Source organism: Gobius niger (assembly GCF_951799975.1).
Source record: "Gobius niger genome assembly, chromosome: 11".
In the NCBI taxonomy this organism is placed as follows: domain Eukaryota; kingdom Metazoa; phylum Chordata; class Actinopteri; order Gobiiformes; family Gobiidae; genus Gobius; species Gobius niger.
In genome coordinates this window covers 6,851,416-6,995,594 of record NC_136862.1, presented here as the reverse complement: position 1 = coordinate 6,995,594, position 144,179 = coordinate 6,851,416, and the positions used below count along the sequence as shown (strand labels likewise).

Here is a 144,179-nt window from a genome sequence, read left to right as displayed (position 1 = left end):
GTTTTAGGAATCAGCCTTGTTAAATATGTATGCTGGCCCATTAGACAAAATGCAAATTGACTTCCGGCTCCGTTCCTCAACTGCCTGCCTCCCTCGCCCGGCAGGAGTCTCAAATAATTGGATATCTCTTTCTTGTAGAGGTGCAAAAAACAGATGGCAATAACCGGAGATGTCTTTGTCTGTGGGGTGACAGAATCATTTGCCAGAACAATACAAATAGAACGAGTGTGGAAAATTGCTCATCAAAGGTAACATTTTGCATTTCTGCACCTTTCAATAAGATTTGTTTCTACTTGGTTATATTAGCCTTCCTTTTATTTCTAAATTATCTATCAGTGAATTAAGAAAATACCATTGTTGTGTCTCATCACGATGTGTTGAAGTGGGTCCAGTCGTCTAAACTGCCTTACCGTGAACCCTTTTTCACTTTATTCCCTGATTCCTCTCCTTCTATTGCACCTTCCACCGTCAAATCAATGCACAATCATTTCCATTATCGAACTCTGTCTGTTAAATGACTGCATTGTGAATCCAAAAGGCATTTCCCAGGTACTTCATTAGCGGAGGATAACCAGCCCCAACAAATGGTCTTCTCCCCCTGGGGACCCGGGCCCCTTCTGGCACAGTCTTCTATCTCTTCTTTGTATAGACTCCAGAGATAGCATGGTGCCATTTTGGTTTAGGTGTGGTCAATATAATTAGAACTAGAACTATAGAATTCACACATGCATAAGCCATTAGATGCATGAGGTTATTATATAAATTGGATGCTTATTGTGATCTCCATTCAATGTCAAATACTGTAACAAAAAAGTACATTCTTATTAATAATGTAGAATAATTGAACAATCTACTATTTCAGAACAATGGATTTTTTTCATAAAATTGCCATTATTTGAGCAAGTCAGGGACACAGGGGTTCGAGCTCTTGACACAATGCAGGAAGTCCCAGGTTCTCTAAATGTAGACTTTAACAATAATCATCGGGTTGAGGTTAAGATTAGAAGATGTTCCACCTTTAACCTTAAATCCAGACGAGAACATTTAATATATTTGTTACTTGTTCGGATGACTGAGAGCCGAGGCAGAAGTAAAGGCTGTAAAATAAAGGAACGCAAACACTTACAGTTATAGACTCAGAACGATTTTGGAAAAACCCATGGAATGTTCAGCTCTAATAAAGCCTGACGTTGGTTAAAATGACTGTCTTTCCCTTCTCCAGGTGCCAGTCGTGCTCCGGTCGGGGGAACGCCATGGAAGCCCCTCTCGTTTGCCTGGACGAGGAGTTCGAGGACCTGCGCCCGTGCCGCATGGACTCTCCGGAGCATTCCACCTACTCCACCTCCTCCACCGTGGCCCTGGTTCCCATCAGCCGCGAGGACTTCTCCGAGCTGGACAACTTCTCCGAGATGATGAGCTTCAAGTCCATGGAGGACCTGGTCAACGAGTTCGACGAGAAGCTTAACGTGTGCTTCCATAACTACAACACCAAGACGGAGGGCCTGGCCCCCATCCGCAACCAGGGCCACAGCCAGGAGGAGGAGGAGCGGCTACAGGATGAAGAGTGAGTAGAGCTAAATAAACATTATCCTTGGCCTATACTTTATCCATCCATCTTCTTCCACTTGTCCTTCGCCGGGTGGTGGGGGCAGCCCTTATGGCTCCTCCTAGCACGGCCTCATAATTCTAACCGGGCCTGTTGGTCTCTCATAAGACTCTTCTGAACCGCTCTTTGTCTGTCCCGTCAACTCGGACCTATTTGCCCTGGGAGACCCTACCAGGGGCACGAAGCTCCCGACAACAGAGCTCCCAGGGTCATTTGGGCGCTCAAACCCCTCCATCACGTAAGGTGGCGGTTCGGGGAGGGTTGCTATACTCTATCTATGTAAAAAAGAAAATGATGTGAAGGAAGTGTAAGCTGATATATTATCAATGAAAGTTCAACGCTTAAAGTTTTCTATTGAGTCCCGAACATCTGCATCTCTAGTAAGAAGCCTTTTTTGGCGCTCGTTACCATTCCTTTTTATAGTAATTCAATATTGCTGTTTTTGCAGGTTGGAAAAGTCATTCAAGTCACAGTTTATACTCCATTCTGACTATAAATTAGCTTTAAATGAGACATACAATGTATAATCTACTTATCGAAGCTTTTAATAACAACAATGTTCTCTCATGAAAAACAGACCTGGAGTAATATTTCACTTCATTCACAGTTTTTCCTGTTTAAGTTGTATATTGCTTCTTCTACTTCGGAATAGCTCCAATCTGTACTTTCCAAGTTATATTGTGTCATAGTTTAGCACCAACATGTCCTCCACATTTTTTTTCAAGTCCACAAATCCAACGTTGGTTCATCATCAGTTTTGAGCGGTTCTGTGCTTGTGTTTTCATTGTGTTGTCATGGGCTTTCTAACCACGCTGTTTGCAGAAACTGAAATCCTGTCCAGCCCTGTGACAATGTGACTCAGTATTAAAATCCGTACACAAACCATAGAAATCACAGGACCTCTTCCTACAATGCGTATGTTTTGAATTGAGCATTCAATCCCTAAACAAATGATGACATGTTTCATTTAATGTTTGCGATTTCTTTATCACTAACATTCTATAAGATGATGTTTAGTGGCTACTAGATGTGTTTCCAACCCCACAAAAAGTAAAAATGGAACTGAATATGGTATAGCATTTAGCTCAAAGGCCCCTTTATATGCTAATTATCATCAAGTAAAATATTTACCTTCATTAATGATTTCTACCAAGGCTTTGACCTCACCTAAATATGGTCAATGGGTTGACATGGGTTGAACACTTTGCAATGTTTGTTGGGTAAATGCTGACAGCCATTGAAAAAATACATTACTAAAAAGTTTCTCCGACTTGCTCACTGTCCACATGTTGTTGAAACAGGTCCTGTGTTTTCTATGGTCTGTGTAAGGATAGTAATACTGAGTCACAGTGTCCAGGGCTGGACAGGATTTTGGCTAGAGCTCCTGAAAACAAAATGTTCAGTTTCTGCAAACAGCGTGGTTAGAAAGCCCATGGCATCACGATGATCGAACGCCGCTTCCCCTTTTTATTTCTACAACACAGCGATTATTTCAATTTGTGGAACATATAACATTGATGCTGGGGTTCTCAAAATGTCTAATGTCGATAAACTATGAGACTGTAGCATGAGACCTAATCGTCGAACCCTTTAATCTTGCATTGTAGATCCCTGTCACTGCAACAATGTAAACAAACATTGACCCCACCCTCCTCCTTCCCTCCTCCTTCCCTCCCTCCCTCCTCTGTATCCATTATTCAACACCATCCCCATTCGCTTCACTTATCTTCTCTCTCCCAGTGCCACTCACTGTCAGCTGACCGCCATTTGTTCCCGTTCAGAGCCAAGAACAGCGTGGACATGAGAGAAGCTATAAATAACTCCCGACTGTAGGTGTTGGGAGGAGGTGGCCATGATGAAGAAATTACATGGTGTTTAGAGGCTTGGAAATAGACCTGAGATGGATGTTTGAAATGGGAAAATGTAGGTGGTGACAATCCTCTAATGCAGTAAATATGCGGAAGCCTGAAGAGATAAATGTGGTGTATCACGGAAGAGGGATTTAAAAAGAGGGTGTGACCTCACAGTATTTGGACAAACAGCAGTGATAAAATCCGAAACATGCATTCTGCTTCGTAAGCCTCGCTCAAAAAGGCTACAGGCTTTTCACGCCATTGTGCCGAGACTTTATCCAGTGTTTGCTTTGATCACCGTGCCAAATCACTTATCCACAAGAACGGCATAGGAGATCATGGGCGACTCCTGGGACTTCTATGACTAAACTTACAATCATCGTAAGCGCCTCACAACATCGAGAAGGATTGACCTGAATCGATAACATCACACAATGACAATGCCAGGATTTATCGGGCTCGTATTGTAGAAGAGTGGTTCAGGAGATGGATCGGCCGCTCCATGAGTCCAGATCTAAACCCATGGAGGATCTTTGCAAAAGCTAAATATCAGGCATGGGTTTAAATGGCTTGATTTGAGAATATGAATCTTGTTTTTCACTCATTTAGACTTTTTTCCTGATCGGACCAAGATTACTTTGCTTGTTTGAGGACATGTCAGACTGGTTCTGAGGTCTGATATCTCTGAAATAAGTAGCAAAACAGCCAATGGGACAAGTGCAATTTTCTTACCCCATTAGCAGATAAATTAACCTCTTTAAAAAAAAAGACAAAATGTACTGAATCGAGTCAGAAACATCCCGGAACAAGTTAAATAACTTTTGTCAAATGCCTGACTAAATCTTTTAAACTATCATGCTCAATTTGAGACATTTAGACTAATCTAGATATTCATTTTTTGGAGTGTGGGATGTGCTGGAGAAGGCTCTGCACAGCGGTTACGCTCTCTCAGCAGCAATACGAAATGTTGGTGAAAAGTTAATGCAACACTGGATACTGGATCCTTTGACATTTCAGAAGCTTTTTTGAAACAATGCTGCAGTGAATGTGTGCTCTAATCAAAGCTAAAAGCAGGCTAACTATAGAGGGTGGCCTTTTTTGTGTGTGGTCATTTATTATTTATTTTTGTCAGCACATGTGCCACAGACTGGGGAAAGCGCGTGTAGAGGTGCCCCAGTGTTGCAAAGGTTGAACACCAGGAGTTGTCAGCTGTAGGTTCAGACCCAAACATTAGTTGCAGGATCATTTTCAGTGGGTCTTATAACAATAATTGTTGAAAATGGTTTGTTTGTTTTTGTTCATCTTACAAACAATATTAGAACCAACAGATGTCAGATAATTTACAGTATATTGATAATAAACAGGCAATATGTAAACTTCAAAATGTTCCTATGTTAACTTGAGTCTTATTTAATTTAGTTTGTGCTTTTTATGAGACACTGAATGTTGGTCCCGACGCTACAGCCGCTCAGAACCACCGCTAGAGTATGGATTATCATACAGTATTTCTGCAGTAAATACTACATGGCTAAAACTTTGCAGTAAGTACTACACGGCTAAGACTGTTACATAAAAGCTCACGTGTCTGAAAAAGCCCAGACTTAGTTGAAATGGTGAAAACCGCAAATACAGCCAAATTACAGCCAAATCTTTAATGCAGTGAGGAGCTGCTCACATGCTCGGCCTAATCTCAGAGTTTGTCCAATCATGCACAGAGATCAGAGCGAGCGGAGCTCCAGCGTTAGCAGAATGATCTCTTTAGTGGCTGCAGGCCAATAATTGCAGCAGGAGGTTTCTGTCTGACATCCCGGTCTCTCTGAGCAGAGGACTGTGTTTAAGCACTCGATAAGATGGTCAGAAGATGTTACTGTGACCTGTTCTGTACATTCAGGGATGTTTTATCATTTGATGATATTTGATGTTTCTTATAACTGAATGAGCTTAAATTTGAATTGATTTGATTTAGGGCTGTGCAATATGTCCAGGGTTCTTAAGCTGGATGCAAAAAAAAAGTTAAAAGCCTTAAATCTCTTAACCTCCACCTGAACTGAGCACATTTTCTCCAGTTTGGCTTTACCTGAGTCTCAAAGCTTCTTGAGCAAAGTGTGAAAATAGCGCCAGAAGTTAGACAAAAAAGGAGGATGAAATGCGACCAAAACGCAGCAAAAAAGTAAACAGCGATTAAAACGTAGGGAAAACGAGGGGAAAAAAAGCTAAAAAAAAAAAAAAAAACAGCAACAAAAGAGCAACACAAAAGTGACAAAAAAGCAGGGAAAATGTGGCAAAAATATGACGAAAACCCATCAAAAAAAGCGATGGAAAAAATAGTCAAAAAAGTGACTACAACATGGCAACAACGCAAGGAAAAAGCTCCATTTAGATCAGTTTTGTAGGTCTTAGCTTTGAAATGAACTCGAGAAAATGCACTCGGTCAAGGCGGGGGTTAAGAGGTTAAATGTATCAAAATGAAGGCCTTAAAAGTCATTGTAAGGCATTAAATTGGATTCAAACGGGCAATAAATCTAAATTTCATCCTTAGAGACAAAACCCTCTCAATGACAATGCTCAACTATGTTTACTGCATTCTTCAAAAATACAAAGACGGATGGTCTAAAGCAAATGCAGCTGCAGTTTGGACTGACAACCTTTAAGTCACATTTGGTAAATGATCAATCTTATATAGCATCTTTCTACCTGCTTTAGGCACTCAGAGCGCTTTACATGGAACCAGTCACTCATTCACACTCTCATTCACACAGCAATGCGCACAGACACTGGAGGCGTCTGTGTCATTCAATGGAAAGTACTGTGTTGAAATAGGCATTAAAATACAGTACTTTTTTTCTCATACCTGGAAGCCCTCATATAACCATGTGACAATCAGTAAATTGTAAAAATTATCTGTGCATTTCACTAAATAGAGATGTGCGTCCAAAACAATTTTCCCTGGGGATGAATAAATTAATCTTGAATCTTGAAGATGGAGCTGAAGTGTAAACACGGATCCGCCCTCTCCATTTAGTCCCAAATTTCCGAGAATAAAATCAACCCCCCGGCAAGCCTCTTCCCTCTTCTCTCGGACATTCAGTGCCCGCAGTCTCGTCCGCTGCTGAGATAACCTTAGCGCGGCAGAATGGGCCGCTCTGTTCGGGGCAGTGTGGGCAGTGCCACCAGGAGCCGGCCGGACAACAAAAGCCCCAGACAAAGACCTCTGTATGTCACTCTGCGCCGCAAAGACTGACAGATACAAACAGACGCTCGGCCCGGGACTCGCAGTTCACTGGTGCTATGATGTGAGCAAATTTCTCTTATCTTCAGTCTAGGACACCTGTATGTGTTTTACTAGTTATTATGATACTTGTTTACTTATTTACATTTCATTCATAGCTACATTTACTAAGGCGTGCTTGAATGTTCATATTTTTAACAACCTTTACACAAAAAATGAGTGTTGTTCCGATACCATTTTTCCCCTTTCCGATACGATACCGATACCAGGGTCAAGGTACTGATACCAGGGTCAAGGTACGGATACCGATACCAATGTGAAATGCGATGTTGGAGTGAAATGTCATTTTTCTATTAATGGGAAACTGTGAGACTAGAATATGCTACTATTTGTTCTATTTTTTTTTTTTATTTAAACATGTAGCCTACCATGTTGTTCAAGTTACATGTTTCAACTTTAAAAAAATCTGATGAACTTCTCTGAGGAAAACTGTATGAAGCTTTGGAATGGCAAAAAATAGCATCATGTCACTTTAACAGCACCTTATCCTCAATTTATGAGGCCAGAATGTGAAGATCTAGAGTTGGTTTAGAGCAGGCAAAAGGTAAACAGTAGATTTACAAGATTAGCATTTGTTTGGACTGCATTGATTGTTTTCAATGACACTGTAAATGCGTTAACGATCGCAAATGCGTCCAATTAAATATGCGCGAAAATAGTTTACTCGCCGATACCTCCAAATAGTGCAGTATCGGTGTGAAATGAAATCCGATACCAATATCGGTATGGGAACTACACTACAAAAATGTCCATGTCTACTTGAAGTGTCTAGAGATGAAGGTTTATATTCATTTGGATAGATTCATTGACTGAATTGAAAAAATGCAATTTTTTGGTCTTATTTCAAGTGCACAAGCTAATTTCTCTCATTTTTATCCACTTCAACCAAGCTAATTTTCTCCAGCATTACCCAAATCGAAAAGCTTCTCAACTAGAGAGTTTACACCCTCTCGGCCAGTGTAAAACCTCATTTGAAAGCTAAGACCTACAAAACTGATCGTAACTTTTTTGTCGGGTTGTCGTCGCATTTATGTCACATTTGTGAAGCGTTTTTGTCGGATTTTGTCTATCTATTGTTGTGTTTTTTTTGTCTCTTTTTTGTAGTGTTATCGTAGTTTCTTTTGTCGTTTTTTGTTGCTTATTCGTCACTTTATTTGTCACTTTATTCGTTGCTTTTTGGTTGCCTTTTCGGCCCTTTGTTTTTGTTCTGTTTTTATCACTTTTTAATTGTGTTTTTGTTGCTTTCCTGGCACATTCTTGTTGCTCTTTTGTCGCTTTTTTTGTTGTATTTTGTTGTATTTTTGTCACTCTTTTATGGCTTTTTCATGATTTTGTATTAGTGTTTTTTGTCATCGTGTTATTGTTGCTTTTTTTTCCATCCTTGTTTTTGTCACTTTTTTGATGCTTTTTTTCAAGAAGCTTTTAGATTTGGGTGACGCCGAACTGGAGAATGCATTGGCTTATTTCAAATCAGTCCAAACCTACTCAAAATCAGCATGAATTGACTGAATTCAAGCACTTTTCAAGCAATTAATCCAAGATGAGAGGCCATTTTATAATGACCACGACTACGACGACATCTACAACTACCTCTTCTTTTGGGCTGCTAATCCGCATTGTCTTCCTGCAGCCTTTTCCCCCCCAGTAACATTGACTAAGAAGTTAATCTTCCGGCTGTTTTAAGTGAACCGCACCGTCCGACCAATGGCAAAACCAAACCGTGGCCTAATCCTCTGACGTAACAGCGTGCAGCGTCGGAGCTTTAGACGGGCCTCGCGGCTCGACCTATAAATAGTCTGTCGTATACCTGTTTGTAACACGTGTGCGCCTGTGTTCTCTGCAGCGTGTGGGATGCCCTGACAGACAACTACATCACCGCTTGGGACGGCCCGGACCCAGAAGGGCTGAACGGGAACATGTCCGATCAAGAGGTAGGTCACGCTCCTGTTTTACTCACTTTACTTTTGAGATATGAGTCCACAAGTAGGTTTTATAGTGGGTTTTGGGTGTGTAATGCTCATTATTTGGTCTATTGGCATTTGATAAGAACACAAGCAATATGATTTAGACCAGAGTAGGTGCTTCCCTTAAAGAAAATGGTGTCCATTTTTGCTAAAGCATAGTTAAAACAATCATATTTAACATATAACATTTTCCCCCAGCTTTCTTTAGTTTGACCATTTGTGTGATGTTTATAGTTTCACTTCCTTATTGGACACCGACAGGAAGTGGCATAAATAGAGGCAAACCATTTTAAACTGTTACCATGCCGACCATGTTGTATCAATGGGAAATGACTCAGCTGTGGAACTTCACCTCCATCTATGTCACTTCCTGTCAGTGGCTTAAAAGTTTGAATAAAAAGAACTTTTCTGCCCAACATTTCTTCATTAAAACTGCAGCTTCACTGAAATGAATTGATAATTATTACTTACAACAGAGGTTTTCCCATCTCAGTAATATATTATGATATTTTCTAGGGGCCGCATGAGTAACCTAAATTGAGTTTGAGGGCTGTACAAGGGCTGCACTTTCTCCCATTGCAAAATGCATTATATATCTGGAGCTCGTTTGAATGTAATTGTGAATATTGTGTAAAAAAAAAACCCAACAACAACAGCATAACAGGACAGATATAAAGTTCACAAAGAAGCAGATGTCATAAGTTTGCTCTTCTCTCTGATCCTTTATATCAGGGGTGTCCAAACCTTTTTCCTGTGGGGCCGCATACTGAAGAGTACACAGGGTGAAGGGCCATAGATCGGTAGTTAGTGCCGCAAAACCTTTGACTAGCAGAGGTTTAAATTGCGCCCCACACCTTTATTTCTGCTCAAAACCTTCATGCCAGCTCTGTCTCACAGTAAAAGGTTAGTTGTTCAGTTAGAATTGTGTAGAATAATTACATTCCAAATAAAAAGGACTATCTCTGATGATGTGTCCCGATTCCGCAAAAAGGCAGAGGGCCACCAAAAATTGGTCTGAGGGCCCTGCTTTATATGTATTAATGTATTAACTATAGAGCACTCTGGCAGGGGATGGTAATGGTTCCTCTGATACACTGTGTTTGTGTGGGGGGAAAAAATGCTGAAAACATATAAATTGACCCTGTGCCTGAGTTGATCCGGTTTCCCCTACCGCTAAAGACATAATAGCCAGGATCAATGAGCAGGACATCTGATGGGAATTTCAATGGCTACAATCCGGAGTACATGAGGAGTACTGGCTGGACATCTAAGCAGGCTAAAGTTATTTTTGACCAACACTAACTACTTCTGTCCTGTCTGAATCCACTGCGGTGTTTTTGACTCCCTCTCCCTCCTGCCCTCTTGGCTCTCGGCTCTCGCTGACACTTCAGACACGCTTGACCAACCCTGACCGTGTTATTGTCTCAGGCCTCGCTCTGATTGGTCCGAACGCTCTGAGCTTGACACTGTGCGCTTTACAGCCCGGGCAGTGCCTCCTCTGTCCACTAACAAGTATCTATTACACTTGTTAAAACCTCTCACCCCCCAGTGCATTTTCTCCATTTTAGCTTTACCCAAATCTAAAGGCTTCTCGACTGGAGCTTACAGCCTATTGGCCAGGGTAACGCCTCATTTGAAATGTAAAAGCAAAGACCTACAAAACGGATTGTAGCTTTTTTTTGTTGAAGCTGTGTTTGCTTTCATTCATGGTTCAAGGTGATACAGGCCATTATTTGTTCCCCGTGTGCGCAGATCCATGAAAAGGAGGAAGAGGAAATGAATGAGAAGAATGACAACGCGAACTGCCTGAGCGAGGAGCCTCTGATCTCAGCGGATCAGGTGAGGAAATGTGTGTGTGGGCTCTCAGTCGTACAGGAGTTGTCCAACTTCAATGAAGGTTCTTGAGTCATCTTCTGTAGTTGTAGTCTCTTCAACTACAGATGACTCAAGAACAGCGCTACCGCACACACCGCTGAACATCCAGGGGGAGGAGGTGGACAGTTTCAAGTACCTGGTCGTTCACCTCAACAATAAACTGGACTGGTCCCACAACACCAACTCCCTGTACAAGAAGGGCCAAAGTCATCTTCTGAGGAGACTGAGGTCGTTCGGAGTGAGCAGGCCTCTGCTCAGGACTTTTTATGACTCTGTGGTGGCCTCTGCTCTCCACTACGCTGCCGTGTGCTGGGCCCCGGGCAGCACAGAGCGGGACAAGAACAGACTGAACAAGCTGGTCAGGAGGGCCAGCTCCGTCCTGGGCTGCCCCCTGGACTCTGTGGAGGAGGTGAGTGACAGGAGGGTGTTAACCAAGCTCACCTCCATCATGGACAACACCTCCCACCCACTGCACGGGACTGTAGAAGAGCTGTGCAGCTCTCTCAGTGGCAGACTGAGACACACTCAGTGCAGGACGGAGCGCTACCGCAAAGCCTTCATCCCCACTGCTGTCAGACTGTACAATAAGACTGTGAAGTAACATGTGCAATAATCTCTGTATCAGCTGCACTTTATTAACTCTGAGTGATCTTCTTGAACGCCGACTGTAACAAGTGAATTTCTCCTTTGTGAGATCAATAAAGGTTTATCTTATCTTATCTAACCTTCATTGAAGCCATTTTGCACGGCTCTTTTATCCTCTTAACACCCTCCAGTTTGGCTTTACCCAAATCTTAAAGGCACTCTGTGTAACATTTTGGACTATACTGTTGCCGTCAGTACAAACATGCTCCTAATGACCAGCTCGACACCGAAAATTTTATTTTTGCAGTGGGTAATCAAAGAATGGATTTGGATGAGGACCTAACCTGTTTACATCTCAAATTCTGCTGCCTTTAGTCCCATCTCCGTGGCGACGAGGCGGAGACACACCCACTCCCGGTAAACTTACAGTCATGTCTTTAGGAGAGCTGAGCCGCTCACTTCTTGAAAAAAGAGAGGCAAAAACGAGGATGAAGATGCATTAAAAGAGCGACAAAAACGTAATGCAAGAAAAAAGCCAAAAGTGTAAAAAAAAAGTGACGACAATGTGAGTTTTGCAGGTCTTAGCTTTCAAATGAGGCGTTATGGACTTGGATATGGATATGGGTAAAGTTGAACTGGAGAAAATGCGCTTGGTTCAGGCGAGTGGTAAGAGGTTTTAAAAGTAAGGTTCAGTTCTTTATTGTCCATCAAGCCATGTTAATGGTCAGAATCACCAGGCTATAGGATGTGTTTTGTGCTGATGTGGGAAAGTGGAGCATCCAGGCACAGGGAGAGAATCATGCAGACTCCACAGATTTTCAAAGATGTTGACATCAGGACACTGCGAAGGCCACGGCAAAACCTTGATCCTGCACATCTTCATTGTGAATTTCGAGGCGTATTCAGGATCATCATTATTTGTAGAAGCCAGCAATGCAGCTCTCTACACAGTAATTTGTTTGCTTCCAGAAATCGTATTCTTTCCTCGAGTGTCAATGTCTGCCTCTCTCTTCTGTTTGAAGGTGATTGAGGAGATCGTGGAGATGATGGAGAACTCTCCCGATCCAGGAGAGACCGAGGAGGAAGAAGATGAGGACTCTTCGTCCAGGACCAACCCCTCTCTGCTGGAGGAGATCCGCCAACTGTCCCACGCCTCCAACAACAACTGCTCCTATGAGGGTACGGCACAAACACCTGCTCTGACAATCATAGGCTTTCTGTTCTATTTGGGAGTGGGACATTACCAGTTTGACGCCATAAAGATATCACCGTTAAGTTTTGTCTTCATCTAAATGTATTATTATAATAACCCACTGCATTGTTGGGGTCTGGCAAATCATTGTGTGAACAGGCTACTCTGATGTTGGCAAGGTTATTGTTTCCCTTGGTTTAATTTTACTATTGCATGTCCTCGATAAACACATACGGGATAAACGGGATGATAATGACAGAGGGCTTTGCTGGTAAATAAATGCCTGGCCTTGAGGCCCGTCACTGAACATCAGATCTCCCAAAGGTGAGGCCACTCTTAAAGGGACCTTGCCTTTAATGTCCCTATTTATAGTCACAAAGGGTAGTTGGCATGTGAGGCTTTTCAAGTAGATATCAGGCTGGTGAGCTCAAGGACAAGCTCAGAACAGCCGTCTCAGCGCGTTCTTTACTCCCAATCAGATTGTAGACAGAGGGCAGGGCAGGTACAGAGTCACCAATCTATCGGGACATTGAGGGCTGCCAGTACAATCTTCATTGCTGCATGCAACCACTGGCTGATAATGTTTGGAGTAAGGAAACTGATGGATGGAATTTACGCGCCAACAAAAAAAAAAATAGAGATAATTTGTTTGGAGCCAGTGGGGCTGCTGCTGTCGGTAAAGACCTTGACTCACTGACGCAACATTGTAAAAATAAGCCCAAACTTAAAGCATAACTAAGTAACTTTTGTCCCTGGAGGCCACAAGCGCCACTGCAGCTGTCGTGGCATGTTGCGTTTTTTTTTTACTCGTTAATTTTCCGTGAGAGTAAATACAACATTGACAGAAAAGACAAAGGGAGAGATATTGTATCGGATTTTATTTTTTTTTCGCTCAAAATTGTTGGGTAAAAACTGCTAAAGTGGCACTAGCACACAATTAGCTTTGCCCGTTAGCCTGTTAGCGTCTTCTGATCATAATAAACCAAATAAAAATGTTTTGCAAAATGTTGGACTTGTCCGCCATGTCATAAAGTTCAGAAAAGTGATTGTGTAGAAAACTGAGAGCAGCGAGGGAGATGTTTTCCAGTGTGTTTTTAGTGTGTTTTGGGGCTGCCGGGTCGGAACAGGGAAAGTTGCAATTGTGGTTTTCTGGCCAGAGATACCAGCGGGAGATGAAAGACCCCCCAATCATCCCATTAACACTTGTATTACCCTCAGAGGCACAACAAGTATCTATTAAGGTAAAATAAAGTTACTTAGTTCTGCTTTAAATGTGATGCTGGTTGGTAAAGATCGTTGTTAAAGGGGCTAGATGCAAGATAGCCATGTTATGCTCACTACTGCCACCTCAGGTCATACTTGTAACAGCACCTTCTATATTAAGCTCGTAACACCATTTTGAGTGACAGTGCAGGGTTTTAGAAGCAGTTGTGGTGAACAGGTCTGGGCTCATTCTACACATTAGGACATTGTTGGAACATGTAGGGGGAGGAAAATGCATAATTTTAACATCTTTAAACTCCTCATAGTCCCTTTAAGATAACTGTTCAAGGCATTATACCTGATTTTTTTCCTTCCTTTTTTCCTTTCCTTACCGCAATGTTTATTTTACACTCCCTTCCAGGCCTGAGTCTGATGCCGAACTCCATGCTGGCGGAGCTGCTGGAGCGCATTGAGGCAGCCATCCGCGACTACTCGGAGGAGCTGGTGCGACAGTTGGCCCGGCGCGAGGAGCTGGAGTTCGAGAAGGAGGTGAAGAACACGTTCATCACGGTGCTGATGGAGGTGCAGAACAGGCAGAAGGAGCAGCGGGACAGCAGCAAGCGGCGGCGCAGGGACAAGGCTCTCAGTCTGCAGGCCAGCGCCACCGTCAACACGGGCAGCAACACAGCCACCACCCCCACCGGCACCGGGCGCAACGACAAGACGGGAACCATGCCCGTCAAGGTAAAGGATACACATGTTAAGCTTTAGCTACAGTGGGTTGAGGGAGAGTTCATAACCTTTGATTTTACACTGCCTGACCAAAAAAGTATATAAATCTGGGGTTACTGCAGTTGGTCAGTTCTTGATCCAGCAACACGAAGTGCCCAATATAAAGAATGAGATCAATTGTCTACCTGAACATCCTGAACGACCAGGCTCAATGGATGCCAGGATTCGTCTGACTCACATTGTGAAAGGCACCATTTTCACACATGGATTGGCTACCACAGAGTCCAGATCTGAACCCTATTGAGAACTTTTGAGAACACTTGACCTTCTGACATTGCAGAAGCTTATTGAAACAATGCCATAGCGAATGTGTGCTGTAATCAATGCTGAAGGCGATCAAACAAAATATTAGTGTGTGTGTGTGACCTTTTTTGTTCACTCTTTTTTTCTGGTCAATCAGAATGTTATGTTGTTCAGGAAAATGTTTATGAATGGGTCTACAGTTGTTGTATGGTCATATGGTCAGTAGAAATCAGCTACAGAGGTCTGAAAACTTTATCCTAGTAGAAATGTAGTTTTTTTTATTCAGGGAAAGGATCTCAAGCCACCTCAAATCAAAACTGGACATTGTTCAAACCGACAATAATTGGGGTGGTAGTTGAAGATTCTGTTGCAACAATAGGCATTTCAGACCTATGGATTGCTTTCTGTCATGTGACTTTTAATATTTTCACATTAAAGGAACAGGCCACCATTTATCCATAATGAGATATGTTCTTACCTGAGCTTAGACGAGTTGATACGTACCTGTCTGGTCTTTGTGCCCGTGGAGGAGCTTGGTCGCTTCTAACTTCACCCCGTTTGGAGCTATAGGAATATACTGGGAGAGGCCGATGCTAAAAACATCTTTGGTCTTTTTGCATGACTGACGGCACGCAGTTCTTCCATACCAAAATATGTTCTTACCTAAGGTGAGACGAGTTGATACGTACCTGTCTGGTCTTTGTCTGTGCCCGTGGAAGAGCGTGGTCGCTTCCAACTTCACCCCGTTTGGAGCTATAGGAATACATTGGGAGAGGCCAAATGCTAACAACATTTTGTGTTGTTTTGCAAGACTGAGGTCACGCACAAAGACCAGACAGGTACGCATCAACTCGTCTAAGCTCAGATAAGAACATATCTTAGTATGGAAAACTGGTGAACTATTCCTTTAAGTCCCTCCCATTCTGTCACTCTTTTGCACCTCTAGTTAGCATTTGGATATTTTCACAAAGACAAATCACACCATTATCCGATGAAAATTAAAGCACTAGCACATTCTCATCGAGTGCCCCGGCCGTCTCTGAACATAATGGATGTATAGTCTCCATTAGCCTGTAGAATGCTATCTGTTCCTGGAAGCGTGCTAAAGTGCAGTGACCTATCAGATGCATACAGGAACAGGCCCGTAACAAACACAGGCCGATGCACAGCGCCGGGGAACGTCCATTAGGTCCAGACTGTCGGCTCGCTCAGACTCAAATGCACATGTTAAATGGGTCCAATATCTGTCAAACTAATTGCATTAATATTACATTACTTGTGCATTAGCAATGTTTAAAGGGACAGGTTTATTTTTTCCACACTGTCTATTTATTAGACCTCTTCTCAATCAAAAATGGCACACACGGTTTATAATTCACCCTCTAACAGGGTGGGAAAAAAGAAATGTGAGGTACGACAGTAAGGGCAGTTCGGTGTAAAGGTCCTGCCATATTACAATCATCATCATTCATTTGGTTTTGTCTATGCATTCCAGGATTTCATTATTATTATTTTTGTTAGAATCAACCCTTTTTTCTGATGAATGGAGTTAATACTGTATTTTATCGACTAAGTTCAGGAGCAGAACCACGCCTCAGCCAAGCCATTTCCTTGCAGCCTAACCACGCCTCTAATTATCTTGATATCCTTTTTGTACCAGTCATGCCCATTCAACAATGTTCGTCTGAAACTGTTGCCCCCGCCCTCCCTCCCTATCTATCCGTTTGACCTTTTAACGCTGGGTAAACGCCTGAGACGGAGCCATGAAATTGGTTGCCCTCTGCCTGGTATAACAGAAAACAAAGCCAACTCCAAACACAAGGGGGCAATAAAAGATTTTTTCTGGAGTGGATCAAGAAGCAAATATCAGAATAGTATATTTTTCTCTAAGATTACAAATTGATCTCATTGATGCTTTATGCAGTGATTGGTTAACTAGCGGATGCGCGCCATAATATTCATTCACAGAAAATGACATCAGGAGAGTCATTGAACATACTTGAAAGAAATGAGGCCTAGGCGTTAATTCACCTGGGAGACCAATTTCGCTGTGCTGTGACCCACCTCCGCCCCATCTCCACCTCCTCCATCCTCAGCTTCTACCTGCAGCATCTTCACAGGTTTTTCATACCACCACCAGTGTCCAGGCTCCGGGGAAGACATCCATAGCACCAACCTGTTCAACCATACTGACTTCAGTTCTTACATCAATGTCTAAGGCCGGGGTCTGATCGCCAAAAACAAATATTCTGTTAATAAATCTTCCTAATCGCTGTTTTTGTCTGTCTGAGTCTATCCAGGACTTGATAAATCTTCGAAAATGTACTTATCTTGATTTGTACTTGCAGCGGTTCAGTATGGAGGGGCTGTCCAACATCCTGCAGACCGGCATCAGGCAAACATTTGGAAGCACAGGGAACGACAAACAGGTAAGTCATAATAGACCCACAGTGTCTGCATTCTAATAACACTCATATGAAATGCCTTCATGTTCCTGTCCACTTACCTGAGATGTAGTTCCAACAAGGCCGTGCAAAATCAATGCAGAGCACTGCCTCGGTCACCGGCTCGCATTATTGTGCAAGTGCATGTAATTTGATATGTTGACGGTGTAAGCGCTATGCCTTGGTACAGGAGACTGCAGTGGACGCTACAGCGGCCCATAACATCCTCAAGATTATCATTCTCATAGTATTTTTCCTGTTTTTCAGTATCTCAACACAGTAATTCCATATGAGAAAAAAGGCACTCCACCCTCTGTCGATGACCTTCAGATGCTCACGAAAAGTAAGAAGTTGGTCAAAGGTTAATCAAAGCTGTGTTTAGTGATCATTTCTTTCATAGTGTTTTTTTTCTTTTATTGCAGTTCTTTTTGCCATCAGAGAGGATAGTGACAAGGTGCCTACTCTGCTAACCGACTACATATTAAAAGGTAAACAAAATAAGATTAACCTGTGATATGGATGTGATACATTATTAGAAACGAGACCAATCACCAATGTGGAGATGAAGAAAAAGAAGACTATTATACAGCTTTTTATGGGAAAAAGTGGCTGTGTGGTCAGCATGGTGTCTTTACTTTCCGTCACAGTGGTCTCTAGGACGCTCCAGGATCAATTGTTTGGAAGGTTTTCACTACTGAAGGACTGTCTCTAGAAAACCTACAAAACAATTGATCCTGGAGCGTTGTGGAGACCGCGGTGATGGAAAGTAAAGGCGCCATGCAGACCACTCATACAGCCGCTCGGTCACTACAAGATCAGATATGCTTAACAATATATATAAAGTTTTTTTTTTACCCCATAAAAAAGTTGCACAATGCACCTTTAAACAAATAACAAATAATGTATGTGGTGTTGAAATTCAATAATTTTGTTATAGACATGACAATATAATCCATATAGGTTTTCTGTATTAAAAGTAAATATATATATAAACCAGCATTAAATCTAAATTTCAATTTTTTTACTGCATTACATCCAAAAAAAAAGTGTACAAAAGTAGTTCCCAAAACATATTTAACTGCAGTGTTGGATGAAATTGTAATAGTAAAAATTTGCCCGTTGTGTCCCATTTGCTTTTGAAATTAGACATTTCCCCTTATTCCTCTGTTCGATGGAATGTTTGCAATTCTTAAGAAATGAAATACACAGATTTTGTTTATGCGGCATTGAAATATATTTGTGGGCATTCAAATGGCATTAAAATCATTTAATTTTACTTGTTTCTACCTGTATAAACTCGGAATATACATATTTATTGATAAAATATTGACATGAAAACAATCTCCTGATGGATATGCATTAAAAAAAAAAGATTGAAGCTTCTAACTTTTCATGTTTTCCTCTCTGCCTCCCTCTAGTGTTGTGTCCGACCTAAAGCACTGCCCGGCCGGAGGCTGCCCCCTGCTGGTCTCTGGCCCCAGCTGCATGAGTGAACCCCCTCTCGAATTCCCAAACCATGGATCCTCACCATCCATTTACATTATCGCCTCCACCATCCTCGACTTACTGCCTTTTTCGCTGAGCTCACCCTCTCCAGGTCAACATGGCGGCTGGCTCCATAATCCAAAACACAGGCGGGGAGAGCGGACCTCCTTGTCGAGTTGCTGCGGACTCACTAACAGAGCATGACATAACAATCACCACTACACACTTGATACAGGGATTAACTACACTACTCTTCTGTGAATTTAATACTCCTTGTTTGTTGTTTATTATTTTAAATGTTGCCAAGGTTAAATCATATCACTGGTTCATGCACACTTCGGATATACGACATATTATAACGTTTTATGTTGCAGATGATAAAAAGCAGGTCAGTAGAATACAAAAGCCATGCACTAATATCTACCTAGTACTGTAGCTCCATTTGAATGAGAACTACTGAGTGGAATGAGTGCATTTAAATTTGATGTGTTTGATTTTTTATTTAAATATGATTAACTTTTATATATTTTATTTCATTTTGTAACAAAGTAATAAGCATGAATTATTTTCTTATTTTTTTTTTTATTCATTTATATTTCTCATGTTATCGAAAGCTGCAGTTTGCTCCACTATAAGCTATACGACAGACTTTTCCTCGGATATCATTACCAAGATGAGATGAGCTCTTTTGAATTACGGCGTACGTACATGTTTGCATATTAGCATATTTATGAGTTCCTTTGTGCCATGTAGGTGAATGTTACATCGCTATTCGCAAATTCTAATAAACATCATACCCTAAAATGTGTATCTCGTCCATATCCTGTGGGGGTTTCCTCAATTGACCTTCTTATACTTTACGTGGGTTATGGCGCCCTCTGGTGGATTCTCTCTTTGACTGCCATTCTCTAAGTCAATATTTAAATCAAACAAAAACAAAACAGTATCATTATGGGAATTAAGTACTAGCAATGAAATTAGATGTGTGTTGTCCTTCAGTTTATTGAATATTATAGCATTATAGCCTGTTATATTGATTGTGAGCTTGCAGGCTAGTTGTTTGCATTACTGTGACAGTGAAAAGTGACCCTGAAAGTTGCCAAACTTGTTCATAAACTCTTCCCTGTGAAGAATAGGGATGCTAGAAATGTGTAAGAATGAGTTTAGCTTCAACTAACAGTTTATATTATAGTTAGTTTGTAGTATACAATAAATAAATAAAACTTTCACTGTTCTGATCTAGGTTTGCTGCAGTTTCTAAGGCCAAGGTTCAGCAACACGATGAGCCCAAAGAATGAGATAATCTGACGAATGAGGAGGTTATTCCATCAATGGATTTCTTCTTCCCTGATGGCACGGGCGTATTCCAAGATGACAATACCAGGATTCATCAGCCTTACATGGTAAAAAAAAAGTGGTTCAGGAGCATGAGAGTTAATTTTCACACATGGATCAGCTGCCACCGAATCCAGATCTCAACCTCACTGAGAATCTTTGTGATGTGCTGGAGAAGGCTTTGCACTGTGGTCACACTTTCCATCAGCAATGCAAGATCTTGGTGAAAAATGAATGCAACCTTGGATCATTTGACATTGCAAAAGCTTATAGAAACAATGAACGAATGCAAACTGTATCAAAGCCTATGGCGTTTTTTTGCTTAGTTTTTCTTCGGTGGCAAATTTGTTCTTTAAAAAAAAAAAAAAAAAAGACAATACATCTTTATACAACAATAAAGTATGTATTTTTTCAATGGAATGTTTTCTTATTACTGGGGGGGGGGCAGTGGTTCACAACTGGTATGGACCCACCATAATCCGAAGATGGCAAGCTACATTCTTAACATTTAAATGATACAAAAAAATACAGTACTTTCCCTAAATTAAAATGTATGTACATGGTCCCTGACAAATAAATGATTAAACTAAGGCAGTGTCTGTAGAACCCTCCGAACAGCTCAGCATGTTGTTTTTTGTTAATTCTCTGCCCTTGGAAATGATTAGTTATTAGACCAACTTGATTTTTAACTGTCATGTCATTAAATATAGCAAAATAAGCATCATCTAAACCATTTTCTCTAACCTTAACCTGAATGTTTTTTCTGTTTCTAAACTTATGCTTTTTCCAACTCCTGGCCATGACCATAACGAGTTAACCAGCATCAAACGCATAAACTAAACTAAAAGGGAAAGCAGAGTAAATCTGTTGTGTCACTATAATAAACTCATCCTAATCATTTTGCAATGTGAGATTTACAGATGATAAAACCTTTTTGTTTGTATTTCCTCTTTTATTGAAAATACCATACAAAGCGTTTCGTCCATGAACATAAATATGACTGATATCAGTAAGTTTATCCACCATTTTGTACACATCAGAGAGTACACACATACAATCCATCAATGCCGATGACTTACACAGCTCGTCTTGTGCTCTTCGCCGGGTTTATAAAAATAAAGGCTTGTTAAATACTTTGTACATTTAGAAATCATAATGTACATCTCTATAATTGTCGTCGAAGAACTTACAGAATGTAGAAATATATCCAACGATAGATACCATACACTTTACACCAACGGTCCTACGTTACCATGGAAACGGCCTTCTTCAGCAGACGTGACATCCAGTGTATTGACCTTGCCTTACACATAAAATAAATCTGAGACATATAATTGAGTAGGCAGTTTTCAGAAGAAATATAGGTTGCTTTCAGGACAATCTACAATTTTGTGTCATCATTTCCAATGGAGGGCAGTGGCAGAACTGGAAAATAATATCTCCTTAGTTCATTTATACTGACAGAGAGTGTTGTTTTATATGATAGGCCCGGAAATGACTGAAATATATAGCATAACCCCGGTCAAAACATCCATGTTGGCAGTTTAAGGCAAATAGTAAAATGCTATTTCGATCAAGACCATAACCTATAGTTGTTTGTTTTGTGGAGGTGGTTTTCCCCCTTTTTCCTGTCTGCATACGTTTGTTAAGTCATTATCTCATCGCTCTACTTCCGGGTCCAACGGAACTTTAGGCCTATTCACTATGATGGGATTTAGCTGATTTTAACCTACAAGGCTTTTTGAAAACATCAGATCACACAGAAATATTTCATCTATTCTCGATTTTCTTTAGTAAGCTTTTCTGGCATTAACTATTATATTATTATTTTCATACACAATGAAGGCTTATTTCAAATATGAAATTACATTTTACCTGAAGAATTGGTGAGCTATATTGTTTCACCTGTTGTCAATTCAGCAGGAGATTCAGATAAAGTTGCGTTTTTTTGCTGTGTTTTTATCAATGGAATGGTCAGCTGTTTGGACCCGTAGGTAATTATCGTCACGCTTAACAAACGTATTGTAGACCCAGAGATTTTAAATGAAAACTGGTCAAAACTTGCATTTTGGCAGTGCAACAGCAGCAGAAGTCAAATCAATGGCTCGGTTTGTTCTCTCTTTCACACTTTTTAAATGATAAGATATTTTTTCTTGCGTTATTTGGGTGAGAGTTCTAAACGAATCGAGGCATAAATGCACAGCTAGGCATTTGGTATTAATGTTGCCTTGATGAGATAGATGGCAATACACAGGTTAAAACCTTTCCAAAACGGCAACATGATATGGGACTAGAAATACCCCAGCACCTCAAATTTTGCCGAATTACTTTTACCTTCCAAATTACCATCATGGCAGGGTCAGACGGGCATAGAAACTCTGAGAACGTCAATATTCTCTTCACCAGCATTTACTTTTTGCTCTGGTTGCACTGAACATAATCTACAAGCATTTCCGTAAATAGTCATTAAAAAGAAATTCAAGTAGCATAGCTTTAACTGTGTCGAAATATCATCTTAACTACTAGCTCCAGGTAAACTCCTTTGAAGCATAAGAAATTCTCTGTCATTTTTGTTACATAAAAGCGGCAAACAGAGTAAAAAAGACCGGAGACCTGCTCTATAGGCTTTTAAGAATGTGATGATGTCTCGTGAACGCAACCTCTTTGCAAAACGGATACTTGAAACCAGTAATAATTGACTTATATAAGAAATGTGTGGGGTCTCTCTTTGACATGTTAAAGTGTAGTATAAAAGTATATACATGTTTAGCTGCTTCGACATTGCCTCCTTCTCCAAAAACAGCCGTCTGTTGGCAGTTATCAACCACACAACAATAGGTCCCGAAACCAAGAGTCTTGTGTAGCAAAATTCATGACAAGGGCTTCAGCTCGATGAGTATTTAAAAGATCTAGACAAAGAAAATACAATAGGCACCTCGATAACAGTCTAAGAGCATGTAAATGGCAGTAAAATCACCTTGAGACGAGACAAAACAGATTTCTGCGGGGAAAAAAAAACTGACATCTTTGGTTCCAGTGCTCAGGCAAACACACTTAAACTTACAAGCTTCTACACCTTCTTCTGAAATTAAATATCATATGTACATACAGTATAAAGCATATAACTCTAAATTAGTACAGTCTAAATAATATATGTGTGCATGAATGTTGCAAGAAGCTTTTACAAATATGAAATAATGTACAATGTGTCACTGCGTTTCCATAATGATGTTTTACATGAACACATCACATACTGTACAGATCCAGTTTTTATGAAATGCCAACACATTCTTTGAATACTTTTCTTCATCTAAATCAATTATACGTGGTGTGGTTGGTCCCTTTTTACTGCAAAACTGTGTATATTTACAGGGGCGGACTGGGACTGAAAAACAGCCCTGGCCCAAATTAGAGTAAAGGTGCACTTACCACCCGCCTTAACGGAGCGCATTTGCAGTTCGGCTTAACCCAAATCTAAAAGCTTCTCGACTGGAGAGCAACAATATGACGCCTCATTTGAAAGCTGAGACCTACAAAAGTGATTGTAATTTTTTGTCAAGTCGCTGCATTTTTTTGTCATATTCTGTTGTTTTTTCATTCCTTTTTTTTTGTGCCTTTTTGTTGCGTTTTTCATTTTTTTATTGTGTTTTTGTCACGTTTTTGTTGCTTTTTTCATTGCTTTTTGTTGTCATGTTTTTGTTGACTTTTCATCACATTTTTTGTCACTTTTTTGTTGCTTTTCCGGCACATTTTTTATTGTATTTTCATCCTCTTTTTTGTCGCTATTTTTGATGATTTTCTTTCTAGCTTTTAGATTTGGGTAAAGCTCGGTTAAGGCGGGACCAGTGGCCCTTCTGTGCTCTTCCAGAATCCGCCCCTGTATATTTAGATTACTCGTGGGATAATAGGGGCATTACTTAATCCAGCCACAAGGGGTCAGTGTTGGAAAACATACTGACTGTTGTTTTGTAGAGCATACTTTTCTACAAGCTTTAGGTCTCCTCACTCCAATTCTCTTCCAAGCAGGACTTTTTTTTTCATTTCATCAAGAAATTGTTTAGTTTTAGAGAAGAAGAAGATTGATCCTTTAAGACTGTGGCTCTAAGTATCTGCACTAGTGCTTCTTCAGGTGGTGCTCGGGGTCATCATTTACAGTTTCAGACTTTATTCCTTTTAGAGAATACCTTGGGTGATGCATTAAAGTTTTAGTCCAATTTAGGTTTATTTTAGACCTTTGTCAATGCCAATGTAGTCCTGATTTGATTGTTAGTTGATAGTTGTCAAATATTTTATGAAGTGGCAGCTCCTGTGAAAAGTTTGAGGACCAGGGAACCCATGTCTAGATCCTGACCCAGGTTTGGACCGGATTTCTGCGGGAATTCATTTTTCTGATATTAAGGCCTTAAACGTCTTGTCTCTTAAATGTGATTCCGACATGCTTTAAGCCAGGTTTCTATGAAAACAACGTCATTGCTCAACTATTTACACCATTATGTTCATTAAAGATGAAAATGATGGTCCAAAACACATTCATTTACATGCTTTGCTAAACATCTTCCATAAATGTTCTGTCAGCTTTACAAAATCAGGCTCAAAAGTCCAATTTACTCTCATCCCTCTCAGTTCACAGGAATGACTACGAATTTTCAGAAACGATGAATGCTTAGATGTGTACCATTTATGGCACTAAAATAAATCTGGACATTAAAATTGGCCTTGAATAGCATTAAATTTGACTCTCTTACTTGATGAGCCAATTCATTATACCACATATTTTTAGACATCGCCTTTGAAGTTTAAATTCTCCCTCGGATCGTTCCATCGTCGTGAATTACCTCACCCTCAGAACCTCACATTGTCCCGAGTCTAACCCAGAAGGCCTGTTTAAAAAGATGCTTCGCCTGATGAGTAAAAAACATGAAAAAGTCGAAAGTAGAAAAGAGCCTATTTCACAAATGTATGAAAGCCTACCTATACTACATGTGTACAGTGCGTATTGAGTCCTACCTAAAGCAGCCAGTGTCCAAATGCCAAAAGAGAGAGAGAAAAAAAATCATAATAATAATAATTCTTGGCACGTTGTTAAGCAAGTTCAGTGAATATTTTTTTTTAACTTTTCCACAAATCGATAATTCCTCCGACGTTAGACGAGCGACCCCGCCTGGTTCTGCGCCGGCACCATGATGGGCACCCCTCCCATGCGCGCGATGTTGGCGGGGGTGACGGTGGATGTGGGCAGGGGCGGCGGGGAGGGCGCCCTGGGGTTGACGTGGTGGTTGGCGGCGTACGTCTGGGGCACCACCTGGGCCTGGGGCAGCTGGGCGTAGCGCTCCGGGTGGGGCATGGCTTCGTGGGACGCCTGGCCGATCGGGAGGGTGCTGTTGTTGTTGTAGCCGTAGTGGTGGGTCGGGGTCGGGGTGGAGGAGCCGCCGTGCTGCTGCTGCTGCTGCGCGCGAGACGAGGGCCTGTAGCCCAACACGCTGCCCGTCGCCGTGACGATGGAGGCGGTGTCCGAGGCCGGGCGCTGGGGGTACTGCTGCAGCTGCTGGTGCGGGTTGTGGTGGTGGTTGTTGTCGTGGTGATGGTGGTGGTTGTGGGACGGCTCCTTGTGGCGCGGGCTGGAGGCGATGGAGGAGAGCGTGCCGTTTTTGGAGATGATGTCCGAGCCCATGTTGCTCTTGGCCCAAGAGACGCGCTTCGGAGCCATAGCGTCTTCCCTGGAGATGGAGGAAACAGTACATGATTTACTGGATTTTTTTGGACCAATATTAACCTCTTAACCCCCGCCTTAACCGAGCACATTTTCTCCAGTTCAGTTTTACCCAAATCTAAAAGCTTCTCGACTGGACATTTCGTATATCTTTTTTGTCTGGTTTTCACATTTTGCTTTTGTCTTGTTTTTGCAGGTTCTCTTGTCATTTTTTGTTGCTTTCTTCATCGCTTTTTTTCCTCGGTTTTTTTGTCACTTTCTTTTGCTTTTCAGGCACATTTTTGTTGCCTCTTTGTCGCTTGTTTTTGTCTTTCTGTCCTCGTTTTTGTCACTTTTTTGCTTTTAGATTTGGATAAACTGGAGAAAATGTGCTCAGTTCGGGTGGGGGTTAAAGGGATTAATAAGTATAATGTAATAGCTGTAATATATGCTGTAGATAGAAAAAATATTACACCGTCAATGATGATTATATCTGTCAACATTTTATCATTAACAAATATACATTTTTTTAAGATTTTACAAATAATTATTGAGAAACAGTAAGCTTGTACATCATTAAGTGTTAATGTTCCTACAGTACAGGCCGCCATGGTACAAAGTAAAGGTAACATGCTAACCATCCATACAGCCACTGTCTGTGACAAGAACCATTAGATGGGGAAGGAAAACACTTTCAAATGTGGTATAACATGAGATCGGCTGTACAGTCTGAAAGCAAAGAGTGTGCGAGAGCCACAGGCTGGTGGTCAATGCAAAGAAACATTTAACTGTGTAACCACACCATTATTTAGGAATACTTTATGAGCTTTATATAATTTATTTATGGATTGATTGTTTGTGATCAGTATTGAATAGATACAGTTAATTTGCAGTATTTTATGTCCTTTCCAACACCCTCCACAGTAGAGAGGATATCATGTAAAATTCTTGAACTTAAGGCGAGACAGGTGAATAGGGAAAAAAAGTAAATGTAGAGATATAAATTTCAAACTTTTGCATGTATGTATTGCATTTTTTCTATCATTTTATGTTTCCATATAAAAATACAGCATTTTGTGCATGAAAATGGCCAAAATTGCCTATATTTTGGGCAACAAAATGCAAATAATGGATTGAGCCAGATTAAAATGTAAACTAAGATGTAAAGGGAGGAAAATTGATTAAAAAAATCTCCACTTCGACCACTGCGTGAAAAATCAATACTTTCACCAGCCGGGTCTCGCCTTAAACAGCAAAAAGTACCGTCTTTAGCAATGTCAATCAAGGCCGCTATATCTACTGTGCCCTCGTTCAGAAGATATTCAAGTAACGGAAGTCACACACACCAAGACGTTCCCACAGAATCACAACCTTACAAAGTTCTTCTCCTAGTTTTTGGACAGTAATATGGTTTAGCATTTGAAAAAGTTTCCGTTCATGTGACTCACTTGATCTCGTTGGCCATGTCGTCCTCATTGTCCCGCCGCCTCTTCAGCAGAAAGAAGAAGATGCACAGGAGCAGCAGGAACAGGAAGCCGACCACTGAGCCCACCACGGCGCCGACGATCATCCCCACGTTGGTCGCTGTCATTCACAATGGAAGACACACTCGGTTTTCTCATTCTTAAGCAGAGTTATGCTTGTGTGCTGAATGTGATTGCTGACACTTACATGAGATGACGTCCAGGTTGATGATGCAGGTTTCGGAGCCTGCCGTGTTGGTGGCCGTGCACACGTACTTGCCGGACATACTGGAGGTCAGATTGGCCAGCTTCAAAGTGCCCGTCTTCTCATCTGAAACAACAGTACTTCAACACAATGTCCCACCTTCGCTTATGTTTGGTTAACAGCCTGAAGTACTGACCGAGCATGGGGGAGAAGAAGACCTCGGAGCTGGGGCTGGTTTTCTTCCACTTGTAAACAGGAATGGGCTTCCCAGAGCTGGACGTACAGCTCAGAGTCACGTTCCCTTTGGCCACCGGCTTCCCAGACATGGAGCACTTGGGGACAGCCGGAGGGACTGAGGGGACACACCAGAATATCACATCAATATCTGCTAAACTAATACAAGTCTCCCATGCATTTCAGAAGATGTTTGCAGAAGTCAAAATGAAGCAGGTTTTATAGGGTTTATACCGGCAGAAGCAAGTCAAATGTAATGCTTTTTAATGCCCATATACTATATTTGAATGACAGAAATGAATCGGAAGAGAATTGGACAAAACAGAAAACGTTTAAGCAAAAAAAAAAGAGAAAAAAAAGTGGTACATTTCAGCTAAGACAGCAGCTAAATGTGTTTTAGACCACATGTGTCAAACACAAGGCCCATGGGCCACATCCAGCCCGCGACCGCGAGATGACTTAATCTGGCCCGTGATTTACAGAGCATATACATTTCTGAGTATATATACAGTATATATTCTAAAAAGTAAGTCTCTGTCCCATTCCTGTACAGACTTCTGAATTTTTAAAGACATAACCAAAATACTATAGTAGCTGACCACTACCAAGTATGGAGTGAATAAATAAAGACACTTGTCACACAGGCTTGTAAAAGTGTCATACAAGTGTTATTATTACTTATAGGCTACAGTCCTGTTGGGCTTTTGACCAAATCAGCATTATTTTAAAATCACAGCTCATCATTATGATTCATTTATTATATGTTTATGTTATGTTATATGTATATAATATGTTTTCTCAATAGTATTTCCCTGTTTATGTAATATGTGGCCCGTGACCCACCCAGGAAGCAGAATTTTGATCCATGACCCAAAATGAGTTTATAACCATCATTCAGACCATCATTTTGGTACTTTCAATTAACTTATGCAGTAAAAATTGTTGAGTGATGTCATCATTTTGCGATGAATTTAGATTGAATGCTTTTTAAAGCCCCGCTGGAACCCTGTTTTATACCTGATCAACCCTTACAGAAACATGTATTTGTGTTCTGTTCAGCAGGCATTACCCAAAAGACCACAGTCACTGCGGTGAGCTGATTCCGACCAATACATTTCTGCTTCATTCGGTTTGGCAGAATTGTGCAGCGACAAACAAACAAACAAAAAGACATCAAATGAGTCCGTTTTCTACCTTTGACGTCCAGGCTGAGCTCCGCGGTGAAGCCCCGGCTGTTGGGGATGATGACTTGGCAGAGGTAGCGGCCCGAGTCGGCCTCCTCGGTGTTGTTGATGTACAGCGAGATGTTGTTGCGAGGGTTCGGGTCCGTGAAGCCCACTCTGTTTTCGAACTGCGAGCTGCCCAGACTCACCGAGCCCTTGGTGTAGGAGATGATCTGTGATGAAGAAGACAGAGAGAGAATGTCACGAATGCAGCTACAGTGGACATATCACGCATAATTGTGGCGTCTAGTAACCAGAAATCTGCTTCTTTCAGCTTGATATTCAACATTTTATAACATCTCTGCGTACGTAAAAGACAATGTGCGCGAGTGAACGGGATTGTAATGTTGGGTCAGTTGGGTCAAAAGAAACAGGAGGCCTTTAATCCCTACATTGCTGTATTTGGAAATAATAAATGTCAAACGTTTTCCTGACATTTGGACAAACGCACGACAGAGGCAAAGGGAATAATAGTCGTATTTCGCTGTCAAATGTAAGCCAGGACAATCTTTAAGGCAGGGGTAGGCGAGTTTGCGTCCCGGAGGCCGATTTTCATCATTGCCAAATCACCGAGGGCCGAACCTCACTATTGGAACCTAAAGTTAAAGAGACTAAACAGAGTTTAAAAATGTTAAAATTAAGTATCTTCCTCCCCCTACATGTTCCAACAAAGTCCTGATATAATAATATAGAATGAGCCCAGGCCTGTTCACCACAACTGCCTCTAAAATCCTGCACTGTCACTCAAAAAGGTGTTAATTCGGGTCTGAAGTGCCGTCATGCACGAGCTTAAAATATAGAAGCTGCAGTTACACATATGACCTGAGGTGGCAGTAGTGAGTATAAAATGGCGATATACAATTTTCTGTTAATGCCAAAGTTTTACATCAGTGGTTCTAAAGTGGTCCGGCTCGGAGACCCGCCATTACCTTAATGACAAGCTGCGACCCAAATAAAACTGTAATTTGTCATATATCGTATAAAATATTGTATTTGCGACACAGGTTTATTGAACAAGCCGTAGATTTGCTTTTAGGACTGAAATTAAGATCAAAACAACCCAATGATACAAATTTCAACAGACTCCAGTGTGTTTCCGTGTAGTTTCAGATAGAAAACATTGAAAAAAAGTTCCCTATAGGCTCGTGACCCACTTTTGAGTCCCGACCCACCAGTTGAGAATCACTGTTTTACATTATATATCCCATTATAAGTGGGATGTTCTGTAAGGACACATACAAAATACACCATAAAAAGTTACACTATTTCTCACATTTTTTACTGAGTACTTTACATGTATTTGATCCCTTATTTGCATAATAATATTTCTCAAAATCATATTGGGGGCCAGAGGTTCTGTGCTGGAGGGCCGGATTTGGCCCCTGGGCCTGACTTTGCCTACCCCAGCTTTAAGGCTTTTAATCTATTTTATGCATGAGTAAACCTTGATTACACCATTCAGTAATGAAGCTTTGTTTTGGTCGTGAATTTGTACTTCTTAAAGTCTTGTTTCTTGACACATATTTAATAATAAGAAGTTTTGTTTAATGGAACAGATGGTTAATATTGTTGTTTTTTTCTCATATTGTGCAGGCCGACCTTTTACGTGCCGGTATACAGTATAAATAATCAAAAAGCAAGGAGTTCTGGATTAGTTCTAAAAAGGTGTAGCTGCCGTATTAACAGCAAGAAGAACGGGTAATTGTTTAGTGGGTTCAGTAGGTTTTCTGACCCCTTTTAATCATTTATGTTTAATTAGATTCAGACGCACAAAGCTTTATTGATCTCAAAGGGCAAGTCATTTGCTGCAAACCTCGGAGCATTTCACAAACACACACAAAAGAACTCAGAGTCAGTCCCAACACTGACACTCATTTGTTGTTTTATTTCAGGAAAGAAAATCACAGCTTAGAAGCAAAACAACAAAAACTAAATTTTTCCAATACCATTACTTAAGGAATACACTCGCTAGTTATATAGGCAACAAAAGAGTTAGAGAAATTATGACTTTACTGTGAAGGCACATAATTATACTACTCACATTTTTTGTAACCTCTATATAAGCCTGAGTGAGGATTTTCAAAGGAATATATATATATATATATATATTTAGAGACTATTTTCAGTATCCAACTTTAGCATAATAGCATACGGCATAGAAATAAAAAGAAGAAGCGACATTTCGACCCTAAGCAAGTAGGCTAGGCTAGTCTGGGAAACTAGTCCGTTAACCAGTGTATTTTTCCAATAGCCGTTAGCATTAGCCATTGAAGTTCATGAACGATCCAGATGTTTTCAGCTGTCGACCACACGTCAGGTAAAAGCTGAGTTATAAATCATTAATGAATGCACAGACCTTTTGAGATTAAAGGGATATTTCAGGATTTTTAACATGGGGCCCCATTTCCTAGTTATCCAGAGTGTTGCTGATTTCTGGAGATATTTTTTTTTGTAATTCATGCAGTTCTTATATTTCAAGAGTTTCGTGGTGCTAGGCTAGTGCAAGGCTAGCGCATTTCTATGGTATCAGCTAGCCTGCATTAAAAAAAAGTCTAACCCGCTCCACAGTGCACCTGAGGCAAATAACTTATAACGCCAGACTAACCATATAAATGTCTGTGTTAATAGAATAATTTTAACCATTTTGCATTTAAAATAACTTATATTTGAGCAGCATCAGCTTCGTGGTTGTATAAGCTACGCAACGGCGGAGTGATCTGCTGGAAAATAGTCCCTCAAAATGTGATCATTCATGTGATGCAAGATCAGTTATATTCCAAAAATTATTCTAGTATGGTGTTTTAAGCGATTTTCCTCAGGTGCTCTGTGGAGTTCGTAAGACTGTTTTTAATGCAGGCTAGCTGATACCATAGAAATGTGTTAGCCTAGCACTAGCCTAGCGCCACGAAACTCTTCAAATAGAAGAACTGCATGAATTATAAAAAAAAAAGAATATCTCCAGAAATGAGCAACACTGGATAATTAGGAAATTAGGTCCTATGTCAAAAATCCTGAAATATCCCTTTAAGATCACATTAGCATAAAAAAGTGGCTAATGTGAGCTAAATGCTAAATCGAGGTCAAGCTTTTGATTTTTGTGGGGCCGAATACACATCCAGTGGCCACGAAACGTCATCTTATAATACGTTAATGATGAAGAAACCACAGAAATTATATAAATGCCATGAAACTGACATATCTCACCATGGTTTAGCATTGCGCCGTTTTCCCTTTTCATTTTTACGGGGACAGAACGCTCAATTTGTACTGGCTGGGATTTCTATGATTTCTATGGCATAGAGTGGCACGAACACTTCCAAAGCCATATGGAACCTGAACATAGCTTCTGGCCTTTTTTTTTTTTTTTTTTACCTGCAAACCCATTCTCCCTCCAACATTTGTGCAACATTTCATCACACAAGGCTTCCTGTGTGTGTTAGTGTTACCTGGCTTTACCTCAGCTGCGCGGCAGATCCGGCAGCTCGCTCTGTGTTCACCTAAAGCTCACTCCGACGCTACTTTGAAGCACCAAAGCCTTGTTCTCCCCATTCATGTCTTTGGCTGCAAAACGAGCCAGACTGCTGCTGCAACGCCGTCTCATCATCAGCTGTGCCTTTTCCAACTCCAAACTCGTTTTTTTTTCCCCCTCTTCTTTTTGTGATCCTCTTCCCCCAAAGTCCATCTGCACCACAGTAATCTAAGCAAGCCCAACAATGTTACGTGCCCAGACGTGGAGACGGCGAGGCTTAATCTACATGTTTAAAGGAGCATAGAATTCAGATTTAGGGAAAGCTTAGAAAGAGCTTTACCAGATTAACAGTATGAGGAGAAGAAGGGGCAATTGTCCTTAAACGTAATCTGGGATTCACGCAGCGTTAGGGCCGCAGATGGCAACGGTGAGCGGAGACGAGAGGTTGGAGATTGGGTTGCATAATGTTCTGTAAATATATATTTTTTTTACTGTAATTTCGGCCGAAAGCATTTCCAAAACAATGTTATGACCTTGAGCGAAGTCGACGGGGGAATTAAAAAAAAAAAACATAAAAGAACCTCATCTCACTTCCAAAATCACAGCGTCTGTCCTATGCAAGTCCAAACTAGTGCTATAGCGCAGCCAGACTCATCTTCAAATCGAGACTCTCTCTCATTATTTGCTTCAGTGATGGATTTAAAGCCATGCCTTGTAAGACTTCACCCAATAAATAGAAAAAAATGCAATTCTATATGCATTTTTCCTATAAAAGGACTGATGTTTGCTGGGAGCGGGACGTCTCCAGCTTGTCTCCATGGTGATGTTGACTAAAGGCAGCCGAATAAGAGATTTGAATAGATTAGTTCCTCAACCAATTCTTTAATTATCCTCTGCAAGAAGCATAGCATTTCGTTAGCCACATAGCATAATTGCCCAATTCATTTTTGTTTTGATTTTGGAAAAAATGTAAAAAGACATTTTATAAGAAACACATTGTTTTTCTCTTATTGCAATTTTAACAATACAAAATGACTTAGGCAGTTATGCTATGTGGCTAACGATTTTCTGTGTCGAGCTGTGTTACACATTGTCCCTTTAAGCTGGTTGTAATTCCACTAGTTTAGTTTACACTCTTTTGTCCTAATTTGATCTTGATCTATAGGCCTGGTGGTACTTGGAAGCAGTGTAAATTTCGTCGACTAAAATATTTAGTCTTAATTTTAGTCAAAGTGATATTTTTGACGACTAAAATTGGACTAAAACTAAATTAAAAGTTTTTCATGAGACTAAAACTATGACTAAAATGTCCAGATATTTTAGTCAACTAAAATAAGAATAAATAAAAATGAAAAGGAGAGACTAAAATCATCCAAACTTCTATTGACCGTCTGAAAGAGCCTCATTTCATGTAAATTCTCTGCCAAAGGATCAGCTCTGAGCTTTGTTCATGTGGAGCAGCTCCATGAAGCAGAGGAAAAGATTAAATGTGATTATAATGAATATTATCAATGCAAAGTTGACTACATTAGTCTTAAATTTAGTCGACTAAAATTGAAGATATTTGTTTGACTAAAACTACACTAAAATCGAATTACATTTTCGTCAAAAGACTAAGACTAAAACTAAATTAAAATATGTTGTCAAAATTAACACTGCTTGGAAGGCCAAATACAGATTTATAGGACTATTTGACTTGGGTTGTAGGTGAGTGCGTGTGGCAAAAGGAAAAGTTCTTTATAAAGGACTTTAATAAAGGACTGGGTGCCTTGGATTCCCTTTGCTCTCACTCACCTACTAAATAAAGTGTGCAAAATCCTTAATGTCTTCCATTTAACCGACACATTTTCTGCTTAGACCTCGTCAAATGAAAAGGCATGGTGCACACGTTCATTTTAATCACAATTTTCCTACATTAGTTTCATTTTAATAGCATCAGTGCATCAGTGGATGGAATGCACTGTGTTGAAATGGTTTAAAATACATTGTTATCCTTCCAGATCCCGCCCCCTTACCAGCTGGGTGCTGTCGGAGACAAAGTTCCACAGGATGGTGTTGGTGCTGGGGTCATTGCCCGGCGTGGTACTGTACGTGGCCTGCAGCACCACCTTCCGCCCCACGACCACATCCATGCTGCTCTGGGGCATCTCGATCTCCGCCCACAGTCCTGCACAGACACAGGGGAAGCGGTACATTAGAATCAGGAATACAGCTGCACACCATCCACAATGTCAGGATTGTCAGGATTGAGGATTGAAAGCAGTGTAGTATGCATTTGTCACCAGCGAGGGGCAGCAGAGCGCTAAACCCCCACAAATACAGACAGAGTAACATGAGACTGACATGATTCTTCTGCGTCTTAATTGGAATTCCTTATCTATGGTAGCTTAAGTACGACCAGCAAACGACCTCCACCCTTTTTGCCTCGTGCTGCTAACTGCGCTACATCCACTGGCTTTACACACGGGTTTCCTGAAGCGGCACATTAAGAGCAGAAACACCAAGCCTTGCCCACTTAATCTCGGTTTAACTGAACAAGCCATACCTCAGTTGAAAGCTCAGAACCGTCAGAATTCTGTCACTGAGTGTTAACCTCACCCTATGTTGGACTCGATCGCAGACACGTGTCTTTTAGGTTTTCTGTGTCCTGGTTTTAGTCATAGGACCAGACGGACGACACCAGATAATCTTGGTTTTATATAGACGCTTATTCACTCACTGCACACTCGAAAGTGTTTAGCGATTATTGCCAAGGGGAAGACGACCAACCACACACTCACACACTGGGGCTGGGTAATAATTGATCATCTTTAAGGCATAAATGAATAATCTTGCACCTGAGCCGCTCAGTTCATTTATACACAGACAAAACAGCAACAGAACCACCAGGGGCTCCGTCAGAAACAACTGTGCAATTCCACACGGCAAGACTTCATTTGGTCGGTCGACTTTTTCGAATAAAAGTGCAAAGTTGTGGAACTCACTACCCACTGAACAAAAAAGCAGATCTGAAATTAAAATGTTCACATCTCGGGTTAAGTCTTGGCTGAAATCTGTACCCATTTGTAAACTGCACTGAGTTTGTGTGAATGAGTGATTTGTACGGTGTGTGTGTACAGGTATAGGTATGTTTTTAGAAAGAAATGGAAAATGTGCAACTAATGTAATTTTAATGTAGTGTAGAAAAGCCTAAACAGGGAAAATTAGCTCTTGCTATTCGCTCTTTTAGTATAGCATTAGCTACAAACTTATTTAAAGGGACTATAGGGGGTTTAAAAATTAAAATGATGTATTTTCCTCTCCCTTCATGTTCCAGCCATGTCCTGATGTGTAGAATGAGCTCAGACCTGTTCACCACAACTGCCTCTAGAATCCTACACTGTCACCCAAAAAGGTGTTAATTCAGGTCTGAAGTGCCGTCATGCACGAGCTTAATAAAGAAGGTACAGTTACACATATGACCTGAGGTGGCGGTAGTGAGTATAACGTGGCAAACTTGCATCTAGCCCTTTTAAATACGTTTAATTGCAATATTAAACGTACAATATTGACTGCGGAATTCTTCCGCAGTCAATTATTGGTTTTCATGTTCTTTATTGATTGACTGCGGAATTCTTCCGCAGTCAATTATTGGTTTTCATGTTCTTTATTATTATTCCTCTTCCATCTTTTTCCCGATTTTCTCCAGCTTTCAGCACCTTCATGCTTTGTGCAATTTATGCAAGTTATGCATCAAAATGTTCCGCATGTTGAGGAGAAGGGTGCTATTACTTTTGGGACTTCTGCAACTTACGGTTTTTCCGCAATCGGCCAAAATGTCGGAGATTTTTCCCATTGACTTATAATGGGGCTGCCGCAAATCCATGCTTTTCTGCACTTTTTTCTGCATTTTATGCAATTTCTGCACTTTGTGCATGTTCAGCTTATGCAACTTGTGGGTTTTGAGAAAAAAATTGGCCTTCTGCAGATTTCCAGTTTTTTTATATGAGAGTTTAAAATTTTTGCATTGGTGTGTATGGGGGGAATCCAGCCAATGGGGAGACTCCAGGCCTTTCAGCCATTTGTGCAGCTTCTGCCAATCAAGCACTGAGGCCATTTCAACAGTTTGACCAGTTTATGGAATTTAAAAGTTTATGCAATATTAACAATTTATGCAAAGTAACCACTTTATGGGATTTAACCAGTTAATGCATTTTAAAGCGTTTATGCAACTTACATAATTTATGCAAATTAACCCATTCATGCATTTTACCATTTTATGCAGTTTATACAGTTTATGCAACATGACATTTTATGCATTTTACCAGTTTATGCAAATATGATTATGCAATTTGAAGAGTTTATGCAATTTCTGCATTCGCTTCCCGCATTTCCGCAGTCAATCGCAATGGCGCAGCCATTGCATTTCTAGTTTTCTATTATAATTCATTTTGTTTTACATGCCCTCATAGACTTCGTTTTTTCTCTAGTTAAAGTTTCTTGTTGCACAAATAACTCTCTGATGACAAGTCGCAGCCCTAATAAGAATTACATGTGTCATTATGTAATATCAAATGATGTACTTTCCCCACAAATTACAGTTGAATAAGTAATAAATAAGCTGATTCTATGATACATAAAACCTGTGCAATCAGGAGCTGTCAGACTGTCCACGCCTAAAGTAACTCATGTGTATCAGAGTCAGGTTGATTATTTATTTTCAATTATTATTATTTATTTTTTTAATGTATTTTTTTTTTGTTAGGGTGTCCATCTACTTTTATATGTTCCCAAAATCTGTCCCACGGCGACACACTGTCTGCTCCTTCAAAGAGTCGTCCAATCTTCTTACATACATTAATATGACTTCAGGATTTCAGTCATCGCACTGGCTCGTTCCTGTACACTTGGGGCCTTTGGTGACTTCCAATGTCTTAAAATAATTCAACAAGTTGTTATTAAACCCATAGAGATCACACAAAAAAAAAACTTTCCAGAAACATTTGGCAGGCAACTTTTCTCTCCTAGCAAACAAATCTCTGGACATGATGGTATGTTTGAGCCAAACCAACTGCTTAAAATACTTCAAACCCTCACCCAGATAGGTCTGACTAATGCACAGTCCCAAATACAATCAATAACAGTTCCCCAGTAGTTTTACTCTGTATAATCTTGATGGAGTAGAGTAATACCTGTGCAGTAGTCTATAGTGTATACATTTGCTTCTGGCCTCTCCTACATATTTACCACACTCTGCAACTATTTGTTCCAACTTGTCTGGTTTGGTAGATAAATGTTGAAAGAAATGTTTCCCGGTAAAGCAGGGATGTTAAACATACGGCCCATACGGGGAGATGATTTAATCGGGCCCCTGCCCTGTAGAGCAGGATGTCCAAAAAAAAAAGAAAAAAAAAAAGTAAGTCTCTAGCCCATTCCTGTGCGGAGTTATGATTTTTTAAAGAATAACCAGAATGCTCATTCCAGCCACTAGGGGGCATTCAGTAAAAAACAAAGGTCCGTGTCCAGCAGAGGGCACTGACATAATAAGACCTCAGGATACGAACAACACATTATATAGCCATGTGGTAAATTCCCCAGGGCGGCTGCGGCTTCAATAACAGTTTACCACCACCAAGTGAATGAATAATGACTACTGTACTTTCAGGAGCTTGTGACACAGGCTTGTAAAGTGCAATGCAAGTGTAAGCCGTTGTTATTAATGAAGCTACAGTCAAGTTGGGGCTTTGACCAAATCACTGCTTATTTTTATTCATTTATTGTAAACATTTTCTCTATTATATGCGGCCCGCGACCCAATATGAGTTTGACACCCCTGTGGTAAAGGCTCTTGGCCCACCGAAAATGGCACCGTGACCCACTTTTGGATCCCGACCCATCAGTTGAGTATTGTATACACGCCAACTTCCTAAAGTGTCAAGCGTCAACTGTCCGAGCTGGGATTGAAACTGCCAACCTTTCAGTTACAAGACGACCCGCTTTTCCCCTCTGAGCCACCGTCGCCCCAGTTTAAATCAACATGACAACACCAATCAGTAAAACAAATCTTTAATTTCAACCTGTTTACCTCATGGCGACACGGATGGCAAGTTATCTGGTAATATCCATGAAATAATGTGTAAGACTCCGACAGAAAATCACAGCTTTTAGGTTGGATATAAAAAAAAAAAAAAAAAACGCAAAACGACAAGTGTTTTATATGAGCACAGCTGGATTCGTCTCATAAAACCTTGGAAGATCAATTCTGGCATTTCCTTTCATTTCAAACTCTCTCCACGTCCTCCTCAGGCCCTATCTCCTTGATGTCTGTTTTGTAAATTATAGCTCCCCTGCCATATAATTAAAGTGCTGACTGTTATTGTCATACTAAGAGCGCAGTCGAAAGCGTGGCAGGTGAGTGTTTAAAATTTAATAGGTTTCCCCGTCCGGTTACGCGTGTGCGCCCGCGAGCCTGATTGACGCGCACCTTATTGCACTAAAAAAAGATGGAAATCTAGCTAATGGCATTCTTTTTTTTTTTTCTTCCTTTACATGCGAGCCGGCCCGTCACACAGCGCTACAGCCCGGGAGAGTGTGAAAACGCACTGTGGATGACTGGCATACATAACAACAGTAAACGGCGAGGACAGTTTGGCTAATTAGCGCCGCAGTGTCGCTAAGAAACGTCTTCAAACGCTGAGAATCATGACGCAATGAGTTGTAAGTTTAAAGTCCACTTTTTTTTTTCCCACCCTCCCGAGAGAGGTTGTTCTCTACGGAGGGAAAGGGTACAGTGAAAATTATACATGACCTTTACAGAAGTAGCACAAACTCCTCAAGTCTTGTTGTGTTGCTAGATGTAATAGAAGGAAAAGAAAAAAATATCAAATTGCAGCTCAGAGCTCTTTTGGAGACATCTGCTGCTTGTAAAAAAGGTAGTTTCAAGTCACGATGTGGTTTGACTTTTATTTAAAACGCTGTGTTTGGGGACAGTGGTTGAAAGGATTTGGTTGATTTAGGTGAGCTTAGCTTTGAATTGTTAAAGGGATATTTCAGGATTTTTGACATAGGGCCTCATTTCCTAGTTATCCAGAGTGTTGCTGATTTCTGGAGATATTTGTTTTTGTAATTCATGCAGTTCTTGTATTTGAAGAGTTTCGTGGTGCTAGGCTAGCGCATGTCTATGGTATCAGCTAGCCTGCATTAAAAACAGTCTGACCCGCTCTACAGTGCACCTGAGGCAAATCACTGATAACACCAGACTAACAATATAAATGTCTGTGTCGATAGAATAATTTTTGGAATATAACTGACCTTGCATCACATGAATGATCGCATTTTGAGGGACTATTTTCTAGCAGATCACTCAGCCGCCGCGTAGCTTATACAACCACAAAGCTGATGCTGCTCAAATATAAGTTATTTTGAATGCAAAATGGTTAAAATTATTCTATCTATATATAGTCTGGCGTTATAAGTGATTTGCCTCAGGTGCACTGTGGAGCGGGTCAGACTGTTTTTAATGCAGGCTAGCTGATACCATAGAAATGCGCTAGCCTTGCACTAGCCTAGCGCCACGAAACTCTTCAAACAAAAGAAATGCATGAATTACAAAAAAAAATATCTCCAGAAATCAGCAACAACACTAGGAATAACTAGGAAATGAGGCCCTATGTCAAAAATCCTGAAATATCCCTTTAAAGCTGTAATACAAATTGATTATTAAAGTGGGCGTGTCAATCTGTGACCTCTTAACCCCCTGCTTTTGTAGAGAACCTATCAGTTTTACTCCACTACATTTGAAAGAAAAATATTTGTCTATGAATGCAACAAAGTAAAAGTAAATTTGTCCATTTGCTATGTTCATTTTAGAAACCTAATAATGCACACACTCTCTGAACAGAAGGTGGCGCTGTGCAGATGTGCTGTCAAATGCAAATTGATGTACAACAAGGAAGAACGTTTGTCCCAGTTGTCTTGCCGTAGAGAGGGTGATTGTAGGCACAATTTTCACTTATTTAAAAAGATTTGTACTTTTCTCTTTGAATACTTTTTTCCCCCACACTTCCACTTAAGCACAAATTAGACAACTTTTACCTTTATTGTAGTATTTGACCAGTAGTATCTGCACTTTTCCTCAAGTGTTGAAATAAAGTCCCACTGAAAACATACTGCCACCAAAAGGTCAAGATGTCAAAGGAAAATGACTGTCGGAGAGTGACTGAGGCTGAAGCGTTCCCCTATGCGTTATGTGCAAATTAACAAAATACTATGCAAGGTCTAAATGTCAAAGATGACGGTATAGTGACTGTAAAGGGAGTGGGCTCGGATCGTGCCCGGGTCAGCGAGCAGCAGCAAGGATGAAGACGCCTGTCAATCAAAGTCACAACTCCACAGCGCCAAGAGAGCAAAGGAACAGGACATTTGAACAAGTTGGAGAAGCAGTACTTTAACACCCTTGGTATGAATACTATAATATATCTGTGCGAAAGACATCATTGTCCCGTAAAGTCAGTTAGTTTGGTGGTATAATGTCCACACTGCTCATAGAAAAGGTATGGTCGCTGCTATATGTTAATGCTAAACAAAACCACCACATCGTCTTCAGTCATTTCTTAGCTTCTTAGTTTATAAAGTGACTCGATCGGAAAGTCATAAAGACAAGCCGCCGCCCCTTCACTTCGTCCCCTGGTGATCAAAAAATAGATCTTTGAGTGTAGGTGGATTCTTTTCATGGTCTCCGGAGAACTGGATGAAACATATGGGCGACTCCAGAGAGAAGGTGTAGGCCGCCCATCTTTGGATTAATCCTAATCATTTCTAAAGAAGCGTGCAGCGTCATGCAGAGTGTTAAAAAATCTGTATTGTATGTCTCTGGGTCTAAATCTAATCACTTTACAGCCACAATATGTTTATTTATCTGCAGTTACTTGACTTTTGGATACAATTTCTGAGAAAAACATCCAGCTGAATTACTAAATATAATGGATTTTCAACTTAAAGGTTGGCTTCCATGCTAACCCTAAAGGCCTGGCCAAGAGTGCACAAACAAAGCCACTGCCTCTGTCCATTGTGTCTGTTGCCTCTTTAAGCTGAAAGACGATTTGCGGCGGCGGCGGCGGTGGAGGGTGCTGACTGACGGATCGGCGCAGGGACGTACAGATCAGTGCACGTGTAGAGATGACGGAAAGAGGCTTAAACACAAATGCAGTGAGTCATTCCAGAGTGATTCAACATAAGCCGGGGGCTGCTAACACTGTCCTTGTGGGGAGAAAAAATGTAGTGGGGGGAAAAAATAGGTTGAAACTTCGAGGGAAAGCATGATGAAAGACAATGGCGTGAGGAGTAAAACTAGAGAATTAATCTGAAGTCAAAGCTGTGGTAGTGGAATGCAAAAATCTGTTCAAAGTCATAACCATTGGATCTGGCAACTAGGGCTCATTCCGCTTTCTGATTGGATAATTTTCTCAAGAAACCAAACTCAAAAATGTAGACAGTGTGAAGCCATGAGAATCAACACCTTTAAATCTGAAGTCATGGCTCTCGACCAGAAAAGGTGGCACCCTCTGCAGTGGAGGAGTTCAAGTATCCTGGGGTTTTGTTCATGAGAGGGATGGAGTGTGAGATTGATAGCCAGCTCGGTACAGCCGCTGTATTGGACCATTGTGGTGAAAAAGGCAAGGCATATTCATTTATTCCGGAGGTTTGCGTGGGTGCCACCATGAATTGTGCCCGCCCCTTCTCTCCTATTAGTTAACAAGGGACAGGAGAAGTCCAGAGAAAATCAGTTACTACATGAATACAAAGCCATCGGACATTTACATATGTACTAAACATTAGATTTTAGAGGCGAACATTTTCGCTCGTTCTCCGCTTAATGAACGGGTTTTGCGCTCTACCAGAAGTGTCAAGTCAATGGAAGGGCCAATCCAAAAGCAAAAGTGGGTGGAGCGGAATAAGGTGACAACCGTAATATGGTCTGAATGCAGCAGTTTGAGAGTTATGTGGGTAGTGGAGCTTCACTTCTTTAGAGGAAATGCGAAATGTATTTGAACGACGGCTTTGGTAAACTTCACTAACCTTATGGCTAGGAGTAGGTTTAGGATTTGTTTGAAGCTCCACTGGTGACGTACTACTCCATCAGCTACATTCAGACACTTCTCAAAACAGGAGCAGAATTAAAAAGCAAAGCTCTTGGTTTACCAGCCGATGTACATGTATGCATGTTCTTACTTTCATCTATGGTCATGACATTTGGGTCTTGCCCGAAAGACCAAGGTTGCAGTCGAAGCTGGGTGGCTGGGCACACCCTTAGAGAAAAGGTGAGGAGCTCTGTCACCCAGGAGGAGCCCGGAGTAGAGCCGCTGAGGCGTCTCAGGCATAGTGCTGGCTGTTGTATTTTTATCAATACCAGTACTTTAACAATACTTGGTTTACGATACCAATACCTGAACAAGGCTTTTTCCAATACTTATTCTAAAATATTTGTCATCTGGAAGCATAAAACAGAACAATAACGTTATCTATTCCATAAAAGACTTTTAAATGTGTCATATTTATTTTAGCTGAACCAACCCAGTAACTGTACGCCATCAAAACTTGGTATTTTTTTTCAATCCGTAAGAAAAAGGATGGACCGTTATGATAATTGACTTTGACCTCTTTTGCAGTACAGAAAACTTATATCCTTCATTAAGTTTCTACTATTACGTCTTACAGTGCGACTGTGCTGAATTTAAAGTCCAAGAAATCTCCGCTGGTTATAAATAATATGAGCTTATTAGAGCCGCAGTGACAAGCCATTCCTAATAAGAGAGCACACTTTGTCCTGAGGTTGCAGTTTTGAGTTGGGAGACTTCCCCAGTGGGACCCCACGCCAGCGCTTCATTTGGGGAGAGTGAGGCTAAATCTTCAGTGGCTCATTAGTGCCGATGAATTGCTCCTTGTGATTAAGTCCTGCCAGACCAACAGTATTTTTTTTTTCCTTTTTAGGAAAGTACTGTCAAGCCGTAAGAAGATCCTCTGACAGAAATCCGCCGTGATTCGAGCCAGAGAGAACGACGAGCGCGTGTAGGTAGAGCGTTCCCAATCCGGAAATCACCCACTCAGTATGTTAGCATATGTTAGCAGGGATCTGTCACATTGGTGCAAGTACTAACCTAATTTTGGAAAAGCTGGGGACACTGTAAAACGGGAGAAGAAGAAAGTGTTGACTTGCAAATCTCATGAATTCTTAGATAGAAAAGCTCATTAATGAACCTGTGAGGAGGCTGGCCACGAGGAGTCGAAATGTGCAGGCAGACGTCACACAAAAGTATGGTCCTTACTAGTGATCTGCCGATCGTGTCGAGGCTTCGAAGCGTGTGCCGAGTAATCTAGAGGAGTGTTTATTGAAGCGCGTATCGATGCGTGTGTTGATAACATGTGTGGCGGTGTTCGAAGCCTCGGAAAGCGGCCGTACCACGTGACTGATTCAGGAAATGATTCGCGGGTTTGAAGCGCGATTCAAAACAAAAGCGACAGTGACATTTTGTGTGTTTGGGTTGGACATAAACAAAGTAACACAAGCATATTTTCCATCACAACTCTCTAACTCTATAAATTCGCAAATTTAGTCTTTCAGCCCCACCATTTATTGTAAGCACTCAGCATGTTATACATGCAGACCTGTCCCTTTTTAAATCCAGATTAAAGACTCATCTTTTCAAATTTGCTTTTAATACTTAGAGACACTGAATTGTGTCCAGGTTGTAAACATTTGGTGTTTTTTTTTTATTGTTTTCATCTTTCTGTGAAGCACTTTGGTCCTCCTGGTGTTGTAAAGTACTATATAAATAAACTTTTACTGATTGATTGATACATTTCTTGTCCACATGATGGCGTAGTGGAGCAAATAAAGCACCTTGATGCTTCGAACCATGTGTGATGCAATTGGCTGTGAGGCTTCAATGCTTCATGGGGATTCATCTTGCCATCACTAGTTCTTACCAAGCAGAATTAACATCTCCACAACAAGGAACTTCTCAATGACAAATGTCACTTGCAAGAACAAAATGGCCTCTCCTCCAGTGACTACTAGCAGGTTTTATACCTCTCCTAATGGGGAAAGACCTCCCACAGGTAAGCACCATTAGCTTGATGGGTAAGTTCAAGAAAATAACTTCAGCTGGTAAGTTTTAACATTTTCCTTAAAACAAGTAGGTGTCATCCAAAAATGATAAGTGTTCAAATCAAATGAATAAAGACAAAATAGAAACAAAAAATCATACACAGAGGAAATCCAAAGCAATGTTTAAACCAGATTCCCCCCTGCCACATGGTTCAGCCTGAGATTTCAAAATGGCCGACAAAGACCATGCCTTCCCTTTGTTCCAACCGTGTGGTGCAGGTAAGCTTGTATACCTAATACCTAATAAACAAAAGCTTCAGACAATGTAAAGTGCAATTTTTAACTAAACAAAAGAATGAACCTGGTGGGTTAATGTTGGCTGATGGATATTGCAAAGGAAACAAAGAAGAAGCCTAAAGTAAAGCACCTTTTTTTCTACAGATGTTAGTTTTGTACATCATATATGGCCTAATGGAAGGTTTTTGCTGGGAAATTTGATATGTAATATGTAACAGTATTTTCCACATTTTACTTTACTTGATATTGATACTATGACATCTTTGGGCTTTGATTTATGAAATAATATTTTCATTAAAATCCTCTAAGGCAGGGGTGGCCAACTAGTCAGAGACCAAGAGCCGAAATTTTCAACCTTGATCCTGTGAAGAGCCACAAAGGCACCAACCATTAGCGAGATCCCGGGGCGGTAGTTTATTGTGATTAAATAGAATGTAACCGTTTTATTTAATCACAATAAACTATAATTTTATGCCTGGCCTTTTCTTTTTTTTAAATAATTGTGTTAGATTGAATGGTTTTACTTCTCAACAAGACTGAAATACATGTATATTAACTGAAATTCTGTGCTTTCTGCTCTGACTGAGACAGAATTAGATTATTATTATTTTTTTATTTTTTTAATGCTGGGGTGTGTTTGTATGTGGGGCCCTGCCCACTCAGCCCCCTCCTCTGATACGCCCCTGGCCTGTGCGCCAGTGCCTGCAGCTTGGTCCTGACTGGACTGTGCAGAGAACGCACTCTAGGCTGCACAAAGTTCATGAACTTTAACCAGGAGCCTCTGGAGGATCTGAGAGTCTGTTTTAAGTTGCATCTGTTACAGTTACTGTCACATGTGAAAGAAAAGTCATGACTTTGCGTATTTCAGCGTTGCGATGTCGGGCTTCGCATCATACGGTTCAGAAGAGCTCGGCTTTTTTCCATTTCGTAATTTTGATCTTTTTCTGTGAATATGAGGCCAAATTACATCAAATAAAGAGTAGTCTGATCAGAAACCTGAAAAGCACAGAAGCTAATCCTCGTGCCACGATCTGCCTGCCTGTTGTTCAACCTACAGCCCGCTTTGACTGAGGCTGCACGGGCACCTTTTACGCGCCGCCTTGAAAAGGAGGGAGATACAGACTCTCATTCATGTGTAGAGATGGAAACAGGGTCTGTAGGACTACGGTTGGATTGTTGGTCAAAGACTGTTACAGTTTATGGGAAATATTTACCAATTATTTTGCAAAGAGCCGCATTGTATTAAACATATCCAATCATGCAAAGAGCCGCACTCTGATTGGCCAAGAGCCGCATGCGGCTCGAGAGCCGCGGGTTGGCCACCCCTGCTCTAAGGTTTCATGCTTGACACTTCCTACAATTGATTTACAGTCAATTATACTGCATGAAATTATAATCAAGTATTTTTTTAACCTCTTAAGCCCCGCCTTAACCGAGTGCATTTCCTCCAGTTCAGCTTTACCCACATCTAAAAGGAAACGGCCTATAGGCATTTGAAAGCTAAGACCTACAAAACCTTTCTGTTACTCTTTTGTTGCATACGTCACTATTTGTAATTTTTTTGTGGTGCTTTTACTGCTTGTTCGTCACACATTTTTGTCACATTTTCTGCTCTTCTTTGGTTGCGTTTTTGTCACGTTCTTGTCCCTCTTTTGACATTTTTTTTCAAGAAGCTTTTAGATTCGGATAAAGCCAAACAGGAGAACATGCAGCACTTGGTTATGGTGGGGGTTAAGAGGTTCAAATGCTATACACAAATGGCAAATGGTTCTATTTAGATTTATGCAAACTTGGCAGCCGTGTATTCCTTTAAAAGAGTAACTTGGGTATCTGGTTCTTCTGAGAGTTCACACTTCACTGCGATTGGCTGAATCCACCTGTCACTTGCTTGCACAATGGAAGCCGAGCTGTACATTAAGTAAGTGGGGAAAGTAGCACGAACATAAACACCAATAGGTTTCAAGGCTATATCACATAAACCTCCAAATTATTAGTCATCTCTCACTCCAGACCAGAAAAAGTTCATCCTCTGCCTTGTCAGCGTGTCTTTCCAAAACGCCGGTAGTGCCCCTTCTGCCCCAAATCCAGATTAGCATATGTGCTCTCCTCAACATACATGAGGATTAATGGAATATCATCGGGGGGTCAGCGTGAAGCACCTTGTTCAGGCGCACTTCGCATTAGCCCCGGTGAGACGTCTCCAGACCTCATTTACTTCACTCATTCTGCTCTCGCGGCGCCATCAGTCACTGTGGAATATTAAGAGCTGATCACAGTGGAGAAGATGAAGACTTACTGACCGAATTAGGGCTGAGGCAGGACTATTATAAATGATATCCCTACGACCTTTTGTTCCTTTGTACTTGTAGTTTCTTTTTCCCTTAAAGCAGAAGATGACACAAACAAGAACCATTTAGCCAGAACCAACATACCATCTTTTTTGAGCAAGTGCTTACTTTTTATTCAAGTTGTTTTGATAAATCCTGTCAAATTTGTTCGTAATTTTTTTGTTAGACTGATAATTCCTCCTGCAGCCTGCAGAGGGCGCTCCAACCGTAACACAGTGATGCAAAACAACACAGTCCTGGGTGATTAACCTCTAAACCCCCACATGAACCGAGCACATTTTCTCCAGTTTGGCAGTACCCAAATATGAAAGCAAAAAAAGTGACGGAAAAGCAACTATAACACAATAAAAAAAACAGCAACAAAAACACACGATGAAAGAGTGATAAAAAAAAGACGAGAACACAACAGAAACACTTTCCAAAATGTGACAAAAATACGGCAGAAAATCAACAAAAACGTGCTGGAAAAGCAACAATAACACGACTAAAGAGTGATGAAAAGGCAACCGAAAGTCAACAAGAAAGCCCAGAAAGAGGGACAAAAACACAATGAAATAGTAGCTGAAACATGACAAAAAAAACTATGAAAAAAACGCTTAAAAAATGAGGCATCACACTGGTCTATAGGCTGTAAGCGCCGGTCAAGAAGCTTTTAGTTTTGGGTAAAGTTGAACTGGAGACAATGTGCTTGGTTAAAGGGTGAAAGTAAGAGGTTAAAGGGACTATACAGAGTTTAAAAATGTTAAAACTAAAAGTATTTTCATCCCCCTACATGTTTCAACAATGTCCTAATGTGTAGAATGAGCCCAGACCTGTTCACCACAACTGCCTCTAAAATCCTAAAGTATAGAAGCTGCAGTTACGCATGAGACCTGAGGTGGCAGTAGTGAGTATAAAAATGACCAATTTGCATCTAGTCTCTTCATGCAACCTTTCCATACAAGATGTAAAATATTAAAGCTGAAGCGCCCAAAAACTGTGTGTGATACATCCACTGTAACATCCAGCGATGACTGAAAAATGAAATGCTAAATCAACACCAGACTCACGTGTACATCTGGACGTGTTGGATCTAAACTCCAGGGTTTGAAGGATTTATTCATGATGTTCTCACTCCTGGGTCCGCCTGGCTCAGCGCGCTTCATTAGTCTCTATCAGTGCCGTTATGTCATCGATCTGGCTCGTGCTCATACTACATAAACTAAACATTAATGGTTAAAGCTTTGTTTAAAAAGTCTAGGATGTAACAGTATAAGACCTCGAAAAAGTAGAAATGTTTGCAAGATAAAACAAGCAATCACAGAGCAATACCATAGCTGAAATCCATGTCACTTACACATTGTTTTACTGTAGCCTGCTCTAACCTGCCGAGCAATGCATAATTCATGACTTTAGTTCAAAACATCCCTTGAAGAGTGACCATTACCAGCGCTGTATAAAGCCACACATCCGCATTCAGCCCTTAATCAGTTGAATTTTCTGTTTGTGCACAGCCTCCTAAATTACAGGAAACGCTTGGTTATAGAAGCTGTTTACACATCCAGGTCTCCCAGTAGATAATAAGCCCCGCGGTCTTTGGAAAAAAACAGTTCTTCAACGGACTCTTTCAAGCTACTGGGGTGGGTCAGTCGCTTCCTCCTAACCTTTGCTGTTAATTGAGATGGGATGAAAAGAGATGGGAAAGATGATCAAGAGTGTCGGAGGACTGTAAAATGTACAGTAAGCTAGTGTTATTCCAAAGCTTTTTACAGACAAAACATGCAAAATATGCAATCGTAATGTGATATTCAAGATAACCATGTGCTTATGGTCGTAAAGCTCTAGAATAGGCCGATATCTATAAGACCTCATCTTCCTCTTTACTTGGCAAACAATCAGGGTGGCTTCTAGCTTTGGGAGCCTGATTTTTCTTAGATATCCTCACAAACGTGGAGAGATCCTTTCTCTGATGAGGCCAACAAAACAATTATCTTGTTTTAGTTTGAATAAAATGCATTAATGTTTACTTTACAATTGACATAAACTATAGCAGTGGTTCTCAAGTGGTTTGGGACCCATCATTACCCGAGGATGACAAGCTGCAACCCATTTAAAAATGTAATGTGTCATATATTGTATAAAATATTGTACTTTCCACACAACTTTATTATTAAACAAGCAGTAGATATGGCTTTAAAGGAAGAGGCCACCGTTTTTTACATACTGAGATATGTTCTTGCCTGAGCTTAGACGAGTTGATGCGTACCTACCTGTCTGTTCTTTGTGCGTGCCCTCAGTCACGCCAACCGACCAAAGATGATGTTAGCATTTAGCCTCTCTCAATGTAACCCTATAGCTCTAAATGGAAGTGAAGTTAGAAGCGACCACGGTCTTCCACGGGCACAAGACCAAACAGGTACGTATCAACTCGTCTCAGCTAGCTCAGGTAACATACGTATCTCAGTATGTAAAAACAGTGGCCTGTTCCTTTAAGACTGAAATTATGGTCAAAACAACCCAATAGCACAGGTCCATAGGAACATACTGTGGGTTAGGGGTGCTGAGGAATAAGATTCAGCGCAAAAACACTTTTTAGTGCATATTTGCTATTAAAATGTGTTGCTTGCAATGTGCAAACTATCCACCAGGGGGTGCTGCAGCACTCTCCGCACCCTGAATTCCCTGTCTTGCAATAAAATTAATTTTAACAGACTTCAATAGAGTTTCCATGCAGCTTCAGTTGGAAAATGTAGATTTTTTTTTTCCTGGAATAGATTCACGACCCACTGAAGATGGTTACGTGACCCGCTTTTGGGTCCTGACTCACCAGATTAGAAACACTGAACAAAAGGACCTTTTTTGCCACAATAAAGGGTTAAATTGCTAATACCCATTGGCTATAAGACCATTGTTTCTGTTGAATAATTGATTGAATCACTGATTGTTCCATATCTGATCAATTAAATCTTACATTAATCTAATTTGATAGAAAAGATCTAAATGGAAGTGGACAAAGGGACACAACGAATCCTTCTAATGTAATCAATTAGTCGAATATATCCTTCTAAAACTGTAAAGCTCAGCAGAACAATATACAAGACACTGTGAAAACAGTTACACCGACAGAGAAAGTAGATATGAATTCATATGACCGGAGGTTTTACCCCGGTTTAGAACAACTACAAAGGAAAGATGTATTTCAAAGTCCATATTGTGCATTTTCAGTGTATAGGAGATCAACCTTTGGAAATACATATTGTGTAATGTGACAGCCATGTTAGCTTTAAATGAATTGGAATTGTTATTGATTTTTGATAAGAGCAGATATTACTGCTTTCTGAATCCTTCCATTTATGATGTTAAATGATTTTGGATTTGCCTTTTAAAATGAATGAAATCAGCTCAGAAATGTTAGTTTTTAAGCCTGCAAACAACATTTTCTCACACAGAACTACAACCTCTACGCCGTCCATATCTGATGTGATTTACGGTTGAAGCCGGTCGCACGCCGACAGCAGCTGAGGAATGATTAAAGACGCTCGCTATCGGGCCCATCTGAAAACACCTATCCCACAAGAGGGTGCTCTCCTCGGGGGACCGGGCGGGGCGCTGATGCCAGGCTTTACATCCAGATAAACCGCGGCACCGTCCCACGGGACAGGATTCAGTGGCTCTGTGATAAGTGTTCTTGTAAGAGCGGAGATGATGACACGACAAACATACGCTCCTCACACGAGTCATATTTCAGCCGCCCGTGTCACTGCGATATAGATGAAACCGGTCTTCATGTTTTCCCAGGGTTTGCTGGTTCAACTAAAACGGACACCAATCATGGGGATACGTGTGATGTTGGTGCCTGAGCGTGTTAGCAATACTTGGCACAGTGCATATGATTTATTTTTGCTGCAATTAATCCAGTCATTCCTCTATTTACCATGATAAAGCTGAAATAAATACATGAAATAAACTTCTTAAGCAATGATTATAGGCACTAGGAGATGACAGACGGTTTCCAGAAAGATGGCTGTCCGAAACACAAACAGAGCAATGTGGCTTAATCAATGTATTGCAAAGAGAGTTATTGGAGAAACCAAACAACAACTGCAGGAGAGGCTGTACCAACACTGCAGACAAAATTCCCAGCAGTTCATTTCCATATTGAAGCCACTCCTTTCAAGTCAGTGAGGTAAAATGTGTATCCAAATAAACACGATGATTTCAGAGACCGTTGAAATAAGCAATTTGTGAACAAACAAACTTCTTGGTCTTCGGTTCAACCTCTCTTCTGTGCAACAGCCTCATCAGCCCCAAGTCAAGAGGACACTATTGGCTAATGAGGCTGAGGCACAGCTCAGGGCAGATCAATAAACATAACAGGCAGTGATCAGGGTCGCACTGGAGCTCACTAAACAATCAAAGGTTTGTTTTTGAGGGGAGTTTTGAGAACAAACTAACCTGCTGCCAAACAGAGATGATTAGCGTGGCTGATGAAGCCTCTTGGATGAGAAGCCAAACTTCCAACACATTTTTGTTTGAATTAGCTTTTGCTATGCATTTGTTGGGCAACCTATAGATTACGTACCCCATGAGGCATTCATTTATACTTTGTACCCTAATTCGAGGATCCTGATAACATTTTAACACAGTGAGCAACTTAACATAGACTATTCAGTATTAAGTACATTGTTATGTTCAAAATGAAGCTGAAAGACATCAAAACTGACTTAATAGTTATTACTTATTAAAAAAGAAATGCTATTCGTTTTTTTAATCTGAGGCAATTCCAAGTACCCCGGCCAAGTGCTGAAGTACCCGTACCCCTGGTTGGGAAACACTGCTGTAGAGTCTGACAGTGTAGAGGAAAACTATAGCCACTCATTATGGCACATACAGTATATCAGAGCTGTTTTAATTTGAATAGTGCTCACATTAAATAGTCCTTTCCCACCTCCAGTCCACACTCACTATTCTAAAGGCACACGCTGAACATCATTGTGTTTATTGACACATGTCAGACATGAGACATGAGGCCTATCATGAAACCCTGGCACTCTAAGCAGCCTACAGCGAACAATATATCACTATAGACGTTACATTCTATTCTTTATCATTATGGCTGTCACTCAGTGTTTAAGAATTACTTTTATGTGCATCAGACCAGGGGAATAATACATCTATATTTGTTATTAATTTCACGCCAATTATACTGTAGCAATCGAGCTTTTGCAACCCAGGTGTAAACAAGTCTAATTATCTCATCAGCGCCGCCTCGGCTGCTCCGGACGCTCTTTAATATAGTGTCATTTACACCACGCCGTAAATCCTCATTAACTCGCCATTAGAGTAAGTGCAACTGGATACTGTCAGAAAAACAAACAAGGTAAAAGCATGGGACCAAGAAGCCTGCCGTAAACACGTGATTAGCTTAATTTCATTTCTTATTTTATATAATTGTTGTTTGAAAGATTGTGTAGTGCAGCATTAAAGATCTATCAAAAGACCCTCTTACTCCAATAATAAACGATATTCTCAACTAGACTATGGATTAAGTTTGTTGGTATAGTCTCTGGTTCAAATCCCTATGGAACAGGAAGTGCATTGGTGTTATAATACGCTACATTATGATCCAGTTTATTCTAAAAAACAACTATATTCACACAATATGGGTATGCAGATGACATCACAGCATGGAAACATACACCAAATAACCTAATAGGTATCAGCTTTAAGCATGAGTCAAAGTATTTACTCAAGTGAGAGATTACTTCATCATTTTACTCAAATGGAAGTAAAATGGTGGTGGCCTAAGATGTTCTCATGCAAGAGTAAAAATGTACTTGGAGAAAATTTTACTTTTGCTCAAGTAAATTTTCTCCAAGCACTTTTTTACTCTTACTGAGTAATTTTGTGAGCTTAAAGGTTTGTTTTATGATCCAGTAGTGAGGTAAATGATGAGGAACAAAACATATAATAATGTAAAAAGATTTTCCAAGAAGATACCATACTAATATGTAAAAGAAATCATTATGAAGAAAGCAACAAAGCACAAAATACATATCAAAAGGAATTTGTCACTTAAAGCAGTACTGAGTAACTTCTCTACCCTAATAAATCTTTTCCGTAGTCCCTCTGGGGGTGTCTCTGGCCAGAAAACCACCCTTGCAACTTTCCCTACCTCCGGGTCGGAGTCACCAATACACACTGATGGAATCACAATGAAGAAGCTAACAGGCTCATGGGCAAAGCTAACTCTGGGCTAGCACCACTTAAGTTTACTGTTTACAGTATTTACAGCCAAGTTTGAGTGAAAAAAAACTATCTCCATTGTGTAATTGGATGTACAATATCCCTCTCTCCCTTTGTCTTTTCTGTCAGCGTCGTATTTACTCTCAAGGACAATTAATGAGGGAAAAAAACGCAACATGCAATAATGCTTTTGGCCTGTAGGGGCATGAGTTACTTAGTTCTACTTTACAGATTTACTTACACTGGCAGTTACTTTTACATACTTTAATATTACTCAAGTAGATGTAAAAAGTACTACATCAAAAAACTACTTGCAAAGGTACTGTTAATACTAGTACCCACCTCTGGCTTTACAGTCTTACTTCAAAGAGATGCTCATATCATTTCAGTGCTCAAGGAACACATTTGTTTTTGTGTTTTGACAATGACTCAAAATAAAACATAAATATGACTAATATAAATATGACTAACAGACTACACAGACTAAAATAAGTTGAATGACAAGTAAACACTCATTGGGTGGTATCCAATTTAGTAGTTTTCTTTGACAGCAATAAAGTTGGTAAATGTATAACTATTGAAAGCATTCTCGCATTAGGTGACTTCTAAATCCCCAAGTGTCAATAAGAACATTAAAACCATGACTTCACCCACTGTGTGCCCTATTGTTGACTTTCATGAATACCACGCTGAGAAAATATTCCTTGCGCTTCTACACTTTCGCGTTCCCATTGTGTCGCGTGCCTTAGTTAAACATTTACAATCACACATTACATTGTAGGATGAATTATTCAAGCTAACACACCTAGCGTCGTCTTCCACTTGGTGAAAACGTGTGGAAAAGGCCTCGCCTTTCGCCCCCTTTGTGTCAATGTATGCGTAAACTCCAGCGGATAAATATTTGATGGAGGAACCACACAGCAAATGCAGCATATTAAATCAACTACGACAAGAGGAGGACCATATGTTCAGGTAAAAAGGTTGGCTGATAATGCTATGCTAGGAAGTTTAGAGAAGTACTAAGTCACTCTTGCCCCTAGAGGCCATAAGCGCAACTGCAGGTGTCGTAGCAAGTTGCAAATTTTTAACTTATTAATTACCCGTGAGAGTAAATACTACGCTGCTGTAAATACTGTTTAATGTGGCGCTAGCCCGCAGTTAGCTTTGCCCGTTAGCCTTTTAGTTTCTTCTTCGTGATTCTATTTGTGTGTTTTGGTGGCTCCGACCCGGTGTAGGGAAAGTTGCAATTGTGGTTTTCTGACCAGAGACACCAGGGGGAGATGATCCCATTAACACTTGCATTACCCCCAGAGGGATTACGAAAAGGATTAATTAAGGTAAACAAGTTACTTAGAATTGCTTCAAAATGATTAGTTCCCAGTTTATGGGTAGAACTCTTCCAAGCTTCCAACACTTCATCTACACTACATCCATGTATTTATTACTTTACTATTTGTTCATTATTCAACCAGGAAACTCCCCCAGAGATTTCTGATTCTTGTTTTCAGGAGAGTCCTGGCTCCAGAGGGGATGTTTTTATACATGATTTGAGTGGTATTGTAAACTGGAGTACCCGGAGAAAACTCACAAAGACACGGGAATAACATTAAACCCCCAAGGCTCCCTTGCTGTGAGGCGAAAGTACAAACCGCAGCTTCAAAACATTTGTAGAGGTTCATTGAAGGTTCTTGAGTCGTCTTCTGTACTCTGTAGATGAAGTGTCGAACATTTCGTCTCTCATCCAATAGGCTTCGTCAGTGCACAGAGCAGCGAAACGTTCGACACTTCAACTACAGAGTACAGAAGACGACTCAAGAACCTTCTTTGAAGATAGACGACTGAGAGCCTACACAGTTTGTAGAGGTCTTTCTCACAGGTTGGCAGGTTTTATTTAGGTCCACAGATGGCCCACTTAAGTAACAGTGGGTGTTACTTAAATATTTACTTTCACCAGGAACCACCCAGCCATACCTATTTGTTGATACTAGCTACACTGCCTGACCAAAAAAAGTCATGGTTGGACCACGTATAGCTTTAATTACAGCAAGCTACGGCATTGTTTCAGTAAGCCTCTACAATGTCAAAAGATCCAGTGTTGCATTCATTCTTCACCAAGATCTTGTACGATGATGGGAGAGAGTGACCAGGAATCTACGGGCCAGTTCCAGTCGACTGATGTTCATCAGTTTCATACACAAGGCCATCGGGAAGCTGAACTACCATCATGAACTACTGTTTCTGGTCAGGTAGTGTACCTTTGGATGCAATTAGCCATTTACTCCCCCGCAAATATGTCACTTTCTTGGCCACTCCTCAAACACAGCATAGCCCTGTTTCTTGCCCCTTTGTGGAATAAGCAACAGAAAACGTATGAACACAACATTCTGCACAAAAGTTCAAACCAAAGTTACACGTGACCGAGACGTCTGAATGTCCTGGCAGCGGGGCTGATATAAATTTAGAAACAGTTTAACCTGACGATGAATCTGAACTCCGTCCCTCTTCGAAAGTTGCCTTCCAAGTGCAATAATAAATCTCACTGTCAATGGCGCTCCTTGTTCGCTTCTCGCCCACGCTCCCTCCTACAAGCTGAGGGCAGGGGACCCGGGCACGGCTCGTCATCTGATATAAGAGCGTCTCTGCCGAGGATAATTAAAGCCGCAGAGGGACTAAGAAGCGCGTTCCCGATCCCACCGGCGGCTCGTCAAGCGAAGGTGACGTGGATAGGACCGGGGAGGTGCCGGGAAGCTAGGAAGCAGGAGTCTAATTGGGAGAACAGAGACGTGGAGGGTTGAGCCGGGTCAGCGTTACAAGTGTGCAAAGATCCGTGATGCGTACTATATGTCCACTATGATAACCACCTGGGTGTATCTAAGCAGCCGGGCTCCATGGGGGGACTGGGCTGGGATTCAAAAGTGTTGTTTCATCCTATTGTGGAATAGTAAGTTTGGTAAGATCTTAGACTTTTTAGAGGCTTTTAAAGGAACAGTTCACCGTTTTTCCATACTGAGACATGTTCTTACCTGATCTTAGACAAGTTGGTGCGTTACCTGCCTGTTCATTGTGCCCCCCTTTAACTGTGACATAATATTATTTCTTAATGACAAATCTAGACTGTGGTTACATTAAAGTGATAGTCTGTAAGTTTTCAAAGTGAGGAGAGATAGAGTGAAATTTAAAAGTTAACAATCAAATTCCTCCCCTCTTTAACGAGAAAGCCTATAGTTTGCAAAATGAGGAGAGCAGGAACAGGATTTTCAAAAGTTAACGATCAAGCTCCTCCCCCCTCCTCCTGATTGGACCTGACAGGCTGGTTCACAGGACAAACTCGTCTCATTGGTCAAGGTGGGAGGATGCTAGACTCTGATTAGTTGCAGAGATCCGGGAAGGCGGGACCTTACAAAAAATTAAAAAATACATATTACTACTTACTTTACATCACAATGCAAGACCAGGTGGTTAATTTTGCAAATTTTATAACATTTGTAAAACATGTAGACTTCCAGACCATCACTTTAATTCATGGTAGATTAATCTGTCCATAAATCCATGTTCTGATTTGGGATTTTTTGGTAAAATTTTGTTTAGTGACAAGGCGAATTCAATATGTGTAAGACAAATTCTGCTAGTAACATTTCAAAGTGATTCTAACAGATAAAATAGAAGCAAAATGAAAAAAGAGAGTTGTGTAAAATGTGTACAATATGTAAAGTGTCATTTTTTTAAATTTGGTTCCAGCTTTAATGTCAACTCCACTAAATGTAAAGCACATGCAGAGAATCTACATTTTGTTTCTCTCATTCCATTTAAGCATAACTACAACAGTGAACAGAGCAATATCAAATACATGGCTACAAGGCGACACACAGTATCCTACCTTTAAAATGTCAACAACAAAACATCAGCAGCTCTCTCCATACTGGGGCACTGTCATTAAGACCAGCCATCATGCTGTCTCTGCGTCTACTTCTCCATTCTCGACACAGAAATACCACCTACAATCCACCTTGTTTTCGTAAAACACCACAAAGCTGTCAATTTACAAACTCGATGTCAATGTAGAAAACACGTGTAGCTCCATTAGACGAACAGATGAGCCATGACCGAATGTTGCTATTTTTTACCATGACATTCAAACATGTTTCTGCTTTATGTAGACAACCTCTTTTACAGCTTTGTGTGGACAGACATCACCGCCACGTACTTTACGCGTGGAATGTATATGGAGCCAACAAATAAATGGAGATATCTGCCTGGCATGTTTGTCAATTGTCGACACAAAAACATGCGATATGGGTGGGCGGATGGCGGGTGATATTGTAGAAAAATCTCTCTCTAGTGCTGAAAAAGGGAACAACAAAAGTTCCAACAGTTAGTCCAAACTCATTTGTAACTTTCCTGACACCTTTGTAAACATCACACTTTTTTGACAGGGAGTTCATTTCACACCTTTCCGAAGCAAACGGAGATTTACTGTCACTGTTATGGCAACAACAAGCCTGTTAGTCCATGACAGTGAAAAGTACTTTGTAAGTAGTCCAACAGTGCACAAAGGTCTTTTTTTTTCACAAATGTCAGCTTTGTATGAAGCGCATTATCCAGTTGTTGTACTCCGAAAAGAGAAATGTGAGTAATGATCCTCCCAGTTGAAGTTCTACATTTACATGCAGTATAATCCTGGTATTATAGGGGAAGAGCGGTAATTCTGTTATCTGTCTGTGACCATGTTAAAGACTTTGTTTGTCTTTGTATATGGTAATATTGCTTTTGCCCCATAAAAATATAAGCCTGATGAATCACATTTTGATTAGAAAGGTCATACATTAGGTACAGCGGCTTTTAGTGAAACAACTGCACATCCATTGCTTCTTTTTATGGTTATTTTCTTAAATATTTGGCATATTTGACATTCCACTATTGCATATTTCCAAGCCATACTGCGTAAGATTTCACACAATAAAAACATGCGTCTTACTTAAGGCTGTCACGATAATGACTATATCGACTTATTGTTCAATAAATAACAGATAAACTATATATTTTTGGGCTAGGTATTTATCGTCCGTTCATTTTTTCTTTGTAAAACTAAGTAAGATTTTCAACTGAAGCAAATTGAAAAAAATCCATTATATGTCATGTTTATTGCAGCTTGTGTCGCATCTTAGGATATGATGATGTGCTTTTAGAACAAAGGTTTACTGTCATTTTTATGCCTGAGAGAGACAGTATCCAGCATCGTTAGAGTCAATAATATCATTTATCGCGATACTTTCCTGCCTCAATATATCGAACTTCAAATTTGTTATCGTGACAGGCCTAAGCGGGCTCTCCTCAGACCAGATCGTCTCCATGGAGATGTTGCTGCAGGGTTTTGAAGGTCTCAAAACATTAGATTTAAATATGCACTATCCTATGGTTTATGTTGATAACCCTCTGCAGAAATAGCATTGTTGGTACACGTCTAGCTGATCATTAGGAACACATTGGGTATCCCTGTTTATGTTTCGTAAAAGTTTAGTTTCTGTGACTTGTAACCTGGACTTGGCTTTAAGTGCTATATGTCTGTTCCTACTGTTCCAGCTGTCAACCATTGAACTCTCAGCTCTATATAATCATTCCTGATGTGATATGCTTTGACAAAACAATATTCCCCTCTGGCAGATGGATTAGCCGTTGATTGGATCGCTTAATTAGCTCTGACTACTATATTTACCGCCAGGCTCGCAATCGTTCAAACTGTGACCTCTCAGCAGCGTTGTCAATCAAGCGCCCGAAGGCTTTGAATTGAGTTGAAACATTAAAACGACAGATTTCTGTCCAACATATGCAGCGTCTTGCAATTAATGTTATAGTTGGCTGTGCAACTGGTAAATATCATTATAACGGCACTCATCTTACGTTGAGTATGCACAAAATTGCATGAGATTCTCATTAACGTGGACTTGCAATACAATAGCGCTCGCGATGCAAATTTGTATATTGTTCTTGATGAAAAGCTTATTCTGAGCCGTAGCGGAGAGAGTTAATGATAGTGGAGAGAACAGAGACGGTCCAGTTAATTAAAGGAGTAGCACTCCTTAAATACCTACTAATGTAGTTCCTCATTAGCTGATACAAAAACACAGGGTTGTATTTTGTTTTTGATGAAAAATGCTAACCTCCAACAAATTACTGTAAGATTTGCTAAATCAACATCTTTGCCATTTGGGAATAAAAGACCTGAGGCCATGTATCGCCAAACACAAATAACACCATATACTATTGTCATCTGGCAGAATATAGGAATTTACAATACTTTGTTGTCATATTTTTCCAAATGTACCTAGGGGGCCGATAATGGTTGTGTGGCTGGTTTTTGCCTTTCCCTGATTTACAGTGGACAAACGCATATGAGGCTTAAAAGTAGACTTAAAAACATTACTGTAGGTGCCTCAGCGTTGATTTTTTTTTTAGAATTTCTCTGAATTTAATAGTGCTATAGCTGCTGAAGACTTTGCCTGGGGCTCCTCCTGCTGGCAGCTGTAGGAACAACTCATTAAAAACATTCTGTTTCAATTTACGGCGTGGTTTGCAGCTTCAGCGTGGCACTTACAGCAGAACAGCTCAGAACCAATGTAATGTTGGATTACAGACTTAAAACATGAGGAGGACAGTTTCGGGTTTTAACCATGACACAACCGTATCCAGGAAGTGCAGAACAAAGTGCTGACACCGGAGAAGAAGAAACAGCTACATTTAATAGCTCCCATGTTTACATCTACTTTTACCTTTTTAATGCCTAATTGAAGTCTTTCCCAAAGTGGGGCAGTAAGACACCATTGGGGCGGGGCCGTGGGGGAGATAGTTTGGCGAGGGGGTGCTGAGAGACAAGATTGCCCCCCAAAACGCTATTTCTGTGCTTATTTCCTATTCATTTAATATTGCCTGTAAGGCGTAAACTATCCACCATGGGGTGCTGTAGCACTCTCAGCACCCTGGGTTCCCACGGCCTTTGCTAGGGAAGCTCCCAATGTTCACCAAATGAAGAATCCCCCACACCAAAAAAAAAGAAAACAATTTGACATTGCTCTCTGTTATCTTCTATGTAATTTCAAGCTGGAACAAAATACCACTTGTTTTGAACAGAGAGTTATTATTACTGGGGAGCCCCTCGAGGCCTCTGCAGATCGATGGGGACCCGCGAAACAGCAAAGTCTTTTACTACACTGTTTTGTGACTACTTTAACAACTTATTCTGTTACTACACACTACCACTGGTCGTGTTACTGAGAAAATACTTCTACTAAAACAATTTCTACTCTAAATACTACAACTGCTGCAATCTCAATGGATTCTGCAGTGTCAATGGAAAGCCTCACACACTGACCTGATCAAAGGTTGGTGGTACAATCCAAAATAGTACGAGCTATACTGGTGTGGTGTCCTTGGGTGTGTCATTTTAGATGTTTTACCTGTAAAAACACAGGTATTCCAGATGCAACCCATGAAATGACATCGGATGTACCTCTATTGCATTTGACTATAATTGCAATACCAACCCAGATTCCCATACACTTCCCATGGACAACGACCGGCATATCGCTGTTCGTTTGGAGCCGTACGATGCGGGCCTGTGATAGCGGTGAACACAGGGCTTCTGGTTAATTGGAGCTGGATTCCATCTGATCGAGACATCATGGGAAACGGCTGGAGAGCTCCTTCTACTCAGCGCTCTGTCAATGGAAGCAGCTCGCGGCGCTTATTAAACACTGATAACACCCCAACAGCGCCCAACATCTGATGCTATCAATCCAAGGAGGGGACGGATACAATGGCGCTCCAATTCCAATCCCAGAAAAAGGCGGTAGAGACGAGCCCGCGGGGAACGGGATACAGCTGGAAATGTTTCAGTGGTTCTCAAAGTGTGATACGCAAGCTTCTTCTGTTCGCACTAAGAAGTCAGTTTGGAGAGATTAAGGAGGCTTCAAAACCAAAGAAAGCCCCGTCGCTGTCTATGCTTAAACAACTTTCACACAATGGAAAACCCAAGACAAGCACGGAATCTATTTGCTCAGGTGTGAGGAGTAATAATGTTTGGCAACCATTGGTGCTAAAGAGAACGGAGATGCCTTTTATAATCACCCTCTTGATTATTGCAGCCAAAAAGAGAGGCACAGTGGTTTTATTGTCTCAAGGCCAAAGCTGAGGTAACTCTACTGCACTATTGTCACAGATATGGGAGACGTACGGGAATACAAAACGTGTCCTGCCCAAACTCTCTGGAATAGAGACAATCTCATGGAGTGGCCTTTTGCTCATTCCATGTCAATCAAACTAATATTGTGGAAAAAAATCATTGTTGTTGACATACAGCACACAATACTGAGTAAACAAACTACAAAAATCAGGCAGAGTTTGAATCCGAGATTGACGAGCTGAATACAATGCTGAATGCTTAGTTTAGTAAATCAGAACCACCAAATCTCTTTAAGACTAGTTGATTACAAACCATACTGCCGTTGGCTCAATGGGAAAGACACTTTACCCACATGGAAAGTAGAAAAGCCCGTACACGACCCCACCCAGCATGAATTTACTCAGCTTTCGAACTAGCGCACACACAATTGTCATCTCTCTCAACTCTCAAAATGCTTGATCTCCAATAGCTGAATCAACTGTGGAATGTACATGGATGATACTGTACAACAGGGGAGGGCAAACTAGGGCCCGTCTGATGATAAAGCCCAATATGCTTTGCCTAAAACGGAGGAAAGACACCTATGTTTTTATTGACATGAAAAAAGATGAGGCAAAACTTGTTTATAAAATGCGTTTAGGCAACTACAGCCTATGTGAGAATTGTACTTGCACTTGTACTGTGCATAACTTCAGATCACAACAACGCCGCCCCAGAAGTGACTTCCTGTTTCGATCCAGCACCCCAAAATAAAAGCACCATCTTATTCACTAGTTACACAGTTCATTAGTTCAACTTTCTTTCTGCCAAACTATTAACAGACAAAACACTTAAAATGTGTGTATTTAATTATATTCTTGTGATGTTGCAAGCACCTGCTGAACTAATCAATGAGATGAGCTGTGTGCTTTTATTTTGGCGTGCTGGATCGAAACAGGAAGTCACTTCTCGGGTGGCATTGTTAGGCACAGAGTCGAATGTAGCCCTGCTCTGGCCCACTTGGCAAGTTCAAAAATGTGGCCCCTGCATCAAAAAGTTTGCCCATATCTGCTGTACAAGAATCAAGGGGCCCCGACAAAGTAAGAAACGGCCCTGCGCTGAATGATAAACTCTGCCAGCTTTTACAACAGTAGAAAGTCACTTGTAAGGAGTAAATGTTGGATGCAAACAAAACTAGCAGAAAAGAGCCATGAGTCTGTTTAAAGATGTGCTTCAAATACGAACTAAACTAAACATAAACGCTCGGGCATTTCGTTTGTTTCTTTGCCGATCCTCGTGTACTTCCTTTGCATTGTTTGGAAGACGGCCGGGGCGGAAAAAGCTGGTCCTCCTGATAGCGCCGTGCAGGAGCTGTATTCCAGGATTCCAGGGTCAGACAGGAAGTGGCCCACATCACCGCACTTACTTCTGCGCGCTCTGAACTGCCTGACTTTGAACGCGACCTTTAGACGAAGCCCTTGCGATTGTCATTGACCACCACCACCACTAATTACAGTCACAGAAGATCATTCAAGGCGTCAGATACAATGTCAAAGATGGAAACAGCAGTCTCCATCGGAATTACTGTGGTTACGGGTTGCGCTGCACGACCTTCACTCGCTACAACTACTATCATCAGTGTAGTCAGTTCTTCTGCCTAACTCTATAAACATCCTATTGTTCTGTTTACCGCAGATCTGATGCGACACAGCGAGGGGCGACGAGCACGCCACAGCAGCCATCTGGACCAATCAGTGATGGATCTGTTTCCTTGGTGTGACCCGCGCCTCCCGCCCCCTGGGTTAATGGATGTCACTTTGTAAATCACACAAGCGTGACTTAACATTTTTGCTGTGTATTTGCGGAATTTGCAGCAGTCTGGGATGTGACAAACAAGCGGGGGATGAAATATTCCAGGAAACGGATGGGAATTGGCTTTCATTACAACATTCTGCGAGAAGTGAGCGTAGATATGAATAGGGCAAAGGAAAATTGATCTTACAATGTATACTATAATTGTAGTGGGGGGGTTGAAAGGATTTTTTGTGCCTGTTGGTTTCATTGAATGGATAATAACCTAAATCAGCTCATTAGTCTTCTATGACATTGACGTTGTTGCTTCATCTAAAACAGACCTGAAGTTGTGCTTGTTGTGCAGGTCTGCGTAATCTTTGAATCTTCTGCTGCAACTTTTTGAAATACACCTGTGCGATTTTTCATGTCTTCTGTGTAAAGTGTGACAGTAGGGGAGACTTTAAGGGCATAGGGCTGATGTATTCAACACATTCCTCTTTAGTATATACTTCAGAAGGAGCTCATTTTAAAGACAAAAATCAGAGGATTCTGTTTGGTCGAAGTGTCTCAATGATGTCGTTGTCTTCTTGTCAAACTGGTACAGCCATAAACTTACCATACAGTGTCTCACTCAAACCCAGGTCATAAACATTAAGCAATAATTACATTCTTGAAGTTTTCCCCTACCAAAAGCCAATAGAAAACTTTGAATAAGCGGCTATAGATCAATGTAGCATTTTCCGAAGAAAGTGTGTGATGCCAATGTCAATGTCAATGTCAATGTCAACTACATTTATAAAGCATATTTAAAAACAACCTTAGTCGACCAAAGTGCTGTACAAGTACAGTAACAATATGTACAATAAACACAATAAAACTTAAACACAGGTAATATAAAGGCACAAACTGTGTCTGGTCTACACAGAACAGAAGCCAAAAGCAAAAAGGTTTTTTAATTTGTTTTTGAACTCCTCTGTTAGGGATAGGCACTGTTAAACGGTACCTACTTGTAACCAACCGAAAAGCTCCGGTTGGGGGGTGACAACTTTCGGTCCTTTTTATCTCCAGATGTCAATATATGACCCGCAGTGACTCTTAAAAAAGCAACATGAACGTGTGTGCAGATACTGAGCTACTTCAGCGCAAATGGAGCGAAACAAAGCTATATTTTATAGCTATAACTTATAGCGAAGCAAAGCTTGCTAAACGTTTGTGATAGAGATGACAGATCCGCGGTCTGTGTCAGGACTGAGCCAGGACGTAGACTACACCGGTTGTAAAACCCAGAGTTAGACTAAACGGGTTATAAACCAGGACTAAGCCAGGACTGAATAAGAAACAGACTGTTTTAGAGCCACTTTTTCCTGAACTGTACTTTTTTATACACGTTATTTTTTATTGAATTAAAATAACAGGTATCGAAAAAAGTACAGTTAAGGCACCAGTATCGAAAAGCAGGTATCGTAGTAGTGGTAGTGGTGGTGGTAGTGGTATCGGAAAAGAAACGAACGGTACCCATCCCTATCCTCTGTAGACTGACCCGAGTGTACATAGAGGGAGGCTGTTCCAAAGTTTAGGGGTCACTGAGAAGGCTCGGTCACCTCGAGACACACACTTGGATTTAGAAACAGACAAAAGGAGCTGGTCTGCAAACCTCAGAGCTCTGGAAGGACAGTAGAGCTGCAGCAGCTCTGACAAATACTTAGGTGCCAGCCAATTTAAAAACAATCAGCAGAATTTAAAAATGTATTCGAAAGGGATCTGCCAATATAAAGAGGACAGCATGGGAGTAATGTGCTCCCATTTGGACTCCCTGCAGATGCTGATTTCAGGTCCAGCCCTGTGTAAAGGGAGTTACAATAATCCAAACCTTGAAGTGATGAAGGCGTGGATCGCTTTCTCTACATCTTTTTGTGATGTGTGTTAGTAAGTACCTCAAAACAAAAGCCACCATTCTTTATGCCGTTTGTGACCCTGACAATCATGAAAAGCCATCGTTTCACTTGGTAAAAGTTGAGATTGTGAGATTTCCACTCAAACAACAACAGAATGAAACCCCAAAATTGCCAATATTCCTGTCCAAAACTCTAAGCAAAGAGATTTTTTTTTTCCTCCTCACAGTCAGTCACATCTCAAAAGATCAATTCAGACACAGGCCAGGACATGACAAGCGAAACAATCTTCTCCGGACGTAATCCAATCCGCGCGACGAAATCCTCAACTCTCCTCCCAGAATGCATCGAGACAGCCTTATACGTGACATAGAAAAAAGTAAGAGGGTAAATGCCTTGTGATCAATCTGGGGAAATGGCTTCAGGTTTAATCAAAAGAAAGAAACACTGCGGAATGACGGGGCTTGTCGGTGTCGGGGCAGATGGACGGGCGCGCGCAGCCGCCTGTGCCGAGGTGTCGCCGGGTGCCATTAAAGAGATGTGCTGGCATGGTGAGCGCTGACAGGAGCTTAAGTGAAAGCACGAAGGATGGCACACTTCTGGAAATGACCGGAAATAAAAATCGGCCATAACCACTATTCACACCTGGCTATTTAAATAAACTGTCTGTCCGGAGAGTAACCGAGAAAATCGATGGCTTTGCTGGAAAGAGAGCGGGGTAACGGCTGCTGGAAGGGCTATGTTGGGTATGGTTGGCAGTTTGAATCTCATATTGACTTTTGTACTTGAGCAAACACGCTTTATCTGCTTTGCCTGCTCAACAGTAGGGGCGGTGGCGCAGTGGTTAGTGCTCGCCTTTCAGTGTGGAGCTTGTATGTTCTCCTCATGTCTGTCTCTCCTCCGGGTACTCTGCTTTCCCCGAGTACTAAAAACATAGGCCAGAATGAATGACAGTGTTTAGCCTGTGTGAGTGTTTGAACCCGATGGCGCAGATTGGCAGCCTCGCTTCCGTCAGTCTACCCCAGGGGCGGCTGTGGGTACAACAGTAGCTTACCACGATTGGGTATGGCGTGAATGCATAATGACAACAGTGTGGAGCATTGAGAAACTTGGTAACAGAGGCTTGAAAAGTGCAATACAAGTGTAAGGCATTATTACTACATAGCTTACATTAAAAAAATGTCTCTTCTCAGCAATCAAAGTGAAAAAATATCTCCTTTTTGTGAGCTCCGAGTGCACATAAGAATTACATGTATTGCAGATCATGTTTAGACCCCAGGAAGATAACATATTTTGTGGTCTGCAGAGGGAACATAATTACTGGAGCCATGGTGATGCGCTATGTGAAATAGTTCAAAGTAAATGACGGCCTTTGGACAAAAGTAAATTGTTGCTAAGTAGAGTAAGTAAAGGGAGTCATTATTTCATGTTCTGACCCATTTGAACTACACCTGTTCATTGTCTTCTTTCACATCACCTACATTTTCAATCTCGATTCAACAATTGGCTCACAACAAAAGACGGCATTGAATTTTAGGGATAATACATTGAGATATGTCACGTTTCCATGGCAACTATTATCCAAGCATCACACTTGATACATAATGTATTTGTCCGACAACCACAGAGCGCAGGTCTTTGAGAAGGAAAGGTCGAACAGTTCTATCTTCAAAGGAATCATGGTATGCCAGTGAAATTATATACACTGTATATTTTCAAGGTCTAAGAATAATACTGTTTTTGTGTCCTATGATCAAATGTCACCTCGTTCATACTGTGTTTTCAAAGTATAGTTATTATGTTCTAATACAGGCACCACTGACGGCTTATTCAACTTGAATTTTCTCCAGATTTTTTAAATGTAAAAGTAGTAGACATGATGCCGAAAAATAATCTAGTGAGCGTTTTGTGGAAACATAAAAGCAAGCAATTTGTATAGCACCTTACAACAGCCTAAAGGTGCACAGGTCACAGAATAAAACCTCCCACAAATGACTTATCAAACAACAACAGTCGAGAGAAAAGCCTGACTGAATAAATGTGTTTTTAGCTGATATATGAAAACTTTTAGCTAAGTGAGTTCCACAACTTGGGGCCTAGAAAGGAATAAGGTCACCAAACCTCTTGTAATTGAAACTGAGAACGACCAAAGAGGTGAGGTTGGAGGAGCGCAAAGTCCTGACTCCATGATGGATAGTTACCAGGTCAGCCCATTAATGACCGTGAACACGAATAAGAGGACCTTAACCTCCACCCTGAACCGAACCGGGAGCCAATGAAGAGAGCGGAGGACTGGGGTGATGTGCGGGTGTTTGAAATAAGACTGCTGTTTTGCTGTTTTGTACCAACTGAAGTACCAATCACTATAATGGATCCCCAAATATGCTGTAGTATTTACAGTCACTCTTTAAGTAAGTAAGTATGTCATTAATTTGTCATTGTCTAATTGTACCTGATCGGCATGTTTTTGGAGGTAGGAGAAACAAAACGGAGTACCTGGCCGACTGCCTTCAGTACTCCTCTGAAACGGTGCACCGCCCCTTGGGTTGGTCCCTGTTTCAGAGCGTGGTGTCCCGCACTGTTCAGCTCCTCCACCTCCTCCTCCTTTTCCTCTCTGCTCCCTCTGCCTTCCTGTAGCGCCTCTTGTAACGCCTCCACTGTGCCGCAGGTGTGAGGGGCTCACAGTGCCTCTTCAGAGGAAATGTGTTTGTCTTAAATGTCTTTAGCTCCTAAGCTAGCTGTTTGTTTACTATTAAAACATGTTTTGCTTCATGGCTAGTACAGACTCTCTGCAGTAAAAAAAAATCCACCAAACCTCACAGAGACATGTACAAAAGTATCCAGTAAAACAATGTGGAAAACAGAAATTCGGGGAAAAAAATGCTGCTGTACCAATTAAGTGGGAGGTTGCTGCTTGTTAACAGCCTATTGGATTGATTTCTACAGTAAAAATTCATGAGATTAAGTGAATATAATGAGGAATAAGAGGAGTAAGAGTTTTCTCTCACCTCAAAAGGAACTATCATTGTCTTTTTCCAAATGTTGCATACAGTATATGGCACTGCAACAAATATTGATAAATTGCCAATCCAAATGTTAATGTTTATGTTTATGTTTTTATTATCGACACAATTGTACATCTCTACTTGAATTTCAGAGCACTGATTTCCTCATACATTCCCAGTTCGCTGAAATTATTCTTAGCGATTACCTGGCAATCTTTTCTGATAATACTTAAACGTTTCGCTTCGTTATTGCTACAAACGTTCTCCGAAGTTGGTCACTTTTGTCGAGTATGGTTTTCTCCACATTTGATAACTTTGCCTTTTTTTTTTTTGCTCGCACCCTTGAACGTGGCGAGGATGAGGAGGAGAGGACGGTGCACAGAATCCGAGATAAGCGCTCGGGGAGCATGGGGAGAAGCAGAGGCATTCATCTTGGTGTGACAGAGAGACTGATAAAGGTTCGGAGTGGAGGAGGAGGAGGGCGAGGAGGAGAGGGGCCCCGGCGTGGAGCTGTCGCGCCGTGTAGCCAGGCTAATTGAAGATGTCGAACACTTTAAACGTGCTAATTTAACCCGCCGAGCTCACACAATTGGAAAGTCATGATCAGAATGTAATTGCTATTGACATTCGAGACTTTAAGTGCCTGAATAGTAATGGCGGTCGCCTCTATTTGAATACAGTACACAGAGGAGAGCAGGTTGTGCAATAATGTTGACCAGGGAAACTATCTAGCCGTGATTTTGTCCGACATATTTGGAGATCAAAGCCATGCTGTGTGACCAAACCAACTACAAGCAACAGAAAAGTGATTCCTACGGCGCATGAGGTGAACCCACTGGACGAGCCACACAACTAATGACAGAGAAAACTCCTGGACCAGATACAGAAACAACAACTTTCTGGGACACTGTATAAGGAAGGACGCGTAGGGATTGGAATGCCTCACAGGGAAAATCAATGGAAGGCGAGACAGAGGGCGGCAAAGAACAACTTTCCTCCAGAGTATGAATGCCTGCACTGGAATGGACAGCATTAAAAGGACTATAGGGAGTTAAAATGATGTATTTTCCTCCACCTACATGTTCCAGCAGACCTGTTCACCACAACTGCCTCTTAAATCCTGCACTGTCACTTCGGGTCTGAATTGGCGTCATGCACAAGCTTAATATAGAAGGTGCAGTTACACATATGGCCTGAGGTGGCAGTAGTGAGTGTGAAATGGCAAACTTGCATCCAGCCCCTTTAAGATGTTGAGACTGGAAAAGAAGAGAGACGACTGGCATTCCTTTGTCTCTCTTTTACCAGAGAGACCTGGCCAGGAAGCGACAATTTTTTTTTCCTAGGATGGGAAAGGCCATATTTGAAAACAACCCTAGTTTAAACTGATCCAAACTACCCGTAGGCCTAAACCTAACCCCAAAAACACACAATTTAATGGAAAAAGCCCTTTCCAATCCTAGGAAAAAATAATTTGCGGCCAGGAAAGGCTGCAGCACGACGTTCTCATAACATTGCTTTATAGCCTGAATTATTTCTTTATACATGCCGGTCATTAAACTTTACACCTTCACAACTGAAACACAGCAAATCATTAGAGAGCGGCTTTCCCAGCTTGACGCTCCAACATCTGAGGGCAAATGTACAGCAGCATTAGTAACACAATCTGACATTTCTGGCTGGACGCTTAATGGAAGAGCGCCTGAATATGTGGACTTGCACCTTTAGGGACCCGAAGCAGCGCTCACTTTTCTAGTCGTTTTTCACAGTTGAAGACACATCTTTTCAGACAAGCTTTCGATACATAGCCACTGACTCGACTGCTGTTTTATGTACATGTGTGTTTTTATTTATTGATGTCTAGTCTGTCTCTTGTGATTACTGTTTTCATACTGGAAAGCGTCCTGGGCACCTTTTAAGGCGACATACAAATAACAATTTTGATTGCCTGATTCTAACTTTATACACAATGCTATTGGATGGATGGAAGGTGGAAAAGCGCTATATAAGTTGAGACCATTTACGATAGATAGATAGATAGATAGATAGATAGATAGATAGATAGATAGATAGATAGATAGATAGATAGATAGATAGATAGATAGATAGATAGATAGATAGATAGATAGATAGATAGATAGATAGATAGATAGATAGATAGATAGATAGATAGATAGATAGATAGATAGATAATCGGACCCTATTAAAGCCGGTGCCCTGATAGTGACAGTACATATTTGGTGTTGTTCCCTTCCTGTTGACCAACCGGACAGAGTTCATTGTAACCTCTGCAGCCCATTATTAGAACAAAAGAACAGAGGAAACAACTCAGATGGGGTGGGAAAGGGGGATTCCCAATCTTGTACATTTTAAACAGCTTAAAAAAGTCAGCCTCATTCAGAACGTCTGTGACATAACCGTTTTCCCTGCTATGATCAAAATAAGCCTCTATTACACAATGACAATGCGTGTTTTGGAGTGACAAGAAGCAAAAAGAGCACAATTGATCCTGCATTTGGGAAGCTTTGGGATTTCCCACTCTCGGTCCCAACATGTGTGCACACAAACCAAAATCTCCACAGCCTGCAAAGTCTAACCAAAGAAGATTACCGATGGGCTTTAGAGTGCAAACAGAGTTCGATTTCTTTACAGTCTCACATGAAGTGAGTTTGTAATACTAAGCGCTCATTGATGTGTCCAGTTCAGTCAAGGACTCTAAAATAGTCGTTGGAAGTGGAAACGTCTGGCTCTCGTCTCTTAATATTTACATGTCTTTGTCAGTCTTTTTTAAACCATCATGCAAACCACATCCGGCCTCAATCTCATGGAGGACAGTAGTAATTAGAGACCGAGCGATTCCAAGGAAGAACAAGAAGGAAGCGTCAGGACATTCGAAAACAAAAGGCTCTGCAAAGGCGGGAAGTTCACTGTCCCACGAGGAGCTGATTATTTGCCTGTTTGGTCACAGATGTCCTTCCTTGGACAGAAAAAAATAATAATGCTGTGATCTGCTTTCTGCAACATACTGCTAATAATAATAAAAATAACATGCATGTGATCTCAAGGGATTGGTCGTTTTCATGTTCAGTCACATGAAGTCACAACCAAGAGGCCTTTATAGCAGTAAGTAGATTAGTAACATGCATAAGGCCACAAACTCACAGGGGTCTTCCTTTGACCGGATGAACTTTTAGCCTTATCTAATGAGAATTTATGTTCCTGCTGAGATGATTGCCCAGATATTAAACACTTAAGATGAGACACAGGGTGCCGAGCAACGTTTTTCCTCTAGCCCTTAAAAAGCTCCAAACAGCCCTGACAACATACCATCCATGATCTAAGAGACACTTGTGGTTGGGGTTATTTAGAAAGACGTCCCTTTTCTGATAAAGGCTAAATCTGTCAGCAGCGAGTGAGGGATTGTTTATGGAAAAATACCACTTAGCTGCTGGTAAGATCCACAGGCAGACGGCCAAGAATGACGACTCCAGTCCAAAGATAGAAATGGCGATGGATAGGGTTCAATATGGAGTTTGTTATTTGATATTTAGGACCACTGACAGTAAAGGGCCCAGATTAAGAGACATGGCTCCATAAGACACGGCTCCCTTTAACAATATTTTGATTTCTAATCTAGCTGTATGACTATTTTTACAGTTTGATCTAATGGGACATGTAAGGGCCTATTACCTAATCTATTACTTGAGCTTTTATTGGCAACAGCAAATCTTCTACAACATTTATTGTGTTTCTCTGGCCAAATAGTTTGCAACAAACGATCTATAAGAATAAAGTTTAAGCTAATGTTCCCGAATACAGAAAATATGTGGATGTAAACTGTTGGTGATGGGAACTCATCTGTAGTCAGGTTCATTGTCTGACGTACAGCTGGGGAATAGCTGCTGTTCACCATTCATTTATTTATGGAAAAATAGAACAAATCTGTGTACGCTCACCAAATCTTTTTATCTGCTCACCACAGTGACGTTTTAGGCACGATTTATGTTTATATATTTTTATTTTTTTTTATTTTTTTTTTATTTATGGTTTATTTGGTAGGGACAGTGCAAGTTAATGAACAAGCCACACCGGATTGTAGCCTTAGGCTAATTTTCATCCGTCGTCCCCCATGCGCACTCTCAAACACACTCTCATACATCCTGGCCTATTGTACATGTTTTTAGTGGTAGGGGAAACCGGAGTACCCGGAGGAAACCTACGCAGACACGGGGAGAACATGCAAAAAAATAAAAAGCCTTTGGTAAAATTAGGTCTAATGCCTGATCATTTTACTCTTTATTGTACATCAAATTGTAGCAACATAGCTACATACGCCTCTATTATAGCATTATCTCTCTAATTTAGACTTTTTGATAGAAGTTAACTGTTTATCTGCTGTAGACATGGTTTCCAGACCATCTTAGACCGGGTTTAGTCGTGGTTTGATCTTGATTTAGGCCTAGTGGCACTTTGTATATATATATATATATGTATATAATTGTTTGAAATAATTTATTACACTTTTTCTCTTCATTACTCATATACTAATGACTACAAGAGTGAGAAAAAGCTGCTGAAGAAACCTCCTGAAGTCAATTGATCCTGATCTGATTCTGAAACTCACTTTAGTTGCGCATAAGTTGCGGAGTTAAGGAAAAGTTGCGGATTATTGGAAAGTTGCAACTCCGCACTGATGTAAAACACTGGCATTTGCAGAAAAGGGTTCTTTACTTTGGGCTTTAATGGTGAGGTTCGGCCCTCGGTGATTTGGCAATGTTGAAAATCGGCCCTCCACGACACAAACTTGCCTACCCCGATGTAAAGAATCGGCGACAGGAAGTGCAGCGTATGGCTTATTGTCCAGGAGGAAGTCACGTGGGGAAACTGTGCATGTAGCCCATTGCATAGAACAATAATAACTAATAATAACTTTGCAATTGAATTCTTGTGTTCAAATTGCAAACTAAAAATATAAATACTGTTGGAGTATTCATTGCTAGCGTCTAACATCCATCATGAACTATAGGTGTCTCCCAGTCATGTGACTAGAAATCCAAGCGCGTGACATTTTGAAGGGAAACAAAAATGGCGAATGCAACAGAAAACGATCGCAATTCCACACAATTATGCAGTGTTTTTTCATCTACACCTGGTAGAACTCACGTAAAAGGAAATGCAGCACTTCGATATGCAAACAAACTGTCATTGTTGGATATTACAGACCCAGACACGCTTCCGGCCCAGTTATTTACTGACGTGAAGTTCTAGGTCAACATACCTTCACTCGAGTTTGGCGATATTTACATAGCACATAGTTTCTTGATAGACTTTCCGTCTTCATACACAGGAAAATCATAAAAAGCATATAAAAGATACAGATAAAGATATTTTGAGTCAGGATGGGCATCGAATACATCTGTATGGCAACCAAAAAGAAAGGATATTCTCATTGTCATAAAGCACATTGAATTAGACACCCAGCTTGTTGTATAGATAGCTCTTTCACAGATTAACAAACAGTGAATCTCACATTGACAGTAAATCCTTCGATGCTATAGCAGTTTTCAGTAGGCTAATAATTTGATGAGATATCCGATTGAAAAGTACAATGGGACCCCATTAAAAGAGTAAAGACATGAGAAATTCTGACACCACTAATTTGCATCCAACTGCGTGACAAGTTTCAGGCATTTCAGCGGTTTTGAAATGTAGATTTTAAATGAAACGTTGGTGTGAGTTTATCTGGAGTTCATTAGCATGTATCCCGTCAAGATGCAGTAACTCAGTTGGCGTGACGTCACGCAGAAGGCACCTATAGCTGAACTATAGCTGCTATAAACAACAACTTCAAATCCCTTTAAATCCTGTTTCAACACTGAAAGTCACTTTTGACCCATTCATCAAGATGTCCTTCCTGAGACAGCCACAATGGAACTTCACCTTTTATCCAAAAAGAACATTTCTCACTCAGTCAGTTTTTCTCAATAGACACTTTGCCAACTCCCATCAAACCCTTAACAAGTCCACGAGGGTAAAGAAAAGGATAAAATTGCCATTTGCATATTAATGTCGGCGCGGCCTTGAGAGTGACGGCTCGTGGCGGCGCAGAAACCTTTAATCACGGCGGACGAGTCCAATTGGCGCGGACAAACTTGACCCGACGCGCTACACGTGGGGCTTACACTTTCGTACCGCGATTCCGCTCACAATACATTCCGCCGCGCCAGGAACATTTCGCCAATAATTCATGAGCGTGTCAGAGCGCATTCCTCCCCGTGCCAGGCTAAACCCGCTAGGCTAGCACTAAATCAAGCCCCCGTATCGGCCCCGTTCCCGACCCGCTACTGTTTTTCTTATTGAATAATGCGTCCGCGGATTTATCTCGTGTCTCAAATCATTTTAAAACAACACCGGTGTGAGTGCGGCAGGTTGTGTGTGACGAGGGGAAGCGGCGAGCCTGTGAGGTGTGGCTGTTTTTAGACGCGTCTCCGTGATGTATGAAAAGTATAGTATATTATAATGATAGCATCGGTGGCACGTAATTACACGGCTCGGCGAGGGGTGAGGGGAGGGGTTGTGGTCAGCTCATACAGGGTTATGGGAATGCCGTAATAGATGCGCCCCGGGGAGAGGCTATATTTACGGTTAATTGCTGTTGTTGCTCATGACAATGTAATTATCTGCCATGCCTCGTCCAATGGCATCAAGTCACACGGGGCCTCATGAAAGTCTGCAATAGACTGCTCTGCTTATTGAAGCACTGAATGAAAAGGGCATTTGAAAACATTCCTTTAGGGAGGGAGATTCTGAATCACAGTGGGACAATCCTGGCAAAATGAATAATAGAAATTGCTGCAATGTTGAACTTATACATTACACTTATATTTTTTTTCTATATTGGTTTTATTGCATTTTTACGCTTCTATATACAGCTCGGGGTTGGAAAAAATTGTAAGAATTCACGTTTTGCATAGTTGAAGGTTCCAAGTAGAACTTCAATAGGCAACAATAAGAAAGGGGAAAGTAAAGCTTTTACTGAAAACAACAGGTAAACTGAAAAATAGGCCTGTTCTGTAGCTGATCAAAAGTTTAGGACCACATCTGTGTAGAAAATCTGGATTCAGTGTCATTTTCTGTCAGGTATTCCCACTGTCATGACGTCCTTATGGAAAAGGCATAAAAACGCACTCTCGTTATGGGTTGTTGATCTCCATAAGGTGAGGTGGAATGCAGTAAGACAGTCATTCTGAGTTTCTGAAAAGAACCCTGCACCAAAACGTGAGGTGGAAGACCCAAAATAATGTAATTAGCCGGAGAACCCGATTGACTGTCCATCGAGACACTGGACGATCCTCGATTCAAATTAAGACCGTTACTGGAGCCGACTGGAGCCGACTGCAGCCACCGAGGAACCTTGAAGATCCAACCATATGAGTTATATATGTTCTGAGACATGCAGTGAAACATCTTCAAAATAGTGATATCAATAAACTTCCACTTCTGCCCGGGCTACCAACAGGACGACTGCTTGTTCAAACTCATATTTTTGCCGTGTCTGAGCACAAAACACGTCAAACATTTTGCCTACGTCTGAATGCAGCCATTTTCGGAACATGAGGCTAAACACGCCACCCTGGATTGTAGCCATTTGCTAATTTCATACTGCAGTGTAAACAAACACCAAGCCAAAACCGACCCATAATTAGAAAAATATCTAATTGCAATGAATCTTGAATTTTGCTTAGTGAGTTATTGTGCAGCTTTTGTTGTTTCCAGTCATTTAAATACTCTAGGATATAGTTGAAAACCATTCAGTTATGTGGTGGATTCAAACAGTTAAATTCTGCCCCGTGGCCTTTAAGCTCAGTGCCTCCAATTACATGTCAGCGCCCCGCGGTCACTGCGACGGGAGCTAATAAGGGCTTTATAATTAACACTCAAAGTTGGAACTGTTTGCGCTAAGTGGAATGGGAGACTTTTATGAATCTTTAATGACTATTCTCATTAAAATCTACTTCTAAATGTCAAGCGCTGTCATTGTTAGTAACTTGGTGATAGTTTAAAAAATAATGAATTAGGCAAGTATGCATCAAACTTTTAGGCTATGTTACAGGCCCGCCACTGACACTGATGTGAGCTCTTCCAGTTAAAAGAATATGGTATTAAGGCTGGGAAATGTGGCAAAGAATACATACCACAGGGGTGAGTCTTTTGAATTCCCGATGGGCGTGATTGAAAAGCGTATTAACCAATCAGAAAAAAGCTGGTAAGTAAGTTAGCAGTTTTACTAAGCGTTGGCCAGAAGAGCAGAGACTAATGTTAGCGATCTACAGTATGTTATTTTTACCACAAAAAAGCAGAACTAAGGAACTCATGCCCCTAGAGGCCATAAGCGCCACTGCAGGTGTCATAGCATGTTCCAGTTTTTTACTCATTAATTGTCCGTGAGAGTAAATACTACGCTGACAGAAAAGACAAAGGGACAGAGGGATATTGTTCATCCAATTACACAATGGAGATCATTTTTTTTCACTCAAACTTGGCTGTAAATACTGTTTTAGTGGCGCTAGCCCGCAGTTAGCTTTGCCCATTAGCCTGTTAGCTTCTTCGTGATTCCATTAGTGTGTATTGGTGGCTCGGACCCGGTGGCACGAATGTTGCAATTGTGGTTTTCTGGCCAGAGACACCAGGGGGAGATGAAAGACCCCCCCAATCATCCCAATAACACTTGTATTACCCCCAGAGGGACTAAGGAAAGGATTTATTAAGGTAAACAAGGAGTCATTAGCAACTCAGTACCACTATGTACCTGTCTGGTTTTTGTGCGTGCCCTCAAGTCATGCACAACGACCAAAGATGTTGTTAGCATCTGGCCTCTCCCAGCATATTCCTATAGCTTCAAACGGGGAAGTAGGAAAGCGACCACGCCCTTCCACGGGCAAAGACCAGACAGGTACGCAACAACTCGTCTAAGCTCAGGTAAGAACGTATCACAGTATGGAAGAATTGTCTGCCCTCAGTCACGCAAAAAGACCAAAGATGTTGTTAGCATTAGCCTCTCCTAATGTATTCCTATAGCTCCAAACGGGGTGAAGCTAGAAGTGACCAAGTTCTTCCTTGTCTAAGCTCAGGTAAGAACATATCTCAGCATGGAAAAACGGTGGCCTGTTCCTTTAAGGATATCCATCCATTTTTCTATTACAGTTTTGTTAAATAGAAAACCACCTCGGTAAATAACCTCTCATTTGCAAAGAGGTTCATTCACTTTTAAATTCACAGCAAGCAGAAAGTCTTGTAGTATCAGTATCGGATGTAAAAAAAGATGGATTGATTCGTGCATCTCTAATCTCTATTTGAGCCGATTGTTAGACATATTCGAGATGTATGTTTGTGAGTTTGTGAAATCACAAATCTCGCAGGAATATATCTTAAAGGATAATATGATTTTAAAATGATTTTGCTCTAAAAACACCAATCTAACGCCATCACATCTTCAACCACAGCACCGCTATTAAATGATTCAACAGTTTCCCCCTGACTGAAAGCCCGGCTCGCTTTAATCAGTCGTACGTCTTGACGTAGGTGCAAACATGATTACCCCTGACACTCGGCTTAAGTGCGGAGGAGCAGCAGACTTTGGGCGCGTGTTCAGGACATGAAAGTGTGTGGACAGACGTGTTGACGAGTGAGCCCTCTCCTCTCATCTGGGCTTGATTGGGGGAGATGGTGTCGCGTGCTAAGCCTCGACATTGCTAATCCTATCAGTGTTCAAAGGCAGTGCTAAAGGTGCGCTCCCTTTAGAGACCGGCCGCATCTGGAGCTGGGTGGAGTCATGGAGGAGGCAGACGGACGGGGAGGCACTAATGTACAGGCACATGCAGCTCTTACGTATCTATGATCTGTCGAGCAGTGTTTCTCTGATTTGCTGCTGGTTCTCCCTCTAAGAGCAGTCTAGTTACTTCTTTGATTACCGATAAACGATACCGGTATGGTGTAGAGAAAAAGGTTTAGGTACTACTTTTCCCCATTTATCCCAATTTTTACTCACTTTATTCCTTATTTTTGCCCCATTTTTTGACATTGGAGATGAACCCAATATTGGACCCGATTTTCCACACATTATTGTTCAGATTTCTGGTTCTAGATGACAAATATTTTTGTTCAGATATTGCAGCCCTATTACTATATTTCAAAAGTAAAAAGTTGGTAGATCTTGGAGCATGTTCGGGCCTGACCGATATAGATTTGGGGGTCTGATACCAATATGAAGTTGTTGGCATGGCTGATAGCTGATATATTGGCCGATATTTTAAGCAATTTAATTTGATGTAATATTCATTTATCTCTCAAATAGCCCATTGTTAAAGATGCAATATTATAGTAAAGGTTTCAGTCATCGAAATATATAGAAATATATTCTAAAGCTGATACCGATATGCACCGCTGATATTTGTTGAACTGTACCAGCAGGGGGCGCTGTATATTCATGGTTAAAGCTCATTCATTCTTCACAAGACGCAATAACTTCTTGTTCTTGCACCGCCTTAAGATTCTGAAATTATAAGCAAAAGTCTACAACATAAAACAGTAAAATTTGAGCAATAGTGTTCTGAATGAACTCTTTCCGGTGCAAAAAACAGGAAATCGCTATCACATAGATATCGGCCTTTTGAGGGGTTTCAAATCGACAATAGACAAAGACATTTGAGACCCATGATCTCCTTTGGATCATGGGCAAACACTTCAGACCTTCACCAAGTGCCGTACTAATCATGCCTTGAACAAAGTCCCCATTAAATATCAGTTTCCCAAAAAATATGTCAAATACAGCCTTCAGTAACAAAGTGACATGTTCTGGACGGGGTAGGCAGAAAAATCATAGACTTGCTGTTTAAAAGGCGACATCTGGAACATAAACGGCCTAAATCATAGTGACAGTGGCACTTCATTAGGAGCCGCGGTCTCTCCTTGGCGCGTTGGCCTGGCACCCGTCTCCCTGCGCCTGTGGTCCCGTCATTTGGTCTCATTCATGCGGACCTCCCGGTGACAGCCTGACAGATTAATTGCAGACGAGGATTGACGCGGGTTCATGTGCCGTTGGTCCTCACTGTGGCAGCGCCGCCTTCTATCGATTTCCGATACAAATCATGTTTACTGTCACTCACTTTTATTTATAGCCCACTGTTCGGGGTGAGTGTAGCAGGTTGTGCAGTGTATTTATATATATGAGGCACTGGCACATTCTGCGGAAAGTCTTAGTTTGTTTAGATAAACTGTGTCTAAATTTGCTTGTTTTTCCCGTCAATTTTCCTTTTCTATTCCTTATGCATGTGCTCTCTAGATGCCTTTTTTGGTCAGATATGTATTACCTGTTTTCAAGGTTAAGGGAAAGGTATACTTTATTAATACATTCTCTGCATTTCACTATTCTCAAATGGGGCGATCTGTAGGAGCAGAGGGCAGACAGCGTAGGCTGGCACCCAGAGACCCGTGAAGCCTCACCCATGGTCAGAAACACCTGGCTGGAGGATTCATCTACCATACATGTTTTTAGTGGAAGGGGAAACCGGAGTACCTGGAGGAAGCCTACACAGACAGAGGAAGAACATTCAAACTCCACACAGAAAGTCCCGGTCCGGCCGTGTCGCCCCAACAAGTGAATTTAACCCATAATTACCACTATTAAGCGACAGTGACTAAGTGGTTAGAGCTTTAATCCATGTTCCCAAGGGTTGACGGTTTAAATTTAGCTCTGTCTGGTGCATATTGTCATTGTGTCCTTTGGCAAAACCTTAGAAGTTTATTTGTATAGCGCTTTTCACATGACACAGCCACCCAAAGCTTCACACAGTGTAAGATTTGTACTTCCTTCATTCCACACACGATGAAGCTACGTATGCAGCCACAGTTTCCCCTGGGCTAGACTGACAGATGCTGCACACTGCACACATCTGCACCAACGGTCTGCTACCACCATTCATCCACACACACCGGGGTGTCCAGACATCGACGGCCACATTCGGAAATTTGTACACCATTGAGGGCCACAATCCGGTGGTCAACACGGTGAAACACTGAAGTTAGTCCTAATATATAATATATATGTGAGGTTGTGCCAGGTGTATTGTTTTAAATGTTGTAATCTGTAAAGCACTTTGTGATACCTTTCGGTATGAAAAGCGTTTTATAAATAAAGTTTGATTGATTGATTGACCACGCTCTTCCACAGGCTCACACAAAGACCAGACAGGTACGTATCAACTCGTCTAAGCTCAGGAAAGAACATATCACAGAATGGAAAAACAGTGGCCTATTCCTTTAAAGAGAGGTTTTAACTGTATCCCTCACAGACTACACAAGCTTAATGCAAAAATATATATGCGTAGAATTACATTTTCAGTAAAAACTACCATTTCTGATGATACGTGCAAATTCAACAAGAAGCTTGAGGGCCACCAACAATTGGTCTGAGGGCCGCATTTTGGGCACCACTGACGTACACACGTCATTCATCCTGGCCTATTGTACATGTTTTTAGTGGTAGGGGAAACGGGAGTACCCGGAGGAAACCTACTCAGACACAGGGAGAACATGCAAACTCCACACAGAAAGGCCCCGTCCGACCGGGAATTGAACTCGGAAGCCTCTTCCTGTGAAGCATGACAGTGCTTATTAATGAACAGACTAGTGCTGTAAATGTGCCGGATATAGCTCAAGGCTAATCTCCCTCTGCATGAGCACTAACCGCTGTGCCAGCGTGCCGCCCAGTGGTGTTAGTGGTTAGTCTAACCCAGAGCAGCTGTGGCTATGCTGACCACCAATAAGAAATGAAAATTGGTCCCATAATTCGCTCTTTATGACCAATATCTGTAAAAAGGGTTTATAAGTAAATTGCCTGACCCTTGAGTTACTAGGATGGCCATAATATTGATGTATTTTGAAGTGTGTTGTCATTTTTTACACTTACACAACAAAACAGTGGTTCCATCTTCTAAAATATTTGACCTTCCAAGTACCAGGAGGCAAATCAAGACTAAACCGGGTCTAAGAAGGGTCCGGTATAGATTTAAATTGGACTAAATGATGTCTAAAGTGAGGGTTAGGGTTATGTTCCCAATAAATGAAAGCCACAAAAGCAAAACTAATCACCTTTTAGGCATATACAGCTAATGTAATACTGTAATAATGGCTTTGTGATTCAGTTTGAAGGAAAATGGCGGTGTTTGTTGGGGAGTTTGGTAAATACAGCATGTGTATAAGCTGTCTTTAGCCTTATCCAGCCCTTTCAGAGCCCCACAGGTGAGCCCAGAGGTAATGCCACAACAGCACTGATGTGATCTCTTCTGTCAGCGCTGGCAGATGGACCGCTGCACCGCTGCAACCTGGACCCAGCGGAGAATACAGACCGAGCGGAGAGAAAACCTCCAGAAACAAACCAGACTGTTTGCACACAGGGAACCAACTCAGACTTTAACAGTGTTTCTACCGGGTACAAATAAAAATAAGATGTTTCCTTTTGCTTAATTCAAGACTGATGCTCTTTTTAGAGTCAGCAAAGCCTCACACAATAGGCAAGGTGTTAAGTGTCTCACCCTGGAAACAATGACTCTATTTGCGAAGAATGAGGGGAAATGTTTAAAGATTCAAAGGCAAATGGGGTAAAACCGACAGCTATCGAACAAACAAAAATGTGATTTGGATCATAATGTTTGTACTTGATTTAACCTACAGCAAGCAGTAAAGAGAGTTGAGGAAATCTATTATTTTCCAAAGAAATTTAACATTCAAGTCCAAGAAGAAGAAGAAGAAGAAGAAGAAGAAGAAGAAGAAGAAGAAGAAGAAGAAGAAGAAGAAGAAGAAGAAGAAGAAGAAGAAGAAGAAGAAGAAGAAGAAGAAGAAGAAGAAGAAGAAGAAGAAGAAGAAGAAGAAGAAGAAGAAGAAGAAGAAGAAGAAGAAGAAGAAGAAGAAGAAGAAGAAGAAGAAGTAGGAGGAGGAGGAGAAGGAGGAGGAGAAGAAGATGAAGAAGAAGAAGGAGAAAGAGGAGAAGAAGCAGAAGAAGAAGAAGAAGAAGGAGAAGGAGAAGGAGAAGGAGAAGGAGAAGGAGAAGGAGAAGGAGAAGGAGAAGGAGAAGGAGAAGAAGAAGAGAAGTACTGTCGCGACTGCACACATCTGCACCACCATCATTCACACACATCATTCACACACATAACATTCATCCAGGCCTATTGTACATGTTTTTAGTGGTAGGGGAAACCGGAGTACCCAGAGGAAACCTACACAGACACGGGGAGAACAAGCAGATGAGAGTCTGTAAGACTGCAAAATGAGAAGAGAGAGATATACTGTAAATCAAAATTAAACAATCCCTCCCCCTGACAGGCAGGAGAGCTCCTCTCATTGGTCAAAGTTCTGGCACGGGGGATTCTGATTCGTCACTGAGATCAGCAGAAGGACGGACTACGTTATACGTCAAATTGCAGGCCCAGACCGTTACTTATACGCAATCTATTAAACTTGTCAAACATTAAAACTTACAAACTATCACTTTAATAAAACTCCAAATAATGGGTTTGGAATGAGTTTGGACCAAGTATCTCGTAAACAAAAAGCCTTGAGAATCCGAGGTGCTATTGTGCCTAATATTTTGATGTCGTAATAGTAACTCACGCTGGGAAAAAATAGTTACACAATGCTGAGTTTAACTTTAGTCAGCAGCTATTTTTAGTCAAACCCGCTGCATTTGTCGTCCAGAGTAACTCAGGTGTCCTCCCCGGATCACCGTTTCACTTGTTCTTAGAAGTCGCTGCTGTTTGACCCACTTCTATATACGGGCCTTCAACGCTATTGCCTTCCCAGGTAAGAGACCCGAGCCTTTGTAAGCAGAAGCAACACCGCCGCCCACCCTGCTACCCACAATCCACCGGGACAATGGACAAAGGGGCAGCGGCTTGTGTAACCGAGCACCTGTGGAAAGTTGAGAGGGAAAAGTCATGAATTCAGACCCCCACTGCGTGTACTACACAGAAACAGGCAGGCATCGGGTTACAGGAAGGAAAGGCGTGGTGCCAGCAATACGGCTATTTTCGACAAGCGAATTTCGGCACGGTGAAGTAGAATTATGGGTCACAACAGGACAGCGCTTTTTGTAAACAGTGGCTTTTCAATAGTTGGGACAGAAAGGTTCCTAAAAGAGAAATTTGTCATGTCTAGCTGTCAGGAGTTGGCATTTCACTCCATAACAACACAATAACAAGGGCACAATGGAACAGAAACGATAAACAATGTATTTCAAATATGTCTGCAAGGTAAGAAAGTGTAGAGGTTCAGTGTTAGCAGGTCTAAAACATAATAAAACCCCATAGAGAAATTGTATGATCTTAATAATTACAGTATTTGCTATACCATTCAAAGGTTGTTTTGACTGCGATTAATGTTGCAGACTTAGTTTTCGACATGCTATGGTTATTTGATTAAAAGATCCAGTGTTGCATCTATTTTTCTCCAGTAGGGTATGCTGTAGATGAAAGAATGTGACCACTGTGCAAAGCTTTCTCCAGCACATCCCAAAGATTGTCAGTGGGGTTTGGATTTGGACTCTGTGGACAATCCATGAGAAAAATGGCATCTCATGGTCCTTGAACAACATTATCACAATGAGCCCGATGAATCCTGGCACTGTCATCTTGAAATACACCCGTGCCATCTGGGGAGAAGAAATCCATTGATGGAAGAACCTGGTCATTCAGGATGTTCAGCTGATTTCATTCTTTGGGCACACAGTGTTGCTGAACTTCAACCCGACCAACTGCAGAAACCCCAGTGCAGTTTAGTACCACTGTGTTGATACAGAAGTAGCCTTCCAGTGTACTACAAACACAAAGCTGTCCCATTTCCTTTGATTCTAAAATAAATGACCCTCTTTTCAATGAACCATCTTCTGACCATCATCTTTTCTTTTGCCCTTGACAAACACAGTGTGTTGTATGGAGCATGGCACAAAGCAAAATACTTTCCAAAGAACATTAGGTCACGGCCTGTATTGAACCATCTTCTCTCTACATGGATGTGGTTTACAACTCGAGTCAGAAAAGTTCACACGTCTTTTGCACTACAGGAAGATCTCCTGACATTATATCATAGGGTTTATGTAGGGTATGTTGTGGATGATATAACTGAGAGGTCTGTCTTCACACTTTTAACCCCAGGAGGTCAGCCTGGAGCAGAGTACATGTGTGAGCGGTAAGTGGGGTTTTTCTGTAGTGTCCAAGGAGCGAGGGGGGGGATTTATACAAAGCTGATGCACGTTCCTTTACTAAACCAGAGGCCTATCTGCAGATCACAAATTCCTCTATTCAAAGCGTGTGTCAGGAAGTCTAGACTTGTTTCTTCTACTGTTTTTAATCAGTCTGAACACAGCAACAATGTTGTTTGAAGAAACATTAGTTTTATTTATTTATGTATTTACAAGCTGTCTCTGTATCTTCATTTGGTAGAAAATATATCCATAATTCTGCATTTCTCAAAGCAATACTAAGGAAGTAGTTTACCTTAAATAATCCATTTCTTAGTCCCTCAGAGGGTAATACAAGTGTTAATGGGATTGGCCTCTGGCCTGAAAACCACAATTGCAACTTGAGTGCCACCGGAGCAAGCAATACACACTAATGGAATCACAAAGAAGAAGCTAACATGCTAGCCGGCAAAGCTAGCTGTGGGCTAGCGCCACTTAAACAGTCTTTACAGCCAAGTCTGAGTGAAATATATTTTTTCCATTGTGTAATTGGATATACAATATCCCTCTTTCCCTTCGCCTTTTCCGTCAGCGTAGTACTTACTCTCATGGACAATTAATAAGTAAAAAAAATTGCAACATGCTACAACCCCTGCTTATGGCCTCTGGGGCGAGAGTTACTTAGTACTGCTTTAAAGTAGTGGTGGAGCAAAAACAAAAGATGATGCCTTCTGTATCTATATTAGCCATTCACAAAGTGGCGCTAAGGAGTACGTACATTCAAAGCACAAAAGTTTGAAATAAATTTAGCTCAATTGGTTTTCACATAACTTGTTGGAGACACTTTTACTTTGCGACACTTAAAAATTATGTCGGCTACAATATCTTTTTTCAGGTCACTTCCTCTTTCACTTTCATTGATTGGTATATTTAAGTGTCTATAAGCAGGACGTCTGTGGTCAACAAGGCCCTAAGAGAGAAGACATGCAGTTTGTGATTTATAGAGGTGTACAACTGAACTCACACAAAAGCACAAGGTTAATAACTCAAAAGACAGTCCTACATGAAATGGAAATGGAAACAGGCTGCACTTCTTGTACTCTCGACAGAACGCTCCTGAAAGCTTGTTAACTGCATCACTGCGATGACAGTTATTTTCACAGACAGACCGGTACCTCTGTATTGAGATGTGCTGCCCATGAAACAACATATTTATTTAGTTTGGCGACGTAGCGCTATCGGAGAGATGGATCGAGTAGTGCTGGAATTGGTGCGTGGATAGAGAGGAGCGCGGCGACAGGATGTACTGGGAGGCCTTATCTGGGAGAGGCAGACCAGCGGACGGGAAGTGGGGTGTCAGGAGGGGAAAGAGGAAGTAGGCTGCTCTAGAATGCACAAACACGCACATACAGTAAGGACAACACGCTTCCCTCTCGTCCAAGAAGACAACATCGTTCAATCGCCGCAGTGATTTCGGTTTTGTTTATCTACCGGTGCCTTGAATTGCTTCATTCAATTTTCTTAGCTTCTTTATCAGCAGGTTATAGTCAAAATAAATCAAAGGGGAGGAAATTGTTTTACTGTGGAATCTCCTGAAGAGAATAAAGTTGAAGTGTCTGTGTGTGAAGTTCTCCAAAGAAGCAAAGCAATGTCAAAAACCTTTTCTTCAAAATATATTAATTATTTTGTCAATTGGCAGATAAAATACTTTCAATTTTCATATTCACGGGCAAAAAGAAGTGTTTTCAGCCTGGATTTGAACATTGTCAGAGTTGAGGCCTGTCTCACATCCTCGTGAAGACCAGATTTTAGCTGCATGAAACAGAAGCCTCATCGTGTTTGTTACTCTGGGAACCACCAGGAGACCCCTCCCTGAAGTTCTCAGGGCCCGAGATGGTTCATACGGCTCTAACATGTCAGAGATGTACTTTGGTGCTAAACCATGAAAAGACTTGAAAGCAAAAACACTATTCTCTGAGTGACAGAGAGCCAGTGCAGAGACCGGAGCACTGGACTAATAAGGTTGTATTTCCTGGTTCTTATTGAGTTCAACACTTGCTCTAGAGCAGTGGTTCTGATGCTGTCAGGAGGGTGGCAAGCCACGGCCAAAAAAAGAATTTAATTTCTCATGTTGCTTGCAAAATACTATAATTTCCCACAAATTAATATTGAAGAAACATATAAAGTTGAAATGAAAAAAATGTTCCCTGGAAAGAGTTTGCGACCCAATGAAAATGGGTTCACGACCACCAGTGGAGAACCATTGCTCTGGAGCCAGACTGGGGTCCAAACGCAGCCCTCGGGCCAATTTCTGGTGGCCTTTTATTTCATTATTCCGCACAATTTGAACCTCAAAACTAACATTTTGTTGTGAGTCAGAGCTGGCGTTATGGTTCTAAGCCTAAATAAAGGTGTGGGGCACGGTTTGAACCTCTCTTGAATGCATCCAGGTGAATGCTCACTCTTCTTTGGCCCTCCACATTGCATACACTTCGATATGTGGCCCTCGATGAAAAAAGTTATGACACCTCTGCTCTAAACTAAAGTAGTTTTCAACTTGCGGTTCGGGACATACAGGTGGAAACATCACTCAGAGGGTCACAAGCCTTTTGCAGAGAACTTTTTTTTTCTACTGAAATAGTAGAAAACACAACAGGAGACTGTTAAAGGAACTGCTGAGGTGTTTTGATCATAATTTCAGCTTCAGTGGTTTATCTCATATTTATTCAGTAATGGTGGGAAACACTTTTGTTTGGGTTGTGGCTTGTCGTCCTCTGGGGAAATGGTCGGTCCCGAAGCCATATCAGTTGAGAAACGCTGCTGTTCAGTGTCATGCAGCCCATTCTCCCATGCACCAAAGACAGACCGGACCTTCCCGCACAAAAATGCAGTACCCACAATTCAATTACAAGATAATAATTATAACTATTCATCATTTATTTTAGAACACATGACATTTTTTTTGTTTTTGCCCCTCAAGAAATGTTCCTGTTGATGACCTCACCTTCAGACCGGACAAAGCTCTTGGGATTCAGCACTGGCTCTTAAACTTTTCACACCAAGAACAACCTCATAAAATATTTGACCTCCTAAATTCCATTAGGCCTAGATCACTATGTCTAGACTGGGTATAAACCACGTCTAAACAACATGCATGACTCAAGAAAAATGAGAACGATTCCCTACTAGGACACTTTTGTGAATGTCTCTTGCCATTATTTAACCTCTTTCAGATTGGTCTAATGAAGTACAAAAAAATCCATCCATCTTTTCGTTCGTAGTTGAGTCCAAGATCGAGGTTTACACAAAAACCCTCTCTGCTTCTTGGCCCATTATGGATCTTTGTTTTGACCATATTGATCAAACACAATCTGACAAATCCAAGCAGGAATGACTTTGTAAATGATCACATCTAAGTCATTAAAATGTAGTTATAGAGAGCACAGGTCCCACTTTATAGATGACAGAGTCCATCAGTGGCGATGATGTGTAAAATGGGACCAATGGAGTGTTAAAATAACTGTTTACCTCGGCGGCCATCTTGGTTTCATCTTCCATTACAGCGCAAATCGAGTGCAGGCTAATGATGCGTCTTATCTCATCGGAGGAGAGGGGGAAAGCGGTGAAAAGATCTGGCAGCGGCAATAAAGGTCAATTAGGCTGCGTTTCGGCGAAAAGAGAGTGTTTTCAGTAAACAAGTCAATGAAATAAGCCTGGTTAGGAGGTGACATTTAGTCGGAGTGGAGAGAGGCTGAGGGCTTAATCTGCAGAGTACACTGACGGAATGATGAAGAATAGGTAAAACGACTGAGTGCATGATTCGGTATATAGAGCAAAAGCCACGAGTCAATGTCACTAGGCAGGATTGGCAGATATAGTAGGAAGAAACGAAAAAGACCTTCTCTCAAATCAACAAGTGAAGTAAAGTCTGATCATTACAGATGTTGAGAGATGTGAGACAATGTGGACATTGGACTGATTTGCTGAGAGCAGAGTCCCAGATAATCCTGGAGTGACCAGTTACTGACCGTTTGTGGGAAACCTTTATCTTTCTAACCAACCAAACACTCAAAAACAAGAAAGTCAGTGCCAACTAAAACACAACCTATCTGGGTAGAGCAAAAATACAGAAAACAAACAAGATGTGCCTGTTAGAAGCAGCTGTGACCTTCTCAGTCATGTTGCTGTGAAAAGAAAATACAATACCAAACCAAACAAAAAGTGTTCACCTGGATTTAACTAACTGGGGGTTGCTGCAGCTGGTCAGGTCTATGTTCAGCAACACAATGTGGCCAAAGGATGAGATCAGCTGACGACCTGAACGTCCTGAATGACGGATTTCTTCTTCCCTGACGACAAAGGCATATTCCAAGATGACAATGGCAGGATTCATCGGGCTTACATTGTGAAACAGTGGATCATGGAGCATCAGACATCATTTTCACACATGGATTGGCCCATTAAGTATCTTTGGGATGTGCTGGAGAAGGCTTTGAGCAGCGGTCACACTCTCCCATCGTCAATAAATGGTAAATGGACTCAACTTGCAGTATATAGCGCTTTTCAACATTAATCAGGCCTAAAGCGCTTTAGTAAGGAACCAGTCACCCATTCACACTCTCGAGCCCAAGGACACAACAACAGTGTGTATTTGCGGCATTTGAACCCAAGACCTTCCGCTCACGAGACGACCCGCTCTACCAACTGTGCCACCTTTACATACAAGATGAAAATGAATGCAACACTGGATTTTGTGACTCGCAGCAGCTTATCGAAACAATGCCACAGCGAATGCCTGCTGTAATCAAAGCTACAGCCCGACCAAATATTAGAGCGTGTGACCTTTGTTTTCAGCCTGTCAGTCCAGTATCTTCCTTTGTCAAACTACACATTGTTACAAAATGCTTTCAGCCGCCTTTTTCACATACTAATCTTTCTCCCACATGCCTCTGGGAATGTTTTCGAACAATAAAAAAGTAGATCTGTGAACTCCATTCTTTGTCCATGACACAGTAATGTAAAGCCTATAACCTAAATACTGCATAAACCTGGAGATTATTTTTAAAGGGATATTTCAGGATTTTTGACAAAGGGCCTAATTTCCCAGTTATCCAGAGTGTTTTTGATTTCTGGAGATATTTTTTTTAATTCATGTGGTTCTTATATTTGAACAGTCGAGTGGCGCTAGGCTAGAGCAAGGCTAGTGCATGTCTATGGTAACTAGTAGCCTGGATTAAAAACAGTCTGACACACTCCACAGTGCACCAGAGGCAAATCACTTATAACGCCAGACTAGCGATATCAATGTCTGTGTTGATAGAATAATTTTAACCATTTTGCATTTAAAATATCATCATTCATGTGATGCAAGCTATATTCGACACAGACATTTATATGGTTAGTCTGGTGTTATAAATGATTTGCCTCAGGTGCACTGTGGAGCGGGTCAGACTGTTTTTAATGCAGGCTAGCTGATACCATAGACATGCGCTAGCCTTGCACTAGCCTAGCGCCACTCTTCAAATATAAGGACTGCATGAAAAACAAAAAAAAATATCTCCAGAAATCAACAACACTCTGGATAACTAGGAAATGAGGCCCTATGTCAAAAATCTTGAAACATCCCTTTAAGAATAAGTTTGAATCTTTATCAGACTTTATCAGAAAATAAATAGGGTGGTTTGCATCCTTCGTGAACCCACTGTTTACACAGACACATGAGTCCAGGGGTTTGCAGGGAAGCGAGCTCTAAATGACACCCCGGTGTCTGCTGACATTTGCGGCTATGTTCGCCGGCTTGTCACTCGCGGTGTGAAATAATGCATGTTCTCCAGCACTTGGGGCCACTTTCTCCCTCCGTGGTTTTCTTGAGTGGCCAGACTTTGTCACAACAACCCGTTCAAGTAAAAAAAAAAAAATCCAAGTTGGGCAACAAACTCCACGCTACACTACTCGAGTTACGGTTAATGGATGGCGACTCCATACTGGTGTCTCTCTCCCTTCAATCCGGTTTGATTTTTCGCTAGCGAGGCAAAAACTACAATGACGGAGCCCATGCGGTGAAAATAACAACCAACATGTATAATGCAAGACGCTCTCCCGCGACTGAACCAAGCACTCTGCCGCCCCAACGTTTTGAGAATGTCCCTTGCCATTTTGAGGTCTTTGGAGTTCTTTTTCCAGCTCGTCCCTCAAAAGTAATAATCGTCCCGGGCGCCCGCTGGGAGTAGTTCTCGTAATTGCATGATAGGGGTGATCGCGATAACATGAGCTACCCTCAGAAGTCAGTTTACTTGCACTTGATAGGGCGGGAGGTCCCGAGGGTGCACAGAAATTAGCCTGTCATGTTGCGCAAACAAACAGATGGGTAATCTGGGGCAAGGCGGAGGGCAGCGACACGATAGGGGCCCAGTTCTTCAAGAGAAGAATGTGCTTTGAATCTGCTCGGTCCAATCTCTTCCTGTTTGTGTTTCCGCCTGTTGGACACAATCTGCTTAAACGTACACAGAATTACACAGGGCAGCAGTGTCAAAGTCAATTTGGGAGAGGGCAAGGTAAAGAGAACTCTGTTTTAAGGCAGTATGTGGAAGCATAGTTATAGATTTGAAATGTCATGACAAAAAAGGTAAGATGGCTTCCTTTAACCTGCCGTGTATGGAGGATCGGGGCCGCTGGAGGAACACTTTCACTCAATGGTGGAAATGACATCACATGATCAGAGTTATGATTAAAAGAAAGGCATTTAAATTGTGTGCTTTTGCAGTGAGAGTTTGACACTGTTGTTTGATCAGTAAACAGTAATTTTAGTTTCTCAATGGGGAACCACTGTATGAAGACAAAATTGGTTTTCACCATTGAATTTGGGGCTTTCTGATTAAGCAAAGTACCAAGAACAAAACATGTTCATACAAACCACTGTCACATCATGTAAAATGTTTAATAGTGATTAGAACAACATCACAATTGTTGCTGCATCTAAAATGTCATTCTTTTTGGTGTGAAATTACTAAGAATAAAAGGTCTAATTCTTGGGAGGTTATAGTTTTTAGGGCTGGGACGATCCACTTTTGTCACGATCCGATATGTATCACGATACTCAGGGGCCGATCTCTACGTATTGCGATACGGAAGTAAGTATGATAAGTCCATGTTTACCTTAAAATGTGTATTTGGTAATAATCTCGAACACGTCTCTATAATGAAAACAGTCATGTGTCCACAGTTTATAACCCAAATGCCATTTGACATTTATTGATTGAAAAGATTCAGATTTAAAAGTGCAGTAACAAGTACTATTATTATAAAGTGCTGCGTAACTGAAAACAAAGGAGTGTAGGGTAAAAAACTTCCTCCAATTACTCAGTATTGAAAGTATTGCAATACTTGGTATTGCGATCTGATCCAATATTAAAGAAATAGTTCACTATTTTCCATACAGAGATATGTTCTTACCTGAGCTTAGACGAGTTGATGCAGAAAGACCAAATAAGTTGTTAGCTACCACGCTCCTTCACAGGCACAAAGACCACACAGGTACGTATGAACTTGTCTCAGCTCAGGTAAGAACATATCTCAGTATGGAAAAACAGTGAACTATTCCTTTAAGTCCCAGCCCTAATAGTTACTGCTCAACAATTGCTTATGTTCCACGTGAATACATTTTCAGGCCAATTCCCCTATAATACTACTAATGGACCTAACACAGATTTCCTTGGAATATCAAAATTTCTCCTAATTTTTTTTGATGGAATGTTTTCAAGTCATAAGAAGTGACACTTTAAAATGGTTATGAAAAGCATTACATTTGACTTTCTGCAACACGTGTATCTTGTTCTTGTCCCCGTTCGGCCCCGCTGAGGTTGATCAGGTCAGTTCGTAAAAACAGGCCGTTGTTTGTAAACAGTCCTTCACACATGCCCGCCGTGGTGTATCTGCGGCGCGGCGGGCGCAGACTCTCCAGCTCGTTAGTCCCGGAGAGCGCCGGGGCAGGTGGCTTCACAAGCATAAGCTGTGATTCGAGCGGACAGGAGGGAGCCACTGCGGACTGGGGGGGGGAAGAGGGGGCGACTGAGGGGAAGACATTTGGAAAGAAGAAAAAAAAAAAAGGCAGCTGCGAGGTGCTACTGTAGACGGGGATTGAGTTCTTACATAAGGAACATGTATGTGGCCCAACCCTCCCCCAGACTTTCACACAAGTGGCATTAATAAGTCAGAACTCAGATGGCGGCTCTTCAACACCCCTTTGATTTTCTTCCCTTCATAAAGACTGTGTGACAGGCTGTTTGTTTCCCTAATTGTTACGTTTGATGGCGTTATACTGGTGACGTGCAGAATTAATGAGTTTTACACCCGTGAAGTGGAAGCTATTTATTTTGGTTGCAAGGCAGAGATGACAAAGGGATGGCTCAGATAAACACTGAAAAAAGTAGATTTTGTATCAGCTAGGGAGTGAATGAAGATAAAGACTCGCTGCACAGATTGTAATGAGGCACTAAAAACTATTCTGAATGGTCGCTAAAGGCTCAAAAGCTGTAATCAATAAAATGTCATCTGGAAGAAAAACCTATTCAATCTGGGCTTATTCAACTCTCTGATAAATATTTCAATTAGGATTTAAAGAGGGGGATTATGCAAGTATTTGGTAATAATCTCGAACACATCTCTATCACTATCTTACTCTTTGTTGGGTAGGCAAAATATCTGACTTTAACTTCTTGATATTCACACAAAATCCTCATAAGCCCCTCCCACTCGCTCTCCTCTTGCTCCCCTTTGCTGCACAGCTGTTTCAAGAAAGAGTAAAGGAAAAGGGAACTGTAGTGTTTTGCTGTGGTGTTTTAAAGTGAAAGTCTGGAAGTCTAAATGTTTTACAAATCTTATAAAATGTACAAAATCGACCACCTTACATTTTGATGTAAAGTAAGTAAAAATATATATGTATTATTTTTTGTAAAGTCCCTCCTTCCTCAACAACTAATCAGAGTCGAGTATCCGCCCATGTTGACCAATGAGACGAGCTTTTCCTGTGAACCGGCCTGTCAGGTCCAATCAGGAAGGAGGGGGAGGAGCTTGATTGTTTACTTATGAAAATGATATTCCTTCTCTCTTCAGTTTGCATTTAAATACTGTTATGTGAGTACTTACACGATCCAAGTCTAGTTACACAGAATTAAACATGTCGATTTTCTAAGCGGATTAAAAGGGGAACTATATTGTAAGGCGTAATGATACATTAGGAGCACTTCGAGAATTCTACTGGAGCGAAGATAACGTGGAAAAACGGTGGCCTGTTCCTTTAAGCTCAAGTTAATTCGGGTCCTAAGTGCTGTCATGTACAAGCTAAATATAAACACTGCAGTTACACGCAAGACCTGAGGTGGCAGTAGTGAGCATACAACTTGCATCTAGTCCCTTTAATAGCATCTACAGGTGTTATCAATTAGCAACTTTTTTTTTCAGGTTCACCATTTATGAATAATCTTCAATACCTTCTACATTTTTTCTTTTTTTTATCCGTGGCAAAATATGACAATTTATAGATATTACTCTTTAATAGCTTCTACATTGTTTACTGTAGTGGCACCAAATTGACACCAGATATTAATTATTATATCACTATCTTACTACAACCTTTATTTTTCAGGACTGAACCTTTATTTTGAAATCCATAAAAAAAATCTAACAATTTATGGATATTACTCTTTAAAGGGACAATACGGAGTTTAAAATGTTTTAAATGATGTATTTTCCTCCCGCTACATGTTCCAGCCATGTCCTAATGTGTAGAATGAGCCCAGACCTGTTCACAACAACTGCCTCTAAAATCCTGCACTATCAAAAAAAGGTGTTAATTCGGGTCTGAAGTGCCGTCATGCACGAGCTTAATATAGAACCTGCAGTTACGTGCAAGACCTGAGGTGGCAGTAGTGAGCATAAAAACGCCCAACTTGCATCTAGTGCAACGACAAAACTACACAAAGTTGCTGCTACACATAACACTAACTTCAAAAGTTCTTCCTCTCCCCAAACGAGTTTTTGGGGAAGCTGCCACTGCACTGCTAATAAAAGCTACTGATGAAGATTCAAAGATGACTCAAGGTTGGTCAAAACAGAACTCCAGCAACATTGTAGCATGGTAAAATATGTTCCCTGCAAACTGCAACTTTATTTTAAACAAAGTATTACAACTGTATGTGTTAAAAAAAACAAAAAAACTGAAATGATTTTGTTCCCGAGCCGCTCGGGCCTGGCAGGCAGCTGGATGGGAAGTGACTGGCAGCCAATTTGTGTGTTTTCACAGTAAACCTGGAGAGATGGCCGAGGTTTGTTTTTGGCGAAGTGGAGCGCAGTGCAGTGGGAGAGATGTCACAGCTGATGATTCCTGTGTGCGCGCCGCCGACTCACTCCAGTGTTTGGCTGACCTACCTGTTCTGATCAGGTTACATCGGGCCAGGCCGGCTCACGGACCGAGAACTGTTCACTTTAGCTTAGGACTCTTTGGGAAGCTAATAGTGGGAGTCTTTCATGGGCCACTTGTTTTCAAAGTGTGCGACGTGACATTTGCTCACTTGCTCTTCTGGTGCCTCTTTTTTGGTGAAACAAATAGGAAAAAAGGGATCATCTTTCCAATATAATAGCCTTTTTACTTTGGAGTGGTGCTGACAGGACAAGAGAGAAACACATTCAAGCAATAGTAGTATGACAAAAGCAGAAGTAAGCATAAATTCCACTCTCACTCAAAAATTACATTGTTTTACTAGTTAATGAAGCTCTTAAATGTAGTATGACAGCGGGAAAGACAGTGAAATAAAGTGATAAACACAACGAAGTTTGATCTCAGCCTCAAAGCGCTATAAAGTCTGTCATCCTGCACCAAATCAAGCCACTCTCAAGCGACCACTATTGTACGGCTGCAATAGAAGTGAGCCTTATTAAACTTAAACTATTCAGGAGTAAATAAAAGTGTGAAAATAAAAAGAATCCCCAGCAGAACTGACATTAAAGTGAGGTGCTACATTTATTTGAACAGTCAAACCAAGAAGGCTCCAAATAAATGTGATTTTATTGCATCTAATAGAGCTGGGCTGTAACATCTGGTGCATGTTTTGCTTAACATTAAGAAAATGAAGCTTGATTAGATCCTCTTTGCAAGGAGAGGGCTCAGGCTTTGCGTCTTGGATGAACTCCGATGTAGCATAGCCTACTAGCATTCTTTAGCATGGCGCTAACAACAACACGGCAAACATTACCACCATATAAAAGTGGTTAAAAGCTAATGTCCTTTTCATCTGTGGCGTCTTCATCTTGACCTTATGCAAGTTTCAAGGCGAGCTCATCGGCCTCTCTCTCTTTCTGCGCATGTGCGTAACAGCGCGCTCACGGTTGCCGTGGCACCATGAGCAGTCAGAGACGCAGTCGAGGAGAAATAGGGGGATGGTTATAATAATCTAATATTAAAAAACTCAAAAATATAATGTCACAGCCAAACACATGATGTCACTTTTTTGTCTTTTGTTTTTTAAAATAGCTTCTATTTAAAGCCATTTTGTCGCAGGCACACTTCGTAACATTTTGGACAATACTGTTGCCATCGGTACAAAACATGCTCCTAATGACCAAAACAGAAAATGCTATTACTGCAGTGGGGAATCAAAGAATGGATTTGGATGAGGCCCTAGCCTGTTTAAATCTCAAATTCTGCTGACCATGGACGAGCTGGAGACCCACTCCCAGTAAAGTTAGTCTTGTCTTAGGAGAGCTGAGCCGCTCACAGCAAAAGCACATGTTTGTTTGTACATTTATGAGGTATTTTTCAATGATGAAAAATAAAAAAATAAATGCTTGTATTTTAATTGTATTTATTGGGTAAAATGTGGTGTGGTTTAGTTTTCCCCATATTTTGTATTGTTTTGTATAACACAATGTTATAATGATATTTCACTATCATGATTTTACTGCTACTGTATTGTACTGCTATTGTAACCATGGGCTAATTTCCATCCATCGTCCCACACTCACACTCACAAACAAACTCTCATTCATCCTGGCCTGGTGTACATGTTTTCGTGATAAGGGAAACCCGGGTGAAACCTACGCAGACACAGAACATGCAAACTCCACACAGAAAGGTCAAGTCCAGCCAGGAATCGAATCCAGGACCATCCAGCCGTGAAGCACGAGCGCTAACCACTGCGCCTCCGCCCTCATTCTTTTTCTTCTTTTTCATTTGCCTCAGTACAACAATTGAAAGAAATGATTTTCAGCAAATGAGTGTTATGGAATACAAGATTAAGTCCACACGTATCAATGTTTTTGTGCCCAGAGACATCACTAAGCGCCTCATTACAATCGCCTCGTCCCTCGTCTCCACGTTCACTGCTCAGTCTGGTCAAGAGCTTCGGCTGGGTCCGCCTCTCAGATTAAAGCTACCGGGCTAATTTGCCGCTATGTTATAATTCCAGCATAATCCACCCTCTAATCCGCGCCGACTCGATTAAACAGTGGAATCGGCCGCTCCGTATCTGGCCCGATCTGCCGCTCTCTTCGCCCGCGCTCAGCTCCTCTCCCCTGGACCGCGGCCTCGCTTCAACCTCTCCACTCAAACAAATCTGAGGTCTGCCCACTTCTCTTTAAGCCTCACACTCCATTTTCTTATGACGTTGAGGGGGATTTTTCATGCATTTCAATGTATCCAGCTTTTCAAAAGGAGCAATCTTCTCATCTTCCAGAAATACATACTCTTTGCAGTTTGTAGATAACGATTTGATATGAGGAGTAATGGAACAAAATGAAGTTATGATATTCTTTCGTAGATCACATTTAACTGAAGTGTATTTCTCATAAATGACCCTTTCTTCACAGATTATTTTAGATTTTTGTGTAGATTAGCATGAAACGAGGTTCGAAACTGTGGATTTACAATCGGCAAATCATTGGTTAGAGAGAATTCTTATCATGCATGGAACAAATGGACCGTGGATCGTGGCCAGACCACCTTTGCTCTGCCCGATCCCGTCAGACCTTGGAAGCTAAGCAGGGAAGGGCTTGGTCGGTATTTGGATGGGAGACCGTTTGGGAACACCAGGAAGCCTGGGGTGAATGTAGTGAGTGAGTGGTTGGTGGTGGCACAGACTGGTTGCCTCGCTTCCGTCAGTCTACCCCAGGTCTGCTGTGGCTACAATAGTAGCTTACCACACCAAGTATGGAGTGAATGAATAATGCAATGTAAAGCATCTTTGAGTGTCCAGAAAAGCGCTATATAAAACCAATGCATTATTATTATCATCATCATCATCATCATCATCATCATCATCATCATCATCATCATCATCATCATCATCATCATCAGTAGTAGTAGTAGTAGTAGTAGTAGTAGTAGTAGTAGTAGTAGTAGTAGTAGTAGTAGTAGTAGTAGTAGTAGTAGTAGTAGTAGTAGTAGTAGTAGTAGTAGTATTATGTTTTAGCTTTATACACGCAAGTATAAGATGTCTTAAAGGAACAGGCCACCGTTTTTCCATACAGAGATATGTTCTTACCTGAGCTTAGACGAGTACCTGTCTGGTCTTTGTGTGTGCCCTTAGTCATGCAAAATGACCAAAGATGTTGTTATCATTAGTATTCCTATAGCTCCAAATGGGGTGAAGTTTGAAGCTACCGAGCTCTTCCACGGTCACGCACAAAGACCAGACAGGTACGTATCAACTCGTCTAAGCTCAGGTAAGAACATATCTCAGTATGGAAAAACAGTGGCCTGTTCCTTTAAAATGATAAACTGGTGATACAAAATGCATTTTTCACTACACAGTGGTTTTCAAAGCTGCTACAAAACTGAAATGACCTCTATGGCCCAGTGCATGTACCAGAAGGGGCCCCGTAAACAGTCTCTAGATAAGTTCTCCCCTCGCACATTAGCCTCTCTTTTTACGTTACGGAATATGATTAATCGAGAAGAGCATCTCGGCGTCACATTGTGCATGACCTTGGTCTCACACTGGCCCGTTGAGCCCAGTTCAGACCACAGCGGCACGGACAATCGCTCACGGTGCACTTAGTGACACTCTTCGCTCACTCGGTCACCTGATAATGAGCGACTAGACGGCGCACAGTGAAGCAAGAGACCACTCAAAAAATGACTTCCAGACATCATGAACAATACAGGCACTTTTAAATGTCAATCTAAATATAGGCTCGAAGTGGACATATCCTGCAAAATGGAGTCCACTGTAGTTTAGAGTGTCCTCGTACAAAGCTGTAAGAGCTGTAAGCTGTTTTTTTCTTCTACGGTGTCAGCGCTTCGTTTCTGGATAAACCCAAAACTCCACATTTTTGAGGTCCATAATCCAACATTATATCGGTTCTGCACAAAGTGTGTCACCAGCTCCAGCCTGTGAGACATTATTTCAAATTATAAAACGTAAAATATCAATACTGAGGCACCCAAGATAACGTTTTAAGTCGATTTAAGCCCCATATGCAAGACAAGGCTTAGTTGCATTTTCAAAATGTATGTGTTTTACCCACAAGATTATTTTTTTTTCTTATTTTTGCTTTTATAATACAATAATTAGTTTTCACTTCCATGTAGTTTAAAACAACTATAAGGAGTTTAAAAATGTTAAAAACTAATGTATTTTTCTCCCCCTACATGTTCCAGTAATGTCCAAATGTGTAGAATGAACTCAGACCTGTTCACCACAACTACCTCTAAAATCCTGTCATGCACGAGCTTAATATAGAAGCTGCAGTTACATGTATGACCTGAGGTGGCAGTAGTGAGTATAAAATGACCAACTTGCATTCAGTCCCTTAAACATTTGGAAAAGATTTAAATATGTTTGTATTGAGGTTTAAACATCAGGTCTGATGTAAAATAAAGCTTTCTGTTTGACTATACTGTAAATAAATTAGTGTATGTCATAACAAACTAAAAAGTGTGTATGCTCTACACATGTCACCTCTGTATTGTTTTGTTTTCTGTCGCATCAAATAAAGAGAAGAAGAGTTACAAATGGCTGGAGTTTTGGTGTCCATTTACATAAGCCATTCGTCAGCCGAGGGGGAGATAAATGAGCCGTTCATTATTGATAACAATCAATGATTAAAATTCCCCCTAAGTCTATCTGAGCTGTGGAGCTGTGAGCGGGACCAGCACATCTCCGGCCTTATCGCGCGCGGCGCTGCTACCGGTAATTGATTGCATAACTCTAAGCTAACTTTGATGAGGAAACACAAACACCAAAGTTTTCTTCAAGGACATTTGTCCTAATCAGGCATCTGTCCGCTCAAAGTGACGGACATTCTTCACCCGCTTTGATTTTAGGGAAGTGTTTGAACAAAGGCGTCACCAATGCTGGGTTTAACAATTATGTAACATATGCAGAAGCAAGATACTAGATTTAAATTGGTGGTGGACGATGTGTCGAAATATAATGGAATTGTCATCTGACCATGTGATTTTCTGAGTGGCTCTTTACTTTTTAATGGTAACATAAAGCTTATTTTTAATTGTTTTTTTTAATCTTGTCAATTGTTCTGAACTTTGAAGGCATGTGTGTGTACTTGAGCTGTAGTTTAGTTCACATGTACAGTAGATACTGAGGAAGCCTCCCAACAAGTCACTTAAACTTAAACATAAACAAATAAAATGCAGTGTTGCTCTTTCCTATTTGACAAGGAAGACCAGCCGACTCTGTCATGTAGAAAACAGTGATGAGTTCTGCATTTGTCCCCAGTTATAAAACGAATAGCAGAATGATAAAAGGTTTAAGCGCGGAAGGTGAAGGGTGCATATAAACTGTGTCACCATAATCAAGAACTGATAAAAAGGTAGCAGGAACAATTTCCTTTCTATAATGCAATGGAATTATAGTTTCATTGCTCGGGGATTCTTGATCCAATGTCCTCCATCAACATGGAAATGTGCTAATCCGTATTCAGCGAGCTACTCTATGACTCTCGCACAGGAGCATTGCATTGCAGACGCCCACCGCTCCTGACAGGCTGTATTAGGCACTATTAGGTTAAGCTGCTCATGTGATGCACAAAATGTTCAAATTTAAGAGCCAAAGGCATTATCCTCGCAGTAGCCGAAAGCTAAACTGAGCAAATGTTCCTCGACACCACTTGGCGGTCCACTTAAAAGTGTTGATCAAGCTCGTCAGGTTACAGTGTTTTCATAGCTCTTCGCCAACTTGTGTGGAAGACTTTTACTAAGACAGCCAATGGGTCTTCTTTTGGGAAAATAATTACATCCGCAGGAAACTCTGTCCGGCACTTGTCTGACTGAGCTTAACCTGAGTAATGAGCTAAAAATGAGTCACTGCTTCAGTGCAGAGTGGAACAGACCCGATAATGAGACAACACAGGGCGGGATCGCCACAGAAAAAAGACACCGACATGTTGGCGTACTTAACTGTCCTTGTCTGAGAAAACTTCATTCAGAGTCACTCGCACCTGGCAACCTTTATGGTGCCGTTTTTGAAGCCATCACTTAATTCCCTACGGGGATTAATGAAGTATACCTTACCTTACTTTACTTTACCATACCTTTTCTTTATTACACCATTTGATTATACAAAACATTGCAAGACAAACTGAAGATTAGGACTGCGTATGAAGAGATGTGGAAACATTCTTGTGATATTTAACAAAATAATTTCAACATATTCCATTAAGAACAACTTTATTCTGCATAGGTTTCCTCCAGGTACTCCAGGTTTCCCCTACCACTAAAGACATGTACAATAGGTGAATGCTCCAGGTGTTTCTGACCACCAGCCTGGCTGCACATGGGTCCCCGAGCGCCGGCCCACGCTGGCAGCTCACTGCTCCCAAAGGTCACCCCAGCGGCAATGAGGATGGGTCAAATGCAGAGAATTAATTTCCCTACGGGGATTAATAAAGTATACCTTAACCTTAACCTTATTTATATAGCGCCTTTCACAGACATAATTTAGTCACAAAGCGTTTTACATGAGACAGTTATACCTCCATACTCGGTGGTTCAGTTTCCCCTGGGGGAGAGTGACCGAAGCGCCGTCGCGACTGCACAGCTGCGCCAACGGTCCCTCTGACCACCACCATGCATTCACACACACTCTCATTCATCCTGGCCTATTGTACATGTTTTTAGTGGTAGGGGAAACCGGAGTACCCAGAGGAAACCTACGCAGGAGAGAACATGCAAACTCCACACAGAAAGGCCCCGTCCAAGTGAGAATCCAACCCGGGACTTTCCAGCTGTGAAGTACAAGTGAAATCAGCCCGAATCTGAAGCCCGAAACATCACTAGTGGTGTGAGCAACATTAAAAGATTACTTTGGAGTATACAAGCTGTGTGGATCTTTTTGCCTTTTTGTACAACTGTTATTCGGATCCTGCATCCTTCTCAGATTTCTGCGTTGTCTCCTTCACTTTTACTCTGAATGTAAATTGTCCCATGTAAAGCGCTTTGTGCCCATGTCTGTGGAAGGCGCCTTCCATTGGTATGTATGTACCTGCTGCAGTGTAGACTTCTACAAACATGCATGAGATTCTTGTATTAGTGCGGCTGTCGAGATAAGGCAACTGGACAACATTATCACGGTCTCATCTCATAAAGCGCTTTTCTATCTTCATTAGGCCCAAAGCGCTTTACAGGCAAGGAACCGCTCACCCATTCATTCACCAATGTACGCAGATACTGGTGATCGAAATCTGTAAATGCAAGACTTCTGACAAAATAGTCCAACTTTACACGTTTTCAAAAAGCTTTAAACAAAAACAGGTGCTCAATTCGCCCACACACTTCTCTCAAACCTGTGGAGCTTTGTCAGTGGGTTCAGTAATAATGGCTTCAGCTGTTGTCCCTCTATTCCCACCTTCGCGACTCTCCCGTCAGACCCCGGCGTTCATTTGAATGACACTCGGCAAAATGGAAAAACAGTTTACAGCGAGTAACCGCATTGCTCCGTCACTCGACTAGTAATGACAGAGAAAAGTGCTGCGGACGCACAATCCAGACGAGACGGGGTAAGAATGAGGACGAGTAGAAAAAAAAACAACGTATGACAGGGTGGGCTCTATTTTTAACACCGGGAGGAGGTGAAAGACGGATGAACGACGACTTTGGACGTTTAAGGGGAGTTGTGATCATTTCTCTCAGTCTCTCTCGCCGTGACGTCCGGACGGGTAGGTGTCAGGAGGCGAGATGAGACACAAATCCCCCCGTGACTGGCGCTCGCCGACACTTTTATTAAATGGAATGGGTAAAGTTGTTTTCGGAGGAGGAGGAGGAGAGGGGGGGCGGAAACTCGAGAGAGCGATTACAGACGAGTCCCGAAGGATGAGTGGTAAAATGAGATGGAACAGACGAGATATAGCGGCGGAGCAGACGTATGGATCTGTGATTAAAGTCGTTCCCGTGGAGGGGACGGGGGGGGGGGATGCTGTGTGCGGGGGCGTGCGTTATAGGAGGAGGCGGAGCGGGACAAAAGCATGTAGCGTTCAAATGAGGATTTTCATTCCAGGTGACACGGTGATGAAGTTATTTAATAAAGCTCTTACGCGGCATGTTTACGCAGTTCCAGGCCGCATGTTCAGCGTCTGATGGGATTCCTCATGGCATCGTGGAGCCTCGTCTCCATTGTTTTTATGTCCATGTACGTTTACTTAACTCATAATAATTCAGATCTACCACACGGCACATCTGAATCGTATCTGTATTGTTATGATTGCATTGATGAAATAGAAACCTTGCATTTATTGGTAGTAGCATAAATGTTGTAGCATAGTAGCAGCATCGTTTTTGTTGCAGGTAGAAAACATGCTAATTGTGATAAGGATAATTACAATATCGAATTGTCGCTCAATAAATAACAAATAAACTACACCTTAGGGATGCACCGATACCACTTTTTCTAAAACCGATACGAGTACGAGTACTTGGATTTAAGTACTCGCCGATACCGATACGAGTACAAGGCATTTTCTTCAACATTCTTACTTTTTTCCACAGCAGATTGGTTTGTAATTCGTTAATTTACTCATGTACTTTTCCTTAAGTAAAATAGGCGACGCATTTAAGAGCAGTTATATTAGAATTGTGCTGATGCCATTTATTATTTATTTTTCATTCAATATAATTTTTAATTTTTATTGCACTGTCCATCATAGACAGAAAAGCCCATGTCCAAAAGCTCCCCAATTCCTGTGCTTTATTCATATATTTTTATTTATATATATAAAGTATCATCTATCTATCTATCGTAACAATAGTATTGAGATGTTACTTAAATGTTCTCTTTTCGTCTTTACTTCAGCTCCTGTAGATTTTCTCGTGTGTTTTGTAGTAACTTAGCGAGTAGCTACAGCGTTTTCATTGTTCTGCTGCAGCTCATTTTCGCTCAATATGGACATGCTGTATGTCTTTTATTTGGATTTTCTGAGGACTTTTTAGTCGCTGGGTTAGTTTTTCAGAAGAATAAACCCCTGGGCTTAAAACGGCGTCAGAATGGCCCAAAGTGCGCTAGCCGAGAGTTAGCATCATTAGCCTGTATGTTGTAAACACTGCAGACGCTGCAGCAACATTTAGCTCTGGTTAAATCCAGCACAGACTCTGATTTAGAGAGCGCAGTCTGTAATAAAGTCATCTCTATGTGGAATATTGTATTTACACTAAACAATTCTCCAGTTTGTTGCTATTTTCTCTCTTCAGCTGAGAGGTGCGCCTCGTAGGTGCGCTGGCCACACGTCAAATGGTATCGGTTTCTGGTATCGGGACCTCATGAATGAGTACGAGTATGAGTACAAGCCTGTGGTATCGGCCCGATACCCGATACTGGTATCGGTATCGGTGCATCCCTACTACACCTTGTTGGACTGGATAGTTATCGTCTGTACATTTATTAGCATTTTCCCATATTTTTTCTTTGTAAAACTTAAAAGTGCACCATGCAACTTTTGCAATCTTAATATTTATGTTTATTTGACCTTGTAGTGACTCCGTGACTTTACGTGTGCAGCGTGGCACCTTTGCTTTCCCTCACAGTGGCCTTTATGACGCTCCAGGATCAGTTGCTTTTATGGGTTCGTACCAGAAACTTGCCAGAAACTGGCCAGAAACCCCAAAACAATTGATTCTGGAGCATCATAGACTCCACTGTGAGGGAAAGCAAAGGTGCCATGCTGCACACATAAAGTCACTTAGTCACTACAAGGTCAAATATACACAAATATTTTTTTTCCCGCTTAAAAAGCTGTATAGTGCAGCTTTAAGATTTTTTAACTGACGCAAATCGAGTTACATTATTTTTCATGTTTTTTGCAGCTTGTGTGGTATTTTAGGATATGATTATGCACTTTTAGAACAGAGGTTTATTGTCCTTTTAATGCTTTAGAGTTGAGTATCTATTTGCTATTATCACTAATATCATTTGTCGCGATATTTTCCTGCCTCAATATATCGAACTTCAAATTTGCATTCGTGATAGGCCTTGCTAATTGAAATACAAATTTAAAGTGAACACATTATGCAAACTTGAAAACATTATTTTTGGTGCCTTAGCATTGCTTTTTTTTAGTTCTGTAATTTACAAAACAGAGAACTTATAGAGCAGCAGGAGATGAAGGAGCAAAACCAATGTGCATCGATCAGGGAAAATCCTGCATACTGTCCAAACCTGCAAAAGCCCTGAAGTTGCCCTGAAACACCAGGGGCCAGTGCTGGTGAAGAGTTTGCCTGGAGTTCCCTCATCAGGAAGCAGAGGGAAAAACTGAGTAAAAATTAACTTTATGTTTCAACGTACTTAGCAACTTCATAATGCTGTGATTAACACACAGTGGAGATCATTTACCAAGCGATTACTCATGCGCAAAATGAGTAGCATGTGTTAAAGTGGATCAGCAGTCGACTCATTCGTGCATTTTTGGCTCAGGCAGCATTCCCTCATTTACATATTCATGGCTCTGTTACTGTAATACAAGCAATTTCAAATAGTCAATTTGGTGCAAAAAGCCAAATGTTTTTTTCCCAGCTTGTACTTCCTATTTAGCACGTTTGAGCGCCGGACTACTCACGATCCAATGTTGGATTAGGGGCTTTAGAATGTGGAGAACAGTGCAATATGAAGAAGAAGAAATGGCATAAATGGACAGAATTCATCAAACTAAGTTTGAAGGAAACAATATGGTTTAAAGCTCAGTCCACTTTATGATACAATATGATATACTATACGGCAGGGGTAGGCAACATCAGGCCCGGGGGCCAAATCCAGATCACACATTCGAGAAATAGTGTAATATGTTAAAAATATTCTGTCAGAACATCCCACTTGGTCATATATAATGTTAAACAGTGATTATTTCAAAGTGGGTCACAGAACCATTTTCAGTGGAAGTGCAAGTCTGTAGGGAACATTTATTCAATATTTTCCATCTGAAACTGCATGGAAACACTAACTGTGTCTTCGATGTATGACTAACTACATTTTTATTTGGGTCCTTGGCTTGTCATCTGAGGGTAATAGTGGCTCCCAAAGCCCTGCCACAAAAACATTGGCATTTTCAGAAAACAGTTCTTTACTTTGGGCCACAATGTTGAGGTTCGGCCATTGGGTGTTTTGGGAATTATGAAAATCGGCCCTCCACGACGCACACTTGCCTAGTACCCCTGCTATACGGTATAAATAAAGCCGCCTTGCCTTGCCTATCCGAGAATTTCATGAAAAGTTATCTATACACATGTATAATAGTAAGCAAGTATGTAAGATATTTTTTTCAGCGGATAACAGTCACAATAGATGAAGTAAAACAATATAAACTCATAAATACCAAGTGACAATGTTGTAGGAAAATAATGTTTGTTGAAATGCACAACAGAGAGTGAGTCACATCCTCGCGACACAAAGTCAAACAATGGACATGACGACAGCCTTTATTCAGTTCGTTCTATTAAATATGAGCCAGCAGAGGTTTGAGTTGAAGTATTTATGCGGGTGTACTCTAAAGCTGTAGCTGTTCATTACGTGTGTCACAGTGATCAGGCGGTACAACGTAAAAGTCACGCAGTCTGTCCTCGTCCCGGTTCATCCATTCCGTTCCATATGCCGCGCGAAACCCAGACAATCCAATGAGCGTAAACGGCCGCACATCGAGTCACACTTTGCCTAATTACTCCTAATGCGCGGGGTTAATGGCCTCTCACGGATGGTTGGCCACAGGAAATCTGCAAACGTAATGGCCAGTCACTAACGACCGCTTCCAAAAACATCAATGACACTCGGAGCCTTTTGTTTAAAGCGAAGAATATTCCGTTTATAGCCAAAGCCGCCCGCCACAACAACAAAACAACCCTTTGTGGATCAGGGGGTGAGCGTTGCTAAATTGCCACTTCGAGAAAAAAAAAAGAGAAAAAACGGGGAGTCAGCATTAAGCTAAACAGCCGCCGCACTTAATCCCGATAGAGCCTGTTTAGCATGCGCTCGAGAGGAGACTTCCACCTCTTCAAAAAAACACATGTGTGGGGGAAGATTATGGAGGCTTTCCGCGCTTCCCGGGCTAGTTCAACCATCAGCGCGGGGATAGAGGGAGTTCTGAAGGACGGCTAATGCGTATTTATGGCGGCGAAGGGACGCGCGGCGAAGGCAAGCGTGACATTTGGAAAAACGGGCTAGCATTTAACGCAGCGTTCCGTCAAAGTCACGGTTTTCCGGGACATGGAAAGAACATGCGGGACATTGTTCTTCGTGCAGAGGCAGAAAATGGAGCTGACGTCAGGAAGCTGGACCGACCCTTTTGACCGTAGATCCTTGGTGACTTTTATAAAGGAACAATGGCTGGACAAAGAAGCAGCTGGACGGATGAAGCAGACATTGTAAAGGGGAAAGTACACCAACTGTGGAATGAAATCAATGAGCTCTGTAGTTCTCACATCGTGTTTCAATGAAAATGACTTCAAATAATGCCTCCGAGTGGAAAGGACCTCATCCCCTGGCTCACATTAACCACGGTCTGGGCTTGGGCCTGATCCAGTCCGGGTTTGCCCCAAACTGACACGCACACTGAGTCCGGCAAAAACAGACTTCTTGACCTTGAACTTTCTTTAATGACTTTAACTTTGACTTTGACTCTAAGATTGCGGAGGCTGTACCGGACCTTAAAGGGGCTAGACGCAAGTTAGCCATTTTATACTCACTACTGCCACCTCAGGTCATATATGTAACTGCACCTTCTATATTAAGCTCGTGCATGACGGCAATGCGGACCCGAAGTGACACAGTTTTTAGTGACAGTGCAGGATTTTAGAGGCAGTTGTGGTGAATGGGTCTGGGCTCATTCTACACATTAGGACATTGTTGGAACATGTAGGGGGAGGAAAACACTTAATTTTAACATGTTTAAACTCTGTATAGTCCCTTTAACCAGATTTAATGTGAGCTAGGCGTATGGCCACGGAGATTGTGTTGGTTTGCATCTTAAAGTTTGGTTGGAGCTCCCTCTGCCGACAATAACTAATCCAAAGCGGGTTTGGTAATGGTTTAAGGTGATTTCGATCTGTTGCTGTTAATCCAGAAAATCCAGATTGGGGAGGTTCAGCTATAGAAGAAGACTAAAGATGATTAATCAAACGCCTTTGTCTTCTTATCTATGTTATTTAGAATCAAGCCAAGAGAAAACCTTCAATTTTGACAAGAGAATGAAATGGTATAAGAGGATAAGAGTTTCTGCGAATGAGTAGAAAACTTCATCAAAGACACCAAAGCTCCACCATTCGAGAAGAGCTGCTTATTTGCGCGCAGTTTGAACACGCCGGCTTTTCTCACACGGAGGAGATGCTACCCTGGCCCTCAGGCGGCTGCTTGCCCGGAATGATCTTCACCTTCGAAGTTGGATTTCCCACTGGGAAAGTCCGACGATCCTCACAAGCCTTGAGTTGGGGAAAACAACATGGCGACAAACAGTGTTAGCAGTAAATCCTCTGCTGCCGGCTCGCTGTCTGTCACTCAGCTCCTGCCCTGGAGTTGAGCCTCTACAGTTAAAAAGGACTTTTTGCTTTGCGATGCTAATGTTGCTAACATCCACCACATCAAGCGCAAACTGCACTCGCTAAATGATTTGTAACATGATCTTGTACATCTATCTACACAGTTTGGGTTAGGGCCATATTGGTCAGATTTATTTACTTTGTCAATTAATTCTTCCGAGGACAAATGGAACGCAGCACCTGAGGAACTTTGCTCATTTCTACAGTTGGCCATCATAAGTTGGTGTCACTGCGCTTTTAAAGAGTCTTTTTCTGAACCTCTCCCCACCTCGTATGTGTACGACATAAGCAGGAGAATAGCAATATGCAAAAGCCACAGCATTGTTTGTTAAAGGCTTGTACAATAATGCTGGTTACGAAAGCTAAATAATAGGGAATATTAGTGTCGGCAACACCTCATGACAAAAACATCTGTTTACCAGGGTTTAAACAGACAGAACTTAGTCAAATTTAAAGGGATATTTCTGATTTTTTTGACATAGGGCATCATTTCCTAGTTATCCAGAGTGTTGTTGATTTCTGGAGATATATTTGTTTCAATTCATGCAGTCCTTATATTTGATGAGTTTAGTGGTGCTAGGCTAATGCTAGGCTAGTGCATATGGTAACTAGTTGCCTGCATTAAAATCTCTTCAAAATCATGGGGTCGTCCTCCAAACGTTGCCATATCTGATTTGTAGAAAGCTTCACGTGTAGTATTGCCGGCCGCAGGAAAACAAACTACTGTGGATCCGGTTGCCGAGCAGATCACTCCGCCGCTGCGTAGCTTGCAACCAGGAAGCTGATGCTGCTCAAATATAAGTTATTTTAAATGCTAAATGGTTATATTAAAAATTATTCTATCGACACAGACATTTATATGGTTAGTCTGGTGTTATAAGTGATTTGCTTCAGGTGCACTGTGCTTGGGTCAGACTGTTTTTAATGCATGCTACTAGTTATCATAGACATGCACTAGCCAAGCACTAGCCTAGCACCACTAAACTCTTCAAATGTAAGGACTGCATGAATTAAATATATATCCAGAAATCAACAACACTCTAGGAAATGAGGCCCTATGTCAAAAATATTAAATAGTCTTGCCAAACTTGGTGATTTTCTAATATACTCTCAGATGAGCCCTGAGTGTGGAAAGCACTTACCATAATGACTCTTATGACTTTTGCGGCTGTTGTAATTTGACCCGAAAATGAACAAAGCCAAATCTAATTATGTCAGCGCTCGCAGAGTTCTACCTGTACATAGCGCAAAAGCCACATTAGCGCCGCATTATCTGCCCGATCTCCCCCCGGCTAATGGAGAGAACTGGCCCGAAAGCGAGAGTGGCGCAGGGCTGACAATGTGGGAGATATTTTTCCTATAAATTGTAATTACACGTGGTGGAGTGGTGTAAGGCCCGGGGGGTGGAGGCCCGCGGGTGACGGCTCCCCGCGGCCATTATCGCTGATAATGACATCAAGCCGCTCGCTCCGGAGTGTAGTTGTGTGTGACAGAATAACAGATAAGAGCCGTAATTATATACAGCACCCAGAGCCCGGAGAGAGGAATCGTCTGAAAGTTCAAGTAAACAAAGTGAACTGACAGCAGGGGGGCTGAAGGGCCAAGATATTAGGAGGAATCTTATTATTACCATTTCAAAAGTCGAAAAAACAAGTATTGGATGGATGCTGAAATAGGGTTCCCAAATAGGTCCGCAAGCACTTAGCAGGGGGGACTTGTAATTATTTCAGGGTCTTTGCTTTGTTCTTTGTGAAGCAAAGCTGAATTAGGGGCTGGGCAGTTAATCAAAATGTAATAAAAATCGCTATCTCTACTTCGGTCAATCTCAGTAATCGTCATGGGACTTTATAATCGCCAGGTTTACAGCCATAGTTTTGGACTTCGGATGAGATAATGAAACATTTTTGAGTGAATGATTCTGGAGAGAAGCATTTGATTGTAATAAAGGTTCTGACTAAGTTAATAAATCAGCTACATGTATTATTTTTTAGTATGCAATAATAAAATCGAATTCAAAATCGAGATCGATCAATATAAGAAAGGAAATTTTGATTCATTTTTTGCCATATCGTCCAGCCCCTATAAGAATACAATTTTGAATGAGCTAATTTTCCATTTAAGTGAACTTTAGGACTTTAAGATAATAATTTAGTTGCCTACTTAAAAAAAAAGAAAAAAAGACTTGAGTAAATTAAACCAAAAAGGAGAGGAACCAAAGTGTGAAGTAAATCCATCTTCTGCTTTTGACTCATCCATTGTCCGAAATGAATGGTTAAAGGTGACACAATTGAGGTTAATATCCAATGTCTCCCTGAAACACTCTTTCACAACGTGAGCCTGATGAATCCTGACATTGTCCTCTTGGAATTAGGGCTGCAAGGTTTATCAATATTGAATCGCAACTGTGGTTTTGACTACTGCAATAACCTTTTGAGTGATAGATGTCACCAATCAGGATTGTGGAGCCTCTGATCTCAGGTTCAGCTGCTACAGATAAAAGGTCTGAGTTTCCATAAAGCAGATTCTAAAGTGTTTAGATTGACGCAATGTGATTCTTGCGAGTCTTATTTTGGTCACGTGGCTGTCCCCCAGAGGTACTCCGAATGTCGGGGAAACAAAAATTGCAAGTTGAATCATGATATTTGTCAGAAAAACCTGGTCATTGAGTATGTTCAAGTCGGCAGCTGATCTCATTCTTTGGGCTCACGGTGTCGCTGAAACTAGACCTGTTCGATTACCCAATCATACATGGACAAACTCTTTATAATGAAGCCATATCTAGAGGGCAAAAATGATAAATCATCCGTCAAAATGTTATATTATCGAAATGCGCCTGTTGTCAGTACAGCGTATCACTTGACGCATTGGGCCATGCGATGAAATATACTCCTAAGACGAACCCCGGAGGGCGTTTGTGGAAAGAAGACGAAAAAACCCTGAACACCTTGTGCACATAGCGGCGAAATAAAGCCGCTCGCTCTGCCCCCGACCTGAGACACTGACGCTGATGAGATGCTGGAGCTGCGAGCCTCAGGAGATACAGGATGAAGGAAGATGAGGAGAGAAGACCAGATGAAGAACACTGGGGGGGGGGGAGGGGCGGGGTTATGGGGGTCACACACTCTTCATTCTGCGTTTTTCAACACTTCTGGGCAGCTTGGAGCAGCAGTTTCCATTTCACAACTAGAAATACTGTTTGTGTTTTGCAAAAAGGAGCCATTTGATTTCAACATGTGGGTGTAGTTCAGGGAAAACGCCTAAATCAATGAAGAAATGTTCTGGTGCAATTGCTCAACACCTTATTGCAAAGATTGGGCAATTTATTAGTTTTCAGGAAGTGAAAGTGTGTCTTTAATGTCCGAGTAATAACAATGATAAAAGACTTAGGGGGGAAAGATGCGAGAATTAGGAACAGGCCACACGCTGAAGCCACTTAAGTCTATTAGAGACCAGAACAAAAAGCCATAATGAAATAGAGTGTGCTGCAGGTGAGCGCAGAGGCCATGGGGGGATGGGGGGGGTCGGGGCGTCTGGAACATCACAGACTGGGAGAAATAAAGAGATCGATAGAGCGGTGAGTTTTCTGTGCCGCTGGACACATGGCTTTAAGGATTTATATAGTTTTATCTGGACCCGCGGTCACGGAGGTTGGGTAAAAGCCACAAAGTTGCAGAGGCAAAGGATATTGATGGAGAGCTCTGGAGATAAGGCCAGGTGAGGTTTTGTTTAGAGACTCCGAAACTATAATTTGTAATACGTGTCTTCACGTCACGATAACGACCTACTGTGGAGTTTGCCAAGGAAACTCCAAAATTGGTTTCAGAGAAAGAAAATCAAGCTGCTAAAATGGCCCAACCAATAAACTGACATGGACAAATCTATGGAAAAGGAGGCCCACTACAAAGATCATGATTTGCATGGAACAATACAAAGGGGGTCATTTATCAAGGCAGGTACTAAATATCGGGTGCAAGCTGAAAAATAAAATTCTATTGTTGCCTTGTTGCACTTAATTTACTATTTACCTGTATCACAGTTTTAGGGCCCACATCTGATATGTAAATGAGAGTAAAAAATGCATAAATGACTCTGCTGCTGATCCACTTCTGCAAATGCTACTCGCTTTGCACATGAGCAAACGCTTGGTAAATGACCCCCTTAAACAATATCAGGTATCGGCTACAAATATCCGATACTGAACCAATACCAGTTATGGCTCTCAACGCCTTAAAAACACAACTTTCACCAACTAAATCTAAGTAAATATGGGCATGCTGTATCTGTAATTGCCGTGCAAAATTCTGTGGTTAGCAGTATCATGCTAATGCTAGCGGGAGCTAATGCTAACTAATCAAGGCTAGGACAGAAACTATGATAGAAATACCTAAAGAAGCCAAATAAAATAAAATTGGCCACTGTAGCCAAGTGTTTGTGTTTTAGTTTAAGAAATAAGTGATCTAACATGTAATGATCAGATCACTTAATGTGGTTTATTTTAATGTAGGCTAACCTAAAGTCATATACCAAAGGATATTTTATTGTAGAAAAGTCACCCTTATTAAATGTTTATCCTAGAGTTTAATAGGTATAATTGATAATTGATCAGTAACATGACAAAAAAATATGACTTTATTGATCTTAAAAAGAAAAAAAAAGAAAAGAGTCAATTACATTTTTCCCTCAGAGAAAGACACTTTTAAGGAAGTCTCTTGGTATTGGTTAATATCGGATATCGGCAGATACTCAAACCTTGGTATCGGTAGCAAAAAAGCTGCATCTCTAGTTTGAACATCGTTACAAAAACAACAGTACAGTACAGATGACTACTTTAAAATCTACTACATAAATACTCCTGTACGACTGAGAACTTGCACAAACATAGCTGGTTAATCAGAATACATATTTAGATACAGTATATGGATATTTTGCTGCACCTTTCACGATGTCATACTGTAAGTGTCATTCTGATTTGATTGCGATTACGCTCGCAGCTTTTCTGAGACGACACATTCTCCGAGTGGCCCTGAAACATTATTAACCTAATGTTCAGTATTACCGCACATTAATTGCCTGTTACAGAAATAGACATCCATTTGGCTTCCTCTTGATCTGCCCCTGGCCTTCTCAGAGTAAGCGGGCAACCTCAGAGCAAATCTCACTAATCCGTGACACTAAGTTTCACAGCAGCGCTTGATCATTATTACTGAAGCTCCGGCTAATGCACCTCTGCTCCACCTTCGATTCACAAAAATAGACTTTTGCTGAGCAATAGCTGCAATAACTGTACTCCCTGGAACGTCATGGAATAAAACGCTGGGTGGTGATTACTGAAAATGTAAAAGGGACGGTACAACATTAAAAGCAGAGGATGAAACCGCAAACCTTTCCAGTACAATTATGTCCAAATATTAGGTTTTTGCATCTATATTTGTTTTCACTATTGTATGGTCTTAGCATTGCATTACATGTTTCACCATTGTTTTATGAGTGTGGGTTTCCTATGAATGCCCTGGACTCTAACAGCATTTACAATAGAGTTTCCTCTGGGGCCAGGACTTCCTTGACTATTTATAATATTCTGAATTCTCAGTCGGACTGTGTCGCTACATTCAGGGCAGGGATGGAACTAATCTTCCCATGACTCTACACCGGAGCTGCAATTTCAAGGAGCTTCATAAGATTTTTTCCCTTTTTCAAACCATTGTTTAGACATAGTGCTTAGACATTTGTTAGTGGTTGCAAACATCGAAGAAGCACGATGGATGTGGGAAACCAAAGGAATGTCGGTCAAAATGTGGCCGATATTCACCTGTCGACGAGTTCAGTGAATATCTCTGTAACGAAAAGTGACCTGGGGTTTATTGTATTGGAAAGAGGAAGGTTAGAGCTTTCAAATGGGCAACCAGGAAGCTGTGAGAAACCATGTTGAAGATTGGTGTACAGAAGTGCTCCCTGCTTTTTGCTCTGCACATGTTACACAATCACCTACTTTCAAAATAATATAAATACTTGGTATACAAGTCTTCGCCCTGACAAAGACTCTGTCATAAGAAACGCAATGCCGTTTAATAAAATACACCAGAAGTCGATTTTGTGTGCCTCAGATTTCTATTTTGTTATTTGAATTTCTTTCCTTTTTTTTCCTTTTTGCATCAAACTCGTTTCAAAATGTGACAACTGGTCAGCTGCCATCTTGTTTGTGTTTACACAGAGCATGGTGGGAAAATGCCTTCATTATTAGTGTCAAAAAGCTTTAAGCTTTCTTCCCTACATCGGCGAGTCTTTTGGACAAGTCGGACATTGATCTTACTTAGTGCCGCTAATGTCTTTTTACACTTTCTACACTTATTTTCTACGTTTTATGAGTGTTGTGCTTTTGGCTTTACTTTTACACAGTAGCCATATTGCAACACCTCTTGGGAGGTTTGATAGAAGCGTAGACTGCTATATGTGCAGGCATCTATGTTTGTTGAAATCAGCAGGCAGCCGTCTGTGAGCCCAAGCCAAATTTCTGCAAGCGACAATAACGTTTAATCTAATCTAATGCTGCAATCTAAAAATGGAACAAATGTTAAAGGAACCGGCCACCGTTTTCCATACTGTGATATGTTCTTACCTGAGTTTAGAAGAGTTGATACGTACGTGTCGGGTCTTTGTGTGTGTCCGTGGAAGAGCGTGGTAGCTTCCAACTTCACCCCCGTTTGGAGCTATAGGAATATGCTGGGAGAGGCCAAATGCTAACAACACCTTTGGTTGTTTTCCGTGACTGAGGGCACGCACAAAGACCAGACAGGTACGCATCAACTCGTCTAAGCTCAGGTAAGAACATATCTCAGTATGGAAAAACTGCGGCCTGTTCCTTTAAGCAAAAGCCTAAATGCTTAGAGCTAAAAGCAACTCGGTTTATGGCTATAAGTTGCTATAAGACATTACATGCTACATGTTTCTCTGTAGGCCAGGGGTCCCCGACTAAATCACGTCGAGATCCGCAAACTCCAGGATATCTCCAGGATCCGGACATATGCAGTCATTTACAAAGCAGAAGTGATGAATGAATCAATAATGTCGCCATCTTATTTCAGTGTTATTCAAATTGTTCAGATCATTTTTGATTCAGCCTTAGAAATTAAGTATATTGAGAGGATGAAAAGGCTTTGGGGTCCGGACTAAAGCCTCCGGAGGTCCGGATCTGGACCCAGGTCCGCCAGTTGGAGACACCTGCTGTAGGCTATTTGAGAGACAAAAAGTACATCATCGTATTGGCCTATATATATATATATATCGGCTATCGGCCTTTCCAACCCCCTTCAAATCGGTATCGGACAAGAAAAATCTGTATCGGTCAGGCTCTGCACTTAACTATAAAGATATAAAACTGTAAACCTTCGGTACAAGCTAGATTGTTATATTACCTTGTCTGTTCTTTGCAAAGTGCTTATGAACTCCAACTGAAGAATTTGGGACGTTAGAACTGCATTTATAAAGTTCCAAATGAGTTAACTAACTTAATCTTAACTCTCTCCCCTCTTTGGCTTGAATCGGTAAAACAAATGAACCTTTTCAAACTTCCACCATAATGTGGCTCACTCAGCAGAACACATCCTGCACTATTAATTCATCGAAACATTTCCTCATTGCCCTTGGAGCGACTGGAGGCATGTGGCTGTCTGGGTGAGTGGCAGCCGAGTGTCGGAGCGGGAGGAGGAGACGCCGGTGTCATGAGCGCTGTGGGCCTCCCGCCGGCTCCCGAGTCCTTCGCTTGTTCTGCTTCACTGACACTAACGCTGCTCTGACGCCCTACAGGCTACGGCTTAATAGTGCCACAATAATGACTTTCTCCACAGAGCTGCCACCGTCGCTGTCCCACACACAATTACCCCATCTGGCTTTCATGTGCTGTCGAAGCCAGACGTGTCAATGCCACTGCTGCAATTTGCATGATCACAAAAGGTGCAATTATTTAGGTGGCGTCACGGCAACCAAATAATCTGACCGCATTGGGATTCACACTATTATGTCTGAACTGTGTGCTGCATTTCATTTGGGTATAGCAGATCATACTTTAGCGTTTATGAAGCTCTTTGCATCGGTGGGTTGCAATCCTCCTTCAATATTAATCTACTGAAAAAAGCAGCAGAACATCACCTTAACGGTGCTGGTTTTGAGTTGTTTGGATCACCACTTCAGCGTTACTCAACGAAAATCACTGGGGAAATGCAGAATTATTCATTATGCACTGCCTGACCCGAAAAAAAGCGTCCACTTCGATTTGACAAACTGTTATGATCTGGAGTTGCAGCAGTCGGTCAGGTCTAGGTTCAGCAAGACTATGAGAATGAGATCAGCTGACGACCTGAACAAGCTGAATCACCAGGTTATTCCACCAATGGATTTCTTCTTCCCTGATGACACAGGCATATGCCAAGATGACGATGCCAGGATTCATCAGGGAGCATGAGGCGTCATTTTCACGCATGGATTGGCCAAAGAGTCCAGATCTTGACCCCATTGAGAATCTTAGGGATGTGCCGGAGAAGGCTTTGCACAGTGGTCAAACCGTGGTCAAACAAAAGTGGTCTCTCCCATCATCAATATAAGATCTTGGTGGAAAAATGCAACACGGGATCTTTTGACTTTGCAGAAGCTTATTGAAACAATACCACAATGAATGTGCTGTGTTTTGGTCCAGCAGTGTAAAAATTAGCTTCCTATTATTGCGTTTTAAGGGTTGAGAGACTAATTTTATTTGAGTCACACAGCTTCGATGTGTAGACTTGTCAGGCCGCGACCACACAGCAAACAAATCAAAAATATTATTAGAATTTATAATAATTTATGGTGCAAAACATTTACAATCTGGTTTAATTATGTTAGTTTGGAGATTGTATTCTGATATGTGGCTTAATTTCACTAAAAAATGCTGTTTTCAATCAAAAATACATCAAATTCGATGTCAGAAATATCGAAAAAATTGTCTCACGATCATCCTGCGACCTCGACTTCAGTGTCCCGTGACCCCCCAGTGGGTCCCGGTCCCGACTTTGGGAACCACTGGTGTGGAGTTATAGTGGGTCCCGATGCCACAGCAACTACTGGGATGCATGGGTTTCAAATCATTGTATTGTGGCATTGAAGGATGGGCCAATGAAGGAGATCATCAGGAATAAATAAGTCTACACCTTAATTGGGCGGCACGGTAGCGCAGCGGTTCCCAGCAAGAAGGTCCCGGGTTCGATTCCCACCTGGACGGGGCCTTTCTGTGTGGCGTTTGTATGTTCTCTCTCTCTCTCCGGTTTCCCCTACTACTAAAAACATGTACAATAGGCCAGGATGACTGATGTGTGTGTGTGAATGTATGTTGGTGGTGTCCCCCAGGGGAAACTGAAGCTACAAACGTAACTTACCACCACCGAGTATGGAGTGAAAGTACTGTAAAGTCTCATGTAAAGCGCTTTGTGACTATGTCTTACATCGAATAGTGAATAACGCAGTTCAGTTGAACACAGAGGCTGAAAGAGAAAACGCAAAATTAAAAAATGTGGTATTTAGATACTGCTTGTACCATGTCAGTTTGTTTCTTGTTTCTCTTGTTTTCAAAGTGCTTTATAAATATGGTTTGTCATGATGGCTCGACTGTCCAGGCACCTGAAGAAATAATGGCTGTTATATCTTGTTGTTGAAAGCGGAGATTCCTTACAATTCAGTGGTTTTGACTCTTCAAAACAAAACACATTTAGAGATGTTTCTCTCCAAACCAAATAAAGATGCACAAGTTGACCATGTGCATTTAATCATGTCTGCTTTTTATCTGGAATAACTCGTCTCACAAAATCTTACAAATAATTTGCAATAGAACAAGACATAGTAATACATGAAAACAAGAGTTCAAACTTAACTTAAAATATATTAAAGGGGCTGGATGATAGTTCGCCATTTTATGCTCACTACTGCCCCCTCAGGCCATATGTGTAACTGCAGCTTCTATATTAAGCTCGTGCATGACGGCAATTTGGACCCGAAGTGACAGTGCAGGATTTTAGAGGCAGTTGTGGTGAACAGGTCTGAGCTCATTCTACACATTAGGACATGGCTGGAACATGTAGGGGGAGGAAAATACATAATTTTAACATTTTTAAACTCCCTTTAGTCCCTTTAATGTAACAGTCTCCAAAACTCCACATCAGTCAGGTCCTACTCTTTATCACACCTCCACACTGCAAGACGAAGAGACAGAGGCAAAGAAAGTCGTTTTGTGTTGCATCTCTCTCTGCTTAATGAAACCATGCTCTCCACTTTCACAAAATGTACCCAAATTTATTCCAAACCGCATCCCAAAGTCATCCCGAATACTCCGAACATACGCCTCGGCCGTAAATACCCAAGCCACACATTCCGGTGACAAATTGTGGTCAGCGATGTGTCGGATATAAATTCCCTTTACGGCGTTATGATGTCCCCGCGCCCGACCACGCCGCCACAAATCAAACTCTCGGAAAACACACTCCACCCGCTGCGAGAAAAGCGATAAGTCACAACCTTATAACTTCATCTCGGCTTCGGGGGGAGGGTTGCGCTGGCTCTGTGTGTTGCGACATAGCATTATCTGCGCGACAACAGGCCACTTGAGGAGGAACCGGGATTATGTCAGCGTCCCTGAAGTCGTAAGTCACCCTCCCCTCACCCTCCCCCCGCCTAAGTAAGGATAATTTAATACAGCCTATCTTGTCTAAGCCACTGCCCTCAATTCCCTTCTGTCCGACGGTTTATTAACTTTTTTCTGAAGGACAGGTCACAGGGATGCGCGGCTGCGGTTGTTGTTGACGTCTGCGCGGAACATCTGTCCGCCGCGCCGGGCATAACGCGCGTTTTGGCGGCAGGGTCTCGGTTAATGTAAAAGTAAGGCAAAGATGCAGTGAAGACTATATTAAAGGGAAATTTTAGATTATTTTTTTTTTAGAGATGGCCTCATTTCCTAGTTATCCAGAGTGTTGCTGATTTCTGGAGATATTTCTTTTGTAATTCATGCAGTTCTTATATGGCTAGGCTAATGCAAGGCTAGCGCATTTCTATGGTATCAGCTAGCCTGCATTAAAAACAGTCTGACCCACTCCACAGTGCACCTGAGGCAAATCACTTATAACACCAGACTAACCATATATAAATGTCTGTGTCGATAGAATAATTTTAACCATTTTGCATTTAAAATACCTTATATCAGCTTCGAGTTTGTATAAGCTACGCAGTGGCGGAGTGATCTGCTAGAAAATAGTCCCTCAAAATGCAAAATGCAATGCAATCATTCATGTGACGCTAGGTCAGTTATATCCCAAAAATCGACACAAACGTATATCGTCTGGCGTTATCAGTGATTTGCCTCAGGTGCACTGTGGAGTGTGTCAGACTAATTTTAATGCAGGCTAGCTGATACCGTAGAAGTGCGCTAGCCTTACGCTAGCCTAGCACCACGTAACTCTTCAAATATAAGAACTGCATGAATTACAAAAAAAAATATCTCCAGAAATCAGCAACACTCTGGATAACTAGGAAATGAGGCCCTATGTCAAAAATCCTGAAATATCTCTTTAATATAGAAGGTGCAGTTACATGTATGACCTGAGGTGGCAGTAGTGAGCATGAAATGGCCAACTTGCATCTAGCCCCTTTAAGCTCGTGCATGGCGGCACTTTGGACCCGAATTAACACCTTTTTGAGTGACAGTGCAGGATTTTAGAGGCAGTTGTGGTAAACAGGTCTGGGCTCATTCTACACATTTGCTGGAACATGTAGGGGGAGGAATATACATAATTTTAACATTTTCAAACACTGTATAGTCCCTTTAATTTACGTTTTTTTTTTTTTTAACCTTTTTAAATCCAATATTGCTGTGCTTTTAAAAGAATCTGGTTATAATTATTTTGTTTACTCTAAAATAGAAAATAATACCTGAATATTAAATACACAATGTTGCCGCTTCAATGCTGTGTTTCTCCTCTTTGCTCATTACTTGACACCGATCCACAGCTAAGTCCTGGTTTAGTCCTTGTATATTTAAATGGATAATTTGGGCCTTCTCGGTTATAAAACTTTGGCGAGCCGTAGTTCCGTCATTCCTCAGCTTTCTACCAACAAACAATCAGAATCTAAAAACATAGGAGTTGTTTTTTTTCCAGAAATGTTTCGAGTCAGGTCTGAGGAGAGTCACTCACTGTAAACACATTTATTTGGGCAAATGTTCCAAAATTCAGCTTTAAATAGACTTTCTGTGAATGAAAATAGTATTGTACATGTTCAAAGCGGAGAACGCTCCTAATATCTATAGAAACACATTGTATTTGTTCTTATTTTATTTTAAAGCACGTTGCCGTGACAACGCACTGTTACTGTTTGAAAGCGGATGATTTTAGCTGTGACTTTGTGAGATTGTCCAGGTGAGTCCGATGTTTAATTTATCCCATATGTAAAATAAGTTTGTTCAATGCAATATGAAGGATTAGTTTTGTTACTGTTGCTCTTAATCCTGATGTTAGATAAAGTTAGTGTTCAAACTAGTCTCACACTAATGTATTCTGGTACGATTGTTCGCTAAATGTAGGGATCAGCAGTTTTCTTTTCCTTTCATTTATGTCTTAAAATAAATTTATGGATGCTGACAATACAAACCTAGATCCGTTTAATCTCTAAGTCATTGTTTTCTCTGTTGTCTCTGTTCAGGTTTGTAAAAATGTCGAATCTCCAAACGCTGAGAGCTTTGGTGATCGAGCGTCTGGCCGCGGCGGCTGAAGAGATGTCTGTGCTGTTTGAAAGAGCCACAGCGGAGTATGAGGAGGAGCTTTCTCGCTCCGAAGAGGAGAACCAGTGGACACAGCAGCGTCTGGACCGGGCTCTGAGCAGAAGAGTCCTGATGAACCCGGGTCTGAACCAGGACTTTACACAGACTCCACAGATCAAAGAGGAGCCTGAGGAACACAGCGTCACTGAGGAGGAAGAGCTGCCAGTGTAAGTCCAACACTTTCAAACACGGCCCATTTCACTGACTAATGTGGACAATAGATTCATGAATACTTCATCTAAATCCTGTTTCAGGCCTGGTCCAGAGTCCAGTTCTGTCTGTGTGAAGAGTGAAGAGCCTCCATTGGAGCAGCTGATGGAGACAGAGGCTGATGGAGAAAACTACAACCAAGTCCAGAGCAGAGACACAAACACCAAACTGTCCCACAACAACAAGTCTGCACCAGAGACCACTGTCCACAATGAAGACAAGGCAGGACCTGATGGAGCTGAGCGGAAGAAGCATCAGTGCTCAGTTTGTAACAAGAGAAGTAGCAGTAGATCAGATTTACAAAAGCACATTAGAGTTCACACAGGAGAGAAACCTTACGACTGTCCAACCTGTGATAAAGCATTCAAACAAACAAGTCATCTCAATCACCATATGAGAACACATACAGGAGAGCGACCTTACAGCTGTGCAACCTGTGATAAAGCATTTACACAAAAAGGTGATCTCAATCGCCATATGAGAACACATACAGGAGAGCGACCTTACAGTTGTTCAATCTGCCAGAATACCTTTACTCAAAAATATTCTCTCATCGCACACAGAAGAACACACACAGGAGAGAAACCATTCACTTGTTCAGTCTGTGAGGCAACATTCGCACAAAACTCAACCCTAAAGCAACATATGAGAAAACACACAGGAGAGAGGCCTTACAGCTGTCCATCCTGTGCGAAAACCTTCACACGACAATCTCATCTAAAAACACATAGAAGAACACACACAGGTGAAAAACCATTCGCATGTCCAGTCGGTGAGAACACCTTTGCTGACCAGAGTAATCTCCAAAGACACAAGAGGATTCACCGAGGACAGCAGAGCATCTGAAGGATGTTTTAGTGAAACTGGGAACAGGAACCAGAAACGTGTCCAACATTGTCTTCTGTGACACTGCAATAAAAAATGCAACATATTTTGTGTCTCTGCTTTTGTTTTTTGAAGTTTAATGCCCGGTGGGCTGAGTTTATGCCCTTTTCCACTGGATAATACAAATTCTGGTCTGGGTTCGATTCCCACCTGGACGGGGCCTTTCTGTGTGGAGTTTGCATGTTCTCCCCGTGTCTGCGTAGGTTTCCTCTACCACTAAAACATGTACAATAGGCCAGGATGAACGAGAGTGTGTTTGAGAGAGTGCATGGGGGACGGATGGAAAACGGCTTGTTCATTTACATGCACTGTGCCGACCAAATTAACCAATAAATAAAATAATATTACACCACAGTCAGAGAGAATGGCTAACAGGCGTGCATTATTTTCATATAACCGCACACGTAGTCCGGTAGTTAAATCACTGGGATATCACTCCCCTGCGGGCATCGCCATAGCAACGCATGACACAGCTGATCAGATAAACAACTCGGCTGACTTGACGAGTGACTGACAGGAACGAATGAGATGAATTTTGTTGTATAATTTAAAAATTGTGGGCCAAAGCAAAACTTTTGATGAAAGGGAAGTAGAGGAGAGTAAGTAGCTAGGTTAGCCTACTGTTAATACGAGCGATCGCTGTTATTGTTTACTTCCGCAATAGATACAGATGGCATCTCGTCATAGAAGGGGGCGTGGCCTCGCCAAGGGGGAAAATAGAATCTTTAGAGAAACACAATTTTCCGCTCTTTTTTGCAATTTCTGGTGGAATATGAACTTATTTATCACATACAAATAAAGTCAAGTCTAAATTGGGCCCATATGGATATTTTTTCACAGCAGATTGTTCAGTAGAAGTGAAAAAACAGCAGTTGTTGCTAGCGCTAGCTAACCATTAGCATTAGCCCGATGCTAACATGTGCAGACATGGCTGGAACATGTAGGGGGAGGAATATACATAATTTTAACATTTTCAAACAATGTATAGTCCCTTTAATTTACCTGTATTTGTTTTTAACCTTTATGAAATCCAATATTACTACTGTGCTTTGAAAAGAATCCGGTTATTATTATTTTGTTTACTCTAAAAATACATTTTGGCTCCAAAATAGAAGAATACCTGAATATTAAATACACAATGTTGCCGCTTCAATGCTGTGTTTCTCCTCTTTGCTCATTACTTGACACCGATCCACAGCTAAGTCCTGGTTTAGTCCTGGTTCATTTATTTCAGAAAACGATTGTGAAACAGCGGCTTGAATTGCCCTTGCATATTTAAATGGTTAATTTGGGTCTTCTCGGTTTTAAAACTTTGGCGAGCCGTATTTCAGTCATTCCTCAGTTTTCTGATCAGAATCTAACACACACACAAGAGTTGATTTTTTTTCAGCAATGTTTCGAGTCAGGTCTGAGGAGAGTCACTCACTGTAAACACAATTATTTGGGCAAATGTTCCAAGATTCAGCTTTAAATAGACTTTCTGTGAATGAAAATAGTATTGTACATGTTCAAAGCGGAGAACACTCCTAATATCTATAGAAACACATTGTATTTGTGCTTATTTTATTTCAAAGCACGTTACCGTGACAACGCACTGTTACTGTTTGAAAGCGGATGATTTTAGCTGTGACTTTGTGACTTTGTGAGATTGTCCAGGTGAGTCCTATGTTTAATTTATCCCATATGTAAAATAAGTTTGTTCAATGCAATATGAAGGATTAGTTTTGTTACTGCTGCTCTTAATCCTGATGTTAGATAAAGTTAGTGTTCAAACTAGTCTCACACTAATGTATTCTGGTACGATTGTTCGCTAAATGTAGGGATCAGCAGTTTTCTTTTCCTTTCATTTATGTCTTAATATAAATGTATGGATGCTGACAATAGAAACCTAAATCTGTATCATCTCTAAGTCATTGTTTTCTCTGTTGTCTCTGTTCAGGTTTGTAAAAATGTCGAAACTCCAAACGCTGAGAGCTTTGGTGATCGAGCGTCTGGCCGCGGCGGCTGAAGAGATGTCTGTGCTGTTTGAAAGAGCCACAGCGGAGTATGAGGAGGAGCTTTCTCGCTCCGAAGAGGAGAACCAGTGGACACAGCAGCGTCTGGACCGGGCTCTGAGCAGAAGAGTCCTGATGAACCCGGGTCTGAACCAGGACTTTACACAGACTCCACAGATCAAAGAGGAGCCTGAGGAACACAGCGTCACTGAGGAGGAAGAGCTGCCAGTGTAAGTCCAACACTTTCAAACACGGCCCATTTCACTGACTAATGTGGACAATAGATTCATGAATACTTCATCTAAATCCTGTTTCAGGCCTGGTCCAGAGTCCAGTTCTGTCTGTGTGAAGAGTGAAGAGCCTCCATTGGAGCAGCTGATGGAGACAGAGGCCGACGGAGAAAACTACAACCAAGTCCAGAGCAGAGACACAAACACCAAACTGTCCCACAACAACAAGTCTGCACCAGAGACCACTGTCCACAATGAAGACAAGGCAGGACCTGATGGAGCTGAGCGGAAGAAGCATCAGTGCTCAGTTTGTAACAGGAGATGTTGGAGTAGATCAGATTTACAAAAGCACATTAGAGTTCACACAGGAGAGAAACCTTACATCTGTCCAACCTGTGATAAAGCATTCAAACAAAAAGGTAATCGAGATCGCCATATGAGAACACACGCAGGAGAGAAACCTTACAGTTGTTCAATCTGCGAGAATACATTTACTCAAAAATATTCTCTGATCGCACACAGAAGAACACACACAGGAGAGAAACCATTCATTTGTTCAGTCTGTGAGACAAAATTTGCACAAACTTCAACCCTAAAGCAACATATGAGAACACACACAGGGGAAAAACCATTCGCATGTTCAGACTGTGAGAAAGCCTTTGCTGACAAGAGAAGTCTCCAAAGTCACATGAGGATTCACCGAGGACAGCAGAGCATCTGAAGGATAATATCTCAGTGATGTTTTAGTGAAACTGGGAACCGGAACCAGAAACGACACTGCAATAAAAAATGCAACATATTTTGTGTCTCTGCTTTTGTTTTTTGAAGTTTAATGCCCGGTGGGCTGAGTTTCTGCCCTTTTCCACTGGATAATACAAATTCTGGTCTGGGTTCGATTCCCACCTGGACGGGGCCTTTCTGTGTGGAGTTTGCATGTTCTCCCTGTGTCTGCGTAGGTTTCCTCTACCACTAAAACATGTACAATAGACCAGGATGAACGAGAGTGTGTTTGAGAGAGTGCATGGGGGACGGATGGAAAACGGCTTGTTCATTTACATGCACTGTGCCGACCAAATTAACCAATAAATAAAATAATATTACACCACAGTCAGTGAGAATGGCTAACAGGCGTGCATTATTTTCATATAACCACACACGTAGTCCGGTAGTTAAATCACTGGGATATCACTCCCCTGCGGGCATCGCCATAGCAACGCATGACACAGCTGAATCAGATAAACAACTCGGCTGACTTGACGAGTGACTGACAGGAACGAATGAGATGTATTTTGTTGTATAATTTAAAAATGTTGGGCCAAAACAAAACTTTTGATGAAAGGGAAGTAGAGGGGAGTAAGTAGCTAGGTTAGCCTACTGTTAATACGAGCGATCGCTGTTATTGTTTACTTCCGCAATAGATACAGACGGCATCTCGTCATAGAAGGGGGCGTGGCCTCGCCAAGGGGGAAAATAGAAGCTTTAGAGAAACACAGTTTTCCGCTCTTTTTTGCCATTTTCTGGTGGAATATGAACTTATTTATCACATACAAATAAAGTCAAGTCTAAATCGGGCCCATATGGATATTTTCTCACAGCAGATTGTTCAGTAGAAGTGAAAAAACGGCAGTTGTTGCTAGCGCTAGCTAAACGTTAGAATTAGCCCGATGCTAACATGTAGCATCATGTTAGCATTTTCCGTTTTTTTTTTTTTTATGTATTTATGGGCTGTTGAACCACTTTGCCCCTCCCCATGTCTTTGTATCTTTATTTAGTATAAACTATATTCATATTTCAGCATTTGTTAAAGCAGTTTTTGAATAATTAGAGAAAGTTTAGATTGTTAAGGGGGAAAAATTGTTTTCCCCCTTAACTGTTTTCAAACATGACCATATATGGGCGATTCCAGAGACGCCGTCTGTATCTATTTTCGCCGGATGTTTGGTAGGCAGCTGATGCATACAGGCCTCTAACTCGGTTTTATAAAATGATAGATCTGTTACAGCGCAAGAGAAGCAATGCCCTGTTTATGGATTTTTTTTGCTGATTATAGGATTTTAATCAAATGTTTATCGTGTAAAATATGAGCTTTCCCTTTCTATTGAAAACGGTTGAGGCACTATTCATTATTCTCAGACCTACATTAAATGATCCCTGCACTTAAGCATATTTGGATGGATAAGTAAAGTCAAACGTAAAAGTTTCAGATAGTGGGACCGAGGTTCACTTCCACGGAAAAAGTGCTGGGTTGGCAAGAGAATGGCTCACTCTGAGACAAGCCGGCTAAAAGGAGCACGTGTTGCACTAAATGTTCACAAACAGTGCACAGCTATGATTAAGAGTAACAGACTCGGACTGTAGCGGTTATATAGGGTCATAATGTATCTAGACATTTGCTTTTATTATATCATTTAAGAAGAATAACTACATATTTTTCCAGAAAAGATAAAAACTGTATTTGATTTTAGTATCAGATCACAAATTTAAAAAAGAAACAATTCAAAACGGTCTGAAAAGAGTTCAAATAGAGTCTCAAAAGTGTTGAGACGGAAGAATACCGGGCTTGTATTTGCCTCCCGAGCTCCGTAATAACCCTCCTTGACTGTAAATAGTCATTAACAGACATCTTGTCAAAGCCTGGCCACTTTAGTTTGAATCACGCTGCTGCTCCCAAATTAGCCCCTCCCGCATCACTCCCATAATTCACCCTGATTCCATAGCGTTATTATTAGACCTTTGCGAGAAAACAATATAATTTTGCTTTGCTGTGTCAATGGCAAGCGCAATATAGTCTGTAAAACCCGGTGCAAACGTCACGTGGGAATAGCTGTTTATGTGTGCCATAACTAAAACAATACACAGAGCATGTTTAACTGTCCACACGAGATTTGACATCAGAAGTTCTCCGCGCTCCGGTTTCCTCGTAAATGTCAGGGCGTTAAAAAAGTGAGTTGTCGCTTTCTTGGTTTCTTTTCTTTTTCCAAAGGCAGCAATAACAGCGTGAGCAGGAAGGGTTAGAAAGTGTGGGGAAGTTTGACGTGCCTGCCCCTTTAAGAGAGAGTCCCCGGGCTGGAGCGGAGTGTTGGGAAAGTCGCCCAGTGGTTTTCTCATGACCCCTAAAAGACGGCCTTCTTCCTTCTGGTTCGTGGATGGATGTGGGACAAACACAGATAGCCCAGAAAAGGGACAGGCTCATCTGTAGAGTCGGTATGTCCACACACTGCTACCAAAGCTCCCGTCATCCCCTCTGCTCGGTGTTTATTTTTCCATTGCGAGTTTGTCACAATGCCAAAGGTCTCGGATTTGATTAGGGCATATATTTCTGCTGAGTAGAGTTAGACCAAAGCTGAAGTAAAAGTAGAAAACCTGAGAAGGCATGATTGAACAACTGTGTGTCACTGATCTACTCCTATCTCATGGTCTGAAACAATCTGGCGCCCTGGGCAAAATTGAACAATTGTGACCCCCCCCCCCCCTCTCTCTACCACACACGCACAAGCCTTTTTCTGAATGTTCTTGACCCAAATAGCATTTTATGTATTTCTTTTTAGCTGTGTTTTTCTATCCCAATCCTTTTAGACACACTTTGGATGTGGAAAACGCTAGTTGTATTTTATTTTTATTATGATTATCATTGTTTTATTATGATCATCCATCCATCCATCCATTTTCTTCCACTTTTCCGTTGCCGGGTCGTGGTCACATTGCACCAGCCCTTATGGCTCCTCCTGCAGGCGGTGGGTCCACAGAAGGACGGCCTCATGGTTCTAACCGGGCCTGTTGGTCTCTCATAAGGGGCTTCTGAACCGCTCTTTGTCTGACCCGTCACCTAGGACCAGTTTGCCATGGGAGACCCTACAGGGGCATGAAGCCCCCGACAACAGAGCTCCCAGGATCATTCAGGTGCTCAAACCCCTCCACCATGTTACGGTGGTGGTTCCCCTCCTGGAACTGCCACAGATCATCTATTCATTAAAAGTTTTTTCCCGAAGTAGAGGGATCTGCACTAACCTCTACTATGTCCGATGATAAAAAATTAAAGTGAAATTCGGTGCCCCCCACCTATGCCCAGGGCCGGCCCTGCTTATGGTGAGGCATTGGGGCTCTCTCAGACCCTCCACCAGAGCCTCAGTTAACAGGGACTGTGTAGTAGTAGTAGTCGAAATGTATTGTCCCTGTGGGGAAATTAATTTGCAGTGAGCAAAAATACACAAGGACAACAACAGACAGATCTAAACAACATGTAAAGAACAGACCTGAGCTCAAACCACGGCCCGGCAACCTCAGTTTAAATCATGTTAAAAACGTTAGATACGTCCTATAAACCCTCTCTGACAGACCAGCTTTTGTTTTTACAGAATACAAAAGAAAAATCACAAATTGCTACTTCATTATCTTCACATCATCTTTGTTTAATTGTAAAATGACTTGTGGCACAAATGCCTGGTTGTGTTTTAAGACAGGGCGGGACACCTGCACCTTCGACCTGAGGGGAACAGCTCAAAGTCTCTAAAAAACAGAGGATGTTTTGAGTCTGATAGTATTTTATCTGTTATATCTAGAACTCGAGCAAAATAAATCTCCTGCAGGCCCTTCAGAGGAACGCCTTGCGACTGTACTTATTTTCCTAAGAGAGTTCTTTTGCGCCTCAGTTGTGGCCGCGTACCAAGAGACAATACAAAACGTGACAGCCCTCTCCACAAAAGCATTATAAAACATTTTCATCAGGGTTTTATCAACCCCATGGCGTAAAAACACAGGTGCTACACTGTGGAACTGGACTAGAATTTTACAGGTAAAAATCTCAAATCTTGGGGAAATTCGTTAATCCAAATATTCTCATCTTGTGACATCTGAAATAGTGAAATAGCGGTAATTAATCCAACTATAGGACACGGAGAAACCTGCATGAGTCTGAAACAGTGAGTCTCAAATGTGGGGCAGGAATTTCAACTGTGGACTTTCAGAAGGTCAGAGGGATTTTAGCATTCCGGCTAAACCCTCGCCATGTTAATCCGCGGAGTGTGGCTTTAATTAAGGTAATATAATTGGATCAGTCTGTTTACACGACCCCGGTGTAATGGCACTTTTGAGATTTAAGATTGAGATAAAACTGAGGGTAACAGGAGGGTCGAGCACTCAGGGTTCAACTATTTTTATTCGAATAAAACATTTCAACCTGTTTTTGGGTAATATTATAGAGAGAGTAATGTGGAGAAAATAGGAGAGAGATTCACGAATGTTTTGACTTTAAGGAGGAGAGAAAGGAGTGTGTACCAGTCAGTGGAAGTGAATTTGGCAGAGATCTGTTGCCATTACAGTAGTTGAGCAAGGCACGCTGAAGTTGAAGTTATATCCAGAAGAATTGCATGATAAAAATGTACAGATACTTGGAAAAAAAATCTTGTCGCGGTAAAAGCGGAACTGTGTGAGCACATGGAAATCAGCTGATCGGTTCATTCAATTATTTATAGTGAATTCATGAAACACAGATCAGACAGGGAATATCTTATAGATGATCTCCTGAAAACCTTCCCACCAATTTCCTTCCTTTGGCTATGACTAATAATGATATAAAGATAAAAGATAACAAACAGTAGGTTAAGTGTTCAATTGGTTACCGGTTACTTGGTTTACATTTAGACAGTACTGTAAAGGATTTGTGAAAACCAAAAATACATTTGCCTACCTGGACTGATGCATACACTGAATAAAGCAATGGTTTAACCTCTTAACCCCCGCCCCCCCTTTCTCCTTGCACTGTTGACGCATTGAAGTCACTTTTTTGACATTTATTTTCACTGCTTTTTGTCACTTTTCTGTTGCTCTCTTGTCACGTTTTTGTCAGATTTTTTTTCACTTTTTCGTCGCTTTTTTGTCACTTTTCATCTAATTTTTGTCGCTAGTTTTTCCAAGAAGCTTATAGATTTGGGTAAAGCCAAAGTGGAGAAAATGTGCTCGGTTCAGGTGGGGGTTAAGAGGTTAATGGGTTGGGACAGATGTGGGTTGCAAGACAATTCCCCGTGTGTTAGAAGTTATTTTATAATTATGTTTCATTCCAATGTTAATCTCTTAACCCCCACCCGAGCACATTTTCCCAAATCTTTAAAATTGATTTTTGTTGACAAAAACATCAGCAAAAGATCGAAAAAACCATGCCGGAAAGGGAACGATAAAACAATTTTTAAAAAGTGACAAAATCGCTGGGTGTGGGTGCGGAGAGGACTGGGTGGCAGTCAGAGGCAGGTGCCTCGACGACCTGGTCCGCATGCACAGCTTCTGGCGTTCGGGACATGGAACGTCACCTCACTGGGGGGGAAGGAGCCTGAGCTTGTGCGGGAGGTTGAGAGATACCGGCTAGATATAGTCGGGCTCACCTCCACGCACAGCTTGGGTTCCGGATCCCAACTCCTGGAGAGAGGCTGGACTCTCCATTTTTCTGGAGTTGCCCGCGGGGAGAGGCGGCGGGCTGGGGTGGGTTTGCTCATATCCCCCCAGCTCAGCCGCCACGTGTTGGAGTTCACCCCGGTGGACGAGAGGGTCGCGTCCCTACGCCTTCGGGTCGGGGACAGGTCTCTCACCGTTGTTTCGGCCTACGGGCCCAACATCGGTGCAGAGTACCCGGCCTTCTTGGAGTCCCTGGGAGGGGTACTAGATGGTGCTCCGACTGGGGACTCCATTGTTCTGCTGGGGGACTTCAACGCCCACGTGGGTAACGACAGTGAGACCTGGGAGGGGGTGATTGGGAAGAACGGCCTCCCCGATCTGAACCCGAGTGGTGTTCTGTTATTGGACTTCTGTGCTAGTCACAGTTTGTCCATAACGAACACCATGTTCGAGCACAAGGGTGTCCATAAGTGCACGTGGCACCAGGACACCCTAGGCAGGAGGTCGATGATCGACTTTGTAGTTGTGTCGTCTGACCTCCGGCCGCGTGTCTCGGACACTCGGGTGAAGAGAGGGGCGGAGCTGTCAACTGATCACCACCTGGTGGTGAGCTGGATCCGCTGGCAGGGGAGGAAGCCGGTCAGACCTGGCAGGCCCAAGCGTGTTGTGAGGGTCTGCTGGGAACGACTGGCGGATCCCTCTGTCAGTGGGGTCTTCAACTCCCACCTCCGGAAGAGCTTCACCCAGATTCCGGGGGAGGCGGGGGACATGGAGTCAGAGTGGACTCTGTTCTCCTCCTCCATTGTCGATGCGGCTGCTCGTAGTTGTGGCCGTAAGGTCTCTGGTGCCTGTCGCGGCGGCAATCCCCGAACCCGGTGGTGGCGCCCGGAAGTAAGGGATGCCGTCAAGCTGAAGAAGGAGTCCTACCTGGCCTTGTTGGCTTGTGGGACTCCTGAGGCAGCTGAGAGGTACCGGCAGGCCAAGCGTGCTGCAGCTCGTGCGGTCGCGGAGGCTAAAACTCGGGTCTGGGAGGAGTTCGGGGAGGCCATGGAGGAAGACTATCGGTCGGCCTCGAAGAGATTCTGGCAAACCATCCGGCGCCTCAGGAGGGGGAAGCAGTGCTTCACCAACACTGTGTACAGTGCGGGTGGGGGGCTGCTGACCTCGACTGGGGATGTCGTCGGGCGGTGGAAGGAGTACTTCGAGGACCTCCTCAATCCCGTCGTCACGTCTTCCAATGAGGAAGCAGAGGCTGAGGACTCGGAGGTGGGCTCGCCCATCACCGGGGCTGAAGTCACCAAGGTGGTGAGAAAGCTCCTTGGTGGCAAGGCTCCGGGGGTGGATGAGATTCGCCCTGAGTACCTTAAGTCTCTGGATGTTGTAGGACTGTCTTGGTTGACACGTCTCTGCAACATCGCGTGGCGGTCGGGGACAGTGCCCCTGGATTGGCAGACTGGGGTGGTGGTCCCTCTCTTTAAGAAGGGGGATCGGAGGGTGTGTTCCAATTACAGAGGAATCACCCTCCTTAGCCTCCCCGGTAAGGTCTATTCCGGGGTGCTGGAGAGGAGGATCCGGCCGATAGTTGAACCTCGGATCCAGGAGGAACAATGCGGTTTTCGTCCTGGTCGTGGCACACTGGACCAACTCTATACCCTTCATCGGGTACTCGAGGGTTCGTGGGAGTTCGCCCAACCAGTCCACATGTGTTTTGTGGATCTGGAGAAAGCGTTCGACCGCGTCCCTCGTGGTGCCCTGTGGGGGGTGCTCCGGGAGTATGGGGTCCGGGGCCCTCTGCTAAGGGCTGTCCGTTCCCTGTATGACCGCAGCAGGAGCTTGGTTCGCATTGCCGGCAGTAAGTCAGACCTGTTCCCGGTGCGTGTTGGTCTCCGCCAGGGCTGCCCTTTGTCACCGGTTCTGTTCATTATTTTTATGGACAGAATTTCTAGGCGCAGCCAGGGGCCGGAGGGTGTCCGGTTTGGGAGCCTCAGAGTCTCATCTCTGCTGTTTGCGGACGATGTTGTTCTGATGGCTTCAACGAACCAGGACCTCCAGCACGCACTGGGGCGGTTTGCAGCCGAGTGTGTAGCGGCCGGGATGAGGATCAGCACCTCCAAATCCGAGGCCATGGTTCTCCACCGGGAAAAAGGTGGCTTCCCCTCTTCAGGTCGGTGGGGAGTCCTTGCCTCAAGTGGAGGAGTTCAAGTATCTCGGGGTCTTGTTCACGAGTGGGGGACGGATGGAGCGTGAGATCGACAGACGGATCGGTGCGGCGTCAGCAGTGATGCAGTCGCTGTATCGGTCTGTCGTGGTGAAGAGGGAGCTGAGTCGGAGGGCAAAGCTCTCGATTTACCGATCGATCTACGTTCCCACCCTCACCTATGGTCATGAGATTTGGGTCATGACCGAAAGGACAAGATCGCGAATACAAGCGGCCGAAATGAGTTTCCTTCGCAGGGTGGCTGGGCGCACCCTCCGAGATCGGGTGAGGAGCTCAGTTACCCGGGAGGAGCTCGGAGTAGAGTCGCTGCTCCTTCACGTCGAAAGGAGCCAGCTGAGGTGGCTCGGGCATCTGTTTCGGATGCCTCCTGGTCGCCTCCCGCGGGAGGTGTTCCAGGCATGTCCTAGTGGGACAAGGCCTCGTGGAAGGCCCAGGACACGGTGGTGGGACTATGTCTCCGAGCTGGCCTGGTGTCGCCTCGGGGTCCCCCCAGAACAGCTGGAGGAGGTGTGTGTGGATCGGGAAGTTTGGGCATCTCTGCTGAGACTGCTGCCCCCGCGACCCGGCCCCGGATAAAGCGGAAGAAAATGGATGGATGGATGGACAAAATCGCTTTAAAAAAAAAAAAAAAAACACTTGAAAAATGTGACAATGCAACAAAAAATGTTACAGTGAGTTTTGTGGGTCTTAGCTTTCAAATGAGACGTTACACTGGCCCAGGGACTGCGAGCTCTCAGGTCGAGAAGCTTTGAGATGAGAAAATACAAGAGGTTAATGTTCAATTGACTGAAAAAGTGCACGTGTCGATCTGTCTTGATTGCAGCTTGATTGGCCAATTATTTCCCCCTTATTCAACTATCATTTGTGGGAAAGTCTGATACAGTATTTTCACATTACAGATGCAGGCAGAGGCTTTTGCCCAAACTGTATTTTGTCAAAATTGTGTCTCTGTATTTTCCATGATGTCATTTGGATTGGAACATTACAATGATGATATAAGAGTCGAACTTCAGGATTGACTAGATTTACACAATGATGAGGCATTTTCCTGCAATAACAATGTCATCTCTTTCTCTCTCTCTCTCTCTGTCTCTGTTCCCATGACTTTCAGGTTAATCTGCTGCTGTTGCTACTTCTCCTGGTCGACTTACAAAGCGTCGGCGAGGATTACATGAGAGGTCGCGATGATGATTGGACAATAAACTGCTTTCGCCAAAAGGAGGGTAAAGTGACATGCTTGTATTCCTCATGTCATTATTCCTGCAGCCATAAATCCCTCAATCTCCTTCCTCAAAATCAAAATTACACCGGTTGCTTTTACGACACTGTAGGATTCAAATGACCATAATCCCGGCTATGCTGGGATTTGAAAAACAGGCATTACCGCACATTCTTTGGCCGTTATTGCAAGAAATGGGCAATTACAGATAGCTCGACAGTGGCGAGTTTGACAAACTGAGGTCTACAGCTCTCCCAGGCACCCGCGGGAGACTTATAATACACGTCTGGATTAAGTGTTGTCACGGTAACAATAGGGAGAGGAACCGGAAATAAACCAGAGTTGTCATATTGTCACATATAGCGCGTGCCGATGTGCCGAGTCCAACATGTTTTCCTGTTATAATGGGGGAAGAGTCTGCGCCCGAAACTGAACAAAAAAATCGACAAATAATGAATACAATAAATGTGTATAGCGCTTACGCTGCATTATTCAATCACTTGTAAATTACACTCTGGTGGTGATAAGCCTTTTCCGTAGTCACAGCTGCCCTGGGGTTCACGCTGCGCCAATGACCGATCGCAATCACGCAATCCAAACAAAGGAAAGATGATGAATTTACTGCAAATTAGAGGACAACTGCTCAGTCATATAATTTGCAGTCACACATACTCTTTTCATTAGCCCAATGACAATAATCTGATGTGATCCTGGACATGTCTCTAAACTCTAGTCTAAAGCCGTCGTTCCACATAGCGCGACCCGACCTTCTGTTTCCACCACACACACACCTGCAGTTGTTGTGGGACGCGCCCCCACAGAGGAGCACGCTGTACAGATCGTCATTAAAACTTTTATAATCTGCGATGAGAACAAATGTGGACAATTGCTGCCTTCTGGTAGGACTATGAAATCATTCAGAGGTGCCAAGCTGTAATAAAACAGAAAAGAAACCGCTAAATACAACTATGAAGGTAAGCTACATGCAAATGTTATGCTAACACCAGTTTAAGTTTTACAAAGAAAAATAGGGGGAAATGCTAATAAATGTATAGACGATAAATATCGAGCCCAAAAATGTATCGTTTATCTGTCATTTATTGAACAATAAGTCTATATAGTAATTATCGTGACAGCCCTAGTAACAGCTTCACTTTGTTTTCTGTCTCTGAACAGCAAACAGTTTGATGTCAATGAAATGGATCAATCGGCATTGAAATGCTCTGTTTTGGGCAAAAAAAAAGGTGGGCACCTGGGACGGACCCTGTTTAAAATTGGAATGAATAAATAGCTTTGGAGAAATTCATAGGGACACGGGACAAAGGGATGAAAACTGGGGCTGTCCCGGGTAAATCGGGATGTCTGATCGTCTTTAAACGTATCAAACCGGCAGCTAACCCTGGAATTTAAACCAATTCTCTCAATTCCTGGACATGTTTCATATGTGCTTAATTAACAGAACACAGATTTGAAAACCTCAATTTGAAATCTAAACATCGTAAAAAACGTAAAGCCTTTCTGAGCGGCCCACGGTTCGACTATGACTAAAAATATCCCATTCAAACCCAACTCTGACGAAATTACCGTCGGACATGGCTGCGAAAATCAGCAGTGGAAGCGCACATTTCCTCTTTTGCAATCCCAGCGGAGCCCTTTGAAGCTCGCGTGGGTTGACCTTGTTAAATAAGTAAGGTCCGTTGTGGGGACCCACCTGGAAAACAAATGAAGACGGTCTTTGGCCAGATGGCGCTTCCAGGAACAGCAGAGCGATGGCTGGTTTGGAGATAAGGACCAGGGGGCGAATACATGTTGTCGCCTCGGAACAACTGGCCATTGATAAGAAACCTCGAGAAAATAAATTCACGTCACATACATTGGGGGGGATATTGACCTTAAGCGCAGCGCGAGTTAGAGCCCGTTCTGGAAATGGAGTGCGGTCGAGGTGGAGGTGGCGGACTGTCCGTTTTATTGGAGTGGAGGATATTAAAAATAGAACAGTCTGCATGTCAATGTGTGACGGCACCGGGAGTTACAGCCAAGTGGCCCCAAATCACTGCACTCTCCGCTCCGCGCCGGATGCAAATGAATGCTCCTCATGTGAATCAGGGATGGAGGAAGTCGATTTTGGGTCAGAATATATTTTTATCTTATTTACATTTTAGTGCTGGCCAGAAACTTAAGGCACCTGGTTTCAGCAAAATGACCGACCTTCGACATCATTTTTGATTCAGTCTCACTAAGATTTTGAGTCACCGAAAAGCAGAAAATGTATGTTAAGGACTCTAACTCTGATATATTTTGTTTCTGTGGCCAAATTAGGGGGTTAGGGTTAGGTTCAGGGATTAGGATTAGGTTTAGGAACGGCGAATGTGAGGTAAATTGTGTTTCACTCACACAGATCTCACACATAATTTAAGGTCTTAGCTTTCAAATGAGGTGCCACACTGGTATAGGCTGTAAACTCTCCAGTCAATAGGCTTTGAGATTTGGATATTTATAGTTGCTAAACCTAACCCTAAACTGTCAGATAATAATTAAAGACTGTATTTATTGGAAATCGCAATTTTTATTTTTGTCTTTGAACATTATTATTATTGGGCCTGCCACAATAATTACTATATTGACTTCAATAAATGACAGACAATATATATTTGGGCTCAATATTTAACCTCTTAACCGAGCAAATTTTCTCCAGTTGGCTTTACCCAAATCTAGAAGCCTCTTGAAAAAAAAAAAGGTCAAAACTGGGATAAAAATGAGACAAAACCCAGATGAAAACTCAACAAAAGAAGAGCAAAAAAGTGACACAAAGAAGATGAAAACAAAGATGAAAAAGTGACAAAAACAAGGCAACAACGCGAGGAAAAAAAACATTCAGATCCCTTAGTTGAGTTTCATTTTCCCCCTTATTTTCAAAGGTAGAGGTTAAGGTATACTTTATGCAGAGAAATTCATTCTCTGCATTTGACCCATCCTCAATGCCGCTGGGGCGACCTGTAGGAGCAGTGAGCTGCCAGCCTGGGCCGGCACTCGGGGACCCATCTCCATGATGTGTGGTCAGAAACACCTGGCTGGAGGGTTCACCTATTGTACATGTTTGTAGTGGTAGGGGAAACCGGAGTACCCGGAGGAAACCTATGGGGAGAACATGCAAACTCCACACAGAAAGGCCCCGTCCAGGGGTGGGAATCGAACCCGGACCTTCTAGCTGTGAGGCAACTTAAATGGTATTGGCGATATGTAAAATATCGTAGGCGACGATGGATACGGGTGGAACAAGATTGAAGTTCTAAAACTCCATTGATGACTTGGCGGAGGTTATGTCAGCGACCTAAACTTGACATTAGTTGATTAACATGAGCTCCATAATTAGGTGTAGCCTCTTAGAACAAAGGGCTCATGTAATCACATTAGCTGATCCAAACGCTGACAGTGTTAATAGGATTGTGCCTTTCAAAAAGACTGATGAGTTTCACAGACAAGAATGCACAATGGCAAAGAAAAGGGGCATGGAATTAAAAACGATAATGATGTAAATAAACGGAAACAGGCTGTGCTTGCATTATATGTCCATGAATGTGTGTGGGATTTTTCTAAACATTTCTGGTGAAGACATCAACTTTTCTGAAGAACAAAGAAGCAAACTCGACAAGCTAATACTCACTCGTCATAATAGTCCTGATTAATATATAAAAGTGTCTCGAGTCCTTCCTCCGCTCTTCCAATCTGTGCCGTCGCGTGAATTAAAAATTACTTTGATGTAACGGCCAATGTCTTATTCAGAGCCTTGTGAATCTTTTACACGGATTCAACAACTTACTTGACCTGCTCAAAATGTTCCTCTGCTGAGGTTTAAGCTTTCATGACTTCACATACAGACAATGACAAAACCAAACAGGGCTGATTCGGACTGACAATTTGAACGGTGCAGTCGGTAAATCACAAGTGCTGGAAAAGTACGAGCCGAAGAACTAAACATCCCACTTCCTGTGCATTAGAGAAGCACCTCAAACCTATTCTGAAAGTCTTTTTCTTCATTCACGCAGCTCTGAGTAATCCTGTTTCTTCTTGTACTGCTGAAGCGCTCTGACCTGTATTGCCTGAATTTTGTTGTATCATTGAGGGAACACAAAACTGTCCCAAAAAGCCCATAATCCAGGGTTAGGCAAGCTTCTGTCAAGCCAATTGACGAAGGACTAAACCTCTCTATTGTAGCCTCAAAATATATACTGTATATTAACAGAATTTCATGCATTTCATACAGTATTTTAACCATGCATATCCAAATCTTAAAGCATATATACTGGCGAACTTACAGCCGATGTGCCAGTGTGATGCCTCATTTGAAAGTCAAGACCTTGGAGTTTCTAAAAATATGCGTAAGATCTGTGTGAGTGAAACACAACCTACATCATTGTCCGTCAAAACCTAACCCGAAACCCAAACCTAACCTTAAAACTAGCATGCAACAACTGCAGCTTCTATATTAAGCTTGTGCATGACGGCAATTCCAACTCGAAGTAACATTTTTTTGAGTGACAGTGCAGGATTGTAGAGGTAGTTGTGGTGAACAGGTCTGGGCTCATCACATTAGGACATTGCTGGAACATGTAGGGGGAGGAAAATACATAATTTTAATATTTTTAAACTCCATATAGTCCCTTTAAGTAATGCAGAGATACACAAAGGAATATTTGTAAGCCTCAATTATGCATGATCTGTCCAAGCTCCTCCTGAAAAATATCGCAAATTTCTAATCTCAGTGACCAAACCGTCCCTCCCTGTGACTAAACATTCTTTGAACGGCTGTGATTTCAAACTGACGCGTCTTCCGGAGCGTTATCTCGCTTGTCCCGACTCCCTTCCTGCCCTTAAATGCTCGGCCAGTCGGGACTTTTAAGGAGCCGCGCTCGCTTCCTGTCAGTGCGGGCCGCTATTATTCAGGACCATTTCCTTTTTTTCATCTTGTGATTTCAGGACACACCTGCTGGCCAGGCTGACGGTTAGCCGCTCGCCCGGGGTCAAGGGCAGCTACCGTTGTTTGAGCCGTCCTATTGTTCGGATCGCGGGGTCAGTGCTCCCCCGCTAGAGGTTAGTCACACAAGGGGTGAAGCAGAAGTTGGTGAAGTAGCCACGAGTGCACTTCAAAGGCCGGTCAAAGTGTGCGACAGTAAGGGAAGTATAAAATGTAGAGGATAAATAGGTGGAATAAAGAAAGAGAAAAGGGTTGTGATATTTAAGGAGATTCTTATATAGAATATCTCTGTGCATTTGGTAATTAAGACTAACATTCTATATTCTATAGATGCTGTGCAGTCAAAGTGAAATTATAACGTGTAAAAATGCCATGGTTTGTAATTTTCCACTCATGGATCATTACATTTTCCTCAAATTTTCTTATTCTATGCATGGGATTACACTCTGAACAATGGTTAATGAACCTTTTAAGGCTCTAAAACCAGCAGTGGTTTCATTGGTTGTTTGTTTCATTTTTGACATTTGTTGAGCTTTTGATTGCATTTGAGAAAGGAGTACATTTAGAAACTTTGACTATGAGAATAAAACGTTTCCTAAAGCAGTGGTTCTCAACCTGGGGGTCGCGAGACAAATTTGGGGGGTCACCAGATCATTTAGATAAAATTTTCATTCATTCAATTTTCATTAGCAAATAATCTAGTGTGTTATTGTGGCATGTGTTTGCTATTGTACATGAGTGCCATTATTTGTTCGTAGTTTCATGAATTTTATTTCAGCCATTTGTTTTTTTTCGTTGTTTTTTAAGAATTATGTAGGCTAATGTTCCTATTGCTCACGGTGTGACCCGGGCGGGGGGTCACGAACCCCTTTACCTGTTATAATGGGGGTCACGGCTCCAAAAGTTTGAGAACCACTGCCTGAAAGGGGCTGGATGCAAGTTGGCCATTTTATACTCACTACTGCCATCTCAGGCCATACGTGTAACTGCACCTTCTATATTACGCTCGTGCATGACGGCAATTCGGACCCGAAGTGACACCTTTTTGAGTGACAGTGCAGGATTTTAGAGGCAGTTGTGGTGAACAGGTCTGAGCTCATTCTACACATTAGGACATGGCGGGAACATGTAGGGGGAGGAAAATACACGATTTTAACATTTTTAAACTTCGTATAGTCCCTTTAATTCTCAATCTATTCATCATCGTAAACACTATTTTAACAATCCACCCATACTTTTGGCATCCATATAGGAAACAAAGCTCCACTTTAAATAAAAGCTTAACAGCAAAATGTGAGCCATGTTTGAGAAAGATAGAAAACACCCGAGTAAAAGTAAAACCTGTAAACAATAAGCTTTCCTCAATCTCGACTAATTGGCGCCTCTACCCCAAAACACCTCCAGGCTCTTTAAATCATAGGTGGAAGTAGCATTTTCCAGCTAAACGCACCTCCCTGGGTGAAACAAGCCGGCCTGAGATTGCCGGTGTCAGCGCTTGTGATTGTTTTGGCAACAGCGCAGAAGAGCACACACAGGTTTCTGGGCTGCGGCGAGCCAAAAACCACCCGAAACGTAGCCTATAGCTCCCCAACAGCTGCCTGGTGGAGTCAAAGTCAAATGGACGACTCCTGATTTATGCGTTATGAGGAGGAGTTTTTCAAAGTGCCCTCCATGAATGCATTTGGTGGAAATACTATGAAATAATTAAGTCATTTAATCTTTCGAAAGAGTGCAGGGAAATGCCTCGCGGATACAGCTGTTTACCCAAATAAATCATTCAGAACATCTCGAAAGCTAAACTCCGCCGCACCATGCCCCACTTTTCCAAATCAAAAACAAGGCACTATCAAAAGTGGGCTGTGTACAGTACCAAAGTAGGAGTTTAATACACTGGCTCAGCACTCTCTCTCTCTCTAGCAATGTAGCAGCAGCTCTAAAGGGATTATTCCTCTCTGAAAGACATAATCATGTGTAACACACTTGTTTCAAATCCCGTGAAAAACCAAACAGGTGTTTAGCCTTAGATCAACGCCTTCACAATCTGCAGGAAAGGCTACAGGCGAAAACAATGCAGGCCATGAGAAACGCAGCTATTAACTCCGACTGTAACACACAAGAGCCAAGTAGATTTCATTCAAACGACTCTGTGGTCACATCTAAAGGCAATGCCAAACCTTTACCACGTGAAAGTTGCAGATTTGCCTTTAACCTCTTAACCCCCACCTGAACCGAGCACATTTTCTCCAGTTTAGCTTTACCCAAATCTGAAAGGTTCTTAATAAAGTGTCAAAATAGCAGCAAAAAAGTGACACAAACTTAAAAAATGTGACAAAAACCTCCAAAAGTGACAAAAGAAGCGATGAAAGAAAAATGTGATAAAAAAGAGAGTGAAAAAGGGCAAGGGAAAAGATCCGTCTAGACCAGTTTTGTTGGTCTTAGCTTTCAAATGAGGCGTACACTGGGCTGTAGGCTGTGGTCTTATAGATTTGGGTAAAGCTGAACTGGAGAAAATGCACTCAGTTAAGAGGTTACGTCTCAAAATCTACAATGTACAGTCAGATGATGTTAGACATAATGTGCTGTTTATTGAATCCTAATTAGATAAACTATTTACATGTTTTGTAGGAGAACATTTCCAGTGAATATTGAAAATAAATGAGAGTAAATGAAAAAGTTTTGTTTCGAACGTTAAAAAAAAAGTAATTACAAGGCAATTCGAGTGCACATGACACGTGACACTTGGTATGAATTAGCCTCGCATGAATGTTTTAACGAACGACGTAACCTGGGCACGTAAGAAAGACAAAAGCACATAAAAAAAAAAACTCCCGCGATGCCAAGTTTCAAACAGCGAAAATGGGTTCTAAATGTACGTTACCGACCTGGCAGCCCGCAGCAGAGGGCAAAGGCGAGCAAAGTAAGTTTCCTCCGAGTAATATAGACCTCCATGGTGGATACCGCTTCTCGACGCGCTAATGTCCTTTTTTTTTCTTTTTACTATACAGGAGCTTTCTCTTCGCCCCGAGGCTGCGCTCTTGAAGTCGGGAAGTCTGTCAAGTGCTTTAGCCCGTGAAGAAGAAGGGACGCTCCTTCAGGTGAGAGGAGGGGAGGGGGGGGAACACACGAGCCGTCCACGTCCTGGAATGCGCCGCTTCGCTCACACTTTCCCGTGTTGCGCTCAGGTAAAAGTCGAGGAGTGAAATTGACACAGCGCTGTCCGCTCCAGTTGCCGCCGTGACGCGAGGCCAGAGCCGCCTTCTACTCGCTCCTCAACGAAAGCGCAGCGAGTCGCCTACAACTCCGTCAACTTGTCATCCTCCTGTCCCTTTTTTTATGCAGGCAGCGGCGGCAGTGGTCGGAGGAGCGGAGGAAGGCAGAGAGAGAGGGGGGGGAGAGAGGGAGAAAGCGCTCCCAAAACATCGTCAAGTCGGCTTCAGAGCAGGCGGTCGTTTCTGATGAAGCCGTTTCAGAGTAAAACCCCATTTACGCACGGCGGCGTGTTTTACGCACGGGGATTAGCGGCTGCTTTTATTTTGTTAGCCAAGGTTTTCCGCGCGCCCTGCTTGTAGTTTGCAGCTTTGCCCCAGTGCACCTGTTTCTCTGTAGTGTTGAAGCGCAGGTGGATTTGTAACTTTATCGAGGTGATGCTCAATTGGACATGACCTTAACGCCTTTTGCCCTTCGCCCCATTAGAGGTTTAACCGGTGCAAACGTTCCAGAAATTGAGGATCAGAATCAGAATCGTTTTTATTGCCATGGTTTGAGAACAGGTTCACAAACTAGGATTTTTTTTCTCGGTGCTGACGTGCAACATAAAACATAAAACACAGAATTGATACATTTTATTTATACCGCACATTTCATGCACACGGCAACTCAATGCGCCTTAATAATAAAATAAATAATTAAAGGTAAAATATGGTAAGACGACAACAATTGACATAGAACAACAGCGGGATTGTATTCATCGATGTCGAGGTAGTAGTGTAGTGTAAAGTGAAACCTGATATGCAATAGTATAAGTTCATAGCCTGAAGTTTCACAGTGATTACACAATTATGTGTACATTATAAGCTTGTCTGTTCATCAATGTTGTCATCATCTGGCACATGACGTTTTCCAGTGTTGTAGGTCATTTTGAGGACTTTTTCATAGATAGTGTTTAGAATTGTTCATCCATGGTTACTACATTTTATTTTGAGACCATAGACTAAAACAAGAATGGACTCACTGTGGCCTACTTCTTTCTGAAAGCTATTGAACACAGGCATGTCATACCTCCACATACTTGTCTTAACATTCACAACATCTGCATTAAGGCTGGGCAATTTGGCCAAAAATAACATCTTCAAACTTAAAGGAGTCAGCTGATTTTTCATATGATGAAAACTGCTCAGGGTCCAGCCCATTTATATTTAGATTCATTACACAATCATTTAAAATGAAATATGTCTAGTCAGCTCACAAAATGAACATCTGACAGTGGAAAAACCAAAACTGTTTTAGCGGAAGAACTCAACAATTGTAAATTGACAGGGATCACCAGAAAGTTGCTGGGTTCTATTTACAAAAACAGTTACCACAAAACAGTCTGAAAAGCTGCTAAACTGGCCACACGGCGCATGTGAGGTGGACAAGGAGTGTTGGTCCCAAAAGTGTTGGCTCCAAAAAACTCAGCCAAACAGCTAGCATGAACGAGCTTCAGTTAGCCCACGCTTAAGTCCATACTTAATCTACAGTCACTGCTTCAGAAGCTAGGATATGTGATGAAATGAAAGGCCTAACTTTTTGGAAACTCAACCAAGTAGTTTCTTATCCAAAAAATAATTCACATCATGTATTTGATGGCCCCGCCCACCGTCATAACATGTTGGCTTCCCTCGCTTTACTATACCAATGGTAAACTTGTGGAAATCATTCAGTCCAGTAAGTTGGCCTATACAATTGCAGATTTTCATTTGATTGCTTTTATTATTTTGTAGTTTAAACACAGCTCTTTATAGCTTCTTCAACTCTAAACCTATTTCAAAATCCCACA

The 144,179-nt window shown here is 41.8% G+C and overlaps 2 protein-coding genes across 3 annotated transcripts; one reads left to right on the top strand and one right to left on the bottom strand.

Moving 5' to 3' along the window:
* Positions 1 to 1,226: 1,226 nt before the first annotated feature.
* Positions 1,227 to 19,302, top strand: fez1 (fasciculation and elongation protein zeta 1 (zygin I)). Of its 2 annotated transcripts, XM_079565671.1 has the most exons (9): positions 1,227 to 1,564; positions 8,592 to 8,679; positions 10,465 to 10,551; positions 12,195 to 12,351; positions 13,989 to 14,311; positions 16,951 to 17,031; positions 17,314 to 17,389; positions 17,469 to 17,534; positions 18,465 to 19,299. In XM_079565671.1, the coding sequence occupies exons 1-9, from the start codon at positions 1,254 to 1,256 to the stop codon at positions 18,479 to 18,481; spliced, it is 1,206 nt and encodes a 401-aa protein (XP_079421797.1). In that variant the 5' UTR covers positions 1,227 to 1,253; the 3' UTR covers positions 18,482 to 19,299. The 2 variants fall into 2 exon arrangements, with proteins under 2 accessions (XP_079421797.1, XP_079421798.1); XM_079565672.1 differs by lacking the exon at positions 10,465 to 10,551 and having other exon boundaries at positions 18,465 to 19,302.
* A 5,693-nt stretch (positions 19,303 to 24,995) lies between these two features.
* esama (endothelial cell adhesion molecule a) lies at positions 24,996 to 142,181 on the bottom strand. The gene is made up of 7 exons (XM_079565656.1): positions 142,024 to 142,181; positions 34,165 to 34,316; positions 28,652 to 28,853; positions 27,420 to 27,575; positions 27,227 to 27,349; positions 27,004 to 27,139; positions 24,996 to 25,583 (listed from the first exon to the last, which is right to left on the bottom strand). Exons 1-7 carry the CDS (start codon positions 142,088 to 142,090, stop codon positions 25,010 to 25,012), a joined length of 1,410 nt encoding a protein of 469 aa, XP_079421782.1. The 5' UTR covers positions 142,091 to 142,181; the 3' UTR covers positions 24,996 to 25,009.
* Between the last annotated feature and the right edge of the window lie 1,998 nt (positions 142,182 to 144,179).

What these genes read in the sequence shown, in the direction of transcription:
- fez1 (XM_079565671.1), top strand. Translation starts at nt 1,254, where the DNA reads ATGGAAGCCCCTCTCGTTTGCCTGGACGAGGAGTTCGAGGACCTGCGC. An exon ending in GAGCGGCTACAGGATGAAGA is followed by an intron (nt 1,565 to 8,591) that starts GTGAGTAGAGCT and finishes TGTTCTCTGCAG; the next exon opens with CGTGTGGGATGCCCTGACAG. An exon ending in GCACAGGGAACGACAAACAG is followed by an intron (nt 17,032 to 17,313) that starts GTAAGTCATAAT and finishes CCTGTTTTTCAG; the next exon opens with TATCTCAACACAGTAATTCC.
- esama (XM_079565656.1), bottom strand. Translation starts at nt 142,090, where the DNA reads ATGGAGGTCTATATTACTCGGAGGAAACTTACTTTGCTCGCCTTTGCC. An exon ending in TCTCCGACAGCACCCAGCTG is followed by an intron (nt 28,854 to 34,164) that starts GTAAGGGGGCGG and finishes TCTTCATCACAG; the next exon opens with ATCATCTCCTACACCAAGGG. An exon ending in GCTCAGCCTGGACGTCAAAG is followed by an intron (nt 27,576 to 28,651) that starts GTAGAAAACGGA and finishes GTGTCCCCTCAG; the next exon opens with TCCCTCCGGCTGTCCCCAAG.